Genomic DNA, 144,179 nt, shown 5'->3' with positions numbered 1-144,179 from the left:
CACTGCAACATCATCGGCGTAAAGAGCAAGTTCAGTTTTCTTTAAGTTTGTGGGGATATCGTTCTTAAATATATTAAAGAGGAAAGGTCCAAGAATTGATCTCTGAGGCACTCCAGCAAGAATGGGGCGTCTTGTTGGGCATTCTTCTCGTACCGCCACGTAAAAGGTCCATTCTAACAAGTAGCAAGAGAGCAGCTTAACCAGGTAACTTGGAAACTTGAGCTTGATAAGCTTGTAAAGCAGTCCCTTGTGCCATACTCGGTCGAATGCTTTGGCTACATCCAAAAAGACTACTCCAGTAGACTTGTGGATGTTGAATCCATGGCTAATGATGTCCACAACTCTGAGAAGTTGGTGATTTGTTGAGTGGTCTTTCCGGAACCCAAACTGTTCTTTGGAGAGGAGGTTTTCACTTGATGCAAAGTCGATGAGACAAGCGAGAATAACTTTTCCGAAGAGCTTTGATAGGCCCAATAGCAGACTTATAGGGCGGTAGTTTGCAGGATCTCGTAGTGGTTTTTCAGCCTTAGCGAAAACAAAAACTCTTGATTCTTTCCAAACAGGGGGGAACTACTGGTGGTGTATACACATGTTGAATATCTCTGCAAGTCGATCCACTGCGGAATCTGGGAGCATCTTGATGGCTTGGTTGGTTATTCCATCCTTTCCAGGAACCTTGCCGTTTTTCATTTTCTTACTAGGGCAAGTACTTCATCTGTTGAGAATTCTTCAATGGTTGCAGCTTCTGTTTCAGGCGGGTGCTCCAGCTGGTGTTTAGCGACCTCTTGCTTGACTTCTGCTGCCAGTTTGCTTGCCTGGTTAGGCCTGAAGGATGCCTCCAGCGTGTCAGCGAAGACCTCAGCTGTGTCCCTGTTGCTGCTTGCCAGGTGTGTCTTTCCTTGTATTGGTGAATTTGGTTCCTTCTTTCCAGTCAAGCGTCGGGTCATTCTCCAGAGAGAGTTGTCAGAGTCCTTTATGTTAGCTTTAGCTGCTTCCCGTTTTTCACCTCTGGGCTGGCTTATTTGCATCTTCAGCTGTCTTGTCAGCACGTTGTACTTCTTTCAGCAGGTCAGGGATACGATACCTTTGCCAATGTCTCGGGGCTCTATTCTTGTCAGCTATTGACTTCTTGATGTCGTTTGGGAGGTCGTAGATGGATCAGCGTTGGAGTTTCTGCTGAGGGACTCTGCATTCAATAGCAGTGTGGACTGCAGCTGTGAAGTGGTGAACCGCCTCGTCAATGTCTTCAATGCAGCGTAAGGGGCCAGGGATCAGTGACTCCTCCAGGCTTCTCTTGTATAGGCTCCAGTCTGCCTCCTTGAAGTTGTGCCTGGTGCCCTGTTGTTGGTCTTCAATCACGTCTCCAACTGTGATCAATACTGGGTTGTGATCGGACGTCAGTGCTGTCAAAGCCTCTCGCTCCATAGATTGAGATAGATTCCTCATGATGACTATGTCCAGAACATCAGGATTGTACTGTGTAGCACCTGGGCAGTGTGTTGGGCTTGTTGGTCCAGCCACTACAAAGTTGTTCTTCCTTGAGGGCGCAAGTAGAGTATGTCCTTTCCTGTTTTCAGTGTGAGAGTTTCAGCACTAGTGCTTGGCATTAAGGTCGCCTCCAATTAATGTTGGGATGTTGAGGTCCAGTAAGGCATCCAGGTCCTTTGGATGTAGCTGGTCTGGGGGTGAGTAGGCGGCAATCAACCGTAGCGGGCCTGCTGATCTCTGGATCTGTATGCCAGTTGCTTCCATACTCCCTACTAGTGGTAGTGCAATCTATTGGTGCTTCACTTTTGTGCTGACAATCACCACTGTTTCTCCGCCCTTGGCTCCAGTGGAGCGATTTGTGTGGTACACCCTGTGGTTTGCTAGGTTAAGCTTCTGGGTTCCTTGTAGATAGGTCTCAGAGATGAGCGCTATACTCACATCCTTAGTTTCCATCCGGTGTAGGAGTTCAGCGGTTTTCTTCTGAATGCTGTTAGCATTCCACAACAAGAAGAGGGAGTTTCCTTTAGTTTTGGCTGCCATGGTAGTTGTTTTCTTCACCGTGGAAAAGTCCGGCAATGAGGTTCGCCACCATTGTCACCACAGGGTGGATGTTCATGTCTGCGACTACTTTCGCAATCTTCACAATGAGTTCCTGCCAGTTGATGGCTGTGCCTATATCCCAGGATGATGCATGGGCCGTAGTTGGTGGTGGTGGGCTGTCTTTTTTGGGTCCTGTAACTTCTGCGTATGTCCTTCCATCCACATGCACATCACTATGGCTGTTGGTTGAGTTGCGGGTTGGGATCCTGTGTGCCAATGCGGGTTTGTGGTTATACATCTTGCTTTGACCCCGGTCTGTTGCTGGTGAGTGTCGAGAAGCCTTTAATAGTTGGGGGAGTTGCTTGCATTGTTCATCCTTCTTTCCCTTCTGCAGATAGGGACAGCCGTGATAGCTTTCTGCTTCACTTACATGGGGTTAGAGCCTCTGTACTTATACTCTGAAAAGTCTTTGCTCAAGGGATAACTCAAAAAGGAACCTTGGAAGTGCACATCAATCCGTTTCAACCCAGCCCTGGCTCCAGACATCAGTAGGGGGTTAATCAACCCTTTGTGTGAGGGCAGGACACAGCCTTTGCAAATGTAAAGTGTGAACGCCATCTCTCTCCCAGCCCAATAAGACCATCAGTATACAGACGTACCCTATCACACCCAACCCTTACTGTGTGATTGATGACTGAAAAGCATGCACAAAGTCTAGCTGTCATCTAGGCCTAGACGTGGATTGGAGTCAGACTGCAAATCTCAAAGAGTCATAAGCACAGAGAAATGCCCACTTTCTAAAAGTAGCATTTCTAAAATAGTAATGTAAAATCCAATTACACCAGTAAGCAGGATTTATCACTACCATTCTAAACATACCAAGCATGGCAATGCTACTTGTCTCAGATCAGCAATTCCCACTTAAACACCTATAAGGGAATTCCCACTGCTAGCCTATGAGAGGAGTTGGCCTCACAGTGGTGAAAAAATGGGCTGTTTTTCACTACCAGGACATGCCACACAATAAAGGCAGATGTGCTACCTTTTACTTACACAGTACCCTGCCTGCAGGGCTACCTAGGGCCTACCTTAGGGGGGACCTATGTATGATAAAAGGGGGATTTTAGGCTTGGCAGATACTTTTAAATGCCAAGTCAAAGTGGCAGTAATGTGTGCAGGCAGGCCCTGCAGTAGCAGGCCTGAGACACGTTTGAAAGGCTACTTCTGTGGGTGGCACAAGCAGTACTGCAGGCCCACTAATAGTATTACATTTGCAGGCTATGGGTATGTGGAATACTACTGTACATGGGATGTACACGTTAATTAAATATGCCAAACATATGTAAACCAATCATATAATGTTTTTGGGGAGAGAGCACATGCACTTTAGCACTCATTAACAGTGGTAAAGTGCTTCGAATCTTAAAGCCAAGAAAAAGAAGGTCAGAAGAACAGGCGTAGAAAAGCAAAAAGTTTGGGGATAACCCTGTGAAAAGGGCCAAGCTTAACAGTCTTCATCCTTGCCTATTACACCACAACCTAAAACACGTGTACCCTACCTTTCATTTATAGCATCATGTTTTCTTCAGATCCATCACAGTGCCAATGCCAGCACACTGGCAGTGTGTTACTCTCAATAGTACTCTCACAATATCATGTTCCCTATCATCAATATGCTTATGCCCTGCATCCATGCTTAATTGGAGCCGGTGGTTTCCTGCGCTTGGCAACGTCGCTTAACCCGTTTACTGCAGGGAACATTCCGCCGCGGTGCAAGCGTTCTAAAGTGTGGGCGAGGCTGTGTCGGCCAATGGTCGTGCGCTGCACCAGGGAAGTAGTGCTCGCGTCGGCCAGCACTTATGACAGTCTGCCACATGATGACGATGTTTTCGGTTTTAGAAATGAGCACAACAACAGTTGTTTATTAATTCAATATACTTTAAAATGGCCGAATACCTGCCGCTCAAGCCATTCATATAGGTTTTGGGGCTTGGAATAATCTGAAGTGCCACACTTGTAGGTGGAGTTTGATGGTTAGCAGTTGTGTTAGTACTATCATTGGCAACACTGGAAGCAGCAGAGGATGGTGCAGGCTGCAGTGGCCTTCTGAAGAGGGCCCTGGCACTTAATATTTTTACAAATTAAGCACTGCCCTGAGTGGTCTCAGCCCAGCTTCACCAAACACTGCCACAGACACACAGCCACCTAAGCATTAAGAAAGAATAAACTGGCAGCATATCAATCTCAATACCACACACATACACCTGTTGTCCACTCCTCGAACTCTGCCCTCACCTACAAGGGCTTGTTGTGCACACTCGCATTTAAATGTGTGTACGGCCGCATGTACAGCAGTATGCTTATGCAGAGGGGAGGAACCGGATCATATCAAGAGGGTATAATGGACTTATGGTGGTGAAGGACATCTGGAAAGAAGTTTCACTCTTGTAAATGTCCAGATTATATGAGATGACACACGTTGGGCTCGGACAGCTGGACATGGTCAGATACGGTGTCCCTTCGCAGTTTACTATCAGTTTGTACTTTGTGCCATTGGCATTGAATTAGAACATAACTTTATAGGTTGCTCAAATCTAAGGCCATTTTGAAGATTGGATCAACCATTTGTTTATACATGAATTTATACATTTGAAGAAAAGTTGTAAATCACAGAGATAAAAAATCCCAAAAATTGAATTTTGTGAGCGCCAGGTGGGTACGTTTTGTCCTCCTTAGGAGAACACATCTTTAGGGTGGTCTTGATTTTCACACCTTGTGATCAGAAGGCGATACCCACTGGCACCCTTCTATTTACATGACTACATTGAGTCAATCAGGAGTGCGATTGTAATTTCTTCTATGTCTAGTTTAAATACCACTGACCAACACTTTCCCACCACAGAGTCTCCCATACTCAAGGTTCTCATTCAAGGCTTTGCTGGCGGGCTCTTTGGTGACCCGCTCTCCTTATTAAGACATCCCTAAATAATGGGCATCATTTTTTTGCCAGATTCCATCAACAGTGGCAGGTGTGTCAGCAAAAACGTGCAATGTCTTGGTGGCACGTGTGTCAATCGTCATTTTTTTGGTTTTTCAGAGACAAACTTCCAGAGCAGGTTTTTTTTTTTTTTTACTTAAAAAAATTAATATCCGAGGCGTGGCAGAAATTATCTTTCAGAAACGTCGAGTCAGGATATTCTTCCATGCCACATCAGAAAAAATGAACATCATAGATCTCGCAAAATATAGGGTGGAAGGTGGGACACGATGAAGCAGGCGGTTCAGGGGAGTCTGCGCTCAAGGAAGATTGTTTCCGGGGACAGAGGCGGGTGAAGCTCTGCCACTTCAAAGAATGTGAATCCATCAACTCTAAATGAGGGGGCACAGAGCCTTCAGTAGATACCCTCTTGAACACAATACTGAGACCCTCAAGTTCTTTTAGCACCCTTCTGAACCTCATGCAGTTAAACGACGCAAGATGCACCATGCTCAGCACCAGTGACTTCCACTTGCCCACCAACAGGCCAACAATGCCTCCTGCAACCCATGTTTTAATGGAGATTATTTGAGACTGCCTCCTTTTCAGGAGGACAGTCTTACAGCCAGCGGCAAATATCAAAAGACGTGTTCAAATAGCCATTTGGATGCATCCTCCTTCGAAGAGAGATTGTCTAGACCATGGGTACTCGCAAACATTTTTCCCGGGGGTCAAAAAATGTGGTCTTTGATGTGACAGAGGGGTGCACTAATGCCAGCAGGGTGTTGGGGGGAGGCGGAAAGTGGGTGTAGTGGAAGTGAAGCATGTACATCTAGTGGCTGGACTGAATTGCACAATGTGAAACTGTACAACCTGAGGTGAAGTGCACCCCAGTTACTTCCTTTCTTTAATTGAAATGAACCTTTAAATGAATGCTTGCTGTTTATTTATCCCCTTCGCTGCGGCGGCAATTCCGCCGCAGCGCTAGGGGGGCTCCGCGGTGCTCCCATGCTCGTGATGGAACTGCTCCATCACGAGCCTCGGGCGCGCTGTGCTCGTGATGGAGCGGTTCCGTCACGGCCCCGCCCGCTTAATAGAACGCGCCGCGCAGGCGCGCAGAGCGGCCCGTGACGGAACTACTCCGTCATCAGCACAGCGCGACTAAGGCTGGTGATGGAGCGGATCCGTCACCAGCATGAGAGGGGTTAAACATGTTTTAATGTTAGTGCTGATTCCAGTATACCGCAGCCCAGTGCTGCTGTTACCCAGGGGCCCGCATGTAAAGGTCAGGAGGGCCGTATGTGGCCCCCGGGCCGTACTTTGAGTATCACTGGTCTAGACAGTCCAACAAAATGGCGGCAATTGGAACGTTTGCCTGGAATGCCTTTAACCACAAGCCACCTGCACCGGTGCTGACCAGCACCCTTTTCAGCCAGCGGCTTCCGCTCTGAGCCTGCAGCACCCCAGACTGGACCAGTTCCAAGGCCGGCTCGTATCACCCATCTGGACGCTTCCAATCGGCAAGTGGACGGCAGGCCACAGGCTCACATCACCGCACCCCCCTCACGAGCAGCTGTCACTCCCACCCTGGGTGCCTATTAAATGGCAATCTGGAGCAGATCAGAGCCGCGTGCCAAGTCGCTGAGCCCTCCAATGACCCAGTGCTCGCCTTCCATGAAGCATCACTGGGGACCAGGCTGTGGACATGGAGACTGCTTGTTTCCTTGACTTTTACAACCCCAAACTTTTTGTTTTTAGACAGAATGGCCCATCATGGTGCAAGCATCAAGGCATCAGCTAAAGGGGAATGTATTCCTTTTTGGGCCTGCAGAAGGCAGATCGCTTCCTAAGGGGCGATCCCTTTAATCGTGCAGATTCCCAGCCCCGTCTGCTGTCTGAGATGTCCTTTAATCCGCAGGCCGTTGTCTCCAGTGATCCGATTAAAAGCCCGGGCCTTAATGATCCGATTAAACTCCTCTCTGAGGCCTGCGCCTGCATTAATGCCAGGCCTGCATGTGCGGGGGGCTTCTGATCAGGCCTAGGTGTGCCAAGTGACCCAGATTGGTTTTGGCAAGTGGTTTCCCGCTCTTCCTCGCAAATGCACTCTGGGTTTTTAAGTTCTGCTTGAAACAGACAAAAAGGCATTAACAAGCATAACACGAAATTTCCGAAACTTCACCCAGGCTTACCTGCCACTTTTAAATATACCAGTCATTCGTTCATGCTTTACTATTCTGGAAGAGTCAAGAGCTGATAAGCAAAACTTAATTTGTGTAAAAAAAATGCAGAATTCTTTTATAACATGGCAATAATACCTCTGTTCGCTTTAGTAATCATTTAGAAATAATGTAAGCAGCTCTCAAATACTTTTTTAGCCAATTAATTCTTAATGAATTCGCTGGTTTAAGATTTTATTTTAAAAGGGGAAAACAGACGGATTTCACTGCTTTTCGCAGACCAGCTGGTGGCAACCCTGGGACTCGTGGTCGCCTGCAGGGTGGACCTGGTTTGAACATTTTTGTCAGGGCTGATTTTTGGTCCAAGATGGGCACTGCATCCATTTATGTGTTTATAACTATACCCAGGGCCACGAGAATTCTGTGGACGCAGAGTTTTTTTGCATGGTTATGAATTTGCAGAATTTTACTAAATATCCCAGCACCTGCTACATAATTGCAGATTTTAATTTAAAAAATAGTTTCAAGCTCAAACGGTTCAACTCTGCAAAGGTTGGCTGGTCATATTTCTATAGCTTATTGATATATTTGAGTATTAAACCTGGACTAATGAGGTGCAATTTATGACCAGACAGTGTAAACAAGTGTAAACATAAGAAAATAATGTCATACAATCACGGAATGCGCCGCATTATGCCTCATAATCTGTCTTTTCTTGACGCATAATTTGGCTCTCCCCTGCTGCATAATTCTAGTGGCCCTGACTATATAACACTAACAACGTTTTTAAATGTTGCATGTTAAAAATTAGAAGAATTGTCAATAAAGTAACAGATCTCATGGGCCACCAACCCCCAAAAAGGTCATTTTCTTCCTCAATTTCGTGGGAAAGGTAGGGGCTAAAGCCCAAGCACTCTTGTGTTTTGTATGGTTATTTCTCTCCAATGATGTGGGGATATAAGAAAACATTATTCATGACATCACACACAGCTCGATTGCAGATGATATCATTCAGTTCCTCTTCATTGCAACTCTGTAGGTTGGATTTGGAAATAACACGGCTACCACCATTGTGAGACACAAAACTCAGAAAAGAATGTATGATGTTACAACGCATATATTTACAACACATGCCTTTACAACACAGTTTTTACTACGCAACATCCCTTACAACGCACACATTTACATTGCATGCCATTACAACTATTTTTTTAAAACTACATTTACAACGCATTCCATTACAACACATTATACCTTTACATCGCATTATACCTTTACAACGCATACCATTACAATGCATACCATTACATTGCATTTAAGGTAAGTGTTGGATAGTGTAGGGGTAAAAATTACTATTTTAACTCTAGGGGGTGTAACAGTAGGGTAAGTGTTGGGTAGAGTAGGGGTAAAAATTACTATTCTAACTCTAGGGGGTGCAACAGGAGAGTAAGTGTTGGATAGTGTAGGGGCACTATGCGTTGTAATGGTATGTGTTGTAATGACATGCAATGTAAATGTAGGTGTACTTATATAGCGCAAACCTGTCACCCAAAGGGCATCCTGGCGCTTGCTTAGGGAACCCGTCCTGGTATTCCCATGTGAGAAACCCCGGCAGGGTGTCCACAAGGTGAAAGCCAGGCATCCCGCCGCGAGGGGCCGTAGTGGAGATTAAGCAAGCTATTGCCCAGAGTTGCAGAGTGTGACCCCGTGATTCGAGTAGGCACCAGAGCGAGAATTGTCGAGTCTGTGGAATTTTTTGAGCCCGAGACCCGCCGAACCCTGGTCCACGGTCGATCTCAGCTTCCGGGTCTGCTGCCTCTAACCACTGAGCCACGCTTCTGTAATGCCTGCGTTGTAGTGTCATGCGTTGTAATGTCATGCGTTGTAGTGACATGCAATGTAATGGTTGCGTTGTAGTGACACGCGTTGTAAAGGATATTGCGATATAATGACTGCGTTGTAAATGTAGTGCGATGTGATGACTGAGTTGTTAAGGTTGTTTCCCCTCAGAAAACAGTGATTTTTTTTCCCACACAAAAATCTTTCACATTTTTTTACCATCTACCATATGTGCTTGAGTCCGAATTACTTTGGCTCATACAAGGAAGGCCTTAGCATCCTATTGCTTCCTCCATGTCCACCGAGGACAGGGGTAGCAAAGGAAGTGCATGGGGTCCTAAAGGACAAGTCAAGGGTAGCAGCTTCCACTCATGGTTAACCTTAGTCGACCGTCATGAAAAAATTAATTTGTAGAGAAGGCAGAGGATGTGGCCTAATGGCTAGGGTGGTCTACCTCAAAGCCGGGGAACCGGGTTAGAGTCTCGGCAGGGACGCTCAACACCCTGAGATTCTGGGCAAATCACTTAATCTTGCTGTGCCTAACAAAAATGAATGTTTCTGTAATGCAACTGGTGCTCTAGTAAAGCGCTCTGATACCTTCAGGTCTAGTTCGCGCTATATAAATAAAAAAAAAAACAACAACAAAATACCAGGCCTCTTTATACCTTCTCAAGGCAGCCACACCCTGCACTGCCCTGGGCTCTAATTTTATTTCCTCTAGATAACTGTTTTAGGAGTGCTGTTCTTCTGAAAAATGATGCATCTGTACTGTGTTTACCACCTTTACAATTCTTAGTGGCTGTATCACAGGACCCTAAAACACAATTTCTCCAGTATATGCATTTTAAAATTCTTGGTCCTCTCCTCCAAGTAGTTGTGGTATGACTCCCTACTTTACCACTTTGTCCACGGGCTGCCTATGACTTCATGAGTTTCCTTTTGCCGAAGCGGTCCTCTAAAATGGACACAGCACTCCCGATGAAACATCACTCGGTGCTTGTGATGGGATGAGAATGTGCAGGGTTGTAAAGAGGGATAAGGCCTTTCTGGGACACCTCCACTACAGGGGTGGTCAATGTCACAAAAGGCGCAGCCTAGTGCATGTGAAATAGAATCCTGTACTTATCAAATCCATAGAATCTTCCTATACAAAGGAAAAACAAAACCAGCTGGCAGCATGATGTTTAGTTTATAGGGCACCATTGTGAAGGGCCATAAGCAGAGTCAATCGCATTCTGCAGAGTTTTCTGAAGAACCTATGGATAGCTGTTGCCATCTAATCCACTAAATTTAGTTTCAAGCTCGACGTCCGACCTAAACTGATCAATGCAAGACTCCTCAAGTACAGGGATTGCGATCTCATCCTTGAACGGGCAATAGATTTTGGCCTCACAGGCTTTGAGAACCCCGTTATCCTGATTTTCCCCAACTACGTAGAGGCTGTGCAGCACAACCACAACTAGTACCTGACAGTGAAACCACAGAAGGGGACTTGTCAAGAGCTGGCCTTGGTCTCAAGAAATGTGTTCTTCTTTTCTTGGTACTAAGAGAAGGCCTGGGGCTCAACTTCGCTTGATCCCGCTTCTGGTTGATTAGGAACAAACGCTAGAGCCAGAACACACAACTGAGCAACTGGGAATACCAGTTCCAGAAGAAAAAAAACTGTAGCCGATCAAACAAAACATTGAGAGCTGGCAAGCACTCTAAGCCGGGAAACAAAAGCATGGGTTAAATCTCCAGCCCCACGTGAGCCATCTGCGAGCCACAAGTTGGCAAGCTTGTGATGCACTGAGCAGTATCCAGTGTAGCCTGAAATAGGTAAAGGTCACACGAAGCGAGGCAATGGCCAAGGAAGGTTTCACCACCCACCTTTGATTTTGCAAAATGTCCGCAAAATTGATTCCCAAACTAAAACCAGGATTGCAGCAAGAACTCTAATAATCTTTGGATCCGGATTGGGTTCTCACTAGGTCACTATTCAGGTGCATACTGCGCTGCTTCCCTGGTGCAAACATGTGGGGTTCACCGTCTCACCTTAGAACCAGCCACAACGGTGGCAACACTCTCCTTGGCATCTTGTCTCTCCTTTGGGCACAGAAACTCCCCATCTTGGCAAAGAGACCTTCCCAATGCTGCACGCATGCATGGGCAAGTACAACAGCCATCACATGCCCAGGGAAATGAAGGTGAGCAGAAACCCTTACAGAACTTAATATTAATTACATGTTGCTTTTTACCCTCCAAACCCAAAGAGCTAGCAAATGAGAAAACCCATTTCCTTATGGATGCTGCCAACGCTTGGGGAAAGGTGAGCGCAAAGGACAGAAACTGCGGTCATGATACTTGAAGACTCAGATACCAAATAGAAAGGCCAATCCTAAATTTTCCCCTTATAAATTAACCCACCTCCTGTTTAGAGACTCCAAGACAGTGAAGGAACCTAGGGTCAAGGAATACAGCGGTGGAGATGAGAGAGAGAGAGAGTGAGATAGAGAACATTCTTGCAAGCAGGTTGGGTGGTAGATGACCTGGATAGGAGTCTTAGGATGGCAGGGGGCACTTTGACACACATATAAGACCCACTCGAGGAAGGTGTTTGCTTGGAGGCAGAGGTGCCCGCGTATTAAAGCGGAGATCATCCCACTGGGATTGAAGGCACTTATCCTTTTTGATCATCTTATTATTTTACTATCATTTGAGCTGACTTGATACTGCATTCTTTTGAAGCTAAACTTCGGGCAATTGAATTTGTTTGGCCCAGCTTTTAATATGACGTTTACGGAAGACCATTAAGACTGCCTGTGTAACTTAAAGAGCGAAGAAGTTCTCTTGGCTACTCGCCAAGCTGAATGAAACGCGTTGGCTGCCCCTTAGTTTTGAAATGGTGTGTAAATGTGATAATAAAGGACTGAAAGAAGTATAAAAGGACTGAATAAGCTGTTTTTGTTCACGTGCACTGCCCTATATGTAAAGTGAAAGTAGGTAAGTCATCAGATTTAAAGGGAATCATGTAGCAATACTGATACAAGACACAAAGGCTTACCCAGTGGTCTGCAGAGACTCACTGTAACCAGCCCCATGACAAACAGGGAAACTTTCCAAAGAAATATGTACCAACTCCACCGGAACGAGGCGGCTGAGCTATGCAGAATTTCCAAAACAGGTCCAGAGGAGCATAGTCATGGAACAACAAGTACTGTAGATAACACTGAATGAAGAGCCTGGGCACAGTCAACAATCGCAGGGTAACAGGAGGGACTGATGCTGGCATAATACTGACAGTCAGGCTGTTGACTGCAATTCAGTCACTGATCCATTCAGGGCGTTAAGTGGAATGAAAATAGTGGTGGGTCTCTGGAAGGGGCGTGGCCTATGTAATTAAGGGAGTGGCTTAAATACATAAACAATTTCTGTGATTCCCATAGTGTGACACTCGACAGGTATGTTGGTTCCTCTCTGAACTTTCTCTTGTTGCATCAGACTTATAATACAAAAACTGATATACACCTAAAACCAACCAAGACTATTGACTTTGCCAATGGTTGTTAGCTGTTTAGGATAAATGAGTAACAACAATAATTTTTTTGTAAATAATATTGCAAATGTTTCAGTTGTGAAATTGTGAGAGTATGAATTAAAAAGTTACTTAGGCCTGTGGAAGAGGTGGTGGTCTTCAGAGTGTCTTAGTGAATCGCATTGTGTTCACTCTCTGCTGGACAAGTACACCCTTGTTTACTCGACACCTAGTCCATCAGCATATCCTACACCTCATCTCTGTCTTTTTCACGATCCTCTTTTCACTCGCTCCTGAATGCACTTCTTCATATCGCCTTCACTCCACCGCCACCCCCCAAACACACAAGGCACACACGTCACTAACCTGTAAGCACTTCATTTTTATTTACTTTCGCCTTGTCAATAATTTGACTACTTTGCACCTCCTTCACACACATTTGCACAGAATCACAATTGCAATTGGAATCATGACCATTGCTCTGCATCTTCTACAGAGAGGCCAAGGATTGGATGACCATGTATTTTGACCACATTTTCTGACCCACTGAGAGGCACTGTGAGAAACTTGCACTGCCTTTAGGCCTCAACCCCAGAGCTGTCAATTGTGGCTTGTTGTAAATCTCTGGGGGCGACTCAGTTCAAAGTATGTACTATACTAGAACTATAAGCTTTAAGGAAAAAAATACAGAAAAACACCTTAACACTCTTAGGTAATGTAAAAAAACATGTGAAATATAAACAGGAATTAAATCATTGACATGAATTACCATTAACATTTTTACTTTTATTATTCAGAAATCGGTCAGTGTCTTTGCCAGTAGAGTTAGGGACATGAACGTAGGGCCCAATAGGGACCCATTTCAATGTGCATTTTTAATTACTAAGACCCGGCTGGACCCGGCCAACTTAAAGCCCTGGATCCATTCCTATCAGAGTTGGTATATCCTGGGCTTCAACCCGTCACACACCTGCTCAGCACCAGAATACCCTTGAGGGTGATTGTGCGTTTTACAAATACACATAACATAACCTGATAAGGTTGATGTCGGCAATGGTTTAAATGGAAAGTGGGAAAAACTTTAACATGCTGGGAATAGACTTCTTCTATGATGTGCTGCAAAACATGAATTACGTTCCAAAAACTGCTGAGGGCACATTGCTCCAAGACCCAAAGGGCCACCGACTTGTTTAGAGGAAAGGAACCCACCAGTTTGTCCCTCCAGGCAAAGGAAGATTAGCATATCTTAAACAAGAAAGTCTCCTTCAAAGGGCCTCTGGAAGAGAATTGCAGAGGTTTGCTCCAACCACGCTCAACGAGAAGCAAACGCACAACTTCTCTTTCACCTAAACCCCACCAGGATCTGAGCTGCCACGACCTAGGCCAACACACAGGCATATGCACCTGTAGTCTTTCCAGTAGCAATTGTGGCCCTTCCCTATGCCTTGCTTTGTGGGCTTGAATTGGGATTTGCAAATGTCACCTTGGGAAAGGCTTTACTACTGTAGACAATCCAGTTAAGGGCAAATGTGGCTAGGAGGTTTCAATTTACAAATAACAGAACCCCTAGGTTCAGGTCCTGTTGAAGTTAGATTATAGTGCACACAGAGCAACCCAAGTAGAGGAAATTATAAGATTTCATATGATTTAAGACCATAACTTTGATCAAGGTGGCCTGCGAATGTAAATTCTGATAAAACAGGATATTACATGGCAGCTGCAGATAAACGTTATTGGTTTTTACAATTTACTCTATCTGTTTTTTAAGCGAGATACCGGTCTCAAATGTCTAGATCTACCAGGGAATGACATCTCTTCAGCAGTATCTTCTCTGTATGTCACTTATGTCACATCATTTTAGCATTACGAAAGGCACTTTCCTCGTGATGTCGATTCAACCTTCTGACCGTCAATGAATGTCTCCAAGACATCAATACTGGACTATAACCTTTGATGGAACTCAGTTAGCTTGCTTGTGTGATGTCATTATGGCCTTTGACGAAGGTTTTTACCTGTGTGACGTCATGTACACAAACCAGTCAGATTTACTGTCATCAGAGATCACCAAAGGTCTGTTCTGGGTACGGCCGCCAGACACTTAAGTTTGATAAAGTTGCTTAATTTCTCAGATAGTAAACCAAACATTACCTGCAGCAAGTTCAAATCCATCCAAATTTACATACCTCGCAAAACATTTATAGGGCGTATCTTTACTAGTACAAAACTGTCCCCATTTGCAAATATGAGACACTTTTTCAGCAATCTAATTTACTAATGGGGGGGGGCGATTTTGTTTTGGTGCCTCAGCTCATTTTCAATCCCAATCCTACCCTTTTCCTTGCCCCCGTTTAGTTTCCACCTCTTTGCAGTGCTGCAAAGTGTAAATCTCACCCGAACACAACACTTAAATGGCATTATAGAACCATAATACATAGGGGCATATAATCAAGAACGGCGTTAAGACTATCGCAGCTTTAGCGACAGGAAACTGCCGCTAAAGCAGCGATAATGGACATGATAATATGCCGTTGTGAATTCCCATAGCAGCCCAGGTTGACACTAGAACCTGGGCTGCTATGGGAATTCATAAAGGAATATTATCAAGCCCATTATCGCCGTTCTTGATAATATGCCCCTCAGTTTCTGGTCAAATGTTTCTTTTATATATTACGTGGTGTGTTTTTTGTGTTTTTCCATTTATTTCTTAATTGCTGAAAATAAGCAGTAACATTGACGACAGTCGTGTTGGCCAAAAGCGAGTTTTAAACCATTCCTAAGCCTGAAAAAAGAAGCCCAAATGTTTTTGATAATAAAGCGTATATTTTTAAGCTTTTAATAAACTAATGCTATGCTCTCTGCACAGCCCGTGTTGTTTAGTCGAAAAACAACTACAAAAACGTAACTTCTGTCCGGTGAGTGAAGGCAGCTTAGAAGCAGCCGTACCCCGAAGCGTGGTTGAATTAGTTGTTTTCATATTTTGTGCCAAAGGGAAACACACAAGTTTCCGCAAGAAGCCCCCGGATGTTGCTTGAACTAACTTTGGTCGTCTCTTCTTGTTCTGCCTGGCTGTGTTGTCTCCTCTTTGGCGGTGTTAGTTTTGGACACCGAAAGCTAGCTCACAGTTTGGGCTTTGATGCGCATTTCAGATTACATCTTGACCCGCGGGGCCTTAACTTATTTTTTCGCTTCCTCTTTCGCGCCTTCTTTGTGCGAATAAGTGGGCGGGCTAACCTCCGCCCCCAGATGTACGGATCGGCCCACGTGCTTTTCCCAACCCCCACGCACCGCACGCATGCACTATTCAAACCCCACATAATGAGGCCCTGTGTGTGTGTGTGTGTGTGTGAACCGCATGTACAGACAGCTGCCGGAGCACAATGGCGCCGTTTACTAGCCTAGGGGCGACCGGGAGAGCACAGGGCGAGCAGGTGCTTCGACAAACTGGCGTTGCCTGAACAGAGTTCCTGTCCAAAGTGAAACAAACTCCTCTGGTCGATGCAGGAGACTCATTGACAGGCAGTGCAGTCTGAGGGCCAGTGGGGACCTTTGCAGAGCAGTCCTACAAGACTACAAGTCCCAGAATGCAATTAACTACCAATAACTGCAACCTAAAGTGGGGTGGAAAGAACTGTTTTTTACAGCTGGCGAGGAGGGAGGCTCAGATAAAACTGGTGGGGTCCCATACGATTCGGCAATCGAAGGTTGGGTGCATGAGTGCAACACACACACGTGCACACACACACACACACATATATATATATATTATAGTGTGTGTACAAATTATGATTGATCTGTGTATAAATAATATATATAGATATATATTGATATAGATATATATCAATCTTTCAGGATATGTAAAGCACTGCTTATCACCCACAAGGTTATCCAGGTGTTGGACGGGGGCATGGGGGTAGCTGCTGCTGGTCGCAGTAGGTCGAACAGCCAGGTCTTTAGTCTGTGTCTGAATTCCTGTAGGTGGGCTGGAGGGGGAGGGTGTTCCAGGTTTTCGCAGCCAGGTAGGAGAAAAATCGGCCGCTCAGGTGTCTGACGAGTGTGTGGAAGTTCGCTCTGTGGTTTAGGTAGACTGGTCCTTGATTGTGCAAGGTTTTGTAAGCATGGGTCAGCATTTTGAACCAACACCTTTTGCGAACGGGGAGCCAGTGGAGTTGTTTGAGATGAGGGGTGATGTGGGCAGGTCGAGGATGAGCCTGGCTGCTGCGTTCTGGTTGGTCTGCAGTCTTTATAGTAACCGGGTGGTGACTCCCATGTAAAGAGAGTTGCCGTAGTCCAGGCGGCTGGTGATGAGGGCCTGGGTAACGGTTCGTCTGGTGCTGATGGGGATCAACTTGAAGATTTTCTGGCGCATGAGTAAACATGCTGAGGAGACTGCATAGATTTATATTTTCACTGTGAGCCTGCTGTCAGGTATGATGCCGAGGTTCCTGCCGTGGTCTACTGGCCACCATGTGTCTTTCCAGGTGTTGGCGTTGTTCCCGAAAATGAGTACCTCCGTTTTGTCAGTGTTGAGCTTGAGGCAGTTGTTCTGCTTCCAGCCTGCGACAATGGTCATACATCTGTGGAAAATATTTGTGTTGTTAGCAGGGTTGGCGGATAGGGAGAGTATGAGCTGAGTGTCATCAGCATATTTATATATATATATGTATATATGTATATGTAGATATTATATATATATATGTAGATATTTATATATATATATGTACACACACACACACACACACCCTTCTTAATAATGATAAGACACCATGTAATTGAAGTATCTAGCCCTTGGTTGAATTGCGTTTGAGTGTGCTTGCATATGTATATTTATATACATAAAGTATATATATAGAGAGAGAGATTGAGTCCCATTTGTATTGAGCTGCTGCAGTCCAGGTTTTTAGGTTTTGCCTGAACAACACACATGTAGTTTAAGCAAAATCTATTGTTAACATACAAAAACTTAAAACAGGCTTAGGCTCGCACATTACTTACCATTATTTACCATTGGTTGACTTCAACGTCACTCTCGCTTCCTTGCTTCTTCCTGGTCAGCGCCTCCTCCTCGATTCCGACTTCCTCCTGGGGCTACGTCTTTGTCCCTGCCGTTTTTTCTGTGTAATATGTCTACAAGAAGCACTGACAAAGCCAAAATATCTCACATAAGCTTTACCAATGCCTAATTTCTTTCCATTCTGGAGCTAGTAATTCTGGTTCTATAATAGAACAAACAAAAGTTTAAGAACTAAAAGAACAAAACTTCTGAACCCTCCATTTGCATATTGCTCACCTAATCTCTTTCCTCTTCTGTGCCCTCTTTTCACTGTCCAGTGCACGTACACCCTTGCAGCTCCTTCACTTCACCACTGGCCCCCACCTGCACATTGCACTCACTCCACTGTAAGCATTCAACTTACTTTTGCCTTGTCAATATTTCTGCAGCTGTGTCCCTCCTTCATACACTTCTGTACTGAATCTGTTCTTTACTCTGTGTGTTCTAAAGAGAGAGGCCAAGGATGGGATGAGCACCAATTCTGAGCTTCTTTATGACCCACTGACAAGCACTGGGAGAAATGTGCACTGACGTTGGCCGAACTGCACAGCTCCTAATCAACACCCTACCCACAGCCTGAACTCTCACAGATACACAGAGGTGACTTTTCACAGGAATATGGGGTGCTGCATGAAAACCAACATCCTGAAAAAAGCAATCACTCAAGAAATGCAAGAGTAAGTAAAACATGAAATGTGAACAGGAAAATCACTGTTTCTAGACTGAGGGGGCAGTGTCTGGTTTTCCAGCCAGGCTGTGGTTGTTGGCCAGTGGTGGGGCTCCTGGGGCGCCAGGCAATAATAGATGGTTCATCTGCCTCACCTGCAACCACCCCAAAACCACCCTAGGGAGGCCACTACTGCCCTCAGGGCAGCAGAGAGTTATTTCTTAGCGCTGGGAGGTACATTTACTCTTCTAACTCCAGTCCTGGAGTATGTATGGCAAAGTTAAAATTCCCTATGTAATAAAACAAGCATTGACAAGCCCATAGGTCTCGGCAATGGCCGAGCTATGAGCTTTTGATGTTGTTAATGCGAATGTGTTTAGCCATATGTTGACACCGTTAGGCTTTGCCAGTGTTTGTTTATTAGTGGCAGGGCAGGGAATACCTGTATTTATCCTTTCCCATTTGCTTGGCTAAAGCTACAAATGTGGCTATAGAGCAGGACACAAGATTGTCTCTGTTGTATTTGAATTCCTTCTTTTGGAGTAGCCGCATTAGGCTACAGACATTGAATAGGGTTCCTGACTTCCCACCAAAGTAGTCAGTCTCGGCAGGTGTGACTCGCGGGTGGGGGGCGTGGTTAAAGGAACAGGAAGCAGGCAGCCCGGCTCCCACCCCTAAGCAAATCACAATGCTGAAAGCAGCGTTGTGATTGGCCGGGAAGCCGCCCACCTAGGGGCTAATGGCCCGGCCATGTTATCCATGTTGGCTGCATTGCAGCCTGCATGGAGAAGGGCAGAGTGCGCATGACTGTAAACCAGTCATGCACACTCAGGAGTGGGCACACGACTCCTCCCCTGCCCAGCCTTGCTTGCAGAGCTTCCCCGCCCACCCGCAACCAAACCCTTCTGCTTTCTCGCAGTGCGAGAAGCAGAAAAATAAAATGGTAGTTATTACCATTTTATGTTTCTGCTTTCTGCACCGTCAGAAAGCAGTGAGGCGACGCTCCTCTGCCCTTGTGGAGGAGCCGCCCCTGGAGTAGTAAAGGGTCTAAAGGAAGCTAAGCGGCTGCTGTAGCCACCAGGTCCTCTGGCCTTCGTGACCAAATACATCCATTGAAACGGCTCTGCCTCCGGAGCATGTTGTTGCCCTGTACGAAAAAACTTGATTTCCTCCCCCTACACATTTAAGCACTACTTCCCCTTACTTTTTTATTGTGGGAATTTATATAGCGCAGACCACGTGTTTGTCGACAACACAGCGCTTTAAAGTGATCAGGGCAGAGCATACACAGAATCACAAGTAATCAAAATGCGTGCTGATAAACTTTCAACAACAATGAGAATGTAGAGGCAAATGGAGAATATAAGAATATACTCTTAACGCCTGTTTACGACATCACACTGCTGAGCCCCAAACAGGGCAGTTAATGTCTCTGATTGCTGAGCATCCTTGAGAGAGACCGGTCTTTAGTAGGCAGTCTTGTTTACCCTCAGAATCATTTAAGATACCAAGTTAGGGTGACCAGATTTTGAAAACCAAAAATGGGGTCACTTCCACAACATAGAAGAAGGACTCTAATAGCACATTGACAGGGCGCATAAATGTAAATGTAAATGTAAATCCAGTACTTGTATAGCACACGAATCGACCCCCGAAGGGGTATCTCGGCGCTGGGGGCCGTTGGGAAGATTAAGCAAGCTATTGCCCAGAGTCGCATGGTGCTAAGGACGTACACGACAGCACTCACAAGCATGGAATGTAGTGAAATCTGTTGTGACAGATGATGACAAACCGTGACTGCCATGGGAACTCTGGCTACTCTATACCACGTGATATCGTCAATGTAAACATGAATATTCCACATTCTGATTTTACCGTGATTCTTTGGTTTAAAAAGCATCTTGATGATAAAAAAAAACACATGGCATCGGTCTGAGATTTCAGCACGGTGGAAACACAATGAAACCGCATAAAGCAGTTTTTTGTTGACTATGTGTCTTTGGACTTGGGTTTCCAAGGTTGGGATATTTGAGTGTTCTGTCCGATTGTTTGAATTTTAAAAATAGATGTCAGTGGGATGAGGAGCGCTCAGTGTCTTTACAGGTAGCACCAGTGCCCTGACAGGGCATGGACTGGTTACAGTCAGTGCTTTAAATGGAAAACAAAAGTGCAGGTACTCACCAAAAGAAGTGGTAGACTTGGGGGGTGGAGTGTGGGGTGGGGCGGGCCTAGGGGCGGGGCTAGGTTTTCAACCTTTCCAAGCTTTAAATGCAAGAAATCCAAGTGCACTTTTAGAAAGTCGGAAGTATCTCTCCAATGGTTTTGGCCCTGATAACTATTCATAAAGCATTTACTGATGAGGGTATGTTCAAAACAGTCTCGGATTTTTGCTATCAAAGCTTTACATGCTGGAATTTTTAGAAACCCTTACTTATAATGAGAAAGGAGAACTACAAGTCCCAGAATGCAAAAGCATTGCCAGCTAAACTACAGAACTGTCTTAAAGTGAAAGACATTCCATGGAGCATCCTGTCGCATTTGGTTATGCATGTTTTCACATACAAAACAAGCTGTTTAAATGCACCAAACCCAAGAAATTGTGTTGCCTTTAAGGTATTTTTTTGTTTGAGGATAATCATAAAATTGGTGACATTCAAGTAAAAATGATTAATTTAAATTGCTGATGAACCAACATTTTCAGTCATTTAAAAATACGTGGGCGTGCTAAAAAGCTGTACTGCCCAGAAGACTATGCCCACACCCTCGGCCATTAGTTTTATAGTGGACTTTCAACTCCCACTGTGCAAGATTAAAGGGTAAACCAAATAACCTGCAGCCACACTGCTACCAGAAGACTTGCAGAGTAGCACAACAAGATTGTAGTGTCCTCGTGACAAGAGCTGCTGTCCTCATTTATGTGCTTTGATATTTACAGCAGTGAGAAGCAACAGAGTGCAGTATGAAGCGCTATGTAAGGGAACAAGGTATCGCCATTTTTACTGGGGAATCTCAACAATATGTGGGTAATAGGAGCAGGTTGTGTTAGGTGATGGGCTGGCTGTCTGCAATTGTTAGAAACTTAGGTAATGAGGCTCAAAGGGCTAAATAAAATAATTTACCTTCACTATTACTGGGGCTCTAGACAAGTTGTGGGCGGTAAGAGCAATACTGTAATGTCCTGTTATTTATAGCACTTAGAGAACAAACGTGTAGTTTGACGTGCTATATAAACACATGTTATCTTTATTAATGCTGAGGGTGCTCTGATGTGTGGGATATGTGGGTAGTAAGAGAAGGCTGCACTTTGATGTAATATGCTATATTTACCTCGCTTTTAGACCACAGAAGTGCGGTTGAAGCGGTATACGAAACTGGGTTACTGGGGGGTGTCCTGTGACAGTGAGCTAATGGCTTCCAGCCATGCTGTTCCAAAACAAAGCAAAAACAATCGATTTAACACAGATCTGTGACTGGGGGGTGAATGTTTGATTAATTCAGCATTTCGTCCATCATCTATTCTTTTTGCATTTGTTGCCCCAAGTGGGAAGGGTATGCCCAGACGTCGGACCCGTGCTCACAATGCCACCAGATTCAAGCTAGTCTGGCTGATGAGGGGTGTTACCCAAAACCGGGACCAGGATGCTTGTTTCTGGTCCAGGGAAGACCTGGCCTGGCAGTTCTGGCTGGACTGTTCCCATGGGAAACAGGGTCAAGACTGATTTGCATATGGCTGCGTCTAAACTGGATTGGCACAGCATGCAAATAAATATGGATTTAACCCAGATTTGTGTCTGGGAGTGAATGTTTGAGTGAATGTTTGATTCATTCATCAGCTGTCCTTTTTGCATTTGCTCAAAGATGCAGTTGCTGCTCGTCCATGTTTCGTAAAACAACCCCTTATTCAGCCTTCACCTGTACATACTTTGAAACACCACTGCACAGTATGGTAACTCACCACTTACAGCCTTGGCGAATGATTCCAAAATGTTGACCGGCTGTCAGATTCATGAACTTCATACAATGCACCCAAGAATACAAAAATATGCTCGTCTTTATTTTTAACAGAAGACCAAAATCCATCCAGGCACATGTGGAGTGTTTCTGGAGCCTTTGCAGTGGACAAAGGCTGGGTATGGTCCAGCATTCCCAGTCTATGATTGCAGTGGCTTCATATGTTGTTCATCTGCCACAGCAAGAGTGGGAGAAAATCGGGTTGAAATACAGGTTTCGGACTAATAGGAGTGGAGAAAACAAGTCGAAAGAAAACGAGAGTAAGAAGATAAGAGGAAATAATGGATAGCAAGAAAGTAAAGGAGAGTAAGAACATAACAGAAAGAAAATAATGGAAAAGTCAGAGGTTTAGGAAGAGAAAGTGAGAGTGAGACAATAGTAGGCAGTAAGGGAGTAACAAAGTAACGTGAAGTGAGAGAGTAAATGAGAGAACGTGAGTGTGAGAAAATAAAGGGTAGTTAAAAAGTAACGTGGAGTAATGAAGTGGGAAGGTAAGACTCTGATAAAAACCAAATGGGTGAAGCAAAGAGCTGGCAAGTGGACGACGACGAGAGTTTTCGCACTTGCCACAGCCGGACTCATCTTGATGAAGAAGATGAGAGCGGCGAAGCCCAGGCAGTAAAAGTTACAGAGCATGGTATTGACAGGGAGACAAGAGCATGTAGTCTTTGGGCGGCGTGGTGGTGGGCACCATTAGCATCACGGTGTCTAGTTGGCAGGGGCTCATCGCAGGGCAGGGCTGCTAGACATAGGGTTAAGTGGATGACCCCTGGTAAAGTGGCGGCGGGTCTTGATACTTCGGGTGGTGCACAGGGTTCATGGGCACAATGACGAAGCCCTTCTCTGGGGAATCAGCCTTCTGGTGGAGCTCGAAGCCGGAGAGAGCCATGTGTGGAAAGCCTGAGTAAGGCTTGTGCATTCACTGAGAGCAGTGGCCTTCTCCGGCTCCCAGAGGAGTCTGGGCTCAAAGCGCGAAGAGGGGTTCCATGTCCCGGAAACTATCACAAGTCCTGGCCGACAACCCCTTGAGAGGCATACACCCCCAAACATGGGCCTCCATCTGCCGACCCTTCCACAGTAAGGGGAACCCCCACCACAAGTGGAAAACAAGATGGCAAGATGAACAAAATCCCCAGGTATGAGGTGACTCGCAGGTGCAGCTTTTCTTCCCCTGATTCTTCAAGAGACTGACCGAGTCCCTCCTGAGCGAGACACTCTTGCCAAGGTAGAAAACAAACAGAGAAAACAAGCACAGGAACAGTCCTGCTCAAAAGTAAATTGGCATAAATGCATTGCGCTGCGAGTCCTGCCAGATGCACGCACGCTCACCCATTTGAAAAAAAGTAGTCCCGAATCAATGCAGGACAATGGCTGCTGTGCATGTTTAGTGGTTGTTGGCCAGCGCTCTTGGGGAGGGCTAAACACCGGGAGAGGCATGGCGTATGCATGCCCTTGGCAAATGGGGAGCACGCAAAATGGAGCGAAGATGGTGCCAGCAAATGGCAAGCCTATGGGTGGGCTGAAGCTCACAACAGTAGATACAGCATGTCTCTGTTCGAGACAGCACATGTGCGCCGTCTAGAGCCGAGACCTACAAATGTTTGAAAATTTGCAGATTTGCATTGCCGGGACGTGCTGCCCTCAGGGTGCTTGCTATTCAAATAAAAGGCTCTGTTACTCTGTCATGAGGACACAACCTTCCTAGGTGTTCCTTTAACAGAGCATTGTATACAGGTAAAATACCAAGACTGAAAGCCTGAGAGTGCACTAGAGTGATAAATGAAAGCCCAGCACAGGAAACAACGTCTTCTGGTCACAGGGCCACGTGGTAAACTCACTGGAGTTGAACAGGGCTCAATGTTCCCAGTAGTTTAACACAAACACCTGGCACTTACACATTTTTTTCTCATGATATTCTACAATATATATATATAACACTGCAGCATGAAAAAACCGGCACTTGTAATCAACATTGGAGCAACGGCATTAAACCACGAAAACCAGCAGGCATTGAGAAACTGTGAGCCTTCCGAGGCATCCACTAGAGGGCCAGACCTCTCAAAAACAATTAGACCCACCTGTGTTCGCCGTTACATCCCACAACGCCGGACCGCTGCCTGTGTGAACTGCGAAAGCATACCTGGGAAGCGAGCGCCCTCCAAGGACTGGACCTTGGATGTGTCCTTACAGCCTAAAAGTGGTTGTGGGGATTCCGTGAAACACTGCAGCATGAAACAAGCATTGGAAATGCAATAGGTCTCGCAGCATTAGAGTTAGTGCTTTTAGAATTGTTTATGGGTTTTTTTTGTAAATCTTTAGCATTTTTGTTTCCTGTAGCCAATGCTAAAGAATTTCAAAAACAAAAAGCCATAAACATTTCTAAAAGCTCTGAAATGCAGTCTGAAATGCTGGATATATATTCAGTACAGATACACTATATTGTTAATGAAGACATAGGATATAATATGTTGTACTGTATACACACAATTAGATGGGAACGTGCTGTGTGTGTCAGCGATTGAAAGAGACTGCACTCAGAGTTGCTGTGCGCATCAGCGAAAAGATTGCAGAGTAGACACGCAATACTTGTACTAAAGTGTTGTGCGATTGTACTGTAGGCACGCAATTTAAAATCCAGCTAAACGCGTCAGCAGAGTTGCTGTGCGCATCAGCGAGTGAACTGTAAACTAGACACGCAGTTTTAAAATCAAGATGTGCGTATCAGCGAAAAGATTGCAGGGTAGACGACCAAATACTTGTACAAAAGTGCTCTGCGTGTCAGCGAAAGAACGTAAAAGTCTGCACTGGGCACTGCTGTGCGAGTCTGCAAGAAAGCATGGAGCTGCTGTGCGCATCAGTGAGTAAACTGTAAAGTAGGCACGCAATTTAAAATCCAACTGTGCGCGTCAGCGCCGCGGAGTTGCTGTGTGCATCAGCGAGTGAACTGTAACTTATACACACAATTTTAAAATCAAGCTGTGCGTATCAGCGAAAGGATTGCAGGGTAGACATGCAAATACTTGCACAAATGTGCTGTGCGTGCCAGCGAATGAGCATTAAAGTGCACACAGCGTCGCTGTGCGCGTGAGCGATAGAGCATGGAGCTGCTGTGTACATAAAATGGACACAAAGCTGGTGTGCACGTTAGTATTGGCACAAAGCTGTTGTACACGCTGTTGTCCGTCTGTAAAGGCTGCTGGGTGTGTCAGCCAAGGAGAATGAAGCTGGTTTGCGCGTCAAGGTTTCTAGGTGCGCAATCAAAGAGCAACGTCGGGTCAATGCGTTGCACGTTGCGTTCCAATGACGAATTTCTGGAATGCCACAGTTATATGGAGAAGTCCTAAAGTTCACAGAGGAAAGCACAGTGCCAGCACGAGGACGGGCAGTCACGAGCAGGTAGTTAAAGAAATAACATGGAACCACCCGGACAGCGGTAAAGTTAACAAGTGAAAGCGGGATGTAAGTAGGGGGGAGGAGAAGTCTGGGCAGGCAGGATGACTCAGGGGAGGGGGCGGAGCGGGGCAGAGCGGCATGTGGGTGTGAAGAAGCCGGGCCTTTGAAGTGAAGCTAAGCTTCACTTCAAAGGTGTCGGAGGAATGCGGGCGGCTGTGCACGCGCTTTTAAGCTCAATGCACATGCGCATTGAGCTTAAAAGTCACGGGCACTGCAAGGAATCGCCACGATTCCTTGCAAGTTGGATAAAGAGTGGATAAGCCCCCATAGTCTCGCAAGCTCGATGCGCATGCGCATCGACAGGCGAGACCTAAAAACCGGCACTTGTAATCAACATTGGAGCAACGGCATTAAACCACGAAGACCAGCAGGCATTGAGAGACTGTGAGCCTTCCGAGGCATCCACTAGAGGGCCAGACCTCTCAAAAACAATTAGACCCACCTGTGTTCGCCGTTACATCCCACAACGCCGGAGCACCCTCGTCCTTTGAGAAAGGTCTAGTAGAGATCGAAATGCATCAGGAGGTGCTGTAGCTGCAACTACGCTTTTAAAAGCCTTTCAAATCACGGAATGGTGCGTCTCAATTTCTCGGCGAGAGAGTGACTGTGCTGATATATATATATATATATATATATATATATATATATATATCCGGATTACCGCGTCTCCACCCAGCGCGCCAAAACCTCGCACAGGAAGGGATACCACGGACACAGACCAGGTTTAGTGCTGATGGTTTATTTAGTGCAAATTCAGCCGCATGACGTTTCTGCTCCGAAGAGCCTTGCTCACATATATATATATTCCCCGTTTTACTTGAGCATTCCTTGCCTCCTCGCTAGAGTTGCGTCGTCGAAAGGACTCCTCGAGCCAAGTCTTAATATCCAACAAAAGATGACGACGCCTGGTGCAGTTTAGCAATATTTATTATGGTAGCGGCAGCTAATAAATATTGCTAAACTGCACACGGCGTCGTCATCTTTTGTTGGAGATTTTTGAAGTGTATATATATATATATATATATATATATACACTTCAAAAAATGGAACTCCAAAACCCTTTCCAGGATTACACCAGGAAAGTTGTAACTGCTGAAAGTTTCTAGGTGTAGCCTAGAAATATTTTGAGAATTCCAAAAAGTTTTAGCTTTGCACCTGTGTTAGGTATTAAATGTACTGGCAAGCAAGGTTTGTTAGCGTGACCAGCTTCCTCCAGGTCCTTAAAGATGCTGTTGCCAATGCTGGATTTTCGTCTGATAACCTATCGCATTTATGGATGTTTTAGACTTGGTTTCCTTCCATTAAATGAATTAGGAAAACACACCTCATAATAATGACTTGTAGGTGAAAAGTTCAGGCCTGGAAATAGTGACAGTAGTGTCTTAGAGTGCGGTGATCATCCTAGGTCTAGCGTCTAAGTGGACTAAAGCTTGAGCAATCAAATTTTCTAGGTCCGCCTATGAGTAGCTCATCCAATCCAGGCTTTTCTTTGCATTATGGGACTTGCAGTTCTGATTTCACAAAGGGAAAACGGTTCAACAAGTCCCAAAATGCAAAGAAAAAACCTGGACAAGCTGCCCTGCCAAGTGTGCCTGGTCCATGAGTGATGAGCTGCCTCAGTCCAGGTTCTTACAACATGAGTTTGCAGCACTTTTTTGTTCAAGCTTTACCGTGCATACGGCAGGCCGGCGCTCAGTGAGTATATTCGATCAAGTATGCAGAGTATGGTCAATGGACGGCTACATATTGCCATGGGTGCAACACACCCAAACCGTGCAACCAAGCCATTGCATTCAGGTGTGTTCATTCAATAGGTGGTGTAGTGAAGAAGCAATAATACAAGAGGACTTAAACTTCCAGAATGCATTTGTGCTTCAAAAGAAAACCCAGTACGAGAACCTCATTTTCATGGTGGCAATGTCATCTGGTAACCTTAAGGCAGCCCAGCCAAGCTTCCGTGTAACAGGTGTGCCTAGCTATGCCAGTACAGGTTTTTTTGCTTTCTAGACTAGTTTTAGTCCATTATAAAACCAGGAGAACAACTTCCAGAATGCACAGCAGAAACCCTGGACTGGAGCAGGTAGTCGAGCACAGACCTGGGAGGCTTGGTAGCTATGCCTTATGGTAGCGGTCCAGTTGACAGTGAATGTAATTATGTTATATGAAATGATAGCCTAGGACACATTTAGAGTAAGGTCACTAGATTGCACCCCAAATGGCTTCACGTCCCTGTGGACATTTTGCTCTAGACCTTCCACTAATCATTGTTTACTTGTGTGTTAGTTTACTAGCATCAGCTGAAAAGAATCAGAACTACAACTCCCACAATGCATTAGGTTGGTAAACGAAAGCCCAGGAGTGGAGCACTGCATCCTCCGTGACATGGAATCCGAGAACCTTAATTTATGAGTTAGTGAAAACCGTGAATGAAGCTTCCATGGTTGTTTGAACTGAAAAGACCCTGTGGGCGAATGTCTTGTCCAAATAGCATCAGCCCCACCCCACCCCTCCCCAGATTCACCTGGACCTCGTCCGAACACATCACTTGCTGGCAGTTTGTTCTCAGACTCACGAGAACGGAAGCCGTGTTGCAACGTCTTCACGGTTATTTATAACACAAAGAGGCCCCTGCTCTCTTCCTGACACCACAGCTGTGCAGTGTGTCTTTTCATCTCGGCACGCCTAGCTTGGAAAGGCACTGGTTAGAGGTAAACTCTTGTGAGTTCTGTGACAAAATTCATCATTGAGCTTCAACACCCCATCCGGGGTTATAAGCGCTATATAAATGCAAACCTGTTTCCCTCTTCTATCCCTCCACTATCCTTCTGAATCCAAATAACTGACTAATCTATCCACCACCCAAATTACTTTCATATTTCACTATACTAATTCACCACTAATCCTTTACGGGTTACGGAGTAGCGTGCTACTCGCTGAAAAAGCGCTTCAACGCCTCGCCAGGGGTAGTAAGCGCTATATAAATGCAATTACAATACAATACTATTGGCCATGAAGGTCTGTGTGATCTTGGGCAAAATGTTGAAACCTTTTATTGTAGTGGTTATGTTGGCAGCTCAAGACCGAGAGATTCAGGCTTTTCTAAACGTGGCTTCCATACCAGACATGGTTGTAGAGGTGGGTGAGCCACAGACAGCTCGAGCCAGAAGCTCGGCTCAAGATCCTCTTGAAACCTCGGGCCCTGAAGGAGCCGAGCTTTCATGGGAGGTGATGTGCCCAGTGACTACAGCTGCTGACCATGTAACATGGGGACCAGATTCAAATCCTGGCAAATCTCATTGATGTCGAAAACAAAGAATGTAAGGTAGTGTGTGCTTTTTGTGAAACGCTCTAATGTCTTTGCGCAAAGTGAGTAAGTACTATGTAAAACTTCCAAAAATAAAATGTGGATGTTGCCTGTCACCTGTGTTGCAATCCTATCCACCAAGAATCGAGGGCTAAGGGATTAACCTTTGATGTCAGAAAGTGATACCCATCTAGTGGCTGAATTGCAGAGCGTCAATCTTGAAAATCGGTGATCAATCCATGCTTAATCAAACTGTGATTCTAGGCAAACACTTTATTTTACCAAGCCCACTTTCAAAACTCGGCTCATGCACAGTCTCTTAGAGCCAGAGCTAACCCATTGCTCGGCACTCCCATTTAATTTGTTGCCTTGCCCGCCTCTACATGGTGATGTGATCCTGGGCAAGCAGCTTTATCCCCCTGAGCCTCAGCTCCCTTATCCACAGAGACTAATTGGCTACGAAGAAACATGTGGACTATCAGTATTAAGCACTAGGTAAAAAATGCATTGGCAAAAGCAACAGGTCTGGTGTTGGCTGTCATCCTTTTGGCTTTGTCAATGTTTGTTTTGTTATGGTCTTTGCAAAACTTTACTGCTTTGCCGTTGGGAAGAAGCCCTTGTCAATCAATTTTTTAAAAAAAGGGTTCTGGTTTCCAAATATTGAACAACATTTAGTGACTTTTCTGATCTATTCTAAATGGTTGCCATGTGATTATGGGACAGGGGCTGGGTGTGATCTGGTTACAAGGTCATTTCAGGTGTGCATGCACAGAAGAGAAGAAGGGCTGCAAATGAGTAAGACACAACAAACATTATTCAACAAAAACCAGGACTGGATTAGCTACTCACGCATGGATTTGGGTAACTTGAGATCTCTTTAAATGTCAGTCTCTGCGTGGGGTGTTTATACAAGCCTGGTGGATGCTTACTTTGGCCTGTCTACGTCAGTTGCTTTAATTTGCTATTTAAAGTTACAAATTATTATTCATGCTCCAGATGTTATCCCTAGAACAGAACTCAATAACTACAGGCGACGCCCTGCTCTCCGAGTACTGCCAGAAAGTTGTGCCTATTATTTTGCAGAGATATCATGGCTGGAATGAGTCGAGGCTTGCTCCAACCTCTTTCTGTTGCATAAGAAAACACAAGATTCCATCCTGGAGTAAGGCCCTCAAATTCCACCTCAACATTAACAGAGGAGAAAGGACTACATTTAAAGACTTTAGCCATGTCGCAGTTTTTTTTCTCGTCCAAAGTGGTTATCTTTGCTTTGGAAGGAGCAACAGTTAGGATGATATTCCTGGTGGACATTCCACCATGCCCACGGCAGACAGCAGAATTTCCTCACCGTATGTAGGCACTGGGAATGGAATGAAATGAAAACAGCATTTGTTAAGCGCGTAGCTACCCAGGAGCATCCCAGTGCTAAGGCAGGAATGGACTCACAAAGTTGCGTATATGGTCAATGTGAACATATCAAATTCCCTTAACATGCTGGGGGTCTGGGGAGATGATCAGCATTTCATGGGTTCTTTGGTACCCATGCGTGTAAGACTGCTAAGTTTTCCATGGCGGTCTTTTATGATGCTAAGACCACATAACACAGTGGTGGACCCATCACCCTAGGTTAGGAGGCTGGCTTGTCAGCACCATGCGTTGTTTCCACTATTCCAGGTCAGACGGATGCAGGAAGTTATGAGTGTGGAACATCCATGATCCTCCATGCTCAGTGGAACAGGAGACATAGATGAACATCTGGCTGTTTCTGGAGGAATTCCCATCAGCACCTTCCTCTGAATCAGGCCTTTGGTGTCCTCTATAACGTGGCTTACCTCCCCCATGTCCTCATCAGCGTCACTTATGAAAGATCTGATTCGCCTTGCCCGAAGCATTCGAGAGGCATCCTCATTTTCATATCATGGGTTACTATTTTCCATGAATCTTTGCTACTTACCTCTCCGCCTGTTCTAGAGCCACGATGAGAGAATATTTATCTGATATTTATTTGGGAAATGACCATTCGATATGCAGGTTTACTTGCCAGTCAAGCACTAATAGGTTTGTTCTGTGATCATGCAGCAAAACCTTCCAAAACAGCAGGCCACTGTTGTATCATTCAAGATAGGTGTACACACTGTATGTATATTTTATGTATTAACACTTGATATTTGTGTATTGGAAAGACACTCTAGGTGGAAGTTGCTGCATTTGCCACATACTCCACCATAAACTGCATATTCTTGAGTTTACAACAAAAAACATTTATAGTGGACACAGACCGAGTGTTCGCAAAAAAAGTTACATCTTCAAAAATCACACTAGACTTCAGTCTATGATGAGAACCTTGTAAAGCTGGTAAAGCCGCTCTGGGCTTCGAAAAGTATCGATACCCTGGCCATGACAGTTTGTGCAGTACAAATGACATTCAACAAGTGTACTGTGAGCAGGGGAGGGCACAAAAAGACCCCTGAGAATTAGTGCCTCAACCGTAACCCTTATTGTGCCCTCGAAAGTCTCCTCTATGGTAGGACTGGTTTTTTATGGCGCTGCGGTCCTTGTTTACGAAATGACTAAGTACATTGACAAGGCTCTCTTGAAGAGGCATACTTGTTGGTGTTGTTACAATCACCATGGATGTAGCCATAGTGGTGTTCCTACTTTTTCCAAGAGTCCCCTTCACATGTGGCCCAAATAAAAGGGTTCCACTGAATTATAAATCCAATGTCTTACAGTCCCTCAGGGCAGTATCCATCAATAGTTAGCCAGACAACGAGACGTTAAGTGATACTACTGATAACCTGACAGCATGCTACGTGCGCCACATCTAGAAAGCACTGTGTGCTGATATTAGAAATTACTGCCCCCCCTCCAGTTACTATGTCCTCTCCTCTTCTTCAACATCTTTGAACAAGGTGTTGGTGTAGCTCTTATATCTCCTTACACTGGAAACATCACACCGGCTGAGGAGTGCTTGCAGTATCCAGTCATATTGTTACATCCATTGCTTCTCCTTTACCCATAGAGACAATGCATTTAAGGAGTGGCCCTACATTGACCCTTGGTTAAATGGTCATTTCTGAACTGTATGTATAACCACGGAATTGGGTCGGATATGTGCACCTGGTCAACGTACTCCGCTCAGACTCCTAACTCATTCCACACCCAGTCTACCGTGGAGAGCATCTGGACCAAACTGGATTCACTACTCACCATCACCAACACTATGTTTGCAAATCTGGCCACTTCCACAAAAAGGGAACGGCTCCTCTCCTCTTTTACACACATCTCCCTAAACTCCAATGATGCGTCCCCACAATGGCCATCTGTACCTAACTGCAACAAATCATTTCACAAAAAAGCTCTAAACGACCATGCAAACATTGACAGTTCATTCAAATCCTAAAAGACGGAGAGCTAATCTTTCCCTGCCTCAAGCTCATCCAACATCCATGTAACTGAAAGGTTTAGGAAACGAATCCCTCCACAGACATTGTCTTGGCCCAACCACAGAAACCTAATGAATGTTCGTTTAGCCCACTCTATCTCCACCGAGCAGACACTCACAAACCTGAAGTACGTCCTTCACAAGGGCCGTTCTGCTACAAAAGACTGCACTGATATTATGGAGTCTTTCCTAACCTACGACTCAGACATAAGCAATATGGAGAGAGCCAGAAAACCGATACATGTCGACAGAGCGTAAAAAAGGGAGCTGACATCATCACGCCGATGAGGCTCTCTTATGGCTCCGGTGATGTCATGCAGTTGCGAGCAGAGCCGTGGCATTGTGACGTCCTCGTCGGCGTGCAGAACTAGGAAAAAAGTTTCCGTGGAATACTGGCGCATGGGATATTCATAAGGTGGGGAATCCACAGGCAGATGTATCCATCAGAAATTATTTTCCTCAGAAACAAGGCTCACTGAACCCTTATCCCTTCCTATTTTCCCACTGGTCGCCCCTGAGTTCAGCAACCCATGCCAGGACCAAGACATCTGAATAGGTGGCAAAGTCGCTGCCATCCACAGAAAAGTATACAACTCAGATGTCTCAGAATTAGGAACTACTCTTCATTTGAGTGCCTGGATGTTGAGCCTCAGGGCACTTATTCTAAACCCCATGGGATTTATGTCATCTACCACCCCCAGGCGTTAATCAAACCTTCATTGAAGAATTAATAGAGTTTATCCCAATCACACCCCGTTTCACAGATCATCATCCCTGCGGTGGATTTCAACTTGCCCTGGAACAATTAGATCCTCAGGTAACTCAGCTGAATACTTTCTTAACAATACCCGTTCACAATTCTGCAATGAACATACGCATAAATAAGGGAGCCACACTCAACCTTGTGATTACCAAGATAGAGAACATCTCTATGGACTCTGTACAACCTATCGACAGGTCTGACCATCACCTCATCCATTTCTCCCTGTCTTTAATGATACATTTGTTGAAGACCATGACTTACTCAAAAGCCCTCAATCAGACTTTAGACCGCCTGTAGCTCTGAAAGAGCCATGCTAATAATTGTTGATATTGCCGTTTGTCTCCTCCACAAAGTAGACTTGTGTGTTGCAGTAACCCTTGACCAGTCAGCGGCATGAGATAACGTCAAACATAACTTCTTGTTACACTCTCAAAGAATGTGAATAAGCTGCACTATCCTAAACTGATTCCTCCTCTACCTCGGCATCACTCTCAATTAATCAAGGTGAACAACTCGCCATCTACTTCTTCAACCATAATCCACTGTGTCCCACAATGATCCATGCTCCACCCCATCCACTTCAACCTCTACATTGAACCCCTTACCATTTTCTCAAGCAATCTAAACTCTCCTACCATCTTTATGCTGATGACCTATAACTCACCTGACGAGATACTACTTGTGGACCAATCCTTAAATTATGTAAACTCATGGCTATCCCTCAGCCACCTAAACCTAAACACACTAATGAAAGAATTCCTCCCCTCAGCCTGTCCCCGGTAGAAGCCAGTCTGGATTTTCTCTTTATTCTGAACTGCAACCTAAAAATAATTGACTGCACCAAATCACTCAGAATCACTCTCGACAAGAACCTGAATCTGCAAGCCCACATGAACATCTATACTAGAGATGCCCAATACCTGCTCAAACTCCTAAAAACTATCCAAACAATCATTCCAGAACCAAACTTTAAACCCACAGTATAAGCTCTAGGCATCTCCAGGCTGGACTAAGGAAGCGTGGCAGTCACAGGTTTTCCTAAAACTCATTTGGCTCATATGAAATCCACATTCAACTCCACAGCATGACTGGTCTCAGGAACTAGACGTTTTGACCCCATCACTGATCTCACTAAACTGGATCCCAATTGAAATACAAAGCCTAATTAAACTTGCTTGTATCGTACACAAAACCCGGCAATGCGGAACACCAAAATATCTTGCACAAAAATCAGTCTAATCCAGAAGCACTGGCTCCCTCAGAATCAGACACTTTGCTTCTTGAACCGTCAAGATTTAAAAAAACAGAGAACTTCCTCTAATTATTATTATTTGGGGGAGGGGGGGCGGGTGTTCCCAGAATATGGAATTATATCCCATTGGAAATCTGCAAGATCCTGCTCCAGAAACTTTCGAAAAGAACGTAAAACATTTACTAGCTGTCAGATACCTACAAAACCCACCTGCAAAGTTCCCTGACCTGATATTTAACCGCATGGTTCTAACCCCTTTCCTGATAGCTAGAACCCTGCTGATCTTATACCTCTGGTTTATTACTTATAGACCCTACTACCCAATGTAATACTCATTACTATTTACTAAGCTCAGTGACTTCTTTGTAAAGTACTCTGTTGACTCCGGGTCTTGTAGGATGCTTTATAAAACTACAAATAAATAAAATAAGGCAGATTTTAGTAGAGCCTTGTCTTTAGGCTCCTCTCTAGGTGTTACGCATCGTCTCTTTATCAAGTTCATTCTTTATTCAATTCTTTAGAACTGTTTTCAACATTGGTAAATACTGGACTGTTCTCTCTGTATAAAACAATGTTTCATGACGCATGACATGTTCTTCTTGCTATATGACAAGGGTTACACTATGTTGTAATGCTGAACTTTTTTTTTTATTACAGCACAATATAGTAGCCTTCTCCAAATTGTCCTTGGACTCTTTTCGGTGTTGAGGCTCAGTCCGCTCTGAAGCATCGCCTGATGATACAGCCTATCGAGTCAGCTCTTCCTTCAGGGTCAAAGGTATTTTTCTGTTTGTCTTCCATTGTGGTGTGTGTTCTGAGCACCGCTCATGCCGGTTGTTTTTAACCTACGGTAGTGTGTCACTATTTCTAAATTTTTTTAGCAACAATTCTTGTTATAGAAAAGTGAGCAAGTATTACTGCACTGGTAAAAAAAACATGGGCACGGCTAGTTGTGTAAATAATACATCAAAATTATGAAGTGCACAGGTACACGAAGGAGGCTGTCATCAACTTATTTCCCGTTCAATGAACTTGGAATAGCTGAATTAAGATGTCAAAACAAAATTAATGATATTGTGAATATCAGCAGCCCTACATGCCAAGAACAGATGCATACTGGTAAGTAGCATATTCCGTTCGAGGCATGTGGGCTGCTGAATTCACATCTTATGCATAGAATGTATAGCAGTGTCCTCTTAGCGGCGTTTGCCCGTGCCAGCTGCAGCAGTTTGAAAAAGAGTTGAGTACAGCCTGTCCTACAGCTGCTTGCTGTTTGGAGTGTACATCTACGCAGTAGTGTTTGGTAAAAGTGTGTATGGTAGTCCATGTGGCTGCCTTACATATGTCCTCTAGAGGAATGTTTCCTAGGAAAGCCATGGATGCCCCTAACTTGCGTGTGGAATGCGCTTTTGGGGGAACTGTTAGTGTGCGTTTAGCTTTTTGACAACCGAATTGTATGCACTTAACAATCCACCTGGCTATACCTGATTTGGAAATGGGGTTGCCTTTGTACTGTGGTGAAAAGGCAACAAGCAGTTGTTTAGTCTTTCTGAAAAGTTTTGTCCTATCTATATAGTACAGGAGAGCTCTTTTGACGTCAAGGGTATGTAGAGCTCGTTCTGCCACTGAATCTGGGTTAGGGAAGAATACCGGCAGTTCAATAGCTTGGTTGATGTGAAACTGGGACACCACCTTTGGCATAAATTTAGGGTTAGTCCGCAGCACTACCCTATTAGCGTGAATTTGTATGAATGGCTCCTGAATAGTTAGGGCTTGCAGCTCACTAACTCTTCTGAGTGATGTAATCGCAACTAGGAAAGCTACTTTCCACGTTAGGAATTGTATCTCACAGGAGTGTAGAGGTTCAAAGGGTGGTCCCATTAGTCTGGTAAGAACCACATTGAGATTCCAGACAGGTGAAGGAGGGTGCCTTGGAGGAATGATACGCTTGAGTCCCTCCAGGAAAGCCTTAATAGCAGGTACTCTGAAGAGTGAAAGGTGCTGCCTGTTTTGAAGATAAGCTGCCACTGCAGCTAAATGTATACGAATTGTAGCTGTAAGCCAGATTGCACCTGTGTAAAGGTAGTAGGTAACATATGATGTTCTGAGTAGATGCAGCTAGCGAATTTATGTCATTATTTTTACAATAGATGACAAATCGCTTCCATTTCGCCGCATAGCATGCCCTGGTGGTAGGCCTCCTAGCCTCTTTGATAATATTCATACAGTCGGGAGGCAAGTTGAGGTAACCAAACTCTATGACCTCAGGAGCCAGATTGCAAGGTTCAACTGTTGCCGATCTGGGTGCTGAATGTCGCCATGGCTCTGCGTTAAAAGGCTGGGTGTTAAGTGCAGCCTTTGATGTGGAACCACGGAAAGTTCTAGGAACGTGGTGTACCATGGTTGCCTCGCCCATGTTGGAGCAACTAGGATTAGTGTCATTGAGTGTTGTCACAGTTTGCGTGCCACTAGTGGTATGAGCGGGGCTGGGGGAAAAGCGTACGCAAACCTGCCTGACCAGTTCATCCATATCGCATTGCCCTGAGATTGTGGATGTGGAAACCTGGTGGCGAATCTTTGGCATTTTGCGTTTTCCTCTGTGGCGAACAGGTCTATTTTTGGGTGACCCCACCGCTGGAAGTACGGCTGCAGCACTGAGGGATGTATCTCCCACTCGTGCATCTGGTGGCTGTGTCTGCTGAGCAGGTCCGCCATCTGGTTGTCCTTGCCTGGATGGTGTTCCGCCATGAGGAAGATGTTCCTCTGAATGGCCCACTTCCACATGCTTTGCGCTAGATGGGACAACTGTGGAGAGTGTGTCCCTCCCTGCTTCTGTATGTAGTACATGGCAGTCATGTTGTCCGTCCGGATTAACACGACTTTGTTGCACAAATGTACCTTGAAAGCTTTGAGCGCTAGAAAGATTGCCACCAGTTCCAGTAGGTTGATGTGCATTAGCTTCTGGTGTCTCGACCATAGCCCCTGCACTGTGTAATGGAGGACATGCGCTTCCCATCCCAGGAGAGATGCGTCCGTCGTCATCACTATTTGTGGTACAGGCTCTTGGAACGGTCGTCCCCTGCAAAGGTTTTGTGGTGTCCACCAATGCAGAGAGTTGTATGCGCGACCGGTCACCAACACTAGGTCCTTCAATTGTCCGTGAGCCTGGTTCCACTGCCGTGCTAAGCACTCCTGGAGCGGACGCATGTGTAGTCTCGCGTGAGGGACTATGAATATGCAGGAGGCCATCATGCCTATCAACTGCATAAACACCCTTGCCGTGAGGGAGTGTTGTGGTCTGATTTTTTTAATGAGTAACTGAATGCTGTTGAGTTGGCTGCGCCTTTGCCGCCAGAGTGTCTATTGTGGCTCCCAGGTAGTGCTGGACGTGGGCGGGCTGAAGATGAGACTTTGGGTAGTTTAATGAGAATCCGAGGCTGTGTAGGAGGTGAATAGTGCGGGACACGTGACTGGCACATTGCTGGGCTGACTTTGCTTGGATGAGCCAGTCGTCTAGATAGGGGTAGACGTGAACATGGTTTCTCCGTAGGTGTGCAGCCACTGTCGCTAGGCACTTGGTAAACACCCTGGGGGCTGTAGTTACCCCGAAAGGCAGTACCTTGAACTAGTAGTGCTTGTTTTGGATGGTAAACCTGAGATACTTCCTGTGTGCTGGATGTATTGGTATGTGGAAATACGCATCTTTTAAGTCTAGGGTAGCGAGGAAGTGTCCCTGACTGAGTAATGGAAGAACCTCTTGTAAAGTGAGCATGTGAAAATGTTCTGACAAGATGTATTGGTTTAGGGGCCTGAGGTCTAGTATTGGCCTGAGAGATCCGTCCTTTTTGGGGATTAAGAAGTACAGAGAGTACACCCCTGTACCTTGTTCCTGTATAGGGACGAGTTCTATGGCCCCTTTTTGCAGCATGCTGATAACTTCTTGCTGCAATAAGTTTATGTGCTCTGCGGACATAGGACGGTGTTTTGGGGGTATGTTGGGTGGAGTGGATGTTAGCTCTAGACAATAACCATACTGAATGAGTTGTCTCACCCACCTGTCTGTCGAAATGCTTTCCCAGACTGGCAGGAACTGTTGTAATCTGCCCCCGACTGGTGTTATATGGTCCGGGGGCAGCGACAAGGCGTCACTGCTTAGCATTGGCGGAGGATCTGGTGTTATTATTCCCTCGTCCTCTGCCTTTACCGCTGTTGCCACGGTATCCACCTCTGTTAGTTTTAGGATAGGTGGTTTGCGTGTTCCCTTTGTTGTATTGAGTCTGCTGGGATGCCTGTCCTCTTGAAGCTCCTCTGTTACTGGAGCGACGAAAGGAACCACCTCTGAATTGTTGAGACTGAAAGGCCCCCATAGATTTGGCTGTCTCTGTGTCTTACTTTATCTTTTCTAAGATGGAGTCCACATCAGGCCCAAATAAAAAATCAGGGTTTACAGGCTGATTTAATAAAGTGGTTTGAATCTCTGGTTTGAACCCTGAGATACGCAACCAAGCATGCCTTCTGAGCATAACACTAGTGTTGATGGCCCTGGCTGCAGTGTCAGCTACGTCCAGCGCACATTTAATGGATGCGTTGGATATGAGTTTCCCTTCCTGTATTAGTGTTTCTGCTCCTTCTTTGTAGGCATCAGGCAAATGTTGTAGCAGTTGCTCCAATGTGTCATAATGTGCCCTATCGTATCTGGCTAATAGGGCCTGCGTGTTGGAAATTCTCCAGATGTTAGCTGCTTGTGCAGCCACCCTCTTCCCAGAAGCTTCTAACACTTTAGACTCTTTGTCTGGAGGAGGAGCATCACCAGTGGTCTGGGAGTTGGCCCGTTTACGGGCATTGGAGACAACCAAAGAGTCCAAAGGCAACTGTCCCATAATGTACGTAGGGTCCACAGGTGCCGGTCTGTATTTTCTTTCAATGCGGGGGTTAACAACCCTTGCTCTGGTGGTCTCCTTAAAGATGTCTCCTGCGTGTTTGAGGACACCCTTTAACATTGGCAATGTTTTAACTGATTTTTCTGAAGTTGAGAAAGTGTCAAACAAGAAATCCTCCTCAATTGGGTCAGCATGCATGTCCACATCATGATTATGTGCTGCCCGCTCTATTAGTGCGTTAAACACCGCTGTATCTTCTGTGGGTGAAGTTTTTCCAGGATAAGAAGGAGTATCAGGGATAGGTTGTGACTCCCCCTGGTCAGCTTTGTCTGTCCAGGTCTGAGCCTGGTCATCTTGATTATTGTCCGCAGGGTAACTATATTGTTCATCATAGCTGTACCCTAGCTCCTCATTAGAGCGTGTGGGTGAGTACGCATAAGTGTCTTGGTCATGGTACTGCACACTTTCAAAAAGGACAGGCGATGTGGAAGAGTCCCTTTTCTTTTTAAGTGGAATTTTATAGGATTCCATTGGATTTTCCGACCTGATCTTTCTTTGATATATAGTAAGTCTACCATTGTCGGCGTCGATATGCAGCTTTGACCATTCATCATAGGATGGCTCCTGATAGAGAACGCTTTCTTCTTGAGGATGACTCCTCTTCCCAAGTGTAACAGTTTTGGAATGTTCGATCCCTGTTGACGGATCAGTTCCCCTAGGTCGTGCTGTTGGGGGCAGTCCGAATTTTATGGGTGGCTTTGGGCCTGGCGTCGACAGGGCACCGACGGACTTTGCTTTGTCGTCGTGCTTTTTACCTTGCGTAGACTTTGGTGCTTGCGTCGGAGGTGCGCACTTCTTTGTGGATTCGATTTGCTCCTTCGAGGCGCCATTGGCTTTCGGCTCGAGGGCTTTGACGAGCTGTTGTTTTTCGACTCGGTGCCTCGGTTCGAGGGCCTTTTGGGAGTCAAGTTCTTTGTTTGTGTCGCTGTCCGTCGACGCCGACCTTGTTGCTTCGACGTACTTGGCTTTAGCGATGGCCTGTAGCGCACCAATCTTCGGATCGACAGCCTTTGCGGTTGACCATTTCGGCTCGTCGACACTTGTTTTCGACGTCGATTCCGATGTGCTTGCACTCTTCGATCCGATGGCTGACTTTAGCAGTTTCGGTTTCGTTTTGTCTTCGATACCTTTCGGTTTCGCTTTCAGCTGTGCGACCGATGGCTCATGTGAAATATTCTTAGCCGGGCCGAGACGCGGGGCTATAGAATGCTTAACATGACCTTGGCTTAGGCCTTTCGGCGATGCCTCGACCGGAGCCTTGGAAAGTTTAAGAGTGTCTTGTTTAGGTCCAGTACCCACTGTTGGGCCTGGTTCATCACTCGAGTCGTCATCGACGGCTCCGATGGGGGACACGTCGTCCCTTACCTCTTCGATGTTTTCATCTTCAACGACGTGCTCCTCGTCGTCCTCATAGTAGTCGGAGCCGTGCTCCGAACCTGGATCCGACGTCTGTTCTGGATCCTGAGCGTCGACGATCTCATCGTCGTCTTCATCGAAGATATTCACCGGGTCGGGCGCTGGCTTCGTCATTGTCTGTCTTGCTGCACGTCGGAGCCGAAGCGTCTTCTTGGACCGGAACCGAGCACAAGCTAGGCAGTTGTCCTCGTTGTGGTCGGGTGATAAGCACTTGTTGCACATCGGGTGTACATCGATGTGCGGGTATTTTGAGTTACAAAGGGGGCATCGTTTGAACGGGCTCCGTTCCATCGACGATCAGGCCTTTGGTGTCGAAAAGGCCACGCGGCGCTCTTCGACGTCCTGCTTCGAAAGAAAATGGAACAAGAACTCGGCACCGAACGAAAGAACAATACCGATGACCCCGAAGGCCTTTTGGCCTTGAAGAAAAGTTTCCGAACTGGAGTTAAGAAAAGTACATCCGAACCCAATGGCGGAAAAAAACAATCTGAGGATGGAGAGGATGCCCATGCGCACTGTAGTCCAGGGGAGGAGCCACCTATCTCGTGATACTTCGAAGACTCTTCCAGGACAACAATGTGCAATCATCCGTACCCAACACTAGCGGGCGATCTATGCATAAGATGTGAATTCAGCAGCCCACATGCCTCGAACACATGAGACTGTGATTGGGCAGGCCACCTCTGCAGTTATCTTTTGACCTGAATAAGATTTATTTGTCATATCCATCAGCATCCAAAAATGGAGGATCCTTCACCAGTTTGTTACCCCTGCAGGACAATAGGACTCCTTGTCGACATCAGCAACCGCATAAGCCTCCTAAGTAGTCTGGATCTTGTGACGCCATGGTAGCATAATATACCCACCCATGATCACAATCATTATAGGTAATTTGTTTGCACTTGAAATAGCAACACACCACTTTCTAAATCATGAACTTGAGGAAGGCACAGGTTACAAACCAGCTTCCAGACAGATGGTGTAAACTTCATATAACATCACAGACAACATTGAAATAGTGTTTTTTTCCATTCCCAAATACCAAGAAGGCATTCTCATAAGACTAGGATGGAGACTATAAAGGATTTACCATTTATTAATTCAGATTTCTTTTCCAAGTCAAACGCACTATGAAAGTTGTTCAGGTTGTTTGGTACCACGTGCGATGATGCGGAGCAAAAAATATTGTTTTTCTGGTCGCAATGCAGTTTTGATGGAGCAGCCAACTTTAACTCCAAATACGATTCGGGAATGTAATAATCTAATGTGGAGTCTGCATACTGATGCATTGTGCATTTCAGCTCCTTGAACACAACTCTCAAAACTAAAACTTATAGCCTAAGGTGAACAACTTGTAATATCATAAACCCAACACCAGATGGCAGGATAATGTGCAGCATGTGATTGATGACGACACATGCTTCAAGCACAGAATTAAAGAACAGGAGATTCAACGTATCTGTGTGTGGGCAGAGCAACAAAAGATTACATTAGCGTCTAGTTTTGTGTCAAATGTATAGATCCGCAACAAACATAACTTTAAGTTCCAAACTTTTAAAATTTGAATGAAGACTTATGCAATATCTTAAATCCTTATAAGAAGAAAATCTGGGAGAAACGTCAACGTTCTATGTTTTTATTTCATGAAGACATTTTTAAGTGCATACTAAAAGTACCTCTTACCCCTCCACGAAAGACGACACGGTGGCAGTCTGTTTAAAAAATATATATTTTACAAGGTAAGCAAGAGGTTACAAGGAAATTCATGATATCAATTTTGCAGAAACACGGTTTCCTTCCCTCCTCAAAAAACGCAACAAACAAAAATTCAAACCACAAACATACAATTATAAATTGAGATGTGAAACACTTGTGAAAACCACTGCTTAAATATATATATATTTCATGATAAAGTGAAGAGAAACAGTTTCACGGCTGTTGCTTCTGTAAAGCACTACGAACAGTATCAGGCCCTCCCTCTACCACACTCCCTTCTGCTTCTTCACCAAAGGGGAGAGTGGGAAAGGCAGGGTCAATAAACTGGGTGACCCGTATGAAAAGTTATTTTAGTGAAAAGACCACTGAAAACACCAATGCCCGTACAATGTGAACAGCAGTGGTATTAGAAGTATCAGCAGGGGCACTGACTGAACCTCCACCGCTAGGTAGTTTTCTGTGGTTTTCACTCATCTGTAAAGTGGCTATTGCATAAAACCTAGAAAGCAATTTTATCACACCTTCAAAAAGAGGCTGGGTTGGAGGGTTCCTCGATTAAGCTAGAGTTCTGTGCACAACGATGCAGAGGAGTACCAGGATGCAGATATTTATTCCACTGCGGCAACTCCTTCACTCTGTGCAACAATTGTCCGAGTTACCAATAGTAGATGGCAGGGCCTCTCACTGTAGAGTTCGAGAAATGTCACAGAAGACATCGCGGAGAAGCACAACCATCTACAAGCATCCTTACCCCGGAACACTTCCAACACCTAACGCTCTTACCCTATATTGCTCTTTCCGCTGTGCTTTTCTAACAATTTTGTCTAATATGTTGCATGGCTTTTATCCAGTTTGGTGACCATGTTGAAAAGTGGCTCTGATACTAAAAATAAGAATTTACATCAAGAGAGGTCACTGGTCAACAGTCACCCGAAACATTAAATACATCACCAGTTGGAATATGAAAGTAGGCGTGGCACAAGTGAAAAATTCCTATACTAAAGAGTACGCAGGGGAAACACCACCAAGCTAAATCAAAATGGCCTTATGCGTCAGTACACTAATACTTTATTATCGCTAACAAACACGCTAGGTTCTCATAATGACATTTTCAAAAAGTTGCTCTCTTTGTGAGCAATTTGTCAGTTAGTATTTGGGAAATTTACATGCACACATATATGAGAAGAAAGTTAATGGAAGTTGTTTGCACAGAAGGTGGGTGGGTGAAAGTCAAAGAAAGGAGGGAGAAAGGGGTGGCTACTACAAGGGTTATCCAAGTATGTAGTAGTGTATACTGAAAAACCTATTTAGTGTACTGAAGAACCTATTTAGTGTACATCATATAACGAGTTATTATTTTTTGTTAATAAACTGTGTTTGTACTTACAATTCACTAAATGTTCCAGGTGGGGAACATCTTTACTGTGGAAAGTGGAAAAGGCACCAGTTTTGTGTGAGAGTGCGATGTTGGCTATGCCATTTTCAGTGTGACCACATTAAAAATCACAATCGCATTGTTACACACACCCCCGAAAGAAAGGGCACTTACTACGTGCCTTGCAAGGCATCCGTCATAATATTAAAATCATTCATATACATGAATGTGCTCTCTTCAAGTTTCTACACTACTGTGGTCTGCTCAGATTTGCTTAAGGTGTAGGTGGGCCGCGACTCTTCCGAGAAGTGAACAAACAAGAATATTGGCATAAGGAAGTCACTGCAAATAGGAACATGGACTCCAGCCACTGACGCAGAAAAGCTATGTACTTTTATCAATTGCCGTTACTCAACCAGGCATGTGATGCACCACCAGAAGAAACTGTCGGAGGACTGCCTGATCTTTTTACAGTTGATATTTTGGAAAGCGACTTGTACGAATACAGTATTCCTGCTGAACAATCCCTTTGCATAGCTTTGAAGAGGCTAAGTCCTTAGAATGTACCCTGCGTTGACCACTGTGTGTAACTAGGTGCTATCAGAAATCAATGACTAATACGAAGTAGAAGACTTTGAATGTTATTCACTTTCCAGATACATTGAAAGAATCTTGCAGCTTTAGGATCTTAATTTGCCCAACTCCTATTAGCTTAAAGATCCACCAGGAGGTATGCACTAGAGCACAACCACCTGTACTAATTGAATTCAGACATCACCTGTGTTGCTCTACTCATTTCCTTCTGCTAACGTCCAAAAAGTGCATTTGTGAAATGTCCATTTTGTCCATTACTTGTCTCTCTGGAACTTTTCCTGCGAAGCGCTGGTCAGCAGCTAATGGGCGTGAGAATAGGAAGTGTTCCACGGGTTTATCCAACTTTCGCCCGAGCATCTTCCGGTTGGCCATGGCTGACCAAACAACCCTTTCCTCGGTGTAAGGAGTGGCACACCGAACCCTAACTCGGCAGGTTAAGTGCGAGCATATATGAGGTAGCATTTCTACTTTTCCCCTCTTGGCACTACCTCCTCCTTGGACAAAGATACACTCTGGTGGCAAAAACAACTACAGCAACAGAATCTTACAAGTGCTTTGATAGCCCCTTTTTGGGTGGGGCAGTTGAATAGCACTTAAGCCTAAGGGAGCTTTGCCAAACCTCAGCAAGACAAAGACACCGATAAGAGCTCTTGTGTTGGTAGCTGGTCAGTGTTGAACCTTAAAAAAATAACTGCCCTCCACTGGAATCGTTCCCTACCCTGCATCTCCAAAAAGAGGGATGTGGAATGTTACTTATGTGCGGATGTCCTGTCTGCTGGGGTTTTGAGACATTTTGTGACACCACTCAGCAGAAGGCCACTCTAACTTGTCCTGAAGCCACAGTTTCGCGAAGCTGTACTGGAGTTCTGCCTATGCATTTTGGCCATTCAAAGGGTAGAAAGGCTTGCATTTCTCCGAGATAAGATTCTGCTGTGTACTAGCCATGTTATATCAGAACACTCGCCTGAGTGACATACACAGATAAAGTTCAAGGGAACAGATTAACATTTTTTAAATATTATGGTTTAGCCATTTCTTAAATGTAACATTTTTACGAATATACTACACTTTATAATTATCTCCCAATTTTAAGAAACTGAAAAAAGTGCAATATTTTTTTTATAGCTGATTTAAACAATTCAGGAAAATGGGAAATCACAAAGGGGATGCATGGGGATCAGGTGTGGTCCCTCTTTAATGCAACTACATCCGCACAATCTACTTAACGAAGCAGGGAAAATAATGCAGACTGGTACTGCAACCGGGTTGCCTGTTTTGTGCAGCAGGTGCCCCATTCAATGCAGTTAAGTGCAAGATAATGCAGCTGCAGCAGAAAAGCATGTAGTGCAGGTGCACCACACAAGGCAGCTGCAGCATGGAAGTCTTTAATGCAGCTGCACCTTTTTCATGCAGCAATATAGCCTATGCTGTTGAATGCGGCTGCATCCAAGAGTGCATATTTAATGCAGCTGCAGCAGAGAAACCTATAGTGCGTATGTACGACTTCAAGGAGCTGCAGCATGGAAGTCTTTAACCCGTTGGCTGCTTCCGCTTTTTTGCGGCAGTGCGGCTGTTTTAAAAACCGGGCGCCGTCGTGTCGGCCATTGGCCGACGGCAGCACTAGCGAAGTAGTGCTGCCGTCGGACAATGGCCGACGTCAGCAGCCAACGGGTTAAAGCAGCTGCACCTTTTTTATGCAGCAATTTAGCCTATGCTGTTGAATGCGGCTACGTACAAGGTTGAATGGCTGATACAGCTCCATTAGTGAAGCCACTAATGCAGTTGCAGCTAGGTAGTTTCCTTAATACAGCCTTTTTAAAAAGCAATCCAGTCCAACTGATCCACTATTGTTATTACACAAAACTACTTTTCCCCTTTATTTTCCTCCAATGTGTATCATGGAAAAACAAGGGTATTCAATGCTTCCAAGCAAAACCATAACTTTGTCATCAAGAGCTCGTCCACAAGCTGACAGTGCGTCCAATTTAAATTTTCATGTACCTGAATCACTATTCTGTAAGGCTGTTGACATTTTGAAAAACAACCTTGTGTGTTAAAGTATGAATATATCCTCGTTATCATTAAACTGGACGAGAACCAGTACCTGAAGCGAGAAGTAGCAACAAAACTAGCCTTCCTACCCTTCCTTTTAGTGCAAAATACTTAAGTTACGCTTTAAAATTCGTGGTCTGCCGTAAACCCCGGCAACAGCACATCGCAAAGTGCATAAGCCACTTGGGCGCGTCGCTAGTGAGGACTTGTCATAATGCTCATCAAATCAGATCTCTTCAGATGGCATTTGCAGGGCTTGACAATAGCCATCCATGGACAAGCAAAACACGAGGTTCTTTTCAGGTGATCACAGCTGTACCGTGTCATTTCTGTCCCTATGTACTCAGTGATTACAAACCAGTGGGGAGAGGCAGGACACTGCCACTCAACACCTGCACAGCTAGCACAATCCCGCCCCATTTGTAATCTAAGAAGCATTTTCGGTCCCAAGATCTTTGAAAGGTTTGGGGACTGGAAAGGTACCTGTTATAGTCATGGTGGTTGGTGGGGAGTCACTGGTAATAGACATTGGTCTGTGGACTTTAAGTCCCCGGTAACAAAAGAAATTAAACCTTCCTTACATTTATAGCCAACTCTCTCCTCTTACCAAAGAAGAGAAGGGGGACAGGAAGGGATTCCAAAGCAGAGAACTCTGGGATACAGAGACCACACTGGTTCAAGCAAGCGGTAGAGAGAATGCTTAGTTAAGCTTGACCGAGCAGTGCATCACCCCAGGAGGAGGCTTCCATATCCAGGTGCTTACATGTGTCGAGCAGCAGTAACCACTTGAACATCATGCAGATTTACCTGCGAACACTCACAGAAATCCATATGTTTCTTTTTCTGTCAATGTGTGGTCTGATTAACCCCTTCAGCGCTCATGACGAGTTCAGCTCGTCATGAGTTACGGCGCTCATGACGAGAAGAGCTCGTCATGACCGCGCCCGTTCCGTGGAACGCTCGCATGCTGGGCTGATTCCCCTGCAGTGCTGAGCGTTCCATCGGAACGGGTGTGGCCATGACGAGCACCGTAGCTCATGACGAGCTGACCTCGTCATGAGCATAGTGTGCGCACCCCCCGCCCCCCAGCACAGCGGGGGAAACAGCCCCGCATGGAAGGGGTTAAGAAACCTTTAGGATATCCAACAGCAGGTGGTGCAAGACGACTTACATACCTGTCTGGGTCTTTCGTCACACATCACTAAAGAGAAATGTAGAACTTGTTCTTCCTTTCATACTTTCAGTGAAAATCTTCGAAGAATGATGACCATTAAGAAGACGGAGGACTTCCTTATGTCTATTTAGATGAAAATCCTCGAGAACCTTCATAAAAACAATGAATGTGTAAATAGCACAACTACATATGTTTCAGAAATGGAGAATGCTTGAAGCTTTACCCGGCTATGATGGTGACCAAGATCGACTGTTTTCCAGAATTGTAGCCTCATCTCAAGGGCTATCTGGGGACTTTTGGATTTTGTTTTGGAGGCAAAGAAACAGACCCGGGCACATCAGCCAGATTCATAACAATGATGAATGCAGACTTAGCTGGTGGGAAGATGATGTAGTCTGCTCGGTCTGTGTGCCTCTTTATTCCTGATTTGTGCAGCCGTGTTCACAGCCACAAAGGAAATGTTTACCAACTTTTATCCCCAGTTTTTTGCATTTTTTCTGTACAGAAGAGGCTGATCTACCCTCGTCACTCTTAGAAAAGTATAGTGATCACCGCAAGGAAACCACTCACTTCTTCAGTCCTGAACATGCATTGACATAGTGGGCTTTAGAATAGGCAGTGGTGGATGCCTCTGAAGTACTCTTCACAGACTCCGATTTGGACAACTCATCTAGTGTCAATGTATTTAAGAACTCTGATGAGGCAATTTCATCCCCAGAATAACTGCAACCAGAGAGACCGGGACTGACTTCTGAAATGCCCTAATATTAGAGATGGTGTATGCCAACTAAAGCACTTATCAAATGTCCACTGTTGTGGCCTATATCTATATGAATGGGCCTCAATGCGATGGGTCCATATAACCTCTTTCACCTGCTGAACGTGGCCCACAATGCAACAGAGTTCACTTACAGCACAAAAAAAGTACACAAACAGACGGTTCCAAACAATTTCCATCGGTGAGCTGTAGAAAACATTTTGCTGCATACCAGACATAGCTTTAAAGCTAAACTGCAGCGAGAGGTCATCACAGAGCTAATGGAATGAGGAAGCACAAGGTAGCTTCACAGAAAAGATGTAGGTACTTTTTGAAATGTTGCACGGGACAGACAGTCCTCGCAATGAAAAAGAAAGAAAGACTCAAGAACATAAAAAGAGCCTCAAGAACACTGAAGCAGACCCCAGTCCACAAGGGTTTCAGAAAGCCAAGGAATCAGACAAAGTGCATGTTATGCTTGAGAGCGAGTGGATGGAACTACTGGGCAAAGCTCCAATGTGCAGAACCAGCTGCACACTGTTTTTACCTCTTCAGATGCTTTTCTGACACAGTTTTTGGTCTCTGCTCCTACTGGCTGGGTAAAAAGCAGAACCAATGAACATTTAATAATAATAATGCAGTGATAAGCACAACACAGATGCACCTGTTCTGTGTTTTTCTGTTAAAGACACATTTCATGAATTTATGGTCTAGGTTCTCATTCAGAGATGAAGTCATATCCACCCCCTTGCCATCCCCTGCCTCATTTGGAGACTGGGGGGATGTTGGCCCTCCTGAAGGTGAAGTAATTCACACGGATGTCTTTCCTGTGACAGAGCGTCGCAGTGGTCCTGGAGGCAAAGTTCAGAAATGTCCCTAATTTTATTTTTTGGCAAAGAAAGTCACCCCCCTTCCCAAACTTTGAGGGTATGTGTTTGGAACAAAGACAAGTAGGTGCCAAGTGGCCCGCCAAAACATGCTGGACCTGCTATCACTGGTCTCCTCACGCCTTCCTGAACCAAAATGTCAAAATCTCAACATGCTAATGGTTCTCCCACCACAAACACCATTTGTTATCAAGTGCTGCACTGATGACTATGGAAGTCAGAGCACTTTGGTAAGGATTCCTAGAACTGACCGCCCATTTCAATCCATAGCCTCGTTCGTTAACTGACCCTGCCAAGCACACAGCCCCTTTCTAAGCCAATGATTTAGGGTATCAGAGAAGGCAATGCTATACATTAATGAAATGCATAGTATCCGGTTAGATGTGCTAAAGTCTTCCTTCCCAATTGTTTTAGCTAACTGATGAGAATGGTCATGGTACACTACTTTTTTTAAAAGCATGATTGTGCAGCAAGATGGTGGCTGGAGCATGCTTTTGTGAAGAAAAAACTCAGCAGGGTGGAAAGTAATGGACAGGATGCTACTACCAGGCCTTCTTTTAATACGCCTACAGAAGAAGAGAAACTCTTAAAATGTAATTTAATGCCTGTTTCAGCTACATGATCTACATGATATATAGATGCTGCAATTCAGTCCAGCGGATTAATTTTCCTCTTTAAGACCTAATAAGAAAACCTGAGACATTTAATCAGGCATAGTGATGCGATTAAGCACTTGCTTTCTGCTGATACAGCTTTCAGGGGGATGCAAGATTTCAAGAGGCGACTGCTGGAACTCCCCAGAGGTACATGACTGGGACACACTTGGATGTGTGTGCATGAAGAGAAGGTGAATCGGTCTGTGCCCCTATCTTCGGAGCTCTTGAACTACTGAAGGGTCATAGAGGAAGAGTAGCAGTGTATCCCACTTCTGCAAGTGGTAAGGCGGCTGGTTTAGGTGACACCTATGCCCTACTAACTTACCCATGGGAATACCGAAAGTCTTAAGAGTTGAAGAAGCAAACCTGCAGCGGCTGACTGTTCTGGCACCTGCGGAGGAACCGACTAGTCTGCTCTGGACCCCACCACCCACCTCAATATTTAAGAAATCTGTTCCTGATCTGACGGGAAAAGGTGGCCCTTGAAAGAGGAGAACTGAATAAAGTATTTGTGCACAGAGTAGTAAAAATTCCTGTGACTGGAACATTAATTGCTTTTTTGGCAAAACCGTGATCTTCAGAGATGACCAAGAGCAGAACCATGTCCTATAGAAATCACAGCTGGGCAGATCATCCCGTAGTTAACAGCCGGCAGAAGAGAAGACCGGACCCTAAAAGAACCTACTTTTCTTTTATATTTGCTCTTTGTGGTCTTCAGCTGGCTTCGGGGAAGGGGACCACAACCAGCACTTGCATCCCCTGGATGTTAACTAAGAGGGATATACTGATCTAGTGTCAAAAATAAACTAAAACTTTCTCATGGCGAGTACCACATTGCTTTAAGGCCTTATTCCTAGCACTGCTTTTGCCAGGCACGCAAGAGGCAAAGAAGAAATACACAATTAAAATTCAAACCCGCCCAAAACACCAACACAAATCAAGGAGACAAACTTATGACCAATTAAGTGATTAAATCCCACCAAAAGCAGAACAATTTTTGTAACAGCAGCAAGAGCAGCCACCAATAAGCTGCCAGCATACCAGAGGAAGGCTAGTTGGTCTTTCAGTGTGTCAACCAGGACAAGATTAAATAGATTTACCAAAGTGACGTTACTGCTCCAAAGCTTTGTACAAGGACACGAAAATGTAAAACTGCAACTTGGTCATTCTTGTCACAGATTGAGGAATCTTTCTTTAAGCAGGGAGTCTTGATTGGAAGAGAGACTGCCTTAACATAGCTGGCAAAAATACTCAACTGGTCAACCAACAAAAGCTGGCCATGAAATCATGCACTGCGGGAAAATGGGAAAATAGCTAGACATCCGCAAATCCTTGTTTTGACAAAGAAAAAGCATGTCAACAACATTACCCACGTTGAAAATGGTTCATATGGTGATGTGGAACCACAAAGCCAGTTCTATGTTTTATTAATTAGTAGGAAATTGACATGAAGGGGGAGGTGACATATGAGATCTGGATTTTAAAAACTGTACATTGATTCTAACCAATGGACTTCCTGGTTCAAATTCCCTGAAGATGCCATCAAAAAGGTGGCACTCTAGCCATTAAAAAGGTTTGCAACTGAAATACCTAAAAACATGTGGCTCTGTCGAGCAGATGAAGAAACATAGTGGATGTGGTTTTGGGTTTTAACCTATTTGATAGAATCACTCCTATCACTTTTAAAAGGTGTACAAGGAGGGATAGCCGAAGCAGATTAGTATAAAGTAAGAAATGGTGTGTTAGAATAGTAAGACATAAATCATGAATAACACTGGATCTAACCCAAATAAAGTTGTCCTTAAAGTTTTAAATTCAAGTGATCAATAACTACAGGGTACATGTAGTGAACAGATTTATGTGGAAGACAAATTGAAGGAATGGAGAAGACATGCTTCCACCATGGCAGACACAACCTTAGATCCATCTTGGCTGTCACCTGCCTCCCCAACATTGGAGGTCGGTTATAAAAGAGACCATGAAGGAAACAACACAAGCCTGGCATCATTTCCACTTGAATGAAAATTTATCTTTTTTTAAACCAAGCCACATAACTAAATATTACGGGGCCGATTACAATCTTGCCCGGAAAGTATTCCTACTGAATCGGTCCCGAAATGCTTTCCAGACGACTCCGATCGGGGGAGTTCGACCGAGTGATTTGGATGTATCCCGATGGTTCCGGATACAATTCGGTCTGACTCCCATTGACTTCAATGGGAGCCTGTGTTCCAAACACAGACACAGGCTTCCATTGAAGAAAGGGGTGGCTGGGGAAAACCTTGCTCACTGTGGCAGACACCCCATGGTGCCGGCCACACTGTGCATGGTTGAAGTGGGGGTCTCTTGAATACCCCATGGGCCCTATTTGGAGGTCCCCTGGTGAAGAGTGGCCTGCTACAGGCCCCTAAAGACAGATTCCGGCAGGTGATTGGTTCCGGAAAAACTGATTTGAAACGGCTGGCCGAATTGGTCATCGTACTCGCTCGGAAAACGAGTCCAGAGAGCTGTACGATTCGGCTCCAAAATACTCGACCTATCCGGATGCCTTTCTGAACCGATTCGGACAGCCCTAACGCTTTCCGGGCATCGTAATTGGTAGTTGGGAAATGTGTACGATTAGGTCGGTAATAAGGGTTCTGAATTGGATTCTGCAAACCCGAATTCTATTTGAAGCCCTTCCGAACGGGATCGTAATCGGCCCATAGATGTGAGAACTGGTTACCATCTAAATATCTGTATAAACGTTAAGGAAGTATACGTGCCAGAGAGAAATCTAACACATTTTTAAATTGGCCTAACAAAAGTGTATACAATAGATAAATCTCAGGCCAGGAATTATTGCATACAAATTTTCACTGTTTTTCTACGCTCAAGGAACATGCAATTCAAAGCTTCAACGCCAGTTCAGCGATCCTGTTTTTCTCTGGTGGACTCCGAAACATATTTACATTTAATATGGGATCCAGTGTTTTGAAATGCAGGAAGTAGCTTTGAGTCCTTTGCATCTGGCGTGTCCATGATTTCCAGGTGGAATGAGCTCGTCTTCCTTTAAGCCAGGGTTTTTACCCAAATATTGAGAACATTAGAGAATAATTCTGACTGACTTCTACAAGATGCAAACTTATCAATCGGTAGAGTACATCTTTATTTTGTAAACACAGTGTGTGGTTGAGCCTCCCTAAAATCTGTCAAGTGTAAGATATACTTGCAACGAAGCCTGCACCACTACTCCCTGAAATAACTTAGTTTTCCAACAAATGTGCATAGTTTTACCAAATAAATATATATTTTTAAAAGACTCACTGCAAGGCGTTATGCTGCCTCCAAGAGACAAAGTCCAATTTAGACCATGCATTAAGGCCAGAAGCATCACTATATGGGGATAATGGATGCGTTAAACACCCATTTAGTCGCATATAAAAGCAGCTTGAATGTAAAAGTAAGTTAGAAACAGCATAAGTCTGTCGGGAACATGGAATAATTTGTCATTCTTCCCCTACGTCGTACATTGCTGCCAATTTTTATTAAACATACTATATTGGGACATCATATTTGCTCATGCGTAGGCTGAGCCATTGAGTTTCCTCCACAAGAGCTTTAAGCCCAAAATTTACAAAACGCTGATTCTTCTTGAGAACATTAAACCAGCCTCCTTGATCCACCCCAGCTCTATTCTGTAAATCGGTAAGAAAAGCATGGACAACTGGAGCAATAACCCAAAGGAGCTTTTCAAAGACTTTCCTCTGTGCAGGTAGAACTTACTGCTGTCTTACCCTGGAAATTTAAGGCGCGAGTCTAGCCTGCTCGTTGGGAAAAGCTTTTCGAGTCGAGCTATTGGTCTACTACTGTCATGCAACTCAGAGGAAGAGAAGGGAGATTACAAAGCCATCCAACATGGTTGTTACTGTCCTTAGACTCCAACATTACGTGTTCACACAGCAAACACTAGGCTCTCGCACTGTTTGCCAAGTCAACCTTCTCATGGCCCCATTTAAGCAACGCAAGGGGCCGTTGAATGTTGCTACACAGTTTAAATATTTTAGCAGAACAAAGGAAAAGCCTGTATTTTAAGAAATGTAGACTTTACACAGGAATGGGAGGGTCAAACATGCACGCTGTACAGCAAGCCTATTTTACAAAGTAAATAACGGAATGCGCAACGCAAACACTACATGAGAAATGGGACTGTGGGGTGCATGGGTAGCATAAGTGGGAAGCTCCCAACAGTGGCGCAGTCACCGCTTGATGGGGACTGCAGCTGCCCAACGGCAACATTACGGCAGATTCTCAATGTGAGAAACACAAGAGAAGAGTCCATTTGCAGGGCCATACCCTACGGCCAACACCTGCAAGGAAGAGGGGTCATCGAGAGGCAGGAACCCTGGACTGGAGTATCTAAGGCGGCATCTAAAAGTATTGGACAGTCTTCAGGAATAAATTAGAGGGAACAACCAAGCATTCATTTCACACTGCATTAAATAGACACCAGCAAGGGGGAAAGACATCTTCTTCAGAAGCAAACAGGAGTCTCCCAGGATGAAGGGTTATTTAAAAAAGAATGCCCTTACTCCACCAAACTGGCAGCCCATAGTACCGGTGGTGTCTTGCGAACCGTCGTATATTGTGTCAGGCTCAGCGATCATATGCAGAGCGAAGAAGGCCCTCAGGCTCACCTGCTCTACAAAAACACCACTTCAAGGCAGGCACTCTGTGGATACGTTTCTCCTCCACCCTGAGAGACCACCCCATCCCTTTAACCAAAGTCTCTTAAAAACATCAAATCACAAAAATAAAGCACTAATAACATCTTAATTTTCTAAAATTGTCCAGAGAATATCCTATTGTAAAGCTGGCAGGAGAGCTCACACCATTCGAGTCTCTATGGTTTCTTAGTCTTTTCAGATGGTGAAGCTTCATTGTGGGAAGTGGGGAAGGGAAGCACTCAAAAGTCCCCTATGGCTTTCTTACTACTCTACTGGAACTTCGCTGGGCTCGGTGCAGGGCTGGTAATGGGGCTTCCAGCCAAGCTGCAAGGGCCAGAGGTGAGAGAGCTGCAGGGTGAGGCACTCCGGCAGCCCTGCCGCTTCAGCATGGCCGGGTGAAAAGTGGGGTGTCGGCGGGCATGCTTCATCAGGTGGTCGCTGCGCATGAAGCGCTTCTCACAGAGCGGGCAGCCAAACTTCTTCTCCCCCGTGTGGGTACGGTGATGGCGGGCAAGCTCATCAGATCGGGCAAACTTCTTGCTGCATTCAGGCCATGTGCATGGGAAAGGCCTTTCTCCTACAAAAGGGAAAAGGAAAAAAAATAAGAAAATGTACAAAGTATTTGTTTTCATTCCAACAGATTAGATAACAATACTGCAAATTTTGCAAAACAAAGGGAAAAAAATGCAAACATAATTAATGTTTAAAATACCCATGTGACTGTAAACAATATTCATTACCACAGTATTGATTCAAATAGTGGAACAGACTGGAGCTTCATTTAAGGTTTGGTAGGCATGCTACTAAACCGAAGGGCCAGCTCAGAGTCTGCAACAGCCACACCTTAAGCTCCAAATTTACAGAACAGTTCAGCCTAGACAGCAAATGCACTTTTGGAAAAACTACAACATGCCTGCCCTGTCAAGGTGAATGGGGTGGCTGTTTTTGGTTTTCAAAAGACAACACCCCAAAATGATTGTTGTTTTACAAAACCAATGAACCAAGATCCAATACACTGGGAGTTTGCTCCCAGCCGGTCGGCACATCAGTTTTTCCCCTGCATGGCCAACTCAGACAGAAATACAGTACACTTTTGAGTAACTTTACTATGCAGTATTCACAAACTCTGACTGTAAGTTACTACAGAAAAACCTGTACTACGTTCAGCACTGCAGATGGCCAATCACTGGTACTGAAACACCCACCCATAGAAAATAATGGAGGTACATAAAACCCCCATAGGTGGTGGGATCAAATGTTCCAAAGACAGCAACGTCTAGCAGGTGATGAAAAAGCACATAGGCAAGAAGGCAACACTGGGGTATAGCCGGGAAAAGCACATTGGCAAGTGAGTGGAACAAGTACACGAGGGAAACAGCTGGGAAACACATGTACTCCCAGAGTGCTTAAACAAAAAAAGAAAAAATTAGCACGAGCATTTGAAGGACATAGTAATGCACCCATGCTCCAGGGGCGAGACAAACACAAGAAAAGGAAGAAAAGCCATACAGCTAAAATAATAATCAAATGCGTGACAAGCCCAATTCAGAAAGTCAATTTAAGATAACAATGTCTCGAAAGACAAGGCGCATGTGCAGTCTTATAAGAGGCTAAAAAAGTATTCCCTCAAAAATTAGCATTGGTAAGGATAGAATCCAGCCAAATTTACCAAGATGGTAAAGAAGCCATGCTCCAGCGGACGGAAAAACACAAGTCAGACAAGCTGGGACAGCCAAAGATATTAAATAAGCAAACAAAGTAGAGTGAGAATACATTGGATTGTAAGCCACTTTAAGTTATTGGCACGGCCACAATAGGTCTTTTGCAAAGAGACAGATTGCATTCTCTGATAGGCCCGACCTGAAAACCACTGGTAACTTGGAAGACAGGTGAAAACCTATTATTGAATCAGTGCCTTGGCCTGGCACGGTCTACTGTTACAAATAAATTAATTAAACCAAAGTAAACTTCTGCTGGTTAAGAAATAATTAAAGCATATTCAGATGCTGAAATTGCTACACAAACAAGGTAATTAAAGAAGGGAATGTACTGTACTATTGCAAAATAAATATCACCTAAAATGGGCAACTGCAACAGGAAAATCAACTCAGCTATACTGGTCTCTAGGGACTCGGTACTCATCACAGCTCCCTACTTGAACGATGATGCACTGCAGCCCTGGGTCCATGGGCAATGGAATTATGGTATTATGCAGTCACATCGTTTTTTGCATAATTATAGATGTACCACTTACCCATAGTTTACAATATGTCACAAAATGTGCTCATTTAAACAAAAAGACAAATATCATGGGCTTGATTTCGATGTTTGCGGACAAGGTTACTCCGTCACAAAAGTTATCCGCCATAAACGGATATCCCATCCGCCAAATTGCCATTTCATTATATTCTATGGAACTTGTAATACGGGGGACGGGGATCTCCGCCATGTTTGCGACGAATTATCCTATCCGCCAAGATTGCAATAAAGCCCTTTGTTTCTAGCTTAAACCAATTACAATTTTCATGTAAGTGCTGTATTTCGGGCGAGGCTGTAGAAATTAATTTACAACGGGAATTGGTCACCTTTCACTTCTTTAGGTGTCAAAGCTGTAATAACGAGTTGAGACCTTTACCCATAAAGATTTGATATATATCAAAATGACAAAAGAATGACATAATGTCACAGAATCTGCTGGTGTGTTGCACATTACTCCTGCATACACTGCACGGTGCAACCTACTCGGTCAATTTATGCCCAAAAAGATTTTATTTGCTCGGAGACACCTGTTCCAGTCCTCACCCTGGATTAGAGGCTAAGCAAAATACTCCCCCTTCAATTGATGGGGCGAAGTAATAGCTCAAGGGGAGGAGGAGTTTGGAGGGGACAAAGCAAAAAAAAATCCAGGGCAGTCCAAACAAAAAAAGAAAGGAAAAAAAACACAGGCCACATACATGCAAAAATGGCAGTGCTGAGGTGATGTGGGGTGGAAACTGGAACCGAGAGCACCAGAGTCAAACCTGTGCTCAACAAAGGAACGCTGCGCACGTGCGTGGCAGCTGGCACCGCCCCGCTGCAGCCCGCCTGCGCGAGCGGCTATAAATACCCGGGGCTCGCACGCCACCGCGCGCGCAGCGGCGACTCCCTCCGGCCTGCAGAGCCGGGGCGGGCGGAACCAGGACGGGGCTGACTGTGGAAGGGGGCCCGGGCCCGCCTCTCACCCCTGCCAGGAGTGTGCCTGGAACAAGGGCAGCAGCCCGCGTGCGTCGAAGGCGCGAGTTATGCAGTGAAGGCGACCACTCTAACAGCATAGCTGGTTGTGCTTTTAAAAGTGCGTAGGCTTGAAAAAGGGTGAGCTCTGAACGTCTCAACGGTCGGCTAGAGGCGGGAGAGAGCAGAGCCAGGCGTGGCAGAGCCCCTGAGAGATATGAGGTGCACATGACGCAACACCTGTTGTTTAGCGGTATGAGAAAGACCCTTTTATTATGAAACAGTTGAAAAGAAAAGCTGTCCTTCAGCCTTTAGTACACGAGATTTAGAAAAAAACGCTGCACTGAGTGGCATTTATTCAAAAGTGGGTGTGAGTTTTGTCTAGGCACGAGCCACACTGACGTTTCTAGAGGGGGCCAGATGGGGCCCGTGCCCCAGCTATTGGACCTGCCCCTTTTTTGTGCCCTACCAGCACAGTTGTTGAATGTGACAGGAGGCGACACAGGAAAAAAAACACACACATCTTACCAACCCCCTTTTACTGCAAAGAATTGTTTATTGCTTAAAATATCTTAATTGGGCTGTGTATGTAGGAGGACTGGGTGAAATAAATGTTATGCACGCGTAATTCGCAAAACTAGGAATTTCGTATTGTGCTTCTTATGTGAAATTACCATTACTGCGCCAGGGTGACACTTCGCGTCATGCCATTTATCTGTCATATGCAGTAAAAATGCAATGCACAGGAAGGACAGAACGTGACCGGCAGCCGTTCCCCATGCTTTTTTTTTTTGCACAATTTTTTAGTGAGAAATGTGTTTGCACATCAAAAATTGAAGCGAGTACACATTTTGAACTAAAAAGTGACGCTAAATATTTGCATTTCGCGTAATTTTGCTGAAATTTCTCCTAAATACACAAAAGCAAATTACTCAAATTTCACACTCCTCTGCATGCACATACATATATACAAAATAAATATATACATGACTGCAGAGAGCACGTACAGAGGGCCCCATACTCACTTAATATCCTATTGGAATACTTGACTGTACTCCTGCGTAAGGGCAACTGCAGGGGACTACTTGAGAGGACAGGACTAGGGACTGAGAAACTGGGTGATTTATTTGCTACCCTATATCTTGTGTGAATAACTATTTATTCAGGGCCCTTGACTGGTGGGGAGGGGGGGTTGGAGAATCTAAGACACATCTGGGATGCCATATTATCCGCCATGGGTAAGTAAGTATAAGGCCAACTCAGACTCTGTTGTGCTTTGAGAGCAGATATAAATACTCTCTTTAATACACTTAAAGGCACATAGGCAGAAGACATGGGGGTACTCAGAGGCGGATTGGGGAAAAGATGTGGAAGTGAATAAAATTAATCAATTTCTACTTCATCCACAGGGCGTACCTTGTGCCTGGCAAGATAATCCAATTCCTCCCGCTTGTCTAGGCTACATGGAACAGGCGAGGTACTAGGGGGCGGAGATGTACCACATGATTTGGGCACCAAATACAGGGCAGAAGTTATTGCCTTTCTTAATGATACCACAGATCGAAGTATAGCACTGCCCCCTACAATGTATCTGTTGGGATTATGCCCACCCTCGGCCAAGAAAACACTCCCCTCAAGGTTCATGATCCTGGCCAAACAACAAATAATGCTTACATGGAAATCAGCATGGGCCCACCGGTGGAGCGGTGGAAGAGGGTGCTTGTCTTGTGGGAAGAGTACCATAGTGTAAGTCTCTTCAGGAAGGCCAAAAAAGGCATAGGATCCCTGGAGTTTTCACAGGCTTGGGAGGGGCTGCTGGATACAATGTGGGCAGAGGATGAGATGTCACTGGGTAGCCGACCTCACAGGTAGTCGGCCACACGCCCAAGCGAATGGGCTGGAGACCTTGAGCTACGAGATGCTATCACCAACAGGGAATGAACAATAGCAGGGGAATGAACAATAGCATAGTCCCATAGCATCCTGGTCATTGTGATGCTGATAAGGGGTGGCTCCGCCACGTGGGCGGAAGAGCGTCACCCCACTGCTTTCTTGCAGTGCGAGAAAGCAGAAGGGTATGCCTTGTTGGGGCGGGTGGGTGTGCGGTCCTGCTCCAGGCAGGGGAGGAGTGGCTTGCCCACTGATGTGGGCGCGGACTGTTTACTTGGCCCCAGGGCTGACCAAACCAGACATACGCACCCTGCATTTTCTCTATGTAGGCTGCATGCAACCTTCATATAGAAAATGGCCTCCCCATAGACGCCTGTAGGGTTGGCATCCAAGCCAATCATAACGCTGCCATTGCTGCTTTGTGGTTGGCTTAGGGGAGGGAGGCTGCCTGAGAGAGGAGACGCAACGTGGGACCGGAGGAGATGTTAAGATTAATTTTTTTTTTTTTAATTAAATGATCCCCCTCCCTCCCCGCGCGACCCCCCCCCCCCCCCCCACCCCACACACACACGCACGCGAATCATGCCGGCCACGACTGACACTGTGTATTAGCACTAGAAACAACGTCAGACCTGGGATGGGTCCTAACCTATTTGTTGTCTGATCCTTGTAAGCTCGGATAGTATTAGTGTAAAAAATAAATTGCTAGCGGAGAGCATGAATCAGATTTGATAGCAGCGACTTCTGAACTGGTTATGCTACTTTGTTACATCAGCGATCCTACAATTAACTAGCAACAGTCAGGATGTGTACTGACTACCATGTTTGTATGTACCATACCTTTTGTTGGTATTCAAATTTAAATAAAACATAAAAAAAATATAAAAATATATACACATAAGTTTTAAGCGTTATATATATAAATATTTGTAGATGTCCCCACCAGTTTTATGAGTGGCCCAAAGTGTGCCACCACCCCTAATGTTCACTTCTAGGAAAGCCACTTCTGAGCCAGGCCTAGCTCACCCACCACCACCACTGGAACATGAAAGAGAAACTTAAGTTACAGGAAGGACAAAGCGGCACATTTTGTAAAATTACAACAAAAAAATGAAAACCTAGCGGTTTGTACATAGTTTTTCATTGGTATTTTAATGTTTTTTTTTCTTCTGCTGGTGAGTTAGCGCCAGAAAGCCTGAATACTCAGGATAGCGAAGCAGTGGTGCAGAAATCTCATGGGACTCAGGCTGAACATGAATGGCCTGAGTAATGTAATTTAAATCGGAAAAAGAGTTGGGTGTAAAGATAAAGAGACAGAGTAGGAGCAGTAGGACACTCAGAAGACAACGAATGAGTCTTAGAAAGGGGTGCTGAACACATGGCAGAGATGGGGACAAAAGGCACGGTACAACAAACAGGAAAGAGGATTTAACAAGGCACGAATCATGTAGGGTCGGCGAAAACAAGGCTAGCAAGGAAGTGAAAAGGGGAAGTAGTAACTACAAAGCAAAAGATCTAGTTTCAAAGAAGAAAAAATGCAAGAAACTAAATACCTTGGCTCGTGAACTACTTACAAGACGGGTGTTACCGAACAAATATAAAAAAAAATTGAAAAAGCAAGCATGAAGACAGGGTCTCACTTGAAAATATAACCAATAGCATTGGTTTCTGTCACTAAACAATATAATTCTCAATTTCAACATGACAGCTAAAACAAAAGTTTTTTGATCAATTAAATAGTCAATAAGGGTTTATGAATTTAAAAGGCATATTCTGTTACCAAAGAGGCAGTAGTCTATGAATAATCAAACAGGAAGCAACGACGAGTGCACAGCGCGCAACAAAGGGCGGATTAAGACGTGTGGATGCGGACTCCCCAGAGACTCATTAGCGATAAGCAGTAGGAAAGGGTGGGGAGCAGATAATGCGGACAGTCTGATTCCTTTACACCTCGCTTCATTACGTACCCGCCATTTTCATTTAAGCATTCGAGGCAATGCTTCACAGCTACACTGGACTTGTACAAAGGGTTTCAACAAATGGTGGATGTCCCGGCTGCACTATTTCAAGCGCATTATAGTTAGGGCTCACGGTTTTATGGTATTTATTTTTTTAACATTTCCATCTGTATTTATCCGTATTAATGATTTGGCCATTTTATCTGTATTTATCGATATTTATATTGTGTCTTGCATAAATGTGAATTTGTAATTATTTCCATATTTATTTAACTGTTCGACGCACACTCATACTTTGATGTCTGTCGTGTTTTAGCTATTTAAGCTGTCAAACATTACATAACAATACATCCACTGGTAAATACTAGCATTATACCATAATTGTATGTTGACATATGCCGTTATTTAAACACATTTCACCGTTTTTTAATTTCCTATGCTGTCTATATGCTCAGCTGCTGGCCTATCATTAATCAAAGACAGCATGGTCAGTCACTTAAAAAGAGCACAATTTTCTGTATTTATCCACTTAAAAAAATATATGCAGACAAAAAACACATTGTTTTCTGTCTGTATTAATCTGTAAAAATCTGTAAAAACGGAAAACAGGGAGCCCTAATTATAGTCTAAGGCACTTGTAATACAGGGGACAGGATATTGGCCATGTTTTGACAGATTATCCTATCTGTAAACCTATAAATAAGGCCCATAGTTTCCACTCAGCATAACAAACAAGTCACTTTGGTCACCTACAATTGTTGAGAGTGAGAAGCCCTCCATTATATGTCAAATTAACTTTTTGGATTGAATACAACTCATAATCTAGAGGTACAGTTCCAATGGAGACAAGAAATCTATCTACAGGCCTAACCTGGGCTCACCAAATTGTTGGGAAGCACCAGCAAAGCCAACAGGTCTGGCATTGGCTGCCACCTGTTTGGTTTTGTCAATGTTGTGGGTTTTGTCACGGTTTTTGCAAAGCGTTATTGTTAGGAAAGCTGCCAGGTCTTTGTCACTCTTAAAAAAAAACAAAAAAACAGAAGTAGTTAAAAGCAAAACATATGTTGGTCACACAAAAAGCACACATTGCCATGGTAGGCCCTGGCACTGAGGAAAAGTACTTTGTGTGTGAACGTGCTCCTTGTAAAAAGGCAGAATACTGCAACTCACAGTGAACTTAGTCATGGGCTGAAGTGGCTGACCCAGTGCCCTAAGCTGCACACTATAGAGTGTGGAAGAAAAATGTGATGATAGAGCCAATACCCTCAAGTTCTCTTTTGTGTACCCAGAGGGAGTAGGGCGGTGGGTGAGCAGGACCTTCATAATCCCCACCAATGCAGTGCCCCCTGTTGTATGTTAATTTGTTGTATATTAATTTGTAAAGATCTGTTTCCTGGGAGTTAAAGTGTGCATATTCAGTTGTGAAGCGCTATTTCCTGGGAGTCCAGAGGTGCAGTGATGCAGCATTAGTGGTGTACACCATCTACAGAGGGCTCCTACCTAGGCTTTAAACATTTTTAGAATTGGTCATTCTGAAAGGTTTTGTAATGTGAGCAGTTGTGTATGCAAGGGTTTCAAGGGTGCTAATGCCAGCAGGTAAAATGCACCCCTAACTCCTCCCCGCAAGACATACCGTATCAGCTGATCGTTTTAAACAGTTGTTGTTTAAGGAAACACAAATGTGGGGGTCCTGTCCTAAAACCTGCAATAGATAAGTCCTATAGGCCTGAGGCCACAGTACAGGATAAACCCATCGAAGCACATTAATATGTATAGGCAACTGTTTAACATGTATTATGTTTAAAAGAGAATTCAGATCTCGGATTTTTGTCTTGGGCACCCATTGAACGTTTCAGTCTGATCAGTGTCACGTTGAAGACTTTTGGGGCCTCGAGCTCGACATATTTTGGGAACCCCTTTACAGAACCATATTGACTGTAAACTGGATTTCCTATTTTGTGCTAGTTGAAGTTCACACAATATCCACAATTATTACAGTATTTGTTTGAATTTCAGAAACCAGATTACACAACCTGGGCCACAAAACTCCTGAAGAGGACTGTGGAGAGGTTGAGATAGCGAAATAGACTGGGGGAGAGAGAGAGAGAAAATGACCACCTTCTCCAGGGGACCCTTAGAGGTGGGGGCCCTGGCCAATTGTCCACTCTGACCAAGACTCAGAACGCCTCTGGGTCTGATGCCATGTATGAAAATAACAAAAAAAGACATGGTTTTGATGCACCGCTGAGACCTGATGCTGGGCTTTGTTGGGACACTGAGTCATTGCAGATAACTGGCACCACAACACCACACTGTTTACCACCAGATGAAAGGGGCTTGCAGGCCCCACCCAGCCATCTTTTCCAGACAGTGTGCCTACTGCCTCGGTGGCAGCATTCACAGAAACCATGTAAACATCTTCAAAGGCCAGGAAGAGCAGAGTCTTGATGCAACAATGCCCTCGCTCGTGCGTCAGTCCACGGAACAGCCTGGGCACCGAGCCACCATTTACAGAGAAAGGGTTTTCAGAAACGTAAGTGGCTTTGCATTAAAGTAAGACACAATATCCAGGGCCACTGGAATTATATCAAATTTTACTATACGCGATTAATTAAAATCATTGCATACGGTTTCACGCCCCTACACAAAAGTAAAAAAAAAAAGTTAATAAAACACCATACATGGATAAAAGATTCTTCTGACTAGCGTAGCGACAGTTAATCACAAGTATGCTTGACAACTTCGATTTAACATAAAACGTCACAGTCTCTTTAATTTTGAGCCAACCCGTAATATTATGAAAACCTACAGTTCAGGATTGTGTCTACAGGGTTAAAACAAGCAAGGACTGCTTGTCTGCATGAGCGGATGCCTTGCTAGTTAAGAGCAAAAAGAACAATTGATGGACAGAATGCAGAACAATGTCATACATTCACCCCAGTACAGAGATCTGGACCTAAATCCATATTTTTTTTGCTCACCATGCCATTCCAGTTTGGACCAAGCCATATGCAAATCAGCCTTGACCCTGCACATCAATTGTGTGTCTTTTGTTCACTAGTTAAGAGGCACTCCAAAAGCCCTCTTCCATCAGTTAAAAAGGTCCCGAGCAATTGTAGAGTTGATGAATAAAGTCATCTTTAGCAGACCCACATAAACGGCAGCTGGTTGATTCTAAGGGCCTGATTACAATCTTGGCAAACAGGGTTACTCTGTCACAATCCCGTCCACCATATTACAATTCCATCGCACCGTATAAAACTTGTAATATGGCAGACAGACTATCCGTCACGTTTGTGATGAAGTAAACCCATCCGCCAAGATTGTAATCAGGCCTAAAGTCTTGAAGCAGAGGGGTTGTGCAGAACAGAGGGCAGACATCCAAAAGGGTAGGTCATAAATCTTTCCTTTAGAAACACCCGAGTGATCAGACTCAAGGTATTTCGGTTGCTTAATAGTTTTATAGTTGTTTAGTAGCATCCAGGCATGTGATCTTTCTGATAAGGCCACCTTATCCTAAACTACTCATACCTTCTTCTCAGTACAGTTGATGGACCTTTTGGAAGCAGTGTGGGAGGTTCTTAGGTTCGGGAGTGTTTGTATTCCAAGAGTTTGTATGGCAGAGTCAAAATACGGTCTTGCCGGTACAACTGGATGTTCGCTATACCAGCTCTTGAGGGTTTGTTTAAAGGGTTGTCTGTTGACCACTTCTGCCTGTAACAAAATTTAGTGTAGGATTGCTTTCTGGCAATTGTTTCTTTAATTAGCCCAAATCCCAAAAGTATCTCGGCTTGTGATGTACTTTTGGGTAAATGGGAGAGAAATCTGAAGGTTTTTGTGGTGATTGTATCTAGTAAGGCTGTGTCTCAGCCACAAATGGCTTCACTGCCATATGTCAAAATTTTGTAAGGGTCGCCTATTTTGTGGCTGCTGCATTTTCTGCATAGTTATGGATGTGCTACATTTGCCACATAATTCACCATCTGCTGCATAATCTGAAGATTTTACCAAAACTAGCTCATATGGATCAAATGTTACTCAGAATGCAGACGTGTTACTGCGCAGTGGAAGGCCCTTCACAAAGATTGACTTGTCACCTTCTATTGCTTATTGCTGTATTTGGGTGTTAAACTGGCTGGTACTTATGAGGTGAAACCTTTGCCCAGACAGTATTAACATGTATAAAAATACTATCACAAAATGTGTTGCGTTACGGCGCATTACTGGGTTTTTCTTGCTGCATAATTCAGTCAACCCTGCCCTATAATTTGATTCTCCTCAAACGCATAATTCAGGTGTCCCTGTTCGTAGGCCCCGTACTTCAAATAGCTGTAAAGTCAGCGACTTAAAGCAACAAGCCAAAACATGGCAGACAGCAAAACATCATGATAATGACTGCAACAGTAACTAACTTAGTTTCCATAATAATCTCCCACGCAGCCTAGTAGTTGGCAACAAAACTTGCATGTTTAATTTTTAGCCAGTATCTGTGCATACTGTCTTGAAGTCAGGTGAAGCGTGTTAAGACAAAACACAATTATAGAAATCCTATTGCTAAATGGTTGTGTGGCTTTGGGCTGAGTTGTGTTGATGACCCGGTGGGGATGGGGCCTTTTCCTGCCTCTCTCTGTCCATCTAGGTACCTAACATTTACTTGTTACATTTTGCCTTGTCCTATCCTTTGGTTAGTTCAGGTTGTCCGAAAAGGTTCCTACATGTTTTTCACTTGCCAAGCTTCTTGAATCATTTGGTTTCATCTGCTATTCATATACAGATTATAATCAATTTATAATTAGATTAGAGCAAGACTCCAAAGAGACAACCAAAAGCTGCAGAAATTACCCGAAAGGGGTATCCAATTGGATGATGTCCAATTCCCTTATCCTTAATAAAGACAAAATGGAGCTTGGCCTTCACACTCACTGTCTCTTGATCCCAAGAATAGAGGCCAGATTCTTTTGGCATGGCCCCATCCCTGCTGCCAGGGCTCAAAACCTGGGTATCTGGATAGACCCTGGCCTAACTTTTTACAGAGCACATTAAAACCACTGGCTCAACGAGCTTTAAACTTCTGAGCATCATAAGGAAAATCTTGCCCTTCCACCCCCAGACTTCAAAAAAGGCCTTGTTCAGGCCCTGATCTTATTTATTTATTATCATATTATTGTAACTCTCTGAATGTAAGCCTTTTGGAGTATCTCTTGCATAAATGATAACTACTTCAGAACGCAGCAGCTAGCCTAGCATTAGGCCTAAAGAAGTCAATGCCTATCTCTGGCGGACTTCTGTAACTGCACTGCCTAACAATCCATACGAGATATCAATTTAAAGAACCATGCGTATGCCATGAGATTCTGTACAAAAAACTCCAACAGTCCTACTTCACTACTATATTTGCCGGATACATTCCATCTTGTAATCTAAGATCTTGCCAAGCCTTCTGGGTGATTGCCCCCAAGTTTAGAAGACCAGAAAGCGGGGTTGCTCTTTGTCAGTTACCACTGCTAAACTCTGAAACTCTCTCCTGTTGGATCTCCTTTCTCAATCTAACCTGGAAGCTGCCAGGAAAAATCGCACCACTTTCCTGTTCTGGAATACATTGCTTTCCATTCCTACTCTGGTGGGATCTCACTACAGTGTTCACTTGAGCTGCATCTCTGCTTACTCGGTTCCCCTCTAGCTCCAGGATACTTAATTCCAGAAGTAGCGGGTAGTGCTTAACAAATGTGATCAAAAGTCTTGGAGATATGGTAGGCTTTTCCTTGGTGGTGGCCAGTGAACTCTTCCATCCTGGTGGCTCCAGAACTCACTCCTCACAATGACTGATCTCACCTTCCCAATGACAAGTGTCCCTCCTCCACTGCATAGTCTTAATTACACTAATCATGGTCCATATTATTTTCCACAAAAGCCCCAAACAATCAGCTATGATCAAAGTACTCAGGGACTGCTTTACGTCTGCCAGGACGGGCTCACACTGCGCACCATCAGGCGACTGAGCAAAAGAAATCAAGCTTACATGTGGAGCATTTGAAATACTCATGGTGTCTTTAGGAAGAGGACTATATTTTAATACGGACTAGACAAGAAGACGTTCTGGTACCTAGTCATACGGTGTGACCTCGATGGAGCCACACAGCTGGAAGGGACTTCAGGTTACACCTCCAGGAAGCGGATGTTAGTGAGTAATATAGGCATCCACAGGTGAGAAACAAATCATCAGCTTACGAAAGGACATAGTGCCATGCAGAGGTCGCCGGGTCTGCCCAGCGCTCTTCTGAAATACTAAAGGAGGTGCCGGGCCACACCAGAATGTCCCACCAAAAATATCTTCAGGAGGGCGAGGGGGAACTCCAGTTTTGCTTTAACCTGTTGTATGCTCGTTACGGAACCGTTCCGTCACGAGCCTCGGGTGGGCTGTGCTGGTGACGGAACGGTTCCGTCACGGCCCGCTCGCCGCGCCTGCGCGGCGCGAATTCCGCGCCTGCACGGAGCATTCTGAAGAGCGGGTGGGGCCGTGACGGAACCGTTCCGTCACAAGCACAGCTCACCCGAGGGCCGTGACGGAGCAGTTCCGTCACGAGTACGGGAGCGCCGCGCGGCCCCGCCTCCCCCTTAGCGCTGCGGCAGAAAGCCGCCGCAGCGAAGGGGTTAAATGCAAGTTATTTGGAACAACATTAACATGGTTGCTGCTGAAATGGGCCACGTGAGTTAACCCACCACAGGATGACAGGGCACGATGTTGCAACCCCTAGACTTTCCTTTAACGAATCTACTGGACCAAAGAGAACCCATCGACTATCAGTAAGGAGTCTTCTATTGGGACAGACTTGGCACAGTTAGAAAAAGTAAAGCTGATCTCTTAAGAGCTGCCACGGGTAAGGAAAGTGGCAGGCTGTGGGCCCGACACAATATTTCTGCTGTCACTTTATATGAAATGATCGGTTTCTATGGTAACGAAGTATGGCATTGTTTTTGGGAGTCAGAGGAACAATGACTTCTTATGCTCCCTGTAGGGGGAGGGAGGCACGGGTGGCACTGGCAGGCTTGCCTCTACTTATGCAAATGCGGCGCATGGGAGTTTCTCAGACTCTGCAGAGAGTAATTATGTGAGACAACAAGGGGTGGAAGGAACGAGCAGAGCCCGAGGCTGCTGGAAAAGGTACAAGGATAGAGAGACTCGGTGATGCCAAGGTTTGCCAAACTGGCTCAGAGGCAGAGGAGGGAGGGGTGAGGAGGCCTGACGACTGAAAGAAAGATGGACGACCAGGGGAGATGAGGGACAGGCAGTAGCAATATGGCAAAGCAAAAGCAGCAGCAGTAAAACTGCGAGAAGAGGGGGAGTTAAAAAGAGTCAGTGATTGACTATTCTAAACATGCACTGGCAAAGCATATGGATTCCCAACCACGCTCAAACGCTGTTTGCTTGGGGTGCATGCACAAATCCCCTTGAGTACATTAAACCAAGATCCACTGGCTTTGCTGACTAGAAAAATAATGCAAAAAGGATTACTTCCTACAGGGAATAACATTTAGGAAATAAAGAAATGAATGGGACAAACACTTGATAGTTCACTTTTCCTTCAGCTGTAAAACAGGCACTCGAGCATTCCAAAGGAAGCACTGCCTAGATTCAGAATAAGAAACTAAACCTGCAATACCGAGAAGTGGAAGGGAAATACAGATTATAAAACAGCAGCAACCATAGATCAAGGAAGATCTGCGAAGCCAGACCTAAAAAGGGAGGAGATCTTAAAAGCCGGGGATGGAGACAGAGGCCAAAGTGTAAGAAAATGATGTGGTAAAGTTAGAGACCGGGATAGCAGTGAAAGGGGGATACAATGTCAGAGGGAGACTGACAGAAGAGACCAGCAGGAGCAGACAGACAGGGCTGCGGTTGTTATGTAGTCCCTCATGCAGTTCAAAGTGAAGGCGTAAGTATACACCCAAACAGCCAATAATATTAGGTGAGATAGTATTACTCCAATGGACTGAGCCAAGATGTGATTGACAGTTTCAAGGCAATGGCTGAAAGAGGCTGGTAAAGAAACAAAATGTTTGCATGAGTGGATGCGAAGCAGTCTAAGAAAGGTGCACTGTCGAAACCCTATCCCGTGACAGACCCTCCAGGATTTTGCGATTTGCCGCGAAATCGGCACTTTTGTAAAAATGCAGCAATTTTTACAAAAGTGCCCGCGAAATCACTTCTGTTAAGTGGAGGCAGCATCTGATCCACAGCCAGGTTCATTATAGTGAACCAGAAAGTATGAAGTGTGTGAATGCAGTTCGGGTTTCTGCTACGTTTGCAGTGACAGATTCTCATAATGCAGAGAGGAGGACATGATTTTAGGAGGCTTCCTAATTGAATCAAACAGTTTTTGGCTGGGACATTTCGAAGACTGGGACATTTCGAAGACTTGTGTAGCACAAGGTAACAGTCTCACCCCACTTAAGGATTTTGCATGTTAGTGAAGCGTTGCACTTACAGTGATTGGATTTCTACTGTCAATTGTATATGGACAGTGCAACCTGCTTAGACTGACGGGGGATGGCACTGCAGTGCATAGTGTGGCAATATACACTGGCATGAGACTTGCAAGAGTCTTGTGAGTGCCTGCTGCTGTTAGGAAGGTGAGTCTGCCTAATAACGAAAACAAAGTAGTTTTTTGGAAGAGTATTGCGGCACCGCTGCATGAAAAACCAGGGGCGGGGCTCAGGGCTTAAAGTGAACAGTCACGAATAGCGAAAACAAAGTCGTAATTTCAGAATACTGTAATGTTGGCAGCTGTTGGTGGGACGGAATAGGTCGGAGTGTGTGTTCATGGGGTAGGGAGAAGGAGGTGTGGAATGGTGCCAAAATGGCTGTACAAGATGTTAAAGATACACCTCTGGTTTCCGTGGAGCAGAGGGAAGCTACTCATTTTTGCCATGCCCCGGTTGTATGGCTAGTTCTGTACCACAAGAGGTACCTCGCCGTAGATGTTTAGGTGCTGTGCCTATATGAGTGCCTTGTCCTGTTACATGTGTGTGCACTGATTTATGTAGACACTGGGAATAGAGATCTCCATGAAGGGCAGGGAGGGTTGAGCTGGCCCTTGACCGAAACATTGCCCATGCATCCCTTGGCCCCTTTGTTGCTGTAGTCCGCTTGAGTTTGATGAATGGGGTTTGTAGTGAGCTGCGGGTCAGGGATGACCCCAGATTTGCAAGTTCTATACCCTATATTAGCCGAAAATGAGCTGCATGAGGAGTAACTGTTCCATACCCTGCATCCCAAGCAAAAACTAGGAGTGACACTTGTAGGGGACGTTTTATTCCCTGGAAAAAGCATGGTTTACAATGCATCTTGAGATCCTCAGTTAAACAGCACCAAGGCAGAGCCAGGGGCTTGATGCAGGTACAGGAGCGAGCTTTGCCTACAATAACTGTAAAAAACGTAGGACGTGCGATGTCCTTTGTCCACACGTAACAAACCCAGCTCAATCCCTGGTCTGGTTGATGCTGCAAAACTGCTGACAGCATCAATTGTCAATTGTAAAGCACGACTACTCACCCATTAGGGTCTCAAGTTGCTGATTGGGAGGAGTGAATCTGCGGTTCAGTCGAAGTGCAAGGTCTTGGGATCCTTCCTGAATTGAGGCAGAGACCCTGATTGGCTGGGATGTAGAGTCAGGGAGTTCCAAGCCCTCGCAGCAAGGTAGCAGAAGGATCTTCCTCCAGCTGTGGTCTTGTGGACCCGTGGGGTGGGGGCCAGGGCCAGTTGTGCAGAGCGGGAATGCCTGGTGGGTGTGTGGAAGGGGAGGTGGTAGTTAAGGAGCCTTCACCTGTGGACTGCTTCCTCTGTTCCATATCCCAGGTTGCCTATTCAAAGTGGAATACTCTGCTAAAACAGTTTCCATTGATTTAAGGCTGAAAATGAATGATTATGAGTAAAATAAAGGGCCGCAAAAATGCAGCTAAATTTCCATATTTGTGCCGCTAAATTTCCATATCTGTGCAGCTAACTTTGCTAATCCATGCCGCTATATCCTGAGGGGGCTGTTTAAAGAGCAGACCCAAATGCCATTTTATGTCTATTGTTAACGAGAGGCTTGTTTGAAGAATGTGTCAGACCTAAAAAGACTAAACAAAGAACAAAAAAGCTCAGGTAATGAAAAAGATAAGATGCACAGTGACTGTGGTGCAGAAAAGCAGCAAGAGAAGGGAAACAAGGAGAGTGGGAGAGTGAAAGATGCCAATGACCAGTAGGACCCCTTAAGGCTGTGGTGGCCTCGCTTCTTAGGCTGTAGTTTAGCCTCTTCTGGGCTCAGGACGGACCCTGGCTGTCTGACGTCATGGTGGGCGTATGCCGAGGACGGCCGGGGGCCGTCCGAATTCCGTCCACTTATTAATTCTCCCTCACAGTAGCAGAATTCGCGCAGCGCCGAAGGGAATAAAGGCGCCAATCCTCACGCACACTCCCATCTACTCTCCATCTTACAGCCAAGGTTCCCAGTTTTAGACGTGCATGGCTAACAGGCTGAGCCTTCGCCGTCGTAGTCCCTAAACTTTGCAATGGCCTCCTTACCTCGCTCTAACCCGATCTTTTTGCCAAGCAGTGAAAATGCATTTGTTTCAGCAGCCTACACTCCTCTTTACAATTCAGTCTTAGCATCAACAAACCTCTGGGCGACTGTGTACTTTATAAGTATCTCATTGATTAATTTATTTAAAGCAACCTGGCAGTGGGAGAGAAAACCAGGATAGGCCTGGGGCGACATCCGTACAAAGATGGCAACTGTTTCAGTTGGCAGGTGCCTGCTATATATAAAGTTTAATCAATACCAGAATGATGAACCTAAGACTCAGCAAGGGTTAGTCCTTTTGTGTGTGGGAAGGGTATGCCCAGAAGTGGATCCCGTGCTCACTAAGCCACTGGAGTCAAGCTATCCTGGCTGAAGACGGCTGATAGCCAGAAACGGGTCCTAGGATGCTTGATTCCGGTCCAGGGAAGACATGGCTTGGCAGTTCGGTCTGGACTGTTCCCATGAGGCACAGGGTCAAGACTGATTTGCATATGGCCATGCCTGAACTGGGGTGGTTTGGTGAGCAGAATAACAATGGATTAAACCCAGATCTGTGACTGGGGGTGAATGTTTTGCCATTGTGCAACATTCCGTCCATCATCTTGTGTGTTTTACTTTATAAGTATCTCATTGATTAATGTATTTAAAGCAACCTGGCAGTGGGAGAGAAAACCAGGATAGGCCTGGGGCGACATCCGTACAGAGATGGCAACTGTTTAAGTTGGCAGGTGCCTGCTATATATAAAGTTTAATCAATACCAGAATGATGAACCTAAGACTCAGCAAGGGTTAGTCCTTTTGTATGTGTGAGTGCCCGCACCTCAATCCTACACTTCCTAAGTGTGCATTTTGCTACCCTAGCACGTCACAATGTTTGTTCTATATGCATACCTTCAATCAGTCTGAATTCACGGACTGACCCATGGGAAACAAAACCTCTCGGTTAAAACCACACACAATTTTGTAACAAACATTCATAAAGTCACTATGTCTGGCCATGGCAAGATGGTGCAATGGTGACATTTCTTTTTCTCACAAATATTAGAAACATCCAAGTAACCAGGAGATTACTGTATTCCACAACATTCTTATGACCTATGCCGTCTTCTCCTCATATGCAGTTCTGTCTGCCTATATCCTCCCCCTCTATTAGCAACTACTCGGCTGATCCTTGGAGAATACTAAGTGGAAGAGGATAACAAATTATGCCCTCAGCAACAACACCTGTGCTTTCAGCGACTCACCTCCTTTTCAAAGTGAAAATAAACCCAAGAAATGTTGTGTAGAAAAGGAAAAGGGTGGAAACATGAAACAATGCTGCTGGAAAACAGTAATAGGATTTATTAAGATAAATAACTGAAATAAATGTATAATGTGCTACGCTGCCTCCGAAGAGGTATCCCAGTACCATGATAAAAGTGCCATGTTAAGGGCTGAAGAGATGGGTGTTCATCATTGTTTAAAAAGGCCTTCTGTAAGGATTCTCCTAAGTGAAAGAGGAAGGGTGTTTCAAAGTCTGGCTGCTAGCACAGAAAAGGAACAGCCACCTCTTCTGACTTTGTAGACTTTTGGAACATGCAGTTGAAGCAGGTTGGCTGATCGCAGAGTTCTGTTGAGATATTGCCTCATCCTCTCTGTCGTGAATACAAGGCCTGCCTGATAGAAGACTCTTTGGGCAATAACCAAAGGCTTGAAATCTTTCTCTTCTAGGTTACCAATTTCGTTCCAACAAGTACAGTGAAATTACATGTCGAGCCAGAATCTTCAGAATCAGCCTAGTTGCAGAGTTCTGAAATATCTGCGACAAGGGCCCAGGATAAGAGTGTTGGCATAGTTCCGTCTGGAGGCTACTCAGGCATGCCGGATAGTCCTTCAGAGAGCGTCTGGTACCAAAGGAAGGATCTTTTTTTTGGGACTTGAGCAGGAAAAAGCAAGTTGATGAGACCAAAGAAATTTGTGGACGGAAGGTAAGATTGGATACCTAGATTTCTCACTGTGGGGGTCAGCGTGGGGAGCTGACCTAGTTCCGCAGGCCCCCAACTGTGGGGATCGATACAATCCTCTGCTCCAGAAAACAGCACCTCCGTCGTGTCAAAATACAGTTTTAGACAACTGGCATTCATCCAGTTAGCCAAGGCATCCTTTAAATGAATTTGCGATGTCTCTGTTAAATTGCCGGAAGTAAAAGTAAAAGCTGTGTGTCGTCAGCATATGGCATCACCTTGAGGCCCCGCGAATCGATGATCGTAGCCATTGCTAAAAACTAGGATTAAGTATGTTGAGTAATATAATTTTTTTAAATAATACACACACGTGTGTGTGTGTATAATTAACAAACACTCATCTAAAAAAAAAAGTGTACATAAAAGGGTGGGACTACAGAAAGAAGCTCTGACGTTGGAAGGGTATCTTCAAAATTGTGTGTAGGGTCGCTGCACACAAAAAAAATTAAAAATAAGAAAAAATGATACATTTCTATTTCAGGTCAGGCATTTGTTTTCGAATAAAGAGGACTACATGTTTTACATTCATTAAAAAAAAGGTGGTAACATTTCTGAATTTTGAGGTAATATTTTCTTTCAAGGTTTAACGTTCTTTTTTTACATAAATCCTTTCAACTATACAGATTTTGCATGGGATAGTTCAATTTCTTAAAACCAGACAGCTCAGATCTGGGGAGAGGAATTGGCCTAATGGCTAGGGTGACTGACCTCGAATCTGGGGAACTGGGTTTGAGTCCCGGCAAGAACGCTGAAGATCCTGTGATTCTGGGCAAATCACGTAATCTCCACGTGCCTAACAAAAATGAATGTGTCCTCATGTAATGCAACTGGTGCTATATAAAGTGCTCTGATACCCGATTCGGGTCAAGTTTGCACTATATAAAACTCTGCAAGAAAAAATACTTTGGTGGACTTGGCATGGCCACGAACAGATTTTAAACATTTTGGCATTCTGCACTAGTTTCATCCACGTTATTCCACTGAGAATATCCTCCATGGAAAGAACGATCTTTGGGCCAGGTGTAGGTAGCCCAATAACGGTCGGTAACGGACGAAAATCGGTATTTTCGGCCGTTACCGACCGGTATTGAGCATTTGGGATGTAGGAGACAGAAAATCGTCTGATTCTGTAAATTTACTGATTCGGTAAAGTTACCGAATCGGTAAACATTCCGAATCGGATAATTTACCGAATCGGTAAATTTACCGATTCGGTAAATATTCAGAATCGGTAAAATACCAAATCGGTAAATTTACCGATTCTGTAAATGAGATGTAGGTGGCACTTCAAAGAGTGCCACAGGCCCTTAAGAGTCGGTATTTTACCACCCAATCCTATTGGGTGGTAAAATACCGAATTCAGGTGTGCATGTACATCTGTGCATGCACACCTGTGCTATGTGACACACAGACATGCCCTTAGGGCATGTATGTGAGCCACATGTCACACATGCCTGTAGACTGGGTGCTAGAGGGTGTCAAAGTGACACCCCCTGCACCCTTGCAGGATTCGGTATTTACCGATTCGGTAAATACCGAATCGGTATTGCCCATTGATTCCTATGGGCTTCACAGCACATAGGAATCAATGGGCAATACCGATTCGGTATTTACCGAATCAGTAAATACTGAATGTTACCGATTCGGTAATTGAAAATTAAAATTGACCTACATCTTCCACCTTCTAATTTACCGAATCATAAATACCGAATCGGTAAAATTCGGTATTTATGAATCGGTAAAATTCGGTATTTATGAATCGGTAAATTAGAATTACCTACATCTGGCTCCCCTTTCTTATATGCACCACAGTAGGCATTTAAGATAGCAACCAGTCGGCCAAGTGTAGTAAATGTATTAAACACACAAGGCAGCTTCCAATTTACCACCAGAGCTGTAAATAGCAGTAGTCCTTTACGTGCCGGATACTTTTATAATAATTAAGATTCCCCATTTTCAGTTTTGAATGATTTTTACAGATTACTAAAGACAGAAAACAATATTTTTCTGTATGGAGTTATTTTTAAGAACAAAAAAAATACAGAAAATTGGACTTCTTTTCCACAGCTCCAAATTCTGCCATTCAAGAGTTCCAGGCCAATACGTCTGCGGTGACAGCATGGAAAGTGGAAGAAATTGATGAAAATCATAACTTCATATGTGCACTTGTTTGTGCTATAATGCTCATATTCTCATGGGTGTGTTTTTACATTATATGTGGCTGCATATAGTGCTAAAAGTAGAAGGGCATCAAACTACAAGTACACAATTGTTCCTCAAATAAATGTGAACCTGTACTAGGTACAGCATCATTTATTCATGAAAAACAAATTAAAAGTGCATGAACACGAATATTATGACCAACAAATAAATATGGATAAGACATAGGTAAATGTAAAAAAAAAAAAGTTGCATCTAGCCAGGAGCCTGTTTGATGTCTGGTGAGATCCCACTTCTCTCTGGCTTCAAACTTGAATTTCTCTTTGTGGTTAGAAAAGCCTCTACATTTTCAAATTTGATAAAACAAACCAAAGGGTATTCTTGCTTTAGACTTACAACCGAGAACATGACAGCGTTGTAAAAATCTAATGAGCCATTTTTAGCAACAAAAACTGTTTATGTTCAGATAGATAGACGGGTTATGTTACAAATGCAAATGGAAGAAGAAGAAATCCCATCTTTAAATGCACACAGCATATATGTATATTCACTGGAAAAAACACAAATAAAGTGGAGTCATGGTACCTACTGAAAACCGACAAGCCGTTGAAATTCCACATTATGGTTAGGGCTGCAACCCATAAATCACACAACAGCTATGCAAAGCATAAAACGCAATGCTCTTGATGTGACAGATACATATACAAATGTTGTGAATAATCTTACAGATCAAGTTACAAATATTATCCTGAACATTAGGAAAGAGACAACTACGAATGTAGTGTTATTTTTATTTTGGGTACTTTTTGTTACTTAACTAAATTATCATTTTAGGTGCAGTAACTCCTTGGGATAAATATTATGATTTCAAAAGCACTGCATCTGGTGTGCAAGTTATGGATTGCATGTCTGCTGTGCAACATGGAATAGGGTCCTAATCAAATTTACGTAGTTTTTCGGTTTCAATTTGCAACAAGCTCCACTTGAACTGAGTTTTTTCAGAGACTTTTTTATAACCAAAGCTAACCATAAGATCTTTGTGCACTGGGACTTGATATAGAGCAGCACTCGCTGGACGGAAAGGTAAGTGACTATGCAATGAGCTCAGTGGTGCATTCATTGTGTTTGGAGGTCGCAAGTGGGTGTGGTGTGGAGACAAAATATGTACAATGCATGCTTCTATAACTGGCTGCAGTGATGCATGCAGACTGCATGATATTGATAAGTAAGACCTGTGCCTTTACGTGTTTATTTCCTTCCTTTTTAGTTTGAGCCTAAGCAGCGCGCATGCGCTGTCTCTTAGAGACATGATGTATTCACTGTGTGCGCTTACTGCACTTCCATTGGATTTTTATTGATAATTGGATTGTCCTTCAAAAAAGATTGCTCACTACAGGTTAATCCTTTTTCTTTGTCCCGCCTTGTTGTCATTTGCAAAAGACACACAATTGATGGACGGAATGCAGATCAAATCAAAACATTCACCTCCAATCAAGAGATCTGGGTTAAATCCATCATTCTTTTGCTCACCATGCCACCCCAGTTTAGACCTGGCCATATGCAAATCAGTCTTGACCCTGGGCCTTATGGGAACAGTCCAGCCCAAACTGCCAAGCCAGGCCCTCCCTGGACCGGAAACAAGCATCCCAGGACCTGTTTCGGGGTTTCACCCCTCATCAGCCAGGATGGCTTGAATCCAGTGGCAGTGTCATTTGCATCCTCACAAGGAGCAGTGCCAAACTTCCCATATGTTTACACTGTCATCTTTATGTGTTGTTTTACTGGAACTCTTTTTTTCTTTCACTCGCTCTGCTATGTTGTTCCTGCCCCAGTGCAGCACCATCGTTGACCCGATTTTGTAAATTAATATGCTTTGCCAACACATGCTTGTTATCACACTTAAGGTAAATCTATTATTTTTTAAACGCTTTGTAAAGTGTGTGCACGCTTTGTGTATGGTAGGCACGGGAGAGCCAATGCAGCAACTGGAACCCAGTTCCAGTTCGGTAGCTTTGGATGTTATGCCACTTCTTCTCTATTGAGGACTGAAGGAGAGTTCATTTGTTTTTGCGCTGTGTTCCTCATGCACGTCTCGCCACCTGCACTGCTCTCTTTTACCTGCCCCATTCCTGTTGCGTTGAATTGTGCGCTTCACCCAACTGCCTACCCTGCTCCCGCGCTCTTCATGTTGCTTTCACGTCCCTCCAGCCCTCTCCATGTTGCTTTTGTATCCATTCCCCCACCCAACCCCATATTGCTCTCACATTCATCCCCCCACCCTCCCTGTGTTGCCTCTGCACCGCCCAAACCTCTCCCTTGTTTATGTTAATGCCGTACAACTAATTGTGACAGACTTCCGTTACTACTGAACCAGGCTGTAAGACTGGTGTTACTGGCAGTGGGAATACATATTTTTTTAAAACAGATGTCTGTTCGGAAGCCTGCTGAGTTCCGCCTAACTCTGTCATGGCCGCGCATAGCACAAGGCTCCGCCCAGATGGTATAGTATTACTGACAGTGGCAGCATAGGTTGTAGGCTGTAATGCTGTCTTGCAGCAGCAGATAGCTGGCTACTCATACTTTCAAGAAGCAGTGCACGCAAATCGCACGAAATTCAGGCAAAGGGCAAAAGCTGGACGGGCTCCAGCACCAGCACAAACCCGCTTCTGACCACCACCCTTCCTTTAAAACTCGAGGACACAGGAGCAGCCTCATCACACCCACTGGAACAAGCAGGAACACCCCGCCCCATGGTTCCACCCGGTGTCACACCTAGTGAGTCTGTGCCATCGGCTGTAGATGTCTTTGTTTGCACCCTTTCATTTGGGAAACGGCTTTTAGGCGTAATATTTGTGTAGGTTAAAATTAGATTGGCTGCTTAGCAGAAGCATTCCTTGCCCATGAATTTGCTGAGCACCGCAAACTGTTCATCACAGAGCGGCTTAACCACAATATTTTGATGCCGATAATGTGAATAAAGATCAAGTAGTTATCATGGGAAGTACAGTGCCTAATGCAGGGGTTGCTGCAGTGTGTTAAGTTCCTGACTGACAGAGCGTCTGCACAGTAAGCTATCCCATCAGTGAGCAGCAATGAGATTAGAGCAGGGAACTGTTCTCCCTTGATTTGACGATTTGATGACATTGAGCTGTTTGAGTTCCCCGTCCATGCCACTGCAGTCCAAACTGGGTTAGAACTTTACTTGGAGCATGCTTAAAATAATTGGCAGAACCACTAGACCCCAAAGGCAAGAGCTGTTTGCTTTGCCAATGCTTGTTTTGTTGGTAGCTACTTACGCATGAGAAAATAAGATAAATAAAAAAGTTACCCATAAGATTAGTGTATCCTTTGCTTTTTCAGTAAGTTATTTTTGGGACCATAAACCACATGCAACAGTTCCCTACATCCAACCAACCATGGGCAGGCAGACCCCGATGCACCAGGCATGAGGGCGTGTATAGTAGGGGTATGCCACAGGAAATGGTCAGTGTGAAGAGCTACTGGTTCCCAAAGGCGGGACTATTGGCTTTGCTAATGTGTGTTTCTTCTTCACCTCACTCCACCTTTTCTCAACACGAGATATGTATTTTTTCTGAAAGTAGGTGGCTTTCTTTTCCATTTTATTAAATAAAGAAGGCCCTCTTTTCACATGCCATTACTGCAACTTTGCAAGCTTCTATTGATCAATGGCATGCAATCCAATTGGTTTTACATTTGATATGTGATTTAGAAATTTCTGCTTGAACTTTTTCAAATAAAAAACATAAAAATTAAAAGAAGAGAAACCCCACCAAGATTGTAGCAACTTTCAGTGTGGATAAAGAAAAGAAAAGTGTGATTTTGAGACATCAGTGCTTCAGCGCTTTTACAATGCGCATACGGATGAACCAAGCGGCATGCAAAATGTCATCAACCCAACAACGATTACCTCTCTCGTATCTGAACTTAAAGTGAGTAGTGCTCATAGTGACGGAAACCCAAAAGTTTACATACTGGCCTAATCCATAGTTTGCACGGTCAATCATACGCAGGGCAGAAATAGGCAGAATGATGGGGAATTTCCTCCATTGAGGTAGACGAAGGACAATTGTTGGAGCTACGGTATTGCACATCCCATTTTATACAGAAGCCATTTAACGGCAGAACTCCATACATCCATTAAAAAAAATGTTGCAATGGGATGGGACCTGGCAGGATATCAAGGAATAAGTCATAAGCAGGAGTGAGCTTAATGTCCGCTAGTCCCTCATATGTTCTATAGCACCGCCATTTAATATACCACAGAGTGATGTTTAGCCACGTTTTACAACAGTGCGATTCATATTTATGCACCAATACCACTTAACGCCCCAGTTGGCGTGCAGGTTAAGTAGCGCTACCATCTAAAGGTACCTTGACTATCTGACTGGCTGTGTTTTTAAACCACTCACACAGATAAACCTAAAGCGTAAATGCACCTATACTAAACACGAAATAGCACGCTAGTTTACTGTAAAATTCCATTGGGTGCACAGAGAGGAGCACTTTGAGTTTAAATGTCACAAACATGCATGAATTGCTGGTACCATGTATATATATATATATATGTTTGTTTGTGTCTTTTTCTCTATCACCGCTGGGTGCCGATAACTTACGAGGACCTAACCTACAACCAGGTTTTCAATATTTTTCCTGCTGTTTTATTTTTCACACTATGACCACCAGGTTAGGGTGAGCCTTAGCGCGCTCATACCGCTGGGGTCTACACACTGGTCCTGACGAATGCCTAGCGATCAGCAATCTGATAGGCCGAAACATGTTGACCTCACCAAGCAGGGCATAGCTGACATATCGATTCAGCTTTTAACTGCCCGCTTTACTTTTTTAACCGTGCCAGGCTGGCCTGTGAATAAAAGATTTTTAGGTTACAACCTGGTTACAACCTGGTCACTTTTAACTCACCATACACAGTAATATTAACCAGCTCCGCAGTAATTCTGGTGTCGAAGCACACCGGGTTGGTTTTAGACCTTCCTGGTGGGACCCGATGATGAAGCATGTCACCAACCAGGTTGGTGAGTGAGGGCCTTCTAAAAGAATCTAATCTGATTATTTTGCCATCTGTCCACTCCTCCTCTCATTGAGAGGTACACTCTTTCGTTGATTTGTTTGTATTATATAGGGGGACCAAGAGTGTTCCTTACTAAAAAACCCTCTCTCTCTTGTTGATTATTGTAACATATTCACCACTCAAATTACTTTCATATTTCACTATACTAATTCACCACTAATCCTTTACGGGTTCAGGAGTAGCGTGCTACTTGCCGAAAAAGCACTTAAGACGCCTCGTCAGGGGTAGTAAGAGCTATATAAATGTAATTACAATACAATATCTGGGGTATTCCACAAATAAGGCAGGCCTATATCATACATCATGGCCTTAATATAGGCAAACAAAGCAATCCTCTCACAGCTCTATAGAATTCTAGTTCGTATATAGACCAAAGTCTATGCCAGTACATAATGGGACGAGACATAATAAGTTGGTTTATTGGGACAATACCCAAGTCCGGAGTTGAAGGAGGTGCGATGCACTCTGCGGAAGGTTGAGGATGCTTCTCACAAACCTATTTACTGTTTTGCCAAGATCATCACACTTGCATGACCCCACAATTCTACACCATACATGGCTGCACTCTTTGCTTTAATATTATATATCTCCACCACTGGTTCAAGTGAGCAAACATGTACCCGCTTAGGCAATTTGGCTACAGCACCAGTTTCTTGTATGAGTGTTAGAATACATTTCCTAATTTGCGTGGACCATCTCATTTTATTATTTAAACAAAGCCAAAGATACACAAACTCCTGCACTTTTTCTAGAACGACACCCTGCACCAAAATATTTGCACTAACAGATTTGTAAGGGTTAAAAGCCATGAATTTTGTTTTGTTAATATTAAGTTCAAGGCTGCGTTCACTGCAAAATATTAAAAAACGATCAAGTAGCCTGCAAACCTCGTAGGGTTTCGAAAATTAAAAGTGTCATCTGCAAAAAGCAGAGTCACAATTTTACGGGGGCCGAGTTTGGGGGCGTCATTTACAGGGAAGTCAAGTGTGTGCACTAAATCATTAATATAACGGGTGTACAGTATTGGGGTTTCGATGTTGAAGGGGTCTGTGAGCTCGCCGGTGTTGCCATACGTTACTGCAGCTGTATTGTATTCATGCAATCTAATAAGAACAGACAAAATATTGGTGGGGACACCCATCTTTTCCAAAACATTCCCACAACTGAGCCCTAGAGATGGAGTCAAAGGCTGCCTTCCAATCAGCAAAGACCATCTACAAGTGGTCCTTGTCTAACATTACCGTTTTCCAGTACAGGGCACGAAAACGGAGGATTTGAGCCACTGTGCTGACCCCGTTCCAAAATCCTGCCTGTATTTCTGAAAGAACAGAGTTGTCCATGGCTCAGTCAAGGAGATGTCCCAGAATCAAATGACAGAAAAGTTTCTGGGACATGTCAATAAGGCTGATGAGCTTATAGTTTCCCGGATCCTCTTTGAACCTTTTTTTGTGATTTGGGACAATCTCTGAGGTCTAACAAGAGGCAGGGTCTCAGACCCATACTAGGATACAATGAACCAGCAGCTGGAAATAGGTGGGCCAGATCCGCGACAAGGCGCTTTGTGTGTCCCGGGAGCGCTGAAAGTGCCACACCATACATCTTTGTGCTGGCAGGATAGAGGGGGACCTTCATCTAAGAGGGGAGATAAATCATTACCCTCTGTTTGTTCTCAAAGTGGGGCTTAGCTGCATAGATTTTATTGTTTATTTTTATTTATTTATTTGCAAACTTATACCGCGCTGGGAATCGACTCCCGAAGGAGTATCTCCGCGCCTCTGGCATCATCTGTGAGCAAAGAGGACCCAATCATAAAACATTCCTCCCTAGATAGATGGCCTAGTGCTGAAAGAGAAAAGTTTTTAGTTTTTTCCTGAAAGGAAAATGATCTCTGCATTGTCTGATTTCTATGGGGAGATTATTCCACAACTTTGGGCCAGCCACTGACAAGGCCCTTCCCCCTTGTCTTGTCTTCTTAATCCTGGGGACACATAGCAATTCTCGATCTCCTGATCTAAGAGATCGGGAGGGGACATATAAATTAAACTTTTTAGTCAGGTAGTCGGGTCCTTTCCCTGTGAGGCACTTATGAATGACACAGCATGATTTAAACATCACCCTCTGTTTCACTGAAAGCCAGTGAAGTTTGGTTAACAGGGGTTTAGATGGAGTACGAGCAGGAGCATTAAGAACAAGGCGTGCAGCAGTGTTTTGCACAACCTGTAATCTTGAAATAATCCCCTCGTTGGCAGCTAGCAGCAATCCATTGCAATAATCTAGTCTGCTCAACACGAGCGCCTGTACCAAAGTTCTTCTGGTGGTATCAGGGAGCAGGGGGAATACTTTCCGGAGAAGCCCAATGACATGGAAACAGGAGCAGACCACTTGGTTTCCATGTTGTTTCAAGGAGAGCTCCTGATCCAATTTTACTCCAAGATCTTTCACAACCTGTTTGGGCTCAGGGACTGGGCCCAGATCTTGAGGCCACCAGTCAGGAGTCCACAGGCGTTTAGCTTCTCCAAAGAGCATCACCTCCGTTTTGGAAACGTTGCACTGCAGAAAGTTTGATGCCATCCAGTGGGCCACCTCTTTCATCCCCCGGGCAAAGGAGTTTCGCACTTCAGATGTCAGCGTTTTAAACGGAAAGAGGAGTTGAGTATCGTCCGCGTACGATACCGGGATGAAACCGTGGGATCTCATAATGTTAGCCAGGGGGGCCACGTAGATGTTAAATAACGTGGGGCTCAAACAAGAGCCCTGCGGCACCCCCTTTGAGATCTCCACCTCCTCCGACCGGTACGGACCCAAGATGACACTTTGGGTACGCTTTGTGAGAAAACTCCTTAGCCAGGCCAGCGCCTTGCCTTCCAGCCCGATGTCACTTAATCTGGAGGTCATGATGTCATATGACACAGTGTCATACGCCGCTGACAGATCTAAAAGCACCAGGATAACGGAAAAACCTCTATCCTGTAGCATATGAAGACAGTCAGCGACGGACAGCAAGGCGGTCTCGGTGCTGTGTCTCGGCCTGAACCCAGACTGGGAGGGGTCTAGCCCCCCAGCACTTTCGATATAATTCGACAAGTGCCGATTAACAAACTTCTCAGTAAGCTTCCCTAATAATGGAAGGAGTGAAATTGGTCTCAAGTTTGTCAATTCAGTCCAGGGGATGGTGTTGTTTTTCCTCAGTGGTCTCACCAGTGCACGCTTCCAATCCGGGGAAACTTCCCCTGTGCTCAGGGACAGGTTAACTACGTGTCGAATTCCTGCACCCAGGTCATTAGCCAATAATGGCATGATGCGTGCCGGAATGATATCTGAGGGGCACCCGCTCTTTATTCGAGTAGTTAAGACAATTACCTCCTCCGTTGATATGGGAGGAAATTCTGCGAGCTTACTGACGCAGTTCGTTTGTGCTCCAGTGGGTAACTGAACCATGTTGTCAGCTGTGGCCATGTTATTACTATTATCCTTAGAGGCTAAAATTTTATCATATATACCCTCAATCTTTCTGGTGAAAAACTGAGAGATATTGTCACAGAGTTCCTGGGATGCTATCTCCACGGTCTCACAAGCAGCGGGCTTAGTAAAGGTTTGTAGAACTTGATATAGAACTTTTGCATTTTTACCTGCCGCTGATAATTGGGCTGCTATATGATGTTTTCGTGCAGCCCGAATGGCTTTATGATAGCTTTTTAGAGAACTCCTGTGGTTCTCCTTATCCTCAGCCTTGCGTGTAACCCTCCATAGTTTTTCTAACTTTCTCGTAGTTAGTTTTAACTGTCTCAGGTCATCCGTGAACCAAACTTCTTGTTTGGGAGCAGCTCGAGGTTTAAATGTTCTCAAAGGTACAACATCGTTTATAGCCACTGTCACTGCTTCCTCAAACTTACACAGTGCAGTGGTAACATTGCCCCCACATCCATCACAACTGGGTTCAATGTATTTCCCCCTAAAACCCTCTGGTGTTAATTTGTGCCAGGGTCTCCTGATGTCTGCCATCACCCTCTGTGTGGCCTTCAGTTTATAGTTGGTGCCGGTGTAAAATCCAATGATGGAATGGTCTGTCCATTCCACTTGGGTGGGAGGCATACATTTTATGGCAGTTGAATTGGACAACACTAAGTCCAGTGTGTGGCCTGCCGAGTGTGTAGGCCCCTGATTTATCTTTTTGAGCCCCTATGTGCCCAAGTCGGTTAATAGAGTCTTAACCTCAACACAGTTAGCAATTTCACTGTGGACGTTAAAATCCCCTACCAGAAGGAAATCCGAATTCTCCTGCACATGGGGTGCCAAAGCTACAATAAGTTGAATAGAAAAATTCTCACTCGGACCTGGGGGGCGATAGACTAAAGCTCCCTTCCTAGTTTCCCTTGAGCTGGGATTCATTCTAAAGATCAGGAGCTCCATCTGGGGAGTACACACTGTCTCAGTAATGATAACATCCATCTCCTGTTTGAACACAATGGCTATCCCCCCTCCTGTTTTAATTGGGCGGTCCAGCCTCACCATTTTATACCCTAGCGGTACCCCCAGTGTTATGGCCGGGATAGTATGTGGCTTCAGCCATGTCTCAGTAAGGAAACATAAATGTGGTCTCTCAGATGTTATGAGATCCCATACCTGGGTTGCATGTCTAACTAGGGAGCGGATATTGCATAATAAGCTCTTACAGTCTAGCTCTTATTGTTAATGGACCTCCCTTGACTGTGGTTGGAGGTTATAGTAAGTACTGGTAGTGACCTTTCGCTTGCCATGGGTCACTGTGCCCCAAAAAGATGTGGCATCCCCTGCCAGCAACTACCAAATCCTCCCACATCTTACATCAAACCAATCACAGGCTCTTCTTTGAGTCATGTTCTAGATGAATTTCAAGCTATGTGTTTTCTGTAGAGAAGGACAAAGATTCCTATGGGAATTAAAAGGGGATATGACACCCTTTGACCCCTTAGTAAGGCCCAATGGATCTGCAGGAAATGTGCCATTCCAAACCTACATCAAATTAACTATTTTTGTATAGTTTCCTGCAGACTCAACAACTGACAACAAAAAACCCCAGGAAAAATGGCTGATTGGAATTATGTTAATTGGGCATGTAAATAGAACTTTACACAAGGAAGTTACTTTGTTTGGTTTGATGTAAATCCATTTAGTAGTTTTCAAGACAATGTTTAAAAGGCGTTCCTATCTAGGCATGAACAGCTAGCTGAAGCATTAATACGCAGCTCCTGGTGACTAAAATAAAAACACTCCTTCAGATTATGGAACTTTTGATCGCGTCCATTGTGGATTTGATAATCTGGTGCGGATTCACAAATAGACCGCACTCTGATTGGCTAGCCATTGTAAAAACATTTCTGTTTTGGCAGCCACTATCCTGCACAGGCTCAAAGCATTATATTGGGGGAAAAGACATATGGTGGAAAGGTGATTAAATATGGACCCTCAGGCCAATGACCAGGACCCCAAAGGACCCCCACGGCAATCAAAAAATATAAAATATTACAGGGGCCTCAAGTTCACGTATCATCACAAAATAATTGAAACAAGAGTGTTCATTACACTATGACAACACTGGGACAAACGGCCCCACCTGGGGTATGAAGGCATCCCGCTGGTTGCCAGCATGGTCTTAACCACAGCCGAGCCCAGCCCTGCCGCTAACTCGCGCTGCACCCAGCCGAAGCTCCAGCACAGAAGGGGTTGGCTACTCTATGGGTTGGGTGCAGGACCTCACTACCTTTAGGCCCATACTAGGGGTGTGGCAGCGAGGCGTTATGGGGGCTAAAGCAACAAAAGGGGGTCAGATGCAACATGGAGGGTGCAGGTTGATGGGACACAATAAGGAGAGCACGGGGGAGCAAACAGAGGGAAATCAACGTGGAGCACTGTACAGAAAAGATAACGGCGAGAGAGAGCAACACAGAACTGTGAAAGGGAGATGCACACACCAGAGAAAGGAACAAGGGATGGGTGAGAACACAAAGCCTAGTGCATCACTGGGGGTGTGGAAGAACTACACAGACGAGAGAGAACAGTGCAGAAATAGAAAGAGCAGAATACAAAAGCTGGAAAACACATGCACTCTTGTGGAGTTCTTCAACATACAAAAAACACTTAGTGCCCAAAAAAAGGAGCAGTGTAAGGACATAATAATGCATCTGTGATCCAGTGGAGGGACAAATACAAGAAGAAGGAGGAACGCCCACTAATAAATAAGAAGCAAGCAAATGAGAGTGACAATCAAGCCAACCAATGGTAAGCAATGGGCGGACTCTAAGCCCACTGCAGGACCACTGGAATTTTACGATTGTGCGGTTGCTGCATTTTTCACATAATTATAGGTTTGCCAAATAATCCATCATCTGCAGGCTATAACAAAAAAAAAACAGTTTGTAGCACACACGATCACATACGATTCAAAAGTTACAAAAAAAATGCAGCGCACGTGTTGCTGTGCAGTGTAAGGCCCATTGCAAAGGTTGACTGGTCGCCTTTCTGTTGCTTATTGCTATATTTATGTGTAAAACTGGTACTAATGAGGTGCTGCCTATGAGGTGTTAACAAGTAGAACAATGAGAAAATAATGAAATAATACAATCACAAAATGGGCCGCATTAGGCTGCATAATTGGTATTTCCTTGCAGCATATTTTAGTCAGCCTAGCCACATAATTTTGCCCTCCCCAGCCTCATTAATTCCATTGTCCCTGGCCCACTGTAAACTAACAATTTTTCACGCTAAACCCCATGTAGCTGGCACTGCCAAGCCAATAGGACGGGCCCAAAGATGCAAACATATTAAAACACATTGTTCGCACATTAAAACCGAACAAAAATAAGAAATTAAATAAAAGAAATGACAGACTACATTGAACGTTCCCTTGCCATCATTACAGACACTTTTTTTTTTGTTTCTACGTGAAATGAAGGCTGGATGGTGAGGGAGAAATTTATTAGTGGTTTTTTTCCATTTCTGTGACATAGAAACAAAGGTAGGACTAACAAAGTTAAGGGATCCTTCAGTATAGTCCTGTTTTCATTTTATGAAAACCTAAGATTGGATGGCAAGGGAGCCCTGATTATAGTTCAGTTTTTCTTCTATTACATGGAAAGAAACTCCTAAATATAATAACAACCCCCTCGCCATGCGCTAAAAAAGAAACCCAGCCCAGGCAGTACTAATGAGAAGTCAGCAGGCGCTTCTTTGAACTAAATCCAACTTCCTCATCGAGCAACACCAGACCTCAAAACCCTTGCAAGACTTTCTTGAACTTCTTCTCTAACAATATCTCTTCGCTGCGCTCAACGGCATCCTCCTAGGTCTCTCACACAACAATCACAGTCAAAACATTGAACATCTGGAATGCTTTTAGAACTATTTCATAAAATGTCTTCCTGAATACTGTTATATGCCTCAAAGCCACCCCATTATACAATGCCCTCATCCCTACTTGCTATCATTAAGGCAAACCTCTCCTAGTTCTCTGTAGCCTGAGGCAACATTATCACCACCTCACTGTCAGAACTGTCGGATATGACGTTCATATAATTCTTACTCTACATCTCAGTGGCACCCTCCTCTGTGCCCCTGCTAAACGCCACTTCTCACCTTAGACCAACTACCTGTACTCCCATCTATTCCACTAACACCACCCCCTCAACTCTCTCACGCCCTTACTCTTTTATCCAGAACATTTGTCGATCATTGGCGCACTTATTAGTAATACCGCGTGTCGCATTTATTGTTAACTTGTAAATCACATCTATATCGTGGGTGACCAGGCTCTATAGAACTCTGCTAAATAAATAAATAAATAATGAGCACACTGGGGGGAAATGGAGAGGAATGAACAGGAGAAAGAGGTGTGACCCACCCAAGGGGCTAAATGGTGCGAAAAAAGTAAGTATTAAGGCTAGCCTGCTGGGAGAAACAAAGAGCCAAAAGGAAGGACAGACTGGGATAAAAGGTACTGGTGGGAAGGACAAAGGGAAGAGGGGCGGGCAGGAGGAATGAGCACCGGATGCATGAGGGAAAATTGGAAGGGGGAAACTAATGATTTAGAGTCAATAAAAGGAGGCATCTTCAGTGAGGGAGAAGATAAACCCTATTAGCCAATAACATGAGGTGTGAAAGAAATGCTCCAAAGGATGGAGGTAAGATGATATTGACAAAATCTCAAGCAAGTGGCTGAAAGTGGCTGGTCCCAAAAGAAAGCTAGTGTGGAAGGGGCAGGCTCAAACCCCACTATGTACACTGTAAGCGACAGGTCTGGTTGACAGCCCCAAGGTCAAACTCAAGACATTAAAAGGCACACCTATGTTTACAGATCCTTCCAGTACAGCAAAATGACTGACCCTGCTCTGCATTATGGAATAGTAAAATTCACATTTTCTTAAAGGGTTAATATCCATTTTCCAATGTAACATATCAAATAGTAATGCACCATTTCCACCTTTCCTTTTCTTCTTGGGATACTTGAATTTATAAAGAATTATACTCTCAACTTTGCAACAAAAAACTGCCAGAAAAAAATCTGCAAGAGAATCCCAGAAAAACGTAAGTTTAGTGCCAAATGTCTGGAAAAAATATTTTGGGAATTTTCCAGAAAAACCTTTATAGGAATTTTCACACGAAAGTGTAGTTTTCAAAATGTATACATTTCTCAGTGTGTTTGTCAATTTAGCAAAAATGTTTGGAAGCAAACTTCCCTGCAAAAACTCATCAGTCCAGCCCCCATGCACAGCTCCGAATGTCCTGAAGCCATTAACTCAAGAATAAATTCATATCCTAATTAAATATTTTAACCTTGGTGTATACAGGTTAAATCCCCTGCTTGGGCGCAGGTAGCATTACATGTACCTTTTTCTTTTTTTTAATGCTATAGTGGGGTGTTATAAATCCCCCACACCAGCACGGCTCAGGGTCATACATAAATTGTTTACAACAGAGCTGCTAGCTAGTCCTGCTTTGAAACCTATACAAAGGTGCATCCCTGTTTTCCACAAACTCTCTCTAAAAACTGTGAAGTGATCATTTTAATTAGACCCTCTCCCTGAAGGAAAAAATTATTTTAAGTGACACATATTTTTTCATGGAAACCATGAAATGTACAGAAATAATGGATTTCTACTTATTTCAAAACTGATTTAAGGCACCTTGATTATACGTTCTCACGCCAACCTCTCTTGGGCGCTCGGAGACAGCGGTTGCTGGGCTTGGGACAGCGTCTTGTATTTCTCCCCTCAAATGTAAATGTAATTTGCACTTGTATAGCGCCTATCACCCAGGGGTCTCTAAGTGCTGTACGAATACCGCTGTGGAACCCTTCCTGGCCTGTTCCTGTGAGGTGTCCACTCCTGGGCACCCCTAAGGTGAAGCCAGGCATCCTAGCGTTGTTAGGGCCTGTGTGGAGATTAAGCAAGCTATTGCCCAGAGTTGCAGAGTGGAACCCATGATTAGAGTAGGCACCGAGGCGAGAATTATCGGGTCCGAGGACATTGAGCCCAAGACCCTGCCGCGACGGGGATTGAACCCTGGTCCCAGGCCAGATATCTGCCTCAGGGTCTGCCGCTCTAATCGGTGAGCCACACTTCTCCACTTCAAACCACAATGCAGCGGTGCAGGCTTTGCCGTCTTAACGCATGGGTACGCTGTGCAGTTTCCCGGGGGCCTCACGAGCATAGGGATCCCATGTAGACCAAACTTTAACACACATTTTCCGTTAAACATTTTTATTCCTGTGAGTGGTTGTGTAGGCAGGGCCCAGTGCACTGCTTTGCCCGGGGGCCTATAAAGCTGTTAAGACGCCCCCGAGTACAGGGGCTTTTAGGAAATATATGACTCCGGGACAACAGCACTAGTCCTCTGACTTATGAAATTGCACTCGTTGAATGATCCTAATCGTGAGGTTCAGGGTCTTTTCAGTCCAAACTTAGGACTGAACATGTCGGGGCATGTTTCTGTAAGAAGCCTCCCTTGAACCGCCCCAGAGTCATATGGCTCAGTGCTAACAAGCCCTGCTCCATTCAATAATGAAAAAAAAGAAACACCTCTAAGCCCAGTGGGCGAACAACCAGAGACGAAGTATAAATTATGGCAGTCACACCAACAACACACTGGTGTACAGAATATTAATGCCAACTAAATTTGAAAGCTGTGAAAAACAATGAGATAGAAAACCTAAGAAAAGAAGCCAAAGGTGGAAAATGTTGGAAACATTGCTATTATTCCGCCATGAGGTCCTGTCAGGAACAGTAAAGTGGAGGAGTTGCAGATGCGGGTTCGGCTTCATTGGGATCCTAGTGGATCAATAACATTCAGAGCTGCACGTCCCGCATGTACGACACCTATGCATCATACATCCAAAAATCTGAAATGCAAACCAGTGCACTGTGTATGAGATTCCATTACCTAAGGAATCCACCCAGACATATTACAAACTGTATAGTGCACCCGTACTCTCAAAAATGGCAATCTGATCCGAGGAAAACTTTTCAACTATGTCCCATGAAGTTTATAACCTTTCCCGGCTTGAGAAAGTGATGTGTGTGGGTGTTAGACGGGGACCCTGAGGGTCGGCCGGACACTGAGGGAGAGATCCCCGAGGGGGACCGTCTCCGGTGATCGTACAGACAAGTTACCTCCCTCCCCACAAACAGGCACCACACCAAGTCGAGTTCAAGGCTTTATATAAGGTTCGTAAGGCAAGGTTATAAGCGATACAGGAGGTCTCGGACCCGGGGGTCCTCTCACTTCTAGTCTCTGTAGGGAAAGGGGGTAGCGGGACAGTCTTGGTACCGGATCGGTACCGGTGGGGGTAAGAGGCGAGCTCACAATCCTCGAGCTGGAGTGTCTGTGGATCGGGCCGCGGCAGCGCCAGCAGGCCAAGATGATAGTCTCACAAAGCAGAGGGCCGCGGCAGCGCCAGCAGGCCAAGTCGATGGTTTCACGAGGCAGAGGGCCGCGGCAGCGCCAGCAGGCCAAGACGATGGTTTCACGAGGCAGAGGGCCGCGGCAGCGCCAGCAGGCCAAGACGATGGTTTCACGAGGCAGAGGGCCGCGGCAGCGCCAGCAGGCCAAGACGATGGTTTCACGAGGCAGAGGGCCGCGGCAGCGCCAGCAGGCCAAGACGATGGTTTCACGAGGCAGAGGGCCGCGGCAGCGCCAGCAGGCCAAGACGATGGTTTCACGAGGCAGAGGGCCGCGGCAGCGCCAGCAGGCCAGTTACGGATGAGTTCTTCTCGGGTCTCTCGACTCCAGGATACAACTGCCTTCCTGGTCTGGCAATGCCCCAGTTATAGGTCTGGTCCCCTTTGATGTCCGGACCCTCGCGCCTGGGGGCCGGGAGGTCCGGGATGAGGGAGTCCAGACACCCAGCAGGGGGGTGGAGCCAGCGCCCAGGGCGGCCGGGGGTGATCGACACCTGGCGGAGGGGAGCCGTTGACGATTCCTTCTCCCATTGATTTGCCAAGTGGTCACTCTGCCTCCTGGGGGGAGGTTGGTGCCCCGAGGTCGGGGCCGGCCGGGCCCAGGGTTAGGGTCGAGTTGAGGCCACGCGGCCTCGTGCTGCAGTGCCCCAAGATGGCGGCCGGTTCGATGTCGTGGTGTGGATGGTGACCCGGGCCAGCTGGGTCCGGGGCTGGTGTCTTGTAGTGGAGGGATTGCAGGGTACTTCGGGTGGTCGTTTAGGGACTCTGGCTGGGGATGCAGGGAGAGCCAGGGTCCAGGTCCTACTGCGGGGAGGGGGGACAGCCCGACCATGCGGCCTGTCCAACATGCGTCCCCCCCAGCTGAAGGCGGGGAGAGTCAGCCATCTTCCTGGGGACTCTCCTCGCTGAGGCGGAAAAAGCGTGACAGGCCGTCGGCGTTGGCGTGGTCCTGGCCTGGACGATGTTCCACCGTGAAGTCCATCCCCTGCAGGGAGATGGACCAGCGCAACAGCTTCGGGTTTTCCCCCCGCATTTGCATCAGCCATTGCAGGGGTCGGTGGTCTGTTTGCACCCGGAAGTGGGTGCCGAAGAGGTATGGCCGGAGCTTCTTGAGTGCCCAGACTACGGCGAAGGCCTCTCTCTCAATGGTGCTCCAGCGCTGTTCTCGGGGCAAGAGGCGTCTGCTGATGAAGACCACCGGATGGTCGACCCCTTCGGCGTTGAGTTGGGAGAGGACGGCCCCCACACCATGATCGGAGGCGTCCGTCTGCACAATGAATTCCCGGCTGTAGTCGGGAGCCTGGAGCACGGGGGCCGTGCACATGGCGGTCTTTAGTTTCTCGAAGGCCGATTGGCAGTCCAGGGTCCAGTTGACGGTTTTGGGGCCCTTTTTGGAGGTGAGCTCTGTGAGGGGCCCCACGATGCTGCCATAGTCCTTCACGAACCGCCGGTAGTATCCGGTGAGCCCCAGGAAGGCCCGGACCTCCGTTTGGGTCGTAGGGGGTTGCCAGGCCTGGATGGCAGCAATCTTGAGTTGGAGAGGAGCCACTAGCCCGCTTCCCACTTGGTGTCCCAGGTAGGTCACGGACCCTTGGCCAACCTGGCACTTGCTGGCCTTGATAGTGAGCCCGGCTTGCTGGAGGGCGTGTAGAACCTCCCGCAGGTGGCGGAGGTGGTCGGTCCACTGGGGGCTGTACACAGCAATGTCGTCCAGGTAGGCGGCGCTGAAGTCTTCCAGGCCCGCCAGTACCTGGTTTACCAGCCGTTGGAACGTGGCCGGTGCGTTTTTCATGCCGAAGGGCATGACTTTAAAGTGGTAGTGCCCGTCTGGGGTAGAGAAGGCGGATCGTTCTTGGGCCCGAGGGGTGAGGCCGATCTGCCAGTAGCCCGCTGTCAGGTCGAAGATGCTCAGGTAGCGGGCGGCCCCCATCCGGTCAATTAACTCGTCGGCCCGGGGGATGGGATGAGCGTCGGTCCGGGTAACTGCATTCAGCCCACGATAGTCCACGCAGAACCGGAGCTCAGGGGCAACGCCTGGGGCAGCTGCCTTGGGAACCAGGACGACTGGGCTTGCCCAGGGGCTGTCTGAGGGTTCGATCACTCCTAGGGTCAGCATTTTGGACACCTCGGTCTGGATGCAGGCTCGTACCCGGTCTGGCACGCGGTACGCCCGGTGCCGAATAGGAGGGCTGTCCCCGGTGTCCACATCGTGGAGGCACCAGGGGGTGACTCCGGGGGTGAGGGAGAACAGGGAGGCGAACTGTCTCAGGAGCCTTTGGCAGTCTTGGCGTTGCTCCGGGGACAGGGCCTCGGAGAGCTGGACCCCTTCCACTGAGCCGTCCTGCTCGAAGGCCCTCAGTAAGTCCGGAAGGGGTTCGGAGTCTTCTTCTGTCCCATTATCGGTAGCCATCAGGAGGCTGAGCTCGGATCGCACAAAATGGGGTTTTAGTCTGTTGGCATGGAGGACCCGTAGGGGGTTCCGGGCAGTCTCCATGTCGATTAAATAGGTGACGGGCCCTTTGCGTTCGATTACCTTGAAGGGCCCGGACCATCGGTCTTGGAGTGCACATGGTTCAACCGGGGACATCACCCAGACCTGTTGTCCCGGTTCGAACTCAATGGAGGACGCGTGCTGATCGTACCACCTCTTCATGTCTTCCTGGCTGGCCTCGAGGTTGGTTTTGGCGGTGTCTCGGAACCGCCGGGTCTGGTTGCGGAGAGCCAGGAGGTACCTGTAGATGTCCGGGGGAGTTTTCTGGGGAGGCTGCTCCCAACCTTCCTTGACTAGGCTGAGGGGGCCCCGGACGGGGTGCCCGTACAGGAGTTCAAAAGGGCTGAAGCCGAGGGACTTCTGCGGGACCTCCCGATAGGCAAACAGGAGGCATGGGAGTAGCACGTCCCACTGGCGTCGAAGGGGTTCTTCTAGACCCATAATCATCCCCTTGAGGGTGCGGTTGAATCTCTCGACCAGTCCGTTTCCTTGCGGGTGATAGGGGGTCGTGAATTTGTATGTGACCCCGCATTGTTGCCAGAGGGACTTCATATATCTGGAGATAAAGTTCGTGCCCCTGTCACTGACGACCTCCCGGGGGAACCCCACCCGGGAGAAGATCCCCATCAGGGCCCGGCCCACCACGGGGGCCGTCACCGTCCGAAGAGGGATGGCTTCGGGATAGCGGGTGGCGTGGTCTACCAGGACCAGGATGAACCGGTGTCCTTGGGCTGTTCGAGGGTCGAGGGGCCCCACAATGTCTATTCCCACCCGTTCAAACGGGGTGGTGACGACAGGAAAGGGTTGTAACGGTGCTTTGATTTTTCGGCCACTTTTTCCGCTGGCCTGGCAGGTGGGGCAGGCCTTGCAGTGGTTGGTGACATCCTTCCGCATGTGGGGCCAGAAAAAATGGGTCACCAGGCGGTCGTAGGTTTTATCCTGCCCCAGGTGTCCGGCAAGGGGGACATCGTGGGCTAAGTTCAGGAGGAAGTCTCGGAAGCGAAGGGGCACCACCAGCACCCGACTGGCCCCTAGTTCGGCAATTTTCTGCTCGCTGTAGAGCAGGTCTTGGTCCCAGTAGATCCAGTGGGCCCCCGAGGTATCCCCGGTGCTCTGGGCCAGGGCTTGCTGCCGGAGTCCTTCGAGAGAGGGACAGGTTTTCTGTTCGGCCCGGAATTGGTCCTGCGTGGGGCCTCCCTCCTGCCGCCATTGTGCCAGGTCAGGGACGTCCCGAAGCTGGGCGGATCCTTCTTCGGTTTGGGTCAATGGACTGGCTTCTGGGGCGGCCTCCTCTGGGATGAGCGCGGGAGGAGGTTCTGGCCACTCGGGCTCTTCTGGGCTGGGGACCGCGCGGGCGGTCATGGACCGGGTCGTGACGCAGACCCATTCGGGGAGGCCGAGCATCCCCAGGTGCTCCCTCCGTTCGACAGCTGCCCAGGGAGAGCTTTCAAGGTTGTTTCCTAGGAGGCAGTCCACGGGGGCATCATCGCGGACAGTTACTTTTAACATCCCTGTTACTCCTCCCCACTCGAAGGGGACGCAGGCCATGTGGCATAGGCTTTCAGAGTTGTCGGCTGATCGGACAGGGCAAAGAATGTTCGGCAAGATTTGGTCTGGAGTGACGAGGTGGCGTCGGACCGCCGTTACACTGGCCCCGGTGTCGCGGAGGGCTTCCGCCCGGCGGCCATTAATGTTGACCCATTGTCCGTACTTCTGTGTATTGGCGGGAAGGGGGGCCCGCGGAATCATGTCTCTCTCCCCTAAGCAGACCAGTGCCATGGCGGCGGGTGCCCATTCCGAGGGGTCGGTCTCGTACTCTTCTTGGTCTTCCGGGATTAGTTCTTCCCCTAGGGCCGCCGCTGCAACTTGGCGGGGGGTAGTGTTCGGATTCTTTGGGCAGTTGGGATCGCTGGCGTAGTGGCCGGGTCGCTGGCACCTGTGGCACGTAATGTTGGCCCGGAAACCGGCCCGGACGGCAGGGCTTCCTCGGCCAACCGGGGTCGAGGGGTTTCTGGGGGGTGACGAGGGGCCGGGGTCTCTACCCCGACCCTGACTTCCTCCTCCCCCTCGGGGGCGATACGGTCTGGATAATTCGCTGGGTGCGTTCCGGCCAACTCGGGTGCTTTCCCACCGGTCGGCTTCGACGGCGAGTTGTCGAGGGTCGGTTAGCTTACTGTCCAGGAGGTGTTGCCGGAGCTCTACGAAGCAGTTGTTCGACAGGTGTTCCCATACGATCAGGTCAAAGAGTTGTTCGTAGGTGGTTACTTTGTTGCCCTTGATCCACCCCTCGAAGGCTCGGCTAAAAAAGTTCACGTACTCCACCCAAGTGGTACCCGGAATCCGTTTGCAGTCGCGGAACCGTTGGCGGTACATCTCAGGGGTGAGCCCGTATCGAGTGAGGAGGGCGGCCTTCATGTGGTCGTAGGAGGTCATCAGTTGGTCCGGGAGTTGCAGCAGGGCGTCCCGCCCTTCGTTGACAAACCTCCCCCATAATCCGGCTCCCCAATCGCTTCGGGGAATCCGGTGGGAGGTCATTGCCACCTCATAGGCTTTAAACCACTGCTGTATATCATCGTTCTTGTGGTATTCCCGGATGACATCTTTGGGGATGTGAACCTTGGGTTCGGTCGAGGCCGACGGGGTCGGTCGTTCGGGGAGCCCGAGGTCTTTATTCTGTTTCTGGATCTCCAGTGCTTTGAGATTGCGCTCATGTTCGTACTCTATTTTCTTTTCCTCTAGCTCTCTCTGTCTTTGCTTGTCTTCTCGCTCTTCCCTGAGCCGTAAGTGTTCCAGGGTTATTTTTTGTTCTGCCAGCTTGAGTTCTCCATCCAAGCGAAGTCGGGCTAGTTCTATTTCGTGGAGTCTGGTTTTTTCTCTTTCTCGGATCTCTTCCAGGGAGAGACCCGCTCCTTCTTTAGCTGGTGCGGGGCTTGTTTCGGATGTTTGTGTTCGGGGTACGGCCGTACCCGTTTCTGCCCAGGCTTCTAGGGCTCGTTTGAAGTCTTCCTTCGTACTCAGACCCGTGGTTGGGAGACCAAGTTCCATGCAATATTGCTTCAGTTCTCGGTGGTTGTAGTCTTCCAATTTTTCCATCTGGAATTTCTCCGTTGTTCCGCTCTCTGTTGTCATGGTGGTCGTGTGTCGTGGGTCGGGTAACTTTCTGTACGATTATGCGTAGGTTCGGATCCCGTCGCTGGCCACCAATGTTAGACGGGGACCCTGAGGGTCGGCCGGACACTGAGGGAGAGATCCCCGAGGGGGACCGTCTCCGGTGATCGTACAGACAAGTTACCTCCCTCCCCACAAACAGGCACCACACCAAGTCGAGTTCAAGGCTTTATATAAGGTTCGTAAGGCAAGGTTATAAGCGATACAGGAGGTCTCGGACCCGGGGGTCCTCTCACTTCTAGTCTCTGTAGGGAAAGGGGGTAGCGGGACAGTCTTGGTACCGGATCGGTACCGGTGGGGGTAAGAGGCGAGCTCACAATCCTCGAGCTGGAGTGTCTGTGGATCGGGCCGCGGCAGCGCCAGCAGGCCAAGATGATAGTCTCACAAAGCAGAGGGCCGCGGCAGCGCCAGCAGGCCAAGTCGATGGTTTCACGAGGCAGAGGGCCGCGGCAGCGCCAGCAGGCCAAGACGATGGTTTCACGAGGCAGAGGGCCGCGGCAGCGCCAGCAGGCCAAGACGATGGTTTCACGAGGCAGAGGGCCGCGGCAGCGCCAGCAGGCCAAGACGATGGTTTCACGAGGCAGAGGGCCGCGGCAGCGCCAGCAGGCCAAGACGATGGTTTCACGAGGCAGAGGGCCGCGGCAGCGCCAGCAGGCCAAGACGATGGTTTCACGAGGCAGAGGGCCGCGGCAGCGCCAGCAGGCCAGTTACGGATGAGTTCTTCTCGGGTCTCTCGACTCCAGGATACAACTGCCTTCCTGGTCTGGCAATGCCCCAGTTATAGGTCTGGTCCCCTTTGATGTCCGGACCCTCGCGCCTGGGGGCCGGGAGGTCCGGGATGAGGGAGTCCAGACACCCAGCAGGGGGGTGGAGCCAGCGCCCAGGGCGGCCGGGGGTGATCGACACCTGGCGGAGGGGAGCCGTTGACGATTCCTTCTCCCATTGATTTGCCAAGTGGTCACTCTGCCTCCTGGGGGGAGGTTGGTGCCCCGAGGTCGGGGCCGGCCGGGCCCAGGGTTAGGGTCGAGTTGAGGCCACGCGGCCTCGTGCTGCAGTGCCCCAAGATGGCGGCCGGTTCGATGTCGTGGTGTGGATGGTGACCCGGGCCAGCTGGGTCCGGGGCTGGTGTCTTGTAGTGGAGGGATTGCAGGGTACTTCGGGTGGTCGTTTAGGGACTCTGGCTGGGGATGCAGGGAGAGCCAGGGTCCAGGTCCTACTGCGGGGAGGGGGGACAGCCCGACCATGCGGCCTGTCCAACAGTGGGTTTTAAACTGAATTTCATCACAGCCAGGGAACGGCTGGCCACTGAATACCAAATGGGTTTTTGCCCAAGATGTAGCATCAATGTAGACACACTGAACATCTGGGACGACATCCATCAGATAGATATGTATTCTCTATATTCATCTTGAGCTGTTGGTGGCTTTTGATATGGTAGACCATAGAAGTACTCTATTCCACATCTGGTAACATTGCCTGGCCTTGTCCCAAGGAAACCTGGGCGGAGTTCGCGGGGTTCTGCTATGCAGAACTCCGTGAAGTGCAAAAAAAACCCCTCTGCTGCGCTACTCGGAGCTCCGGAAGCGGTGGAGTGCATTGGATAAATGCTGTTAGCTGTGATTTTCAGTGCCAGGTGTTTGTGTGCAGTGTGCAATCATCGCGAACAGCACCATGCACAGCGCAAGCGGGCACTGCTTCCTTTCTGCCACTCGAGTAAATTTTTACTCAAGCGGCAGCTTTCGCAACGTGAACGGACAGTTTCTCAACGTGAGCGGTCGCGAGCTTAATCGACTACTTGCAATGAGAAATCTGACCGCTTGCGTGGAGAAATCTCACCGGGAGGTTGATTTTCCACACTGGCCAACTTGATGTTGATGATCGCGAACAAGGAAAATTCTCGGTGGGAGGTGGATTTTCCTTGCGAGTGAAGCGGAGTTCACTGCCCAGACTTAGTCCGAAGACGGTTTCCTCACTAAATAACACCCTGTGGAAAAGCTGGCGGGGGTAGTTCATCTGAGAAACCTACATATTTGCCCACTGAATCTGCTCATTCAAGATACTGGTGTCTCCGTAAACCTCCACACTAACGACATGCAGCTGTACTTAACTACCTTTCAGATCCTACTAAAACTCTCCACGTATATACACTCTCCAAACATGCATGGCTGATAATTTCTAAAGAATAAATCCACACAAAACGGTGACTAGTCTCCACCAAACATGGGAACAAATTTGATCTCTAACTCACAATTGGGATGTCAAAGAGCTGACACACCCTTTACCTGATGTTCCTTGTTTCTAAAGCTTTCAGGCACAGAAACACTTTAGTGCCAAACCTGCTTAGTGTGCGTGCTACTGTAAGAAGACTAGGAAAACACCACTCCACTCTTGTTCAAGAAACATCTTAAGTCTTACCTCTTCAACTGATACCTGAACTATACTGTCCTCCCCCTTCTGTCGTGCTACTGATCATCATCTGGGTCTAATTTCCTTCTTCACTCTCTCGCCTATTCATCTTTCCTAACAATGTATCTTAGATCAAATGTTTGCAAATGTTTTAAAATGTAACTTAACTTCCAACTTAAGTTAGCTCTAATTGCCTCAAAGCTATTTTGCTTGAGGCATCACACGAACAGCAAAGACTTGTCTGTGATGTAGAACGCATGAGTTCCCCCAAAGCCATGGAGGCCTTAGGGGGATTCAATGGACACAGACTCCTGACCAGTGAGGACTGCACGCCCTGGAGCCAGCAACCTATGGGGACAACCCAAAGCAGCAGGTCTAAAGGTGTGAAGCCGAGCCCTGTGAGGGCGTTTGGTCTGGCTCAGGGGCAGCACCGAATGGCAGACTGAGCCAGGGTTGGACTAGCCTCTTGGGCAAACAGGCACTGCCCGATGGGCTGGCCTGACAGGTCAGTGTGGGCCTGTTTTTTTCTGTTTGTGGACCTGTTTTATGGACCGATGGGGCAGTTTTTACTGTTGATTTCCTTGGTATTAAGACAAACATTGCCTGCAGCAAGCTCAAATTCATACAGGCTTCTGTACTTTCCAAACCTTCATACCGCTTGTCTTTAAAAATTAAAACTGCCTCAAATTGCAAACATGGGCAATTTTTTCAAACATCAATGGGGCCCACTTATTATTTTGGTGTCCGGGCCTATTTTCTGTCCCAGTCCGACCCTGGAGTGAGCGAGGTAAGGTTGAAGGGAGTAGGTCTGGGGGACTCTGCCCCCTCCTTCCGTTGGGTCTCAACCATTTACCCCAGGATGACGAAGGAAATCTAGAAGTGTACTGACCAGACCTCGGCCTGCTCTGCAGTGGTCCTAGATGAGAGACTAGAAGACCTCTGTTGAATCACCTCAGACTGTGAAGAGCTGCCGAACTGTGCAGGGGTGCACTGCAAATTGTGGTCTTGAAGGATGATCCCTGAGATTCCACAGTTCCTAGCTGTTCACCATTCAATTTGGACGGTGATATTAAAAAAGTGAGTCCGCTACATTCCCTAAACCCTGAAAAAAAAACTGATTTAAACTTTAAATTTTCCATTTTTTATTTTATTTTGAATGCCCTTCAACTTTCCTTATACTTTCTGCATGACTCCTGTGTTAGAGTATGCTAAATTGCATGTCTCCATGAATGTCTTCTTGAAACCAGAGTCCTGCAAACTAACAATAAAACTATTAATTTATCATCTATTTTTTTCTCACATAGCCCACTCCAATGTACCATAAATAAATGTGAATATATGCAATGGTTTCCATGAGCACAAGGCTAATCCCAGTAACCAATGGACTAAATCGGGACTTTGGGTTCCAGAGCAGCGTGCTATGCACTGTAAAGTACTTCAATGCCTCCTCATGGGTGGTAATTGCTATACAACTTCAATTTAATATCCTACCACATTCTGGTGAGTAGATGCAGAAAATTCAAAGAGCTTAACTGTCATACAGGTGCATGCCATGATTCCCGGGAGCGTGTTTGCCTGAGGTAAACCCTCAGATTCCATGGCCAAAACTACCAGTCTCATCTCCAATGAGACCATGAACTCTGTACAACTAGGTGGCCCACCCATCGTGTCTGGTGATAGGCTATACGTGATTGCACCTAGAATGTTTTTTCTTCATAAAAGTGGTATAGTTGGCCATACTCTACTGTGCGCATTGTCTAGCTGAAACAGTGATAGAAATCATTGGGACCCAATACTTACATCTGCATGGGGAGGGGCCATGAGGCACCCATATGGTTTGCTCTGATCATTTTTCTTAGAGAACAGTTAGGATAATGGTGTACCTGCTGGCACACTGGGATAGTGGTGAGGGCGGGAGAAATGAAAGGATAGGATGCACGAGCAAGGAGTTGGGATGGTATTTTAGAAATCTGCCCACATACAAGACCCATCAGTAAAAGTAATATGCTGAAGGACAACCATTTTTTTAGGATATATACATAAATGCACATACCTATTCTAGACTGATTTGAAATGGCAGAATACAGGTGCCCGCCCTTCTACTAATACAATCCTAAGCCCGAACAGTAACCCTGACTCAAAAGACTATTCCCACTATCAGGAACGAATATTACATTTCCTGAACCCCAACTCATCCTAGGAAGTGCTACAAAACATGTGCCAACAATGGTGTATCAGTGACGTGCATTGACAGAAAGGCTAAAAGTTGATAGCATTCACAACCAAGCATTTGTAAAGCCAACAGGTATGAGTTTGAAGCATTAGTACATTAGAGTAAGGCGCACTGGAGGGTGTCAACAGACAGGACATGGCTAGTTGGGGGTAATAGTTGTAAAGTAGTCCCTCACGCAGTTCAGGGAGGTGGAAGAATACAGCCAGTAGCATTAGGTGAAAGATAAATACTCTATTGGACTGAACCAAGACATGAATCACTATGGGCCAGATGAGGAGTTCAGCGGGCAAGAATACTCTTTCACAAAGATGACGGATATCCCGTCCGCCAAATTACAATTCCATTATAGCCTATGGAACTTGTAATATGGCGGACGGGCTATCTGTCATGTGTTTGCCGGAGTAACCCTGTCCGCCATACTCGTAATCAGGCCCAAAGTCTCCAGCCAATGATTGAAAGGGGTGGAGCAAAGCCCTTCTATCTATGCTGTCATCAATAGATCTGTTTGATACCTTTGCTATCAAACCCCAGATCTAAAACGAATTTCTGGACAATCTGAAATTCTATAAAAGATCCAAAACATGCCTTTACATACCCAGTATCATCCAAACAATGAATGACAATGTTGCTAAGAACAGAGGTCTATTTTGTACCACACATAATGAAGATATTTAGAACTTCAAACCAAACTAATTAGAAGATTCAAAGATCTGCTTGGTTTACAGTGAATCTACTTAGCTTGAAATTCGCTGACTTTGTGAAGCGCCAGCTCGTGTGCTTTGAGAAGAGACTCTGCTTTACAGAAACACCTGAATTTAACACAGGTCTCGCAACTCTATTTCTGGGCTGTGGATGGCACAGGACTGAGCAGTGTAAGGCTGAAGATGGTGTTGGGGAAGATAGAGGGTGGGAGTTACCTATGAGATGGCCTTTCATTTCACAGGACAGATGGTAGTGCAGGGCTTTACAATATACACATCCAGACGGAATGTGGGTCAATCCTGTTTGTTACAGTGGGTTCAGGATGCAGGAGTGATCCTCCTATCTATGGGAACTTTTTACAACATTGTTAGGTGGAGTATACCACATGCATGTGTTTGACGATTCATATGTGGTATATGCGTGTAGAACTTACCAGACGGTGGCTGAGCAGGCTGCAGAGCTGCACACGACTGGGCGATGTGTATCTGCCCCTTGTGTACCTCCAAAGCAGTGTAGCCGATTCTGCGCACCCCACAGGGTAGTGCAGCAGAAGTCTCAAGTGTGAAGTATGTGCACTCTTCAGGGTAGAGCAGCAGAAGACTCTAGTGTAGAGTATGTGTACCCTTCAGGGTATTGCAGCAGAAGTGTGCACTCTTCACTTCTGGTGCTGGGCAGAGGGCCTTGCATGACGGCACAGGGTGGTGAACCCATTTCTCTGTATTATCGTCTTGCAGGCACTGTGCATGTATGTGACAAGGTGTTACACCTCTGTGCTTAGATTCAAACAGTGGCAAACACTGCCAACAAAAGCACCATACAGCGTTTGAAGATAACATTTGTCATGGGCATTCCATTTCTATATGCCTAGTTCGTTTTTTTTAGATCGATCCTAGACAGCGCTTGCACTGTCAGGTGATCTGTTGTATGTACTTTGTGGGCTTGAACTCCTCCCATCGCTTTTCATTTGTCTAATAGGTTGTCTTTCAAAATTCCTTGTTTGACGGTGGTTAATTTGTCTTCCTGGTCCCTACTCTTTGCTAGTCATTCACTCCCCTGGAGTATCACCCCAGGATTTTTAGGCTTCTGCTTTTTTCTATTTTATTTCAGGAACTTTTCTTTTAAATTCCTGACGAGCGTTTCCCTGCCTCAATGCAGTGCGCTTTATATTTTAAAGATGCTCGCTCTCCTCCCCCAGCTCTTTCGGGCTCCCCTGGTACTGCTGCATGCTCCCTTTCCTCTGGCTACAGCTGCCTCATCCTCCCCTCTGCTTTTTGCTGACATTTTAGGGTCAATAATGTGTTGAATGCTCTGTATCTGGCATACAGATACGGAAGTGGCTGTTTCCGCTTCTTGGTGGTGCTGGACTCGCACACTAGGATCTGCGTTTTGGAATTATGCAGTCTCCGGGGTCATTGGAGCAGTGCTTTGAGGAGCCAATTGTCTGCTTAACCCCTTCCATGCTGATGACGGCCCCCGTCCGTCATGTAACACGGTGGGCGTGTGCTGATAACGGCTGGGGGTCGTCATGATCCCGCCCACTCTTTGGAAGTGCCGCACAGGCGCAGAATCGCGGCCGCGCCCAAGGGGTTAAACTCCAGTCTGCTGTGCTTTTAGGAAGGTGCCCCCAGACCCAAAGCTTCTGCAGATGAAGAAAAGTTTTGGAAGAAGAAAAAACTACTCTTTAAGCTACCACAGAGCAGTTTATTTTATTTATTTATTTATTTTATTTATTCAAAGTTTTATATAGCGCGAACAAGATCCTTACAGATATCAGAGCGCTTCACAGAGACAGGGGTAGGGGTAGGGGCAGCAGGAATGAACAGAGATAATGGGAGCAGTATAATAGTCACTAACATAGTAGGATAATAATAACGTACAGAAAACATATCAATATACAATCAGGTAAACAAGTAATATAAGACGGCACAAGTCATTAAGTACTAAGGCACTAAGTAACTGCTTGCGAGTGCATGCAGGTTGATTTGCCGATTGTAAAAGAACAAAATTGTGTTTTTGTGTTCTTTTTCTCCTGGATACAACTAGTACTTTGGAATGTACTGTGATCCCACCATTCCGAACCCTTGCTGGACTTGTCTGTTTACTTTGCATGACCATGCGTTGGAATATTACGGTTTGTGTAATATTTTATGTTACAAGTATGGCTTATATATTGCTAGTAACAGAAGGATTTCAAAAGGGATCCAGTTGCCTACAAGTGTGTGCGCTGAGCTAATGAGATGTTTCCAAAATACTTAGCTCCCAAAACTTTTATCAAAATAATGACAATGCGTCTGTGCTAAGAAAAGCAGCATGCATGGTCTTATTAGACATAGATGTGCTGCATGGAAATTAACCAGTACCATTTATGGACTAGTCGTGCGTCTGGCTCACATTGGAGGCTCCAGACTTTCCCGTATTGTGTATAAGTTAATGCTGATGAGACAATAGCAGACACTGTGAGCATCCAGTGTGGGGAAAACCATTACAGCTGCAAGGGCGTTACTAGATGGGACACAACTATTTCATATGTTTTTGGTGGGGTTTGCCCCTCCAGGTCATATTGGCCCAAAATATTTATCCAATCAACTTGTTAATGAAAGTTTAGTTGGTGATGTGTGCTTTGGGTCGAGGATGAACCCGCATTATGGTTAAGCCACCCCCTTCTGGTTGAATGGATAATCTGTCCTTTGCATGCACACATAAAAGGGAACCCACAACCTTTCCTGATAGTCCTTGGGTAGGACATGATGAGAACTTTCAGCCCTTCTTCGGAGTTCCTTTTTTAGGTAGATGAGCCATGTAATGGGAGCCCATTCTTGCTTTCCCATCTATTATCCGAATTAGACGCGACTTTAACTCTTGGCACATGATAGAGGCTTCAACTTCTGTGTCTGCAAGCTTTCCTCCGCTGTCCCCACACCTCTTTAAGCAACCTGACACTGCTCCCAATGACACAAGCTTCCACATGTTGCCCACTTCTGCAAGCTTCCCCTGGCTGCCCCATCACCACTAAAAGGTACCTGACACTGCTCCCAATGCTGCGAGCTTCCACAAGTTACTCACTTCTGTAAGCTTCCCTAAGCTGTCCCTACACCACTGCAAGCTACCTGATACTGCTCCCAATGCCGCAAGCTTCCACGCATTCTTCACTTCTGCAAGCTTCCCTCGGCTGACTCTACACCACTAAAAGGTACCCGCCATTTGGTCCCAATGCTACGAACTTCCACACGATCCTCACTTCAAGCTTCCCCTGGCTGCCCCATCACCACTAAAAGGTACCCGACACTGCTCCCAATGCCGCGAGCTTCCACAAGTTACTCAGTTCTGCAAGCTTCCCTAAGCTGTCCCTACCCCACTACAAGCTACCTGATACTGCTCCCAATGCCGCAAGCTTCCACACATTCTTCACTTCTGCAAGCTACCCTTGGCTGTCCCACATTACTAAAAAATTACCCGACACTGCTCACAATGGCGCGAGCTTTCACGCTGTCCTCACTTCTGCAAGCTTCCCTCGGCTGACTCTACACCACTAAAAGGTACCCGCCAATTGTCCCAATGCCGCGAACTTCCACACGATCCTCACTTCACGCTTTCATCGGCTGCCCATCACTACTAAAAGGTACCCGACATTGCTCCCAATGCTTCCACACGTTCAAATTTGTGTTTGATATATTCATACACATATTCATGAATTAAGCTACAATTTACATACCAAGGATTATGTGCTGCGTGCCTAAACCCTCATTAAGTCCTAAAGACGAGACCTATTGGCTATGCCAAGGCTTGTTCAACAGAGTCAGAGCCCTTGTTCAAAATCGCAGAGTATGAAGAGTGAACCCCGCGCCGCCCGTGCCCTCCCCTGCACGCCACGTGAAAGGTATTTCCAGTGGCCTGGCCTGGCCCTGGGCACCACGAGGGCAGCCCACACCGGGACAAGTTACACAAGTTCGGAAAGGAGCCACCGTGCCATATACACACCCCCTGGCAGTGCCAGCCGCACGCGCGCCTGATGCCCGCAGAGGGGGCCCTTCCAGTACCCGCGGTGTGCGGGTGAGTTGTGAAGTAGGCCTTGTCTCCGTTTACCCTCTGCAGGCGCACTGTGCCAGGCGCCCGATGCCCAGGGGTAGGAGCAGGAAACATCTGGGCACCTCCCATACAATGCCGCCGAGACCCAGCTGCTGCCTCGGTCAGACCCCCCTCACTTAAAGGTAATCATAAACCAAACTGGAAGGCTCGAGCAGGGTGGAGGGCCCGCCCCTCGCACTCTGGTCGCCCCCCCCCCCCCCGTGCCAGCAGGGCAGCAGCGCCCCCGCCCCCCACACGGCTATAGAAATAGGAAGCCAGGCGCAGACACTGGCGCTTTCTCCAGGACTCTGACCTACACCAAGCTGTGAGCCCCCCCTCCCCGCACACACCCACTGGCGGCCTCGCCGCCCCTCCCCCACTGCGCCAAACAGCCCTGTACGCTTTCCAGGAAAAATGAACAGCCTCGGGATTCTCCGAAACGGGAAATTCGCCCCAGTGTATTTTTTTTCGACCGAGCTGATTCACGTGCAGCTGTGTAACCTTGCCTCATCTTCAGGGGTGTCCCCCAAGCCCAGAGGTGTTTAAAGACACGAGTAAAAGGGGCATTTCACAGCCCCCCTCCTTCTAAGGACCCCATGGAAAAAATGAACTTTCTCCCTCTCTGCTTCTGTGTGTCACCTTCTCTCCTCTCTGCTACCTCTAACACCAGACCCCATGGAATCTAAAGGATTTTAGCCCCCCTGGCAAGGTATATTTCTTTGTTCTACCCCCATTTCCGGAAGTTTATTTGGCGTCACGCGGGCTTGAATTGGCGAAAAATGGGTACTAACATTCAAAGTTTTTCCCAGCAAGGGCCCCAAAACCTGCCTTGCCCAGGACCCCAAAAATACTTAAGACAACAGGGCCCAAGCTGCGGGGAGCGTCAATCTTAACGCACGTGGGCTTAATTCAAGTTAGACGTGCTCTTTAAAAATATGCTGGTAAAGCCCATCACAGGGCGTCAATTCACCAGCATGCAAGGGGTAGCGGAAGTGACATCACACGCATTTTGACTACCGATGACATCACGGCTTGACTCCTTGCCCCACCATTGCCTCTGAACTGCCTCCTGTGTGCTGGTGAGGGTTAAGGCCGAGGAGGGTAAACTATAGAAACAAAGCAAACCTCGATCCCAAAGGCCAGAAGTAGCAAGGGCGGATGCTAGGGGTAGTAGCTGTTACCCCGGGCTACTTATTATATATAATCCCTAGAAGTCAACAAACCAAGGTAGGGCACCGAGCAAAGGAACAGATTTGCAAGCTCAACTTTTTCAGTGCAACATCCCAGTGGTCTCATTGCCATGACATTACAGGAAGTGACAACACATGACCTTTCATCCCAGTAACACTGGGCGTGACATGTGCACGTGCTTACAAAAAAATTGAACCAATTAAAAAATATATTTTCCCACTGTATTTACTAAAGGTATTGCATGAAATGCAATGTTACAATAATAAAAGCCACTCTTCCTTAAAGCAAACTCAAGTATTGTTTTATATTTTTAAGTATACTTCTTCCTCGTTCTGTTTTATTTCTTAATTGATCGTTTCTCCTGGAACTAATTTGATCAAATTTCAATTTTTTCATAAACAAATCATTCAAGCAATTAACACAAGAAACAAGAATTGTGATCCGGCCTTTTGATGTTGTCTAATTTACACTAAACACTTGCCCGAAACAAGAAGGGATTGACCTAAAGTATCATTGTGTACAAAAGAAGTACAGAATGTGTTCTTATATATATATAAAGGAAACAAATCATACAAGGGCAGTGTGTCCTTATGGTAAGAAAACACAAAAGGTAAACAACCGTGAAACTGTCCAAACATAAAAGTCCGTCAACTATGTGAATATGTCTTGAAAGGGGACAACAGCTGTGTGAACTGAAATACATATTTGAGTGAATTTTATGTTTGTTTGTTAGGTTCCACACTCATGGTACACACTCTGAGAAGGGTTGCTTTAGGGATCTAGCCTTCTTGGTTTCTTGCTGGATTTTCAGCAGGTTACCAGTGCTTCAAAGGCCCAGTGCCCAAGAAGGCTTGTTTATGGACAAGATACCTACGCAGGGTGCACGAAGAAGGCGTTATACATGAAGCACGCTAGTTTAAAAATGCTCCTTAGAGGAATCTCTTTAGAGATACAAAATTAGGCAAGCTGTGGGCAGTATCGCAGTCACGTGGACCATGGATTGAAGGGAGATCGATGTGTCTTAGAATCCCCAGGAGAAGGGATTTACAATCTCAACAGTGCAATGATGTGGATTATCATTTTGTAATCTGGATCCAAGATAAAAAGTTTGCTTCGATGGAAAAGACTTGAAATTCTGAACCCCTGATAAAATGGGTTGATGTGTGATTGAAGGTTAAAACCAAGGATTTGGCGCTCTCCACAACTGAAGATTTACAGTTCAGGTCTTTAGCCGGGATAAACCATAAATGAAACAGGTTGGTCAGTTAGATATTTGATGACAGAATGATCTCTACTTTAGGTCCGGAAGCGACACTACCAATTAAATGCCCTAAGGAACATTGGTCAGAAATTCAATATCTTTAGGAGTGGATAATCTCAGAAGGAGCTCCGTGCCATCAAGATAAAAGTTGTACAAGATGTTACAACATCTGAGAGTGGAAATCAGAGGTTTCATGTAAAGGTATAAGAGGTTAAGAGAGAAAGATAAACCATGGATGAGTCTTTGTTGGAGCATCTCTGCTATGATCCCAGCTGACACCAGCTTGATGCAGGTGACTTATCATTGGCTGATGTGGGTCGTACGGTTCTAAAATTGAGGATGGAGTGAGAGCATTCCAAGACCTGAAAGACTATACAGCTACTAGCCTTTCAAATGTTCCCTATTAGCATATCTGTAATATTGATATTAAAATTGTTCATATGTTTTGCAGTACTGAATATAACGGGTGCAACTCAACCAGAATTATTGATACTCCACTTGTTGGCCTGAGAAATATAAAAAGCTGAAACACTTCGGATTCCAAACTGTGGACTGCAAGACCTACAAACGGCAGAAGCAGGCACTTATCTTGGCAGCCATCTCAATCCCCTTAAAAATGTTGACTTCAGTAAGCCCACCTTCATTCAAAGGTCAGTCTGAACACCTCCCTTTTCAGGAATTTTCTGAACCACCAATGATCAAGTTCTTATCTCTGATTTACATCCAATGAGTTTCAAAATCCTTGGACCAGAAATCTGCCTCCAAGTTTTAGCTGTTTTTAAGAGTGATCCGTTGAAAATTGGGCAACTCGAGATGTCTTTCTGGATAGCAGCAAGAAGCAATCTTGTGCTTGTATCACAGATGTTGCTCCTGCAAGCATCACAAGGAGTGCAGAGGATCTTTAATTTGATAAAGGATATGGTGCCAGCAGAGAGCTTATTTCAGGCAGCTGTGACCATTTAAGAGTTCAGAAACAGTCTGAAAGCTTGATTGTGCAGATCTTGTATCCAATTCACAAGCCCTGCTCGCTCAAGTCCTCTGTGCACTGAACCAGGGAGACTGGATAGTAGCGTTGGACGTGCAGGGCGCATTTTTACACATTCCTGTCCTTAGTGCCACATCAAGATGAGCCACGATTACTCTTTCAGTTCGCCGTGCTCATTTTTGGCCTTACCAGCGCCCCTTGGGTGTTCACCAAGGTGACAGTTGTGATTGCAGCTCATCTGCAGAGATCAGGGCTGTTGAAAGCAGGCTAGCCCCAAGCTGTAGTCTTCCATCTCCAGACTTCCCGCAGACCTCCTACAGTTGCTGGGGTTCACTTTCAAGGTGCCAAAGTCACACCTGACTCCCTCTCATCTGAGCTATTCTGGAGACAGCGTAGTTTCGGGCCTATCCTCCCAAATGGTGAGTCTAGGATATTAAGGCTATGATGCTGATGTTTTTGTTGGATACAACTACCTGCGGATTCCTAACCTTTTGAATATCCCAATGCAATATCTGCCAACTTGAAGAACAATGTGAGGAGGGGGCGGGCCTCCTGCTGAGAAATACACAGGAGGCACATCTGACCCCCACCCGCCCCGCCCCCAAGCTCCTTCCCGCTCCTAAAAGTAAAACTTTGCTGAGGCTGGAGCCAATGTACTGGGGTTTTTTCACACCCCTTACTGGACGCTTAAGTTCAAAGCCTCAGAAATAGAGCTGAAAACTCACTATTTACAGTGGTATTCAGCTCGTTTTTACTGCCACGGTGTGATATCTGCTCCTCACTGGGAGACCGTGTGATGGGAGCCGATATTGTGTGTCACACAGTGGTACCGTGTGAGCTGGCAGATATGCAATGCACCAGCATTCCACTGAAACTTTTCTGCTGCTCTCCTACGTCAACGAGGATGTCAAATGCCTATGGCTCCACATGCAGCAATGGTCTAGATCTCAGAGAGAACCACAACAGATCTGCAGTGGTGGTTAACAAACCACAAGTGGGTCAGCTGCAGACCCCTTTCCCTTCCCCAACCAGATAAGACAGTGATGACAGATACATCAATCCTGGGATGGGGCAGCTATCTGGGAGAGGTGACGATCAGAGGCATCTGATCTCCAGTCGAACCCAGACTCCACATCAACCCCCTGGAGTTCTGGGCAATCCAGCTAGCATTAAAAGCCTTTCTACCCTCCACCAAGTGAAGGCTAGTGCAGGTGTTCATGGACAACACCACAACCATGTGGTACTGCAACATGCCGGGTAGGGTGGGATTGTGGACCCTTTGTCCAGAGGCCCTGCATCTCTTGACATGGCTGAAACATCAGGGCATATTCCTATAACCTGATAGGCTCTCTAAACGACAGCAAGACAAACTCAGTTGAAGATGCCTAGCGGATCACAAGTGGCATCTCCATTCGGAGGTGGTGTAAGGTCTCTTTCAGCAATGGGGAGAGCCTTGGTTAGATCTGTTCGCCACCATCAAAAACGTATAATGTCAGCAGTTCTGCACGCTGGAGTTTCCAAGGCGACACTCGCTCGAGACACTTTTCGTCTCGAGTGGAGCTCCGGCCTCCTGTTTGCCTTTCCACCCATACCACTCCTGCCAAGAGTTCTCCAGAAGATCAGGAACAACCGTATCCAAGTCATCCTTGTGGCTCCGGACTTGGCTTGGAGAGTTTGGTATCCCAATCTATTGAGCATGGCAATTGGTCCTCCGATCAGGCAACCTTCTCGGAAGGATCTTCAGCCAGGGCGGGGTGGGTGGGTTCTGATCCTGAACCTGTCAATGTTCCGCCTTCTTGCTTAGAAAGTGAGTGGCAACAGATGACTGCTTTCGACCTTCCACCCAATGTCTGCAATGCTATCTTGGCAGACAGGCTTCCCTCCACCAAAAAAAGTATACGCCTGCCATTGGGACATGGTTGTGGCATGGTGTGCTGAGAAACAGGTTAATCCTCTTTCTGTCCTCTCTCTCAGGCCCTTCTCTTTATCCTTTCCCTTACTCAGCAGGGCTCTAGTTTAGGCATTTTAAAGGGCTACCTTTCTGCTATATCAACCTTTCTGTGGTTGCCTGATAAGCCATCCCTCTTCAAATCCCCTTACGTACATCATACCATAATCTAGTCCTGATGTTCATAATGTGAGCTGCCTGTGAGCTCTTGCACAACTGTCCTCTTGTGCTTCTTACTATCCACACAGCCTTCCTGGTGGCAATAACATTTGCCCATAGGGTCAGTGAGCTTCAGGTTTTGTCATCCAAGCCTCCGTACTTGAACATCTACCCAGACAAGTTGGTTTTAAGAACTAGAGATTCCTTTCTGCCAAAAGTCATCACTCCCTCTCATGTGGGCCAGTCCATTACCCTGCCTACTTTTTATGCTCCATCACATCCCTCTAAAGAGGAGCGACTTCACCGACCGGACCCAACAAGAGCATTGTCATTCTACCTTGACCCTCAAGAGAGTTCCAGGTGGACAACCAACTCCTCGTGGGGTATGTTGGAGTGAAGAAGGGAAAGACCGCACAGAAGTGCATCATCTCCCGATGGATCATGCGCTGCATTAAAATCTGCTACGCATTGGCCAAGAAGAACCCCACTACCTTGAGTCGGGTCTGTTGGGATGAGCACTTTACCAATTTGGTTCTGCAGGACTTTTTGGTGTGAAATTGTTTTGCAGGACTACCCCTGGAGAGGTATTGTTGGGTATCCATTTTAAGGTAAGGAATCTGCGGCTAGAAGTCTCTGTCAGATGAACAAGTTACTTACCTTTGATAACCCCCTATCTGGTAGAAACTCTATCCACTGATTACTCACCAACCCACCAATCGTCCACGCTCTGCAAATGGATTTCCAAGGACAGGCTTTCCTCTCTCAGGGCCCTAGTTTTCCACACCAGTGGTCAGTGTTTTTCACAGCCCCCATGCTCCTGGCACAGAAATTCACAAAAGGAAACGAACGTCAGCGTGCTGGGGTGGCACCTGGATAAGCACTGTACACAACACTTCCAATGCGGTCGACATAGATGATGCCACGCGGAGCAGAGTGACGTCACTTACTGGTGTGCAGAGGTACTGCTCTCGAAAAATGTCTGGATCTAATCTGACACATGGGGATTGTTCTATGGTGAAGAATCTGCAGCTAGATAGTCTCTCTAGCAGATAGGCATTGCTCAAGGTAAGTAACTTGTTTTTTATGATGATGGAGAACGTGACACCACAGGAGCAGTTCCCAAACTAACTTATTGACTAGGCAGTACGAATCATGAAAAAAACTGAGTATTGGAGAGCCCTAAGACATACTAGCTTTTATGCATTATACACCTTCTTCTTTTGTGCTTGTAATAAGTTTGGCAAAACTATTGCAGCATCTGTGCTTCAGAGAAATGGAGCTCTGGAAATATCAGTACTCCTTTTTTTTTGTTTAGGTGTTACTTGTATAGTGCTTGCATCATTTTTTTAATTTAGTTTTATATAGCACAAACTTGACCCAAAGGTATCAGAGCGCTTTACATTAGCACCAGTTGCATTACAGATAGATAGATTCATTTTAGGTATGGGAAGATTAAGTGATCTGCCCAGAATCACAGGATGTTGAGAGTCTCTGTTGAGACTCGAACCCTGTTCTCCAGCTTTGAGGTCAACCACTATAGCCGTTAGGCCACATCCTCTCCCATTCATAGCTAACATTGCATTCTGTGACTGTTAACTTTAAAAAGCTTTGGTCGGCCTCCTTCAGCTACTGGCTTATGACAATGTCACACCCATTTTGATTCAGCTAACTGATTATCAACTTGACGGCCACCCTGGAATGGTGTTCTGCATACTCTATTATAGCCTTAGAGCACACTGTAGTGGGCTTTACCGGCAATTAACGGCTTGCTCCAGCATTTGGCTCAGGCCTTTGACAAGAGAGCGGGCCTTTAATAGCCAGTAGAACCCACCACAGAGTGCTCTAAGGCTATTAGAACACTCCGTCCCTAGAGGGCAGAATTTTTCCGAGGGAGTTGAAATCCCCTTGGCCTTTGTTCACAGCTGTTGGTGTGAACAAACATTGGAATGTTGACGCTCTTGGCTTCTACCAGCTATTAGAAGCCCAGAGCACTCCATTGTCTTCAATGGAGTGCTCAACATTCCAATGTTCTAATATTGTTTTACAGTTCTAAGATGGCTGTCATGTTTATAAACAAACAGCAAGCAGTGTCACAACAATGGGAAGTAAGTATTTTAGTATTAAAGGATCTGATGGCCAAGAGGACAACGACGGCGGAAATATGCTCAGATTCCCATTGTGAGGCTTTGGCCTCCTTTTTTCATGAGAAAGTTCATACCATTTACCGAACCTTCTCGATGGGCTCCTTAACTTCGGATCGGGTCAGCTGTGTGTTGGGTGATAGCGAGTGCCTTACTATCTTGCCCTCCCTATCCATGGAGGCGTTTGACTCGTTGAGCCTTAAAATCAAGTCTGGATCCCCGGTAGATCCGTTGAAACCGGCCCAGCTTAAGAATATGGCGCCGCTATGCCGAACTCCGGTGCTCTCATTGATCAACCTGTCACTTTCATCTGGGATTGTTCCCATTAGGTGGAAGCAGGCTGTAGTCACACCTATTTTGAAGAAGGCTACCCTTGACCCCCTTAAACCTGAGAACTACCGCCCCATCTCCTTGCTTCCTTGGGCTACAAAAGTCGCTGAGGTCCATGTGAACGGCATCCTGGCAGATCATCTCACTAGGGCTAACATCCTTGACCCTACTCAGAACGGATTCCGTGCGGGCCATAGTACGGAGACGGCCCTACTTTCTATGGTCGAACACCTGCGGTCTGTGCTTGATGCGGGTCGGACGGCGGCACTATTGCTATTAGATCTTAGTGCCGCGTTCGACACGGTCTCGCACAGGATCCTGCTCCAGCGACTTGAGGAAGTGGCTGTCATGGGCTCCGCCCTACGCTGGTTTCGATCCTTCCTGACGGAAAGGTCATTCCAGGTTGCGAATCCGCCCGGCAAGTCTAAATCTTACCCGTTAACCCTGGGGGTCCCACAGGGTTCATCGCTGAGCCCCACTCTTTTCAATCTCTACGTGAGGCCGCTGGCTGCGGTCGTCAAGCAATGGGGCTTGACGATGGTCTCATATGCTGATGACACGCAGCTGGCGGTCACGCTGAGTGGGGACTCTGACATGGAGGCTCCCAGGTTCTGTGACGGGCTACGGGCAGTGGCTAACTGGATGAACTTCAACTGGCTCCAGTTAAATACTAAGAAGACTGAGGTTATGGTGGTCGGTAAGCAGGTGGCGTTGTGGGGTGACAAGTGGTGGCCCTCGGAACTAGGTGTGACCCCCCTCCCAGCATCGGTGATAAAAAATCTGGGGGTGTGGTTGGACCCGACCCTCGGTTTCATCTGTCATACCAAGAAGGTGGCAGCTTCTTGCTATGGCATTATTAGAGGGCTCAGACCTATTCTTAAATTTTTTGATGCATCAACCAGGCAACTGGTGGTTCAAGCATCAGTGCTGTCCCGGCTGGACTATGCCAGCTCGCTGTTAGCCGGGATTAACCAGGCAGAACTCACCCGGCTGCAGCGAGTTCAAAATGCTGCAGCCAGAGTGGTGATTGGCCTGCCAAGGAGGTGTTCGGTTTCCAAATCCTTGCACTCGCCCCATTGGCTCCCCATACCCCAAAGGATTAAATTCAAGTTTCTTTGCCTTGTGTTTAAAATCCTCAAAGGGATGTCTCCCCAAATCTTGGAGAATTTGCTGACACCGTAAGTCCCCTCGCGCACCCTCAGATCTCTGGGTCAGAATCTGGTAGTGGTTCCGCGTTTCAGACTGGCCAGAGCGGGTGGTCGCTCTTTCTGTGTGCTGGCAGCTAAGTGGTGGAATTCTCTCCCTCCACATATCCGGGCGATTGACGACCTTTTCCAGTTTAGACGGGCCGTCAAGACTTTTTTTATTTGTTTAGTTGTTCTGATGTTCTTTTTGCCCTTCTGAGTTTTAGTGATGTGTTGTGTTTACCTTGTCAAAGCGCCAGGACGCCCCTTCGCTGGGGCAGCTGTGCGCGGTATAAATAAAAATAACATAACATAACCTAAGCACTGACAAATGTAAAATGGATACTACAGAAAAGCAAGTGTTTCTTTTTGTCTGCCAGCTCCCAGTATACAAACAGGCATTGGCAAAACCAAACATATTGGCTTAGCCAATCGCTGTTTCGCATTTTTGTGAGCTATAGCAATTGATGTGTTTGACAGCATGAACTGGCATGACATTATCGAATTCTCAACGCTAAAACCCTTATGTTCAAACTAAGACTAATTGGACTTAGTACCTCGCATTTGTAACAGACGTTACGATTACCCCATTTAATGGTACTGGATTTACCAAACGGAAAACAGGACGAGATGGGGATGCAGGGCCAGGACACGGCACATCCTAGCAATTGTACTCAAGGAGCATTAACTGGCTGAGTCGTCACAACAGGATCCCGGCCATCTACTCTACTCTGCCTGGAGTGGAACAACAACATTTTAAACTATATACAAACCTGATCATAAGAACACCTGGATTATTTAAACCCATGCACTAACTAGTGCTATAAGGGAGCAAGGTTAGAGCCCAGCACATGCTCCACGTGCCCTGGTGTCTGCTAAGGCACCAACTGTTATAATGTGTCAATGCCAAATGGAAAGAATATTGCAATATGACACACAGAACAGATCCAAGCTATCCTCACATACCATTGCCTGCAACTTACCAAAAAGGGTAAATCCGGATCAAAAACACACAGGGACCTGACAGGAAGGTTGTTGAGACTGGGCTGTTTAGGCTGGAATATCTCATTGGTTTAAGTGAATCTTTATGTTATCGTTTGTTTTATGGCTAAAATTATTTGCATTTCATATATTGCTCTTGTTTTATGTTTATACAATTTCCAATAAAAAGAAATTGGACTTATTGCGTCTCATTCTTAAATTGGACTTATTGCATCTCATTCATAAATTGGACTTATTGCATCTCATTCTTAAACTGGACTTATTGCATCTCATTCGTAAATTGGACATATGGCGTCTCATTCTTAAATTGGAGATATTGCATCTCATTCTTAAATTGGACTTATTGCATCTCATTCTTAAATTGGGCTTATTGCATCTCATTCGTAAATTGGACTTATTGCGTCTCATTCTTAAATTGGGCTTATTGCATCTCATTCTTAAATTGGACTTATTGCGTCTCATTCTTAAATTGGACTTATTGCATGTCATTCTTAAACTGGAGTTATTGCATGTCATTCGTAATTTGGACTTATTGCATGTCATTCTTAAACTGGACTTATTTTATTGCATCTCATTCGTAAATTGGACTCATTGCATGTCATTCTTAAACTGGACTTATTGCATCTCATTCGTAAATTGGACTTATTGCATCTCATTCTTAAATTGGACATATTGCGTCTCATTCTTAAATTGGACTTATTGCGTCTCATTCTTAAATTGGACTTATTGCGTCTCATTCTTAAATTGGACTTATTGCGTCTCATTCTTAAATTGGACTTATTGCGTCTCATTCTTAAATTGGACTTATTGCGTCTCATTCTTAAATTGGACATATTGCGTCTCATTCTTAAATTGGACATATTGCGTCTCATTCTTAAATTGGACTTATTGCGTCTCATTCTTAAATTGGACTTATTGCGTCTCATTCTTAAATTGGACTTATTGCGTCTCATTCTTAAATTGGACTTATTGCGTCTCATTCTTAAATTGGACTTATTGCATCTCATTCGTAAATTGGACTTATTGCATCTCATTCGTAAATTGGTTGCCTCTATCCCATTTAATTTCAAAAAGCTTATCTTCATCCCAAATGGCCCTTCAAAAAAATTCCTGCCACAAAGTAGCAACTGTTGCTTATCCCTGGAACAGACCTCGAGCCGTTCCGAAAATGAATCAAAAACATGAGAATAATAACGGGCGGGAAGTGCGACTTTTCTAAAACAGTAAGGGCCATATGCATCTACACATTTTTCCATAGACACAGAGTGGGCAAAAGCCTTTGATGCATATGGCCCTAAGAAGCCAGAAACCATATAGATATTTGACATGAACACAACACAAGCATGCTGTTTTAACAACAGCCTGGACAAATAAGGTGTTTTTCAGTCCAGTATTTTTAAAAGCTTGGGGGTGTAAAGGACAGTTTGTACTTCTTAAAAACAGAAAGAGATGGAAACAAAATAAAGAAATCAGAATTCAAGTAAAAAGCCCCTCAACTGATCGGGCTTCCTAGATTGCCATGGCTTGCTTCGGCAGAGAAGGCAGTTTCTGCTCGCTGGAGAGGCACACCCACCCACCCCTCCCACCTCCCCCGGCGACGGGGCCCCGCAGCAAGAGTGCAAAGCAGGTCACCAAACAATTGTAGTTTCCAGCTTGATTTGCATAGCGCCCTTCACCCCATCCAGGCGCTCTAAACTGTCGAGTCTCGGCCAGGAAAAAACCCACGAAAGCCAGAGGTGCAGGCATGCATCTGGCCCCCACCCCGCCCCCGCCTGAGCCGCTGCTGGCTGCGTGTGGTTCCAGGTATCGCCACGACCCCGCCCTCCAGGCCCGCTGAACTTTTCAGAGAAAAGCACGGCAGAGAGTGTCTTTGTTCACACTGCTGGGTTTGCCTTTTTTTATCCCCTTCAGCCTACAGCAACACCCGCCCTGGCAGACACAACAAAGCCGTTCCCGGCCTCTTCCGAGAACAGGTCGCAGTGTCCATAAAGGCACTTGGCAGGAGGGGTGCAGGATAGAGGGGGGCACGGGGTGCTGGACAGAGGGGGCACGGGGTGCAGGATAGAGGGGAGCACGGGGTGCAGGATAGAGGGGGGCACGGGGTGCAGGATAGAGGGGGGCACGGGGTGCAGGACAGAGGGGGGCACGGGGTGCTGGACAGAGGGGGCACGGAGTGCAGGACAGAGGGGGACACGGGTTGCAGGATAGAGGCGGGCACGGGGTGCAGGATAGAGGGGGGCACGGGGTGCAGGATAGAGGGGGGCAGGATAGAGGGGGCACTGGGTGCAGGATAGAGGGGGGCACGGAGTGCAGGATAGAGGGGGGCACGGAGTGCAGGATAGAGGGGGCACGGGGTGCAGGATAGAGGGGGCACGGGGTGCAGGATAGAGGGGGCACGGGGTGCTGGATAGAGGGGGCACGGGGTGCAGGATAGAGGGGGGCAAGAAGGGGGCACGCCTGGACGCCAGTCTCTCGTGAAAAATATATATATATATCGGGCAATAAAACAGCCCTAAACATTGGGGGGTTGCACATGCCTGGCTCGAGGGGGGAAGTGGTTGGGGGCGGAGCCCCTGCAACTGCAGAGAGCTGGGCGTGGGATCGGCAGTCACAATGCTGCCGAGCTCGGGTCAGGCTTCCCACGAGGCTAGGGGGGGAGGGGCGACTCGAGGGAGAGTTACACTGCAGCTCCCAGGGGGGCGGAACACCGTGAAGGGCCACAGCCCGTTTGCTTGACTCGCCTCCTGGGGCTAAGAAAGCAACCCCCTGGCGGGCTGGTAACCCTGGAGGCAGGGTCTGCATGGGCGCCTTGAGGCTCCTGTGAATGAGTTAATGCGCTATATGGTCCTCGCCATTAACCTGTCGACTGGGCCGGTATGATGCCCTGGAGCGCTCAGGCCATCTGTCACCTGCAATAGGGATCTATCTGCTTCACAGCCTTCCAATCCCCTGGTTGTCTCACCACTGGTTAGTCACCTCTTTACTGGCCTGTGGCTTACCTGCTGTGTAACTGTGCCACTAATGAGCTGCTTCATTCCCCTGGTTAGTTGTGTTGTCACAGGAACCCCGGTTACTTGCCTCTTTACTGGTTAGTTGTGTTGTCACCGGAGCCCTGGTTACTTGCCGATTTAATGGTTTACTGGTTAGTTGTGTTGCCACGGAGCCCCGGTTACTTGCCTCTTTACTGGTTAGTTGTGTTGTCACAGGAACCCCGGTTACTTGCATCTTTACTGGTTAGTTGTGTTGTCACCGGAGCCCTGGTTACTTGCCGATTTAATAGTTTACTGGTTAGTTGTGTTGCCACGGAGCCCCGGTTACTTGCCTCTTTATTGGTTCACTGGTTAGTTGTGTTGTCACTGGAGCCCTGGTTACTTGCCGATTTAATGGTTTATTGGTTAGTTGTGTTGTCACCGGAACCCTGGTTACGTGCCTCTTTAATGGTTTACTGGTTAGTTGTGTTGTCATCGGAGCCCTGGTTACTTGCCGATTTAATGGTTTATTGGTTAGTTGTGTTGTCACCGGAACCCTGGTTACGTGCCTCTTTATTGGTTTATTGGTTAGTTGTGTTGTCACCGGAGCCCTGGTTACGTGCCTCTTTATTGGTTCACTGGTTAGTTGTCTTGTCACTGGAGCCCCGGTTACTTGCCTCTTTAATGGTTTACTGGTTAGTTGTGTTGTCATCGGAGCCCTGGTTACTTGCCGATTTAATGGTTTATTGGTTAGTTGTGTTGTCACCGGAACCCTGGTTACGTGCCTCTTTATTGGTTTATTGGTTAGTTGTGTTGTCACCGGAGCCCTGGTTACTTGCCGATTTAATGGTTTATTGGTTAGTTCTGTTCTCACCGGAGCCCTGGTTACTTGCTTCTTTATTGGTTTACTGGTTAGTTGTGTTCTCACCGGAGCCCTGGTTACTTGCCTCTTTAATGGTTTACTGGTTAGTTGTGTTGTCACTGGAGCCCAGGTTACTTGCCGATTTAATAATTTATTGGTTAGTTGTGTTGTCACCGGAACCCTGGTTACGTGCCTCTTTATTGGTTAGTTGTGTTGTCACCGGAACCCTGGTTACGTGCCTCTTTATTGGTTAGTTGTGTTGTCACCGGAACCCAGGCTACTTGCCTCCTTATTAGTTTACTGATTAGTTGTGTTGTCACTGTTTGCCTTTTTACTGGTTAGTTGTGTTGTCACCGGAGCCATAGTTTCTTGCCTCTGTATAAAACCGGAGCCCTGGTTACTTGCCTGTTTACTGGATTACTGGTTAGTTGTGTTGTCACCAGAGCCCTGGTTAGTTATGTGGTCACCGGAGCCCTAGTTACCTGTCTCTTCATTGGTTTGCTGCCCTGTCTTCACCGGTCGATAGAACCGGCCAGTGGCCTTCTTGGAGCACATTGTAAACCTCACCAGGAACAGAGGAGGCTCCTCGTAGGAGATCAGTCCTCTTCGTTCACCATCACTTCCCTGGTTACATTTCTGATAATCTGATACCTTGCTAATTGTGTGAAGGTCAGTTTTCTTACTAGACTGCTCATCCTAATTCCCCAGGTAATTAATCTCCTGTCATTATTAACCTGACTGGATGTTGGCGCCAGATTCCCTGGTTAGCAGTCTGACTAGTAACCCCGTTTGCAGCCCGGGAAACAGTTATAGAGATTTCAACCTCCAGGCTAGCTGACTGGTAATCAGACCCTGAGTTAGTTATTCACCAGAGGATCCCTTTTTAATAGCCTGGCGAGCTGTTACCCTGTCAGTTGCCTCAGCATCAGTTCACTAGACAGCTTGCCCGGCCACTAATCCCGTGCTAGCAGCCAGATCAGTTCACTAGACATATGTCAGTCCACTAGTCAGTCCCTTGCTAGCAGTCTCATCAGTTTACTAGGCATCTGTCGGACCCTGCACTAGTCCCTTGCTAGCATCCAAAGCAGTTCACTAGACATATCAGTCCACTAGTCCCTTGCTAGCAGCCAGATCAGTTCACTAGAGATACGTCAGTCCACTAGTCCCTTGCTAGCAGCCAGATCAGTCCACTAGAGATGTCAGTCCACTAGTCCCTTGCTAGCAGTCTCATCAGTTCACTAGAGATATGTCAGTCCACTAGTCCCTTGCTAGCAGCCAGATCAGTGCAGTAGAGATATTTCAGTCCACTAGTCCCTTGCTAGCAGCCAGATCAGACCACTAAAGATGTCAGTCCGCTAGTCCCTTGCTAGCAGTCTCATCAGTTCACTAGAGATATGTCAGTCCACTAGTCCCTTGCTAGCAGCCAGATCAGCCCACTAGAGATGTCAGTCAACTAGTCCCTTGCTAGCAGTCTCATCAGTTCACTAGAGATGTCAGTCCACTAGTCCCTTGCTAGCAGCCAGATCAGTCCACTAGAGATGTCAGTCCACTAGTCCCTTGCTAGCAGTCTCATCAGTTCACTAGAGATATGTCAGTCCACTAGTCCCTTGTTAGCAGCCAGATCAGCCCACTAGAGATGTCAGTCAACTAGTCCCTTGCTAGCAGTCTCATCAGTTCACTAGTAAAGTAAAGTCCACATTTGTAAAGCGCACAATCACCCGTAAGGGTCTCTAGGCGCTGGGGGCCATCGGGAAGATTAAGCGAGCTATTGCCCAGAGTCACATGGTGCTGGGCTAACCTGCCGCCGGAGCCGGGGATCGAACCGTGGTCCCCAGATTCCAGCGTCAGTCGCCCTTGCCGCGGCGCCACACCTCTCCACTAGAGATATGTCAGTCCACTAGTCCCTTGCTAGCAGCCAGATCAGCCCACTAGAGATGTCAGTCCACTAGTCCCTTGCTAGCAGTCTCATCAGTTCACTAGAGATATGTCAGTCCACTAGTCCCTTGCTAGCAGCCAGATCAGCCCACTAGAGATGTCAGTCAACTAGTCCCTTGCTAGCAGTCTCATCAGTTCACTAGAGATATGTCAGTCCACTAGTCCCTTGCTAGCAGCCAGATCAGCCCACTAGAGATGTCAGTCCACTAGTCCCTTGCTAGCAGTCTCATCAGTTCACTAGAGATATGTCAGTCCACTAGTCCCTTGCTAGCAGCCAGATCAGCCCACTAGAGATGTCAGTCAACTAGTCCCTTGCTAGCAGTCTCATCAGTCCACTAGAGATATGTCAGCCCACTAGTCCCTTGCTAGCAGCCAGATCAGTCCACTAGAGATGTCAGTCCACTAGTCCCTTGCTAGCAGTCTCATCAGTTCACTAGAGATATGTCAGTCCAATAGTCCCTTGCTAGCAGTCTCATCAGTTCACTAGGCATCTGTCGGGCCCTGCACTAGTCCCTTGCTAGCAGTCTGGCCATCAATCCCCCGTTAGCTGCCTCATCGTCTTGCTAGTGGTCTGATAATCATGTCTGCAGTGAGGGAGTTATCAGAGGCCTCCCTAGCTGTCTGCTGACAAGGCCCCAGCTCGCCACCTTTACTCTCACTGGCTAACCCACTCTTTGATGCTCCCTCACTGGCCTCCGTGGTCCTCATCCCGCCAGAACTCACATGATCAACACGAATGAAATGACCAGAATTCGATATACACTAGAAATTTGCATAATGGGCTGTACAGTCCTATGCGCAGTAATTTGAGAGTCAGCAGCTAGAACCGTAACCTGAGAACCAGTACCCTGCGCGTGGCTTCAGCGTCATGTTCAACTAGGGTCAGTGGCATGCCCTGGCCAGAGGGCTGGGCCTCAGCAGTACAGGTGCACTGCACTGTCCCCGGTCCAAGCAGCAGGTCTGCCGGCGGTCACACGTGGTGACCCGTGCCCATGGCACATGTCTGAGGAGCAGTGCCCCGATTAGTAACCTACGCATCGGCACAGCACTCCCAAGCCAGCCACTGAGCATCTATGGCCTGGTGACCTGCGCCAGGGCTCTGGTTACTTACTGGAGAATGGGTCAGGCGCTCCATGGCTCTGAGCAGGACCCCTTAAATACACAGCATCAGCAGCCCCCCCCCCCCCCCCCCCCGTGCAAACCTCCCAGCCCCAGTGGCCCGGATATCTCTGCCCAGCCAGAATCGTGCCTACCAATAACCTGGCTAGTTCAGCTGCCCTGGCCCAGCCCCTCTCACCTGTGTGCGTCCGCATGTGCGCCTTGAGGTGCGAAGACTTGCCGTACACCTTGTCGCAGCCCTGGAAGTGGCAGTGGTGGCGCTTGGCGGGAGTGCCCGGCAGCGGGGTGCCGGGGAGGGGCGTTCCGGAAGCTGGCGTCGGCGGCCCCTCGGACAGGGTGGTGTAGCCGCTCTCCAGGTCGCCGGCCGAGGAGGATGCGCTGCTGCTCTCCGACATCCCGGAGCCCGGCCGCACCCCCGGCAGCAGGGCCGCCACCGCCCGCAGGCTGCCCCCCACGCTCCCGCGCAGCAGCGTGTCACGCACCTCGCGGTCCTCACGCGTGGAGCCCGGCTCGGGGGAGCGGTGGCCCGGGGCGCGGTGGTGGTGGGGGTCCATGGGGTGCACGGGGGCGCGCAGGTCCAGGGGCTGCAGCATGGAGCAGGGCGGCTGGCTCTGGGGGGGCTGCCCCAGGGCGCGGAGGTCCGCGTGGTGGCCCGGAGAACGGGGCGGCGGGTCCCGCGGGATGCGTGACTCCTGCTCCCCCAGCACCCGCGTGCGGTGCAGCCCGGCCCCGCTGGACATGGACACCAGGCACTCGGCGGCGAAGTAATCCAGGCAGGCGAAAGCCGACATGGCGCGGGGGATGGGCGCCCTCCCCGGGCAGGTGCCTGCGGTGCCCGGGATGCTGTGGGGGCACACGGGGATGGGTGGGGCGCAGGCTCTCTTTGTGCAGGTGCCTCGCGTGCTGCTGCTCTGGGCACGCGGGATGGGTGGGGTCCAGTCAACCCGTGGGAGTTCCGCCTGGCACGGGAGTGGGTGGGGCGCCTGGCACAGGGTGACTCGGACTGGCACGGGGGTGGGTGGGGCGCAGGGTGACCCTGGTGGGTGCTCTGCCTGGTCCGGTGCTGACCTCCTTGTGGGTGGCAGCCGGTGGCACTCTGAAACCCAAGCCCCACCACCACACCCCCTGCTCTGCCGGGACTCCAGAGGCCGAACAGACTCTTTTGTGTCTATAAAAGCCGGTTGGTGCGCGCAGCTTCCCCCGCCCCGACCTCCCTTGCCATCCACGCCCCCATCCATCCCCGCCTCCTGCCCGCCGGGGGGAGGGAGGGCGGTGACTCAGGGGCAGGCGAGGCAGGAACTGCAGGGGGAGGGGCACCCGAGGAAGGGGCGCATCGAGGCGCACGGGGAGGGCTGGTACAGCGAGGCTCCCCGGGGAAGGGGATCCGACACGCGGGCGGTGGAGGGCAGCCTGGCACCGAGGTTTGAGGGTAGTTCGAGGCACTGGGAATCTGGGCACTAAAGTCCAGGGGAGGGCAGGTGTTCACACGCACGTAGAAAGCACAGCTAGGCACACCAGGGTGTGGGCACTGCGGGGCTGGGGCGCACACGACACGCTGGAGACGGGTCCGAAAGCTCCAGGGGCGGGGATGGTGAGCAGGGCATTAGGGGGGCACACCGGCACATTTGGAGGGACTCTGGCAGCTGGACGCCCGGAGTGCACATAGTGGCCACTTTTACCGTTTGTTTTTACACCTTCGAACCCCACAACAGTGCGCAGCTGAGCCCAGCAGGGGCGAGAGTTTGCGAACCGGGCGCTGGCGAGGACAGCGGGGGGCGCAGACAGCTGTGCCCTGCAGGGGGGAGTGGCAGAGGGAGACACGGACCGGGCAGCTGGAGGGCAAGGCAGCCGAGAGCAGCATGGATGGGTGCTGGGCTCGGGGGCACCGGCAGAGACTGGCATTGAACAGCAGGGGGTTAGCCATACTTACTGTCCAGTTAACGAGCTCCTTTCTATGTGGACATATTCTCAAGAAATGACAATGCCCGCGGATTAACCGCACCCAAGTATTATTGACTGTTCAGTTTTACTTTCTTGTGCGCGGAATAAAAAAATCTAATTTGAATTAACGGCTGGCACCGGTGAGCTCAAAGCAAGTAGTTCTAGGAGTGTGTGTGGGGGGGGGGGGGGGGGGGGAGGGGGGATAAAAATACAGTTCGCTGCAAAAAAAGAGGGGAGTGCGGGGCTGTAGGCGTGTACTATGAGGGAAGGGGCGGGGCACCTGGCTACTGAAAGCGTGGCTAGCTGGGCTGAGGCGAGAACAGGGCACCAAATGGAGGCGCTACCAAGTACGTGTATGAGCTGACAAGCACGAGGCCACAGATAAACCCATGCACTTTGGTACAGCGGGTGCATTGTTGCAAACCTTCCCCTGCGCCACCAAAGAGCATCAAATGTAAGCTCAACACGTGTCTGATCACGGAGGAAGCTGGCCATATCAAGCAATCCACGATTTGATGGCCGACCCGCACCATCTTGGGTGGGTAAAGAGGCCCTAAGGGTCAAAACTACCCAACGCTGGATCATCCTTTCATGCGAGCTTCACGGGCGCGGAAACGCCTCATTTGCAATGGTGACTCCAGGGTTCAGGCCTGTTCCCCTCGAGATGAGATCTAAACCCATCCTGCTCACATTGCATCCGTACCACCCACACCTGGACTAAAACCGACCCTCTTTTCTCCCCTCACATATAAGCTTTGCTACCAACTGGGCACTCAATTCCTATATTGGCTTTCATTGCTGCAGCATCACCATGCTTCTTCTCAACTCTGCACCTCTTTACTGTATTGTACTTCAGATGAGCTCCAGATAATGTGTCCCAACACCCCAGTGGTGCAGGTTCGCTACAAAAGAACTTGTTTCTCCAGTAAAACTATCAAGGAAGCCTGCGCGCCCAAACAGGCCTCAGATGGATCGCCTGGTTTGGGAAGATAGTGCACGTACCTCTTTCCCAAAGAGATGAATAAGAGTCTGACTAAAGACGAGTATCACGTATGTGGGGAACATCCTTTACAACGCAACTTTTACTCGGCACTACCATTACGACGCAGCTATTACAACGCAAGTCGTTACAACGACTTGCGCTGGAGGGTGCTGTAGGATAGGGAATAGTTTAATTTACTATCCAACACCTTCCCTACTATCCACGGGGACTGAAGTTGGAATAGAAAATTAAACTATTCCACTATCCAGCGCCCCTCAACGCAAGTCGTTGTAACGACTTGCATTGTAAAAACTGCGTTGTAATGGCATGTGGAGTAAAAGCATGCGTTGTGATGTCATACATCCACGTATGTTTGTGGATGTGGCATCTGATGTTCCTGAAAGCCCTTGTTGAGCGCCGGAGCTAGCGTGCCTGGAAGCTTGATGACTGCCTCCTTGGGTGAAAGGAGGCGCGCCAGTGGTGTGGGTGAGTCTAGAATGAGTTTTAGGCATGCCAACTCACTTTGTGCCACCGGGTGTCACGTGGTGTTGGCACTCGTCACATGATTACCCAGTGAAGGGCTACACAGCGAACACAAAATGAGCCGGAAACTCTTACACAAAGTATGTTTCCAGCTCGTGTGTGGATCCCACGCCCATAAAATCCATTGTGTTCTTCATATCCTCTTCAGGATACGAGAGGTGGTTGCCTGTATTTTAGGGAGAACAGGAGATGCTATTCAGGCCCTGATGGAGTCTAAGCTCTGCTACGCCATGGCAAGCGGAAGATCGACATGAAGGACAAGTACACATCACGCATTTTATGCCAACTATTTGACCTCCATCCTACTCATAACTCAAAGACCAGAGACACGTATCACATTTGAAAAAATACCTTTAAGGACAGGAACGTATGTTTGGGAGAGGCTCTGCTTCAGGAGGAAACATCCACTCCCTCTTGCCCTGATCCAGATTTGAGGAAAAAAAGGTGAAGTTGACCCACCAAATCAAAAGTCTTCCCTATCAACTTCTTCTGTTGCCAAAAGACCCACTAAGGCTCCGTCACTAGCTTAGCCTCATACTTAAAAATTGCACTTGTGTAGCCTTCGAAAACTCAGACATGAGCAGGACCAAGAAAACATACCAACATGATGGACACAAGTTAGATAACCTATTGTGCCAGAATATTTCCTGTTAAACATTTTAAAAAAAATTGATTCTGCCTGCCTTGTAAATGGCAAGCTGCCATTCACACCCTCTCAAAAGTAGGCTGTTTGCTCGTGATTGGTGGTACCTTTGCAGCTTAAAGAATCGGCGATCACAGCAGAAAGGATGTCACTGCTGGCTGCGTCTTCACTGATGTATTACAGCCAGCGACAAGAATAGCAGCGCTGCAGGCTCGTTCTCTGCGGATGGTGACCTCTTCAGTTATATGTAACGCGTCACAAGCAGCTGCACGTACGCTAAGCTGAGCCTCGTCAAACGCCCTTATACCATCTAGTTTACTGTAATTTATATCACTGCCGTCGCCTTGCTGCCAGCATCTGCACCACTGGTGTAAAATCATTGGCTTTCCTCCTGCCAGCACCTGTGCATGCAGCTGAACAAAAATAACAACCCAACAGCAGAAGCAGTGTCCCTCATCGTCAGTAGCAGAGATGTCACAACAGGCAAAGGGATGATCATCAGTTATACATTTAATACTTTCAATACCAACAGCTACCCCATGTACCGTAGTGTTACCCATGGAATTAAACGATTCACCGCAAACACCAAAGCTTCTTTTTACGAAGCATGGTGTCTTCGAAGATGGCGAAGCGGATCACCTCGAAAGATGTTAGGAAACCGTGCAAGTTTTTTTCAGCACACAAGGATCACAGTGGTCCGTGAAAACTCAGAGGGAGTGATCTTTTATGCTGATAGCGTCCATGGGAAATCTGGAACTGCCTAGTGCAGTGGTTCCCAAACTTTTTTGACCTGTGGCTCCCTTGACCTAATCGGCAGTTGGCCGTGGCTCCCCACCATTTTTTTACCGGTGGGTGGGTGGTATGTACCTCCTGTTATCTTCCTTAAAGTAATTGGGACGCATTCTTTCACTCATCCAACCATCCGTTCACTCATACAGCCATCCGTTCTCTCATCCATCCACCCTTTCACTTCACTCATCTATCCATCCTTTTGTCCATCTACCTCCTTTCACTAACTCATCAATCCTTACATCTACCCTTTCACTCATCCATCCATTCACCATTTCACTTATCAATTCATCCATCCACCCATTCACTTGCCCATCATCTACCCTTTCATTCATCCATCCATCCTTTCACACACCCATCCACCAATTCACTCACCCATCAGCTGCCCTTTCACTCATCCATCCATCCTTTCACACACCCATCCACACTTTTACCCATCCATCTCCTTATCCACCCATACATCCATCTATTTACCTTTTCTCTCATCCATACTTCCACTCATTCACTCATCCATCCATCCTTTCTTTCATTATCTATCCATTCCCCCTTTCATTCATGCATTCATCCTTTCAGTAATCCATCCAGCCATTTAGACATTCCTTCACTTATTTACTCAGCCACCTTTCCACATTATGAGCTGAGCCTTTGTCTGCAGAGTTGCAGGCAGAAGAGGCCTATCAAGAACGAACTACAGCAAGGGGTGGGGTGCGGTGGTGGAGAGTTCACTATGCCCCTGCACATAGGCAGACTGAAAACATAGAAGTCATGAGTCACACATGATGCACAGTGCCAGGATGTGAGGTTACTGTAACATGGTGTTGTTTCCAGGGCTTTAAGCGGTGTAAAAAAACTGGGGGATCTCTTTAAAGGGGGTGTTGGATGTAATTAAGAGCGCAGTTTAAAACACCTAGGCTAAAAATCTGTGCTTAGAATAGTGTTGCACCCAACTGGTATTATGTTTGTCATTGCATCCAGATATATAATACAGCAAGTATCATTGCACCAACAACAAGCCAGGACTATTGGCTTTGTCAATGGTTGCTAGTTCCTTAAAAAAAAAAGCAGCAACCATGGCTTTGTTGAATATAATATTGAAAATACTTCAGTTCAAAAATGATGAGACAGTGAAAGAACGATAACCTGTTCTTTTAGACTTATTTCCCAGGCTTCTTTAAGTGAAGTGTTCTCTAACGTTGCAGCATGGGGCGGTTTACCTTTTTTTCTTACAGATTGCTCTTCTGTACACTGGGGCAGGAGGCTGCCACCACATGCTTGAACACCCCAGACCCCATTGTCATTCAGTAAGTGGCAATCAGCCCCATACAGAATTTCAATGGGTGGGAGGGGCTGCTCTTGTACTCCTGGAGGAGTGCGAGGCGGCTCCAGCAGCGGGGGTGAGGCCTCTCACAGGGAGCAGCGTTGCTCCCTGTGATGGCCACAATGACAGATAAAAGGCGTGGAATTTACGGACGGTTGGTCACCCTAGTGTGCGTGGCGCCCCTGGCACCTCATTACGGCGCACTGGGGTGCCGCGGCGCACAGTTTGGGAACCACAGGCCTAGTGTATAGGACAGGCTTTTTCCTGTCCCCACCTCAGTGCTTCATTTGTTAAGAAAATATAAGTGCCAGGGTCCTTACTGCAACTTACCCAATCCATTGTCTCTGAGAGAGCTACTAATGACAGTACCAACACAACTACTAACCATCACAGTCCTACAACTGTGATAATTGAGATTATTCTAGGCCCCAAAGCTATAAGAATGGTTTGGGTAGCAGGTATCAGTCACTTTTTATGTCTATTGAATGACTTACAATTGGTGTGTTAATTTGAAAGTAGACAAATAGCACCACCATGTGGCAGACTGTCATAAGTGCTGGTGTTGACAATTAAGTGCCTGTGCTGAGCACCAGAAACTACAGGCTCAAATTAAGCACTGCCCCACCTTTAAGGAGGTGGTATATTCATAACAGATGCTGAGATCCAATGAACACAATTATTTTGAATTCAGCACAATGCTACACAGACACACATTTGTGTACCTTTAGATCGCTTACCCAGGTGTTAATTTACAATGCTCCGATTTCTGTTATTGTCCAGAGGTGAGTTTTGGAAAAGATGGAAAGCTTTCACAATAGCTTAGAAAAATGCTGCCATTGTTCGTACCATCTTGAAACTTTGCCTTGAAACATGCGCTATGGGCCATTTTTGACAATGGAAGAACTTGAACAAAATAGAAGATTTATATCGTACGTGTAAAGAGGGGGCAATATGCTCTTCAAACAAGGAAGATCCCAGAGTGGTGGGTAGGTCAATGAAGTTTGTTGATACTCTGTTACACTTAGAACAATCATTAAAGTTTTCACAGAAGTCCAGAAGTTCGACTCATTTAATACTGTGCATTTAACATTAAAACATTTTTTGTTTCTGAATCATGAGAGACCAGCGGTTTAGCAGTCTTAATATACAGAATACTAAATGGGTAACAGTGAACAGGGGTGTTTTTCACCAAGGTGTTCTGACGGCCACCAAATAGACAAGAAGAGTGAAAGAGTCCATGATGTCTCTTAGAACTCTGAGGTGAATAACATGCCTGCCATTCAATGTCACACATCTATAATTTGATGTTATGTCCTCAGATTCATTGCTACGCAGAGGCAGAAGAGTATTATGTGTGGCCATGTGATGTGTGGGGCACACATCACATGGCCTCTCCTGCCTGTCGCAGATAAAAAATAATCTGCCCTCATGCCAAGCACCCACCTCCACCACCTCTGAGTTTTCCCCGCGAGCATCTTGCTCACTGCTCTACACAGGAACACAGAGGCAGACCTACACTGAGGTGTGGCGCCGCGGCCAGGGCGACTGACGCTGGAATCTGGGGATCAGGGTTCGATCCCCGGCTCCGGCGGCAGGTTAGCCCAGCACCATGTGACTCTGGGCAATAGCTTGCTTAATCTTCTCGACGGCCCCCAGCGCCTAGAGACCCTAACGGGTGATTGGGCGCTATACAAATGTGGATTATTATTATTATTATTCACTGACAGGCTCTCTGAGAGACCTGTCAGCAAGGTTGGTCGAAAGTCAGTTTAAGCCAGTCTGGGGTTGCTTGTGTTTCCATCTGAAGAGGGCCTGGCAGCTCAGACTGATTGTTCCTATTGGGCAGAACCAATACTGATTTCCATAGGGCGGGTCTCTATCTAGAATGGCACAGTGGGTAAAAAAAGATGGACTTGAATGCGGTCTGAAAGATTTCCAGTGGCTGAGATTAATTCAGCATTCCTTCCATCAACTTGCTTTTTTGCAGTAGACGTAGTAAGTTTGAAGGGTACACCCAGATGTGGGCCCCATGCTCACTGTGACATAGGACTCAAGTTATACCTCACCGATGAGAACTACGCAAGTCAAAACCAGCCTAAAGTTGCTTGCGTTCCAAAATAGAGGGGACCTAGCATGGCAGGTCAGGCTGGAGACTTCCCACTGCAGCAGGACTAAGCCTGATTTGCATAAGGAGGTTCTCTGTCTAGAATGGCTCAGTGGATGAAAAACGATTTACTGGAATGCTGCCCAAGCAATTGCCAGTGGCTGAGAATAATTCAGCATTCCTTCCATTACCTTGTTGTGTTTGTGTAGATGTCCTAAGTACGAAGAGTAGAGTACGCCCAGACGAGGGACCAATGCTCATGGCCAGACAAGGGACCAATGCTCACTGTGCCAAAGGACACAAGCTATACAGCACTGACGAGAACTAAGAAGGTGAAAACCGGTCTTGGGCTGTTTGTGTTCCCATCTGGAGGGTACATGGCCTGGAAGCTCAGGATGGACAGTTCCTATTGGAGCAGGACCAGGACTGATTAGCATAAGGAGGTTCGCTGTCTAGAATGGCTCAGTGGGTGAAAAACGATTTACTGAAAGCAGCCCGAGCAATTGCCAGTGGCTGAGATTAGTTCAGCATTCCTTCCATCACCTTGTTGTTTTTGAATAGATGCCCTAAGTGCGAAGAGTATGCCCAGACGAGAGATCAATGCTCACTGTGCCATAGGACACTAGCTAAACCGCACTAAGTAGTTGAAACCGGTCTTGGGCTGGTTGAGTTCCCATCTGGAGGGTACCTGGCCTGCCAGTTCAGGATGGACAGTTCCTATTAGAGTAGGACCAAGACTGACTAAGGTGGGTCTCTGTCTAAAATGGTGCAGTGGGTAAAAAAAGATGGACTGTAAGGCGGCCTTGAAAGATTACCAGTGGCTGAAATTAATTCAGCACTACTTCCATGACCGTGTTGGTTTTCCAGTGGAATTCCATTATGCCTTAGTAAAAGTGAGAATCACATAACCATGGATAACATACAGAATTGTATTTGGGTAACAGTGAATAACAGTGATGTTTTTCACCAACAGGTTTTGAGTGACATCAGATAGATAACAAGAGCGAAGCTTGAATTGTCCGTGATCTCACTCAGAACCCTAAGGTGATAAACATTCCTGTTATCCGTTTTTTACCCAGCAAAAAACACACTGTCATTGTCAGTGAAATTGCTCTCCCTCCCTGGCAGCTCCACCATTAAGTGAGGCCCTCCTGAGCCTCAGCACTCCTGTAGTGTTTGGTGTTTGAGGCCCTCCTCCACCCGCAGGTTTACTACCTTGGTGGTCCAGTGGACCTCCGTCTCCTTTCTCTTGCTCTGCTTTCCCTCTCCGTTTCACTCGCTTTTTCACCCTCAGCTCAATCTCTTTTCTGCGCTTCTCTGCACTTTTCTGCTTTTCTGCTCTATCTCCCTGGTGGTCCAGTGGACCTCTGTCTCCTTTCTCTTGCTCCGCTTTCCCTCTCCATTTCACTTGTTTTTTTACCCTCAGCACAATCCCTTTTGTGCACTCCTCTGCACTTTTCTGCTTTCATACCCTGGTTCACTTTTAGTCCTTTTCTTCCTCTTTCTTCCTCCTTTTCCACACGTTTTCCCTGCTGCTGCTGCCCCCACGGCTCCTCCCCTCCAGCTCAACCAGCGTAACCGACCCAATCCAGCTCCCCTCCCCGCTCCCACCTCCCAGGTGTCCATCCCTCCCCGACCCCTCCTTAATGGCGGCTGTAGCGCGGGCGCGCCGCCGGCGTGCCAAAGGCAAGCCCGTCTGGGCCCGATCGCGACTAGCGACAGGAACCCTGGACCTCCGCCCGCCAACGCTACAACCCAGCAGCACTCCACGTACTCCACCCAGGCCCCAACAACTGCTTGCATCACCAGCCGGCACCCACGGACCCTTCAGCTGTTACCACTGCCGACAAACCTACAGCATCGCCAGGAACACGGACCCAGCACAACCCGACCGCAAGAACACACCCTAACCAAAGACCCTGCAATGCATCCTCCCCAACGTCCGATCCCTCCACAAACACCACAATACAAGTACTTGCTTGCACCGATTGAGGTGAAATACTTTGAAATTTGAACTGTTCTTGAAATTACTTGAACTGCACAGACCACGATGCAGTGGGACGATACGGCGGAAGAGGTCAGCGGTGTGCTCCCAACTCCGGTATCCATTTTTTCTTGGCTCCCGGTAGCCATGTAAGCTGACGAGCTTGTTGGAGATGCACCTGCGCGCCAGAGGGGCAACGAGGCCCGTGGCGGATTTTTGGCGACCTGTTCTGCAACACCGAATATATCTCTACTGATGAGGGAATCAATCCCGAAACACGAGCTAGGCTCGTGTCTAGAGATGACCACAATACAAGTACTTGCTTGCACCGATTGAGGTGAAATACTTTGAAATTTGAACTTTGAACTGTTCTTGAAATGACTTGAACTGCACAGACCACGATGCAGTGGGGCGATACGGCGGAAGAGGTCAGCGGTGTGCTCCCAACTCCGGTATCCATTTTTTCTTGGCTCCCGGTAGCCATGTAAGCTGACGAGCTTGATGGAGATGCACCTGCGCGCCAGAGGGGCAACGAGGCCCGTGACGGATGTTTGGCGACCTGTTCTGCAACCCCGAATATATCTCTACTGATGAGGGAATCAATCCCGAAACACGAGCTAGGCTTGTGTCTAGAGATGACCACAATACAAGTACTTGCTTGCACCGATTGAGGTGAAATACTTTGAAATTTGAACTTTGAACTGTTCTTGAAATTACTTGAACTGCACAGACCACGATGCAGTGGGGCGATATGGCGGAAGAGGTCAGCGGTGTGCTCCCAACTCCGGTATCCCTCCACAAACACGCCACAGAAATCTGGGACCTCCTCGACAGCACCACCCCGAAAGTAGCGCTCTTCACTGAAACCTGGACCAACACCACCTCGGGACCGAACATTGCCATCGCCATTCCCCAAGGATACAAGATCTCCAGGAAGGACTGCCACACCCGCACGGGAGGAGGAATCGCCAACGTCCACAAATCCACCCTCCACCTGAGCACACTCCCCGACGAGCCCTCAGACATGATGGAACACCTACACTTCAAGATAATGACCAGCCCTTCCACCACCCTCTGAGGAACCCTCATCTACCGACCCCCTGGACCCCGCGGACCGTTCGCCAACGCCATCACAGACATCATCTCCCCACATGCCATCACATCCACCAACTACACCCTGCTGGGAGACCTCACCTTCCACCTCGACAACCAACTGGACCCCAACACCACTTCCTTCTTGACAACCTTCACAACATTGTACTCCGCCAAATTGTGACCGAACCCACGCACTCAGCAGGACACACCCTCGTCCCCCTCTTCACAACAGGAAACTCCATCACCTTCAGCCACGCCACCAAACTCCCATGGACTGACCACCAATGCGTCCACTTCACCTTCAGAACACCCACCATCCACAGACACCAGCACCTGCTCCCACCAAGAATCTGGACCAGAATCACTGACGACCAGCTAACCTCACTCAACAACTCCATCCCAAACATCGCGGAAAACGACGACTCAAACATAGCAGGCTCATACCCTGCACAGATGGATCTCCGACAGTGCCAACACCATAGGCCCCTCAAGAAAAACACCCAAGCCAAGAAAGCCAGATGGTTTACCACCGAACTTTGGGAGTCCAGATGCACTTCCCACTGCCTCGAAAAAAGGCCTGGAGGAACACCAAATCCACAGAGGCACACAACAACTTCAGAGCCGCGACCAACGCCCACCACCCACTCATCAGAAAAACAAAGAAAAAAAGCGATTGAAGACAGAATCTCCACACGCGCCCACAACAGCAAAGAACTCTTTAACATCATCAAGGAGTTTGCTCAACCCACCAGCGAGTTGACTGACATCCCCCTTACAAGACCTCTACGACAACCTCAGCACCTTCTTTCACCACGAAATCAAGAGCATCTGCGACAACTTCGACGAAGACAACCAACACACTGAACCCCCACCAACCACCCGACACCCTGAAGCCAACGATTGACATCTGGACAGCCCTCACCACCGAAGACACACTGAAGATGATGAAGTCAATCCACTCCGGGGCTCCCACGGACCACTGCCCCCACCACATCTTCAACAGAGCCGCCGACACCATTGCACCCATGCTCCGCCACACCATCAACTGCTCCCTGGCGACCGCCTCATTCCCCGACAACTGAAAATACGCCAAGGTCAACCCCGTCCTGAAGAAACCCTCGGCGGACCCCACCGACCTCAAAAACTACAGACCCATCTCCCTGCTCCTGATCCCAGCGAAAGTAATTGAGAAAGCCATCAACAGCCAACTCGCCACATTCATCGAAGAGCACAACATCCTCGACTCGTCCCAATCCGGCTTCAGAAAAAACCACAGTACGGAAATCGCCCTCCTCGCCGCAACAGACGACATCCGTACCCTACTGGACAAAGGAGAAACAGTAGCCCTCATCCTCCTCGACCTCTCAGCAGCGTTCAACGCAGTCTCTCACCGCACCCTAATATGCAGACTCCACAACGCAGGGATCCAGGACAAGGCCCTCAACAGGATCCGCTCCTTCCTCTCCGGCAGAATGCAGCGGGTCAGACAATTCCCTCTCGGACCCTACACCAACCACCTGCGGAGTCCCCCAGGGGTCCTCCTTCAGCCCTACGCTCTTCAATGTCTACATGGCTCCACTCGCCCCCATCGTCAGAACCTATGGACTCAACATTGTGTCATACGCAGACGACAATCAACTCATCCTCTCCCTATCCAACGAACCCAACACCACCAGGCACAACATTCGAGAAGGCATGGAAGCCGTTGTTAAATGGATGAAAAACAGCTGCCTACAACTAAAAACCAACAAAACAGGAGTACTCATCATGGGCCCAAACCCAGACACCTGGAACAACACCTGGTGGCCCCCCGCCTTTGGAAGCCCGCAAACCCCCACAGACCACGCACACAACCTGGGAATCATCCTGGACTCCGAGCTCAAAATGGACTGCCAGATCAACTCAGTCTCGTCCTCCTGCTTCCACACCCTCCGCCTCCTACGTAAGATCTTCAAATGGATCCCCCTTGAACACAGAAAAAACGTCCCTCACGCCCTGGTCAAAAGCAGACTCAACTACAGCAATGCACTCTATGCCGGAATAAACAAAAACCTCACCCGCAAGCTACAGAACATCCAGAACGCCGCCGCAAGACTGGTCCTCAACCTGCCAAGACACTGCCACATCTCCCAGCACCTGCGCACACTCCACTGCTCCCCATCAAGGCTAGAATCACCTTCAAGATGCTCACCCACGCACACAAGGCCCTCCACGACACCAGACCAGCATACCTGAACAGCAGACTCAATTCCACTCATCTCAAAGGACCCTACGATCAGCCCAGCTCTCCTACGCCATGGTCTCCCGCACCAGAAAAAACAGACGGGGAGGCCGCTCCTTCTCCTTCCTCACCGCCAAAGCCTGGAACGCCCTTCCGCTCCACCTCAGACAGACAACACCACTTCCCCTCTTCGCTAGAAACCTCAAAACCTGGCTCTTCGACAGACCTACTCCTTGATGGACTGGAACCTGCACGCCCCCTTACCCCCAGCGCCTTGAGACCCTTAGGGGTGAGTAGTTGCGCTTAACAAATGCTTCATTGATTGACACAAATGATGAACAGAATGCAGAGCAAATCAAAACATTCACTACCAGTAAATAGATCTGGGTTAAATCCATTGTTTTTTTCTTACCATGCCACCCCAGTTTAGACCCAGCTATATGCAAATCACTCTTGACCCTGCGCCTCACAGGTACATTCCAGCTCGAACTGCCAAGCCAGGTCCTCTCTGGACCAGAAACAAGCATCCTGGAACCAGTTTCTGGGCATCACCCCTCATCAGCCAGCCTAGCTTGAATCCAGTGATACAGTGAGCCCGGGGCTCAAGCCTGGGCATACCCAACGCACTTAGGGTGAAAAAGCAAAAAACACAAATGATGGACGGAATGCAGAGCAAACCAAACATTCACCCCCCAGTCAATAGATCTGGATTAAATCCATCGTTCTTTGCTCACCATGCCACCTCAGTTTACACCCAGAAATATGCAAATCAGCCTTGACCCTGTGCCTCATGGGTACAGTCCAGCCCGAAGTGCCAGGAAAGGTCCTCTCTGGACCAGAAACAAGCATCCTGGGACCAGTTTCAGTGCATCACCCCATATCAGCCAGAATTCAGTGACACAGTGAGTCTGGGACCCACGTCTGTGCATACCCGCCGCACTTAGGGCGAGAAAGCAAAAGACACACAAATAATGGACGGAATGCAGAGCAAATCAAATATTCACCCCCAGTCAATAGATATGGGTTAAATCCATCGTTCTTATGCTCACCATGCCACCCCAGTTTAGACCCAGCTATATGCAATTCAGCATTGACCCTGTGCCTCATGAGTACGGTCCAGCCCGAACTGCCAAGCCAGGTCCTCCCTGGACCCGTCATCGTATCTTTCAAGGAGAACAGATGAACTGCCAGCTATTAGAGTTGTTAACTTTTGTCAGCTTCCGTACCTATGCTGCAGCTTCCATTACCATGAGGACTTGACGCTGTTGACATCTTCAGTTACCTCTTTTTCACCTTTGCAGCCATTACTGGATTAGTAAGAGGATCCATCCGGAAAAATACAGGATTTTGTTGTGGACGATATTTTTTAATCAACTGCAGAGTACTTGCCCTTGATGCTGCTGGAGTGAAATCTCTGTGACTCATACAAACAGACCTGGCATTAATTACATTAATGGCTTAAGTGTGCTCTGTGTTTTAGAGAGATGATTTTAAGAGCTTGACTCTTAACTGTGAGACTTCATATGTTATATATAGTTAGGTGGTTCCTCATTCAAGGACTTCGTGAAAGGTTACAATATTGTCAACCAGAGACTCATTGGTTGGTCACCTAACATGAGTTTTCAGGGTACATATGTTGTACTTATGCTGGGAACTGGCCTAGTGCTAACATCATCATGAAACATTAAGGGTGTCATGTTGCAGCTAAGGTTCTAGGGTTGGGGGTTGGAATCTGAGCTGTTCTACTGAGAAGTTGGAGGTTTTAATTGTTGTTCTTAACCTGTAAATATATACTGTGTAGGTGTCTTATTAGCACCAACTTGACCCAGTGGAGCTCTGAGATGCAGTACTCAAGGATATTATTCTTTGCTCCTTAGTGAGTGGCATCCTTGACCTTTCTCTGCTTTAAAGCAGGACCTGTGTCTGCAAATGATCTTTGGTTCATTCTTGGTATCTTTAACAAGTCTCTGAAACGAAAGAATGAGGTCGGGTAGGACAGCTACCATTTTTTCATGGATTCTTGAATAGATCTCACTTTGGTGGTCCATTGAGAAGTGGAGAGTTCAGGGTCTCCCCCTGTGGGTTTTTGGGACAAATCATTAGCTTTACCCTTGGAAGTAAGGTCCGGAATAGGAGCAATATTCTTTAAGTGGAACAAACTATAGGTGCCTTTTAGGAAGAGGCTAAAAAGACATACCACTGGATGTCAAGTATGTCAACTTTGTGTTCTTTGATGCTAAAGATGTCACATGCATGTGACTTGACGGCATGACACTTGATGGCGTGTCCTTGACATCATTGGCTGTAATGTGTGTGACCGGTCCTCGTTATTGATCTTGGTAGTCTCACTAATAATGACAAACACGCCATCTGTTCCCTCGACACGGAGTGCAGTGCCCTCATATGGAGTCTTGTACTATCTATTAATAACAATGTTCTGGGGATTCAATTGTGGCCAAAGTTATTGCTGTGGTGGATGTAGAAGCTCCATTTGAATTCTCTTTCTTCTGTGGAACATCAGTACCAGGCTCCAAGGAAGCTTTCTGGTGCTCCCTAACTTTACAAAAGGATGCCCTTGCAGTCTCTCCAAGTTTCTTGAAGCTGGAAAAGGGACATTCTTTCTTAATCTGTCCTGGTAGACAGAAAATGGATCAGATATAAGGCTCTTTCCTCGGTTTCTTTCAGTTGCAGCTTTTCCAGGAGACAAATGTAGCAAAAGGAAGAAAATGCTCTTGCATTTCAGCTCGACACATCTTCCCGGTTGCTAGCCCGTTGGCTAGTGAGCCCCCTGAAGACAAACCTTTGCAACCAACCTGCTTTCCTGGTTGTTCCAGGCTTGCTCCAGCTTCCCTGCAAAGGAGAAGCTCCTCAGACCTTGCTGGCCCATCTTCATTTCCTGCGTGGATTGCGTTTGCCAAGGCTTGTTGGGTCCAATCCGGATACCGACGCCTCAGTCAACTAGATCTTTCGTGGAACAGCTCAAATCCAGCTCCTGGTCGTTGTCGGTACCTCCTGGTCCTCGTGGCTGCAGAGACAAGCTTCACCTCTTCACCTGAGATCATCGCTACATCGCCTGGTTCCTTCCTGATCATTGGCTAGTGACCCAGACTCTGTCCCCTCTGCTTTCAGGTTCTTCACATCTTCGATCCACCCTTGGATCCACCTGGACACTCTTCCTCTGGTCGCCTGCAGCACTTCTTTGCAGATCTCTATTGAAAGCATCGACGAAACCCGACACCAAAGGGCAGCTATGCACCCGGCTTCCCTGGATGAGGTAACATGAGTGCTCCTGTGAGTCTTGACTCTCGAAGTGTCCTAGTCTAAAGGTGTTTTGTCGTAGTCCATCTGGAAGTGCCCTTAAACAGTAACTTTGTAACTTTTACGTTCTCCATTATAAGTCAATGGTAACTCGCGACTGTGTTTAGACACTGCACGCGTCTCCCGTGGGCCTCCTACTCCTAACCTTTGGTTGTCTAGTGTAGACCCAGCGATTCCCTAGGCCCTAGGCCTACTCACTGTTTCTGTCGTGGTTCTTATACCACTTCTTTAGTATATGGTTTGTGAGGCCCCTAGGGCATATCTGTATTTGTGCAACTTATCGTATGCTAATTGAGTAACTTGTGATGTACTTTTACCTCTGACCTCATAAAGAGTGCCGAGGGGTTGTGTTAGAAATAAAAACATATATATTTGATTTATACCTTGTGTGGTGTCCTTTCATTTGGGATTCAAGGGATTATAATTGGTAAAACAGCTTGCTTCACATGCTCTCTGAAGTCTTAGCCTATGACTGCTAGTCCATGCTACCACTAGGATAGCTTGTCTATAAGGTTGACTTTACAACCACCATCAATAAGGGTCGTTTAGACTGGTGCAAGGTGCCCACTAGAATAGTGGACATCATATGCCAGGCTAACTTCTCACACTTAGTGTCACAAATACCTGCTTCTGCGACGATCTAGGCTAGCCTCCTTTTCTTTTGTGATTTTTTTTTATACATCGGACAAAATGGCTCAGGCGATCGACACCTATTCTGTGCCTATAACATTGTCAAATTGCATGGGATTTTTAGGTCTCGCCTAGCGTTGCTGCGCACATGTGCACCTCGCTTGGCGAAATGTATTGCTTACAAGGACTTTCAGAAGAGGTCTTTAAGCCCCGCCCCTCATTTCCATTGGCTAGCGTCACAGTTTATGCTAAACGGTGGCCTACCATTTGAAATTAGGGTTTGCTGTAGACGCCCTTTGGCCTGCGCGCCGGACTGGCTGGCCTGCTTTGCTGCTGTCGCAAAGCACTTTCTTATCTTTATAGGGCCTTGTGTTTCTAATTTAGAAACACATTGCCCCATAAAGACAAGAGATCCCCATGCTCCGGCTGCAGCGCGGTCCTCTTTCACTTTCGGGACCGCGCTTGTTAAAGAAGCAGAGTCGCCACTGACATGGGGCCGCATAACCCTGCCAAACAAAACACTGATTCATGTTAGTTCACCCTAAACCTGCGATAATACATGTATGTCATGCTACTTCCTCCTATGCCTGGGAGAAGTGTCTGTTATGTTAAGTCGTCCTATGAAGGGTAAAGGTCTTTTTCCTTCAACGTCATCCTGTATCGGGGAAAAAGTATTTGTTTCTTGTGCATCCTCCGTGTATTTTTGAACACTGTATCTCTCGGCATCTCTTAAAAACAGAAAAATATGTCTGTCTCAACACCCATAGGAGCTCAGTGCCCACCTTTTCCCTAATCAGAGATGTGCTTTATCCGCCTGCACTCTGAGCGGATGTTCCCAGAGCTCTGCCCATCTCCACACACACACACGGACAGAGCCTGCCTTCATCCCCTTGGAGTCTGCGTGTTTCTCTGTCATAGCAGATGCTGTGACCCCACATGCTTCCCACCCCTACCACACTTCGACTGTCCCGGCAGGCACGCGCATTTAGAAATTCGATCTTTACCTTCTACGTTTCTATAAGACGCACTTTCACCATCCGCACCTTCATTCAGTGGCCCCTCTCCCCTCGCCAAGGCCTTGAAGGACAGAGCGCATCCATCAGCCCTTTCACCTCCTCTGATCACTTCCAATATGGAAGAGCTCCTTTGCCCGTGACCACTGCTCCCCCCTGGCTACAACCTCGTGCCCGAGCCCCCAGCTGGAGGCTTGTGACTGAGTACACCTGTCATCCCTGAGCCTAGCGCTTAGGAGCGTCCCCTGATTTGTGCGTCGAGGCACCCAGGTACTGCAACCATCCTACACAACCATAAGCACAGAAAACATGTTCACCTGGGATCAGCGTAACTCACAAATGCTGCTTTCTTTAGAATTCACCAGCAGCAAATTCATTTTCAGTTCTCTAGCTTTGGAACACAAAATACTAGCCATGGTAATGTATCTTACCCATACTTCAATGGTAGAGGGAGCTGCAGGGCATGATTGGGGTGCACTAACATGGCATATGGCCCGGGATCCCAATATTTAAACACTGTACTGCCTGTCTCAGCTTACTTCATAGTCCATTCTTCTCATGCAAAGAACGTGTGCAGGGGCTCGAAAACACATCCAAGATCTCCAGCAGCATGTGTTACGGGCAAAGCTGCCTCGGGTGCACATCACGGGCCCCGGAGTTGAGGAGCACCGACAGAGCTGGGTGCTGGAACTGTACTCGCTGGGGTGGTGCAGCTCGCGATCGAGGTGATCTGGAAGAGCTTCAGAAAGTTACCCATACTTCAATGGTAGAGGTAGCTGCAAGGCATGATTGGGGCGCACTAACACAGCATATGGGGATCCCAATATTAAAACACCGTACTGCCCCATACCCGCTTACTTCAGCAGG

At 46.8% G+C, this 144,179-nt stretch overlaps 1 protein-coding gene across 1 annotated transcript; it reads right to left on the bottom strand.

Annotated features, from left to right (window-relative positions):
• Window positions 1–51,418: 51,418 nt before the first annotated feature.
• Window positions 51,419–125,879, bottom strand: KLF16 (KLF transcription factor 16). The gene is made up of 2 exons (XM_078669930.1): window positions 124,910–125,879; window positions 51,419–55,330 (listed from the first exon to the last, which is right to left on the bottom strand). Exons 1-2 carry the CDS (start codon window positions 125,520–125,522, stop codon window positions 55,023–55,025), a joined length of 921 nt encoding a protein of 306 aa, XP_078526056.1. The 5' UTR covers window positions 125,523–125,879; the 3' UTR covers window positions 51,419–55,022.
• Window positions 125,880–144,179: the final 18,300 nt, after the last annotated feature.

This window comes from Lissotriton helveticus, chromosome 12, assembly GCF_964261635.1.
Source record: "Lissotriton helveticus chromosome 12, aLisHel1.1, whole genome shotgun sequence".
NCBI lineage: Eukaryota > Metazoa > Chordata > Amphibia > Caudata > Salamandridae > Lissotriton > Lissotriton helveticus.
This window is presented reverse-complemented; position numbering and strand designations above follow the sequence as displayed.

Bases quoted from the DNA above. Each gene is read 5' to 3' on its own strand.
- KLF16 (XM_078669930.1), bottom strand. From the start codon at position 125,522: ATGTCGGCTTTCGCCTGCCTGGATTACTTCGCCGCCGAGTGCCTGGTG. The intron at 55,331-124,909 runs GTGAGAGGGGCT...TCCCTTTTGTAG, and splicing joins GCACATGCGGACGCACACAG to GAGAAAGGCCTTTCCCATGC.